General features: G+C 42.0%; 1 protein-coding gene across 1 annotated transcript; it reads left to right on the top strand.

The window, feature by feature from the left end:
• The first annotated feature begins 24,814 nt into the window (after window positions 1-24,814).
• On the top strand, window positions 24,815-96,576 carry LOC126336469 (farnesol dehydrogenase-like). The gene is made up of 6 exons (XM_050000208.1): window positions 24,815-24,976; window positions 37,439-37,601; window positions 44,920-45,049; window positions 52,147-52,276; window positions 71,298-71,444; window positions 96,325-96,576. Exons 1-6 carry the CDS (start codon window positions 24,845-24,847, stop codon window positions 96,382-96,384), a joined length of 762 nt encoding a protein of 253 aa, XP_049856165.1. The 5' UTR covers window positions 24,815-24,844; the 3' UTR covers window positions 96,385-96,576.
• The last annotated feature ends 25,320 nt before the right edge of the window (window positions 96,577-121,896 follow it).

Below are 121,896 nucleotides of genomic sequence, written 5' to 3'. Positions count from 1 at the left end.
TTTCCGTGCTCTGTCAAACTCTTCTCGCAGTATCGTATCTCCCAATTCATCTTCATCTACATCCTCTTCCATTTCCATAATATTGTCCTCAAGTCATCGTCCTTGTATAGACCCTCTATATACTCCTTCACCTTTCTGCTTTCCCCTCTTTGCTTAGAAATGGGTTTCCATCCGAGCTCTTGATATTCATGCAAGTGGCTCTCTTTTCTCCAAATGTCTCTTTAATTTTCCTTTAGGCTGTATCTATCTTACCCTCAGTGAGATAAGCCTCTACATCCTTACATGTGTCCTCTAGCCATGCCTGCTTAGCCATTTTGCACTTCCTGTGGATCTCATTTTTGAGACGTTTGTATTCCTTTTTGCCTGCTTCATTTACTGCATTTTTATATTTTCTCCTTTCATCAATTAAATTCAATATTTCTTCTGTTAACCAAGGATTTCTACTAGCCCTCATGTTTTTACCTACTTGATCCTCTGCTGCCTTCACTATTTCATCCCTCAGAGCTACCCATTCGTCTTCTACTGTATTTCTTTCCCCCATTCCTGTCAATTGTTCCTCCCACATCGCTACAGTATGTACAGCAACAAGGCACACTTTTAGAAAAAATGTAAATTCACAAATTACTTATCGCATGTCCTCAGGGCACTAGTTTAAAGTATCCTTGATGCTTGATGGGCACACAACCGTACCCTTGCCTTGAATGTTCTGCCGTATTGTAAATTTTCCCAGAATCTGGATTAGCAATGCCTCCTCTCTCTTGTAGAATCCTTATCAATCAGTATTCATCTCGTTGTTGTAGTCGACGTGGCACATGAAAATAAATAAAATGCGTATTACAAAAAAGTACAAATGTTGTATAGCCTAAGCACACAAATATTTCTGGCCACGCGGCAGGGCGCCAGTGCGTTGTTTTTAATATGTAGTGTACGTTGTGTTCTGTTCTGTACGTCAAGTGGTGTACTTTCTTTGTACATGTGCAATTCATTAAACTGTATGATCTGTAGGCACATATACGTATACATACACACCAAATGACGCCACACACACACTAAAGTAACAACACAAATTATCGCGGGCAAATTACACCGTCTTTTTCTTATATGGAAATATTATTTGAAGGTTTAATGCCTGCAATATGGAACTCGTAAAGAGCAGTGTGAAGCGCTGTCTAGCTCATGTGTTAACAAAATATCTCAGGTTCTTCTTGCATTTCAATTTCATTGAAAAAATGCTGCTTTAATGCCATGGGTTCTCGTAGAAAAACATTATTGTGTGGCAAATTTATCACTGATCATTTAGGATCAAGTTAATTTCAGCGAATTTACGTAGCTGAGACGAAAGATAGCCGGTATGTGACAACAACAAGAATTTAATGAAAACCGCTATTCATCTTTGTAGATAAAATTTTTCTGACCGCGGGAGGATTCAGGGCTACGCCCCACGTGCCTGCGACGCCTCGAGTGGCATTCGATCTCTTGATGGGCAGTGGTTATAATGTTTCAGTCCTGCGGCGTATGTTGTAACATTCTCAGTGAGGGGTTACGTTCCTCATCACTCGACTGTTTCTTATTTTACAATACCGATGTTAGTTACTATTTCAGCGAGCCCCTTTCTTCCATTGTTCCAAAACCCATTCTCTGCGAACATCGCTGCCAGTGCTTTCTTAATCGAGAGGATGGTTTCGTCTAGGCCGTCTTGTGTTATCGCTGGAGGTCATACACACTGGGTGAAGGACTGGGGAGTGACTAACGGTAGTCTGTCCCTGATAGTAGCGGACATAAGAAATCTCTGCGCTCTTGACTTTATTTGCTGTTTCCAAACAGACGTCGGGCGCGGGCGTTATCACCTTTCTCAAACACTTGAAAGTAAATAAATAAAGTGTTTACTGCCGGAGTTACCGACATGTCGCACAGATTCCCCAAAACAGTCAGTTTTGTAGAGCAGCTACTTCGATGAATTAATACGCGCATGTTGAAGTAAATCGGTAATACATTATGCTGCAATTTATGTAACAGCGGAGACTGTACTCCGGAACTGTAATATACCATCCCTTCGTTTTTCTATACTGCAATTAGCTCTGTTCGCCATTGCCACTAGGCAGCAAACAGAAAAAGTGATGACAAATAAATATGTAAATAAATAAAGACCTCGCCACGAGGAGTCACCACCGCCAGAGTAGGTGTGCACTGGGGTCGAGATTGCGTGGACCGCAAATTTTCGGTAGCTTGACGCTCACCATGAATCGTAAGGATAAAACCACCATCAGAGTTGGAAATCGATGATGTGGTCGTCGGCTGTAAGCTCCTACATGCCCCTCTGCTCTCATCTATTTATACTTAGTGTATGTTTGGGATTCAATATTATCGACACCTACATACATATAATACGAGAGCGATTTTACGGTGCATGGCGGAGGGTATTTCACATCAATATTATAGATTTCCCTTCTGTTCCAATCGCGTACTGAGCGATGGAAAAATGGTTGCTTACCTACGTACCTGTGCACGCGCCCTAATCTTTATTATCCTTCTCTTATCATACGTAGGCGAGACATCGACTGTCTGATCCAAAATATCCGAATACCCCCTACGTAATGCTGGATTGCCCACTAGATCTTAAGAGACGGACACTCGACAGTATAAAAGAAGGTGGGGAGTACTGTGTTGTCAGCAGAGAAGCAGGAACAGTTAATGGATCCGTCAGGAAAGCTCAGTGTCATCGACGTCAGCTGAGTAACATATCCATCATGGTCGTTTCAACCCATCTAAAGCTACCCAGTCGACTGTTGGTGCTGTATTCTACGAGGTTTCGGGATTGCAGCCGGATCATGTTGATTCTTTTTCCTTTATTGGTTTTCAATTACCCCTCGAAGGGGGGCGGGCTGGCAGCAGCTTGGTATGCCGCTCTTCGGCCTACGGAATTTTAAAACCGCAATAAAAAGATAATAATAATAAAAGCGGGTGATAAAAACGATGACTTTAAACTTTAGAAATGGTGGAAATATGTAGAAGTTAAAATATAGAACAAGAGTTGGCGATGATAATTAAAAAAACATTGTAAGCATACAGGTACAATAGCAGACAGACAAAAAACACAGTGACAGTCTGGTTTCTGTTCGCTACACTACAGAAAGACTCACAACACTTAACACTCACTTAAAATACTGCACTAAAAAGTTGGCGTGGAGATGACACACCACGGCCTAAGGCAGGGGGGGGGGGGGGGGGGGCAGACAGATGAGGGGAAAAAGGGGGGAGGAGAGGAAAAAGTAAGGGAGGAGGAGGAGCCAATGGGGGGAGAGGACTCATAGAGAGGGGGGGGGGCAAGGCGAACATGAGAGGGAGTGGGGAAAGGCAGAGGAGGGGAATGCAAAAGGACTTGGGAGTCAAAGAGAGGGTAGGTGGGGAAGAGGGAAAAACAGGATAGGGGAGGGGGGAGAGGGAGATCGGGAAAAGGACAGAGGTGGACAGGGGGAGGTGAGGATCAGAGTGGACAGGAGGGATAAATGGGGTGATAGAGGGAATCATCTCGGAGGGAAGTTGATGTAAGCCACTTTGGGAAAGGAGATGTAGGGTGTAGAGGTGAAGGGTAGATAGGGACAAGGCATGGTAGCAGGTGAGGGTTGGAGAGGAGAGGAGCAACCAGGGGATGGGGGGGTGTCAGGTCTGTGGGAGGTGTAGAGGACTCGGATATGTTTGAGGAAAAGGAGCATATGGTGGAAAGGAATCAGGTCATAGAGGATCCACATGGTGGCAGGAAGCGATGCAGAATGTGTGGCGGAGAGCATGGTGCTTGAGGATCTGGAGAATTTGGTGGGTGCAGAGATCCAGGTGATACTGGCACAGCAGAGGATGGGATGGATCAAGCATTTGAGGTGTGGAGAATGGTAGAGAGGTTCAACCCCCATGTATGACCAGAGAAGAGTTTAAGGAGGTGGAGGTGGTTGTGGGCTTTGGATTGGACAGAGCAGAGATGGGGGGTCCAGGTAAGGTGACAGTCAATGATGGTAAGGGAGAAATCAAGGGGTCAGAAGAAGGGAGTGGTACAACCTATGATGATTGCCTGGGTCTTGGAAGGATTGAGGTTTAGGAGCCAATGCTTACACCATGTCATAAAAAGGTCAAGGTGATTCTCAAGAAGGCATTGGGATTGTTGAAGGGTAAGAGTGAGGGCTAGGAAGCTGGTGTTGTTGGATACTACAGGAGGTGGACTGGAGGGGCTGGGTGGGTTGGGGTATATCTGCTGTGTACAGGAGGTAGAGGAGAGAGGAGGAGAGAACTGAGCCCTGGTGCACACCTGCAGAGGGGTAGAACCTGCAGGAACTGGTGTTATGGATGGGGGGGGGGGGGGGGGGTTGGGGCGTATCTACTGTGTACAGGAGGTAGAGGAGAGAGGAGAGAACTGAGCCCTGGTGTACACCCACGGAGGGTTAGAAGGTACAGGAATTGGTGTTATGGACAGTGACATAGGAGGGCTAGCAGAAGATGAAGAAGGCAATCAGACACACATAGTTGATAGGAAGAGCAAAGGTCTGCAGTTTAAACAGGAGATCAGGATGCCATACATGGTCATAGGCCATTTTGAGGTCTAGGGATGCAAAAATGGTGGAGCGACGGGAACTAAGCTGGAGGGAGAGGAGGTGGTTGAGGCATAGGAGTTGATTGTCAGCAGAGAAGGAAGGTCGAAAGCTACATTGGGTGTGGGGGAGAAGGCGGTGTTGGTGGACGTGGTGATGGATCACTGGGTAAGGATGGATGGATTCTAAGAGCTTGCTGAACACTGAGGTAAGACATATAGGGCGACAGGAAGAGGCATCAGACAGAGGCTTGTTAAGTTTGGGGAACATAAGGATATGGGAGGTTTTCCACAGGGTAGAAGCTGATGGCAAGGATTACATTTAAAGGGCGGCAAGGACTGCAAGGAAGGAGGGAGGGCAGTGTTTGAGGTGGCGGTAGGTAATGCAGTGGTGGCCAGGGGCATTGTTGCGTTTAGTGCAGAGTGTGAGGATGATGTCCTGTGCAGTGATGGGAGTGTTAAGTTGTGATGGTCGTGTGTGGCCCAATTACTGGAAGCTAGGGGCAAGGGGAGGAGCAGAGATATCTGCATGTTCGATCATGTTGGGGAAGAGGGAATAATCAAATTGGGGATCATTTTGAATGGAAAAGACTTCAGGTAGGTGGCAGGCAATGTGGTTGGTCTTACTTAGGTTGTCAGGAAAGGGACGGTCATCATGAGGGAGAGGGTATTGCATGGTAGGATGGTTCCCAGTAACGCAATGGAAAAGAGACCAATACTTGGAAGAGTTTATTGAGAGTGTGGTGAGTTGTATGCATGTCTACGCAAGGTATGGTGTTTCTTTGCAGTAAGCATGCAGCAGATTCCATCATGCAGAGGTAGGATCGGTAGAGTGAACAGGATTCACATAGAAGGACCACCTGTGGGGTCAGGGCTGGGCAGTGAGGGTGGGTGGCTTTGGTATGGATATGGGTGGCTACAGTGTCAGTCAAGGTCTGGTGGAGGAAGGTAGTGTGGTATGGTAGATGTCAGTGGGATAATGGAGGATAAGATTGTGGCGTTTCCCAGTTGGCGTGGGGGTAATCATGGACAAGTTTAGGGGAAGGAAGGGGCAGGGACGGCGACCGTCAGAGACAGTGAGAAGGATGGTGCCATGGTAGCTGCCAATGAGGTCAAGGGGGTTGGGAGAGACTAGCATCACATCAGGAGTGGTGCTGATTATGGTTGGGTGTGTTTGGGGGAGGGGAACCAGGTCTCCCTGGAGTGTGGTGATAAACTGATCTCACTGCTGGAGGTAGGCAGGATCATCGCTGTGGATATTGAGGTCTGTGGCAATCAAACAGGTGGAGAAGGTGCTGTCAATGTGGGCCAGGAAATCATATGGGATGGAGGTGTGAGGGCGGATGTAGATGGTGGCACTTGTGACAGTAAGGTTGGGGAAGAAGAGGCTGAGAGTGAGATGCTTGGTGGGACTGTCGAGGAGAGGTTGGAGTCAAACAGGGAGATGTTTAAGGTGACCAATAGTAAAACTACCATGCTCTAGGGAGTATGAGTTACCAGTGCGGTGGAGGTTCTAAGGGGCTGTGGAGATGGATAGATGGGGTTGGAGGAAGGTTTTATTTTGTATGAAGGCATCCACACAGTGTTGACTGAGGGTATGCAGAAAGAGATGTTTGTGGGTGGGCAGGAAGTGGATCGTACTGTAAAGGATACTGTAGTGTTGTCGCACCATGGTAGGGGAGATTTAAACGAGGGTGGTGAGGGGGTTGAAGGTGAACTGGGTGTGGTTGTGGGAGTAGGTGGTGTAGGTGGTGAGGTGAAAGATGGAATGGGCAGTGAGGGGGATTTGGGAAAGGGTGCAGGAGTGTTGGAAATGGTGGATGTTTTCTAGCTCAATGGTGGTGAAGGAGATGATGTCCTCTGCAGTGAGAGGAGGACAGAGGGAGTTGTTGGGGTGGATGGGGACAGTGAAATCTAGGGTGATGGGATGAGGTTTTGCTTTGAATTTATATGAGTAGGTAGGATGAGATTCATTGCAGGCGTTACAGGAGGGGAAAGAGGCGAGGTTGGGGCAGTTCTTGAGGAAATGTCTTTGCAGTGGGGACAGGTAGGGGGGCTCTTAAATAGGCAGTGGCATGTTATTTTCAAGACATTGTTGGCAGTGGTAGGATCGAAGGGGGGAATGGGAGGGGTCAACTTTGTGACGTCTGTTAAACATGAGGGCTCCCTCTCTAAGAAGGCGGTCAATGGAGGAGGAGGATTCAACGAAGATTCTCGTAAGGTAAATCGGCCCGGCGTCATTAACGATGCAATGAGCCGAGTGGATTTCAAGATCAGGGTGGTAATTGAGTTCCACCAACCCCTCAGCCTCTGTGACCACAGGGCTAAGCTCCGTGATCACGGTGGTGAAGATCGGTGGACGTTGGGGAGGTTGAGGCTGTCGGGGAGAGGAGAGTGTAGAAGGGGGTAAGGGTGGCTTATGGGCCAAAGTGGACACATTGGAATTTTGATAGACGATTGGTGTGGAAGGGCGTTTGGGGGGGTTTGAGGAGGACCGAGTCCTTGTGATGAATGGTAAGGGAGATGGGACCATTGGGGAAGTATTTATGGATGGAGAGGTTGAGGGTGTAGGTGTCGAGGAATTGAGGGTCAGGATTTGAGAGGATGAAGGTGTGGGTCAAAGGAGATGTAGAGGTGGGGGATGAGGTAGTGTCCATGGGAGTGAGTGTGTCATAGGAATCAGGAGTTTTCTTTGTGTATGGGGTGGGGGCAGGGGCAACATTAGGGTGTTTGGTAGGCTTTTGGGATAGGGCAGGTTGGGAAAGGGGCTGGGGGATGGGTCAGAGGTGTTGGTGTCAAGGGCGTTGGTGTCAGGGGCAGGTCTTCCCTGAGGGGCAGATGATTCAGTGGATGGGGTCATGGGTGTGGCAGAGACTGTGGCACGGTGCACTGAAATTTGTGCCAGCTGGGAGCCTGTTGTAGAGGTGCAGAGAGTGGTGGTAATTCTGAAGATGACCATGGGATGGCAGCTAAAGGTGGGGGAGAGTCAGGGGAAGTTACAGCTGAAAACAGAGCAGGAGTGTGGTGGACAGGGAGGGAAGGGGTAATGGGTTGGGTCTGCTGATGAACTCCATGTGATGGTGGTTGGAGCAGTGTAAGGGGAGGTGAAAATGATGAAGGCGGTAGTGAGGGCCATGTTGGTGGTGAGCATGTGGGGGGTGAAGATGGCGACGGCGGTAACGGCGGCGGCGTCGATGACAGCGGCCTCGGCGAAGGACAGCGGCGATGGCGGTAGCGGCAGCAGTGGTGTGGTAGCCCTCAGCTAGGGGGGGCTGCTGCGGCTCAACCAGGGCGGGGCTGCAGCCCCTCCAGCAAGTGGCGAAGGCAATCCGGCGACTCCCTCAGGACAGCAGCTGGGTGGTGACGCAGCAGGGGCAGCTCGGTATCGCCGGCTGCAGACGGCGGCGACGGCAGCAACGGGGGCAGGGCAGAGCCCCATCGTGGCGGTGGCGACGATAGCGAGGCGGCTCCTCTGGGTGGAGAATGAGGCGGCCTGTTGTAACTGATGCATGCCATGAAAGTTGTATCTGTTACAACATGTCTTTATCCTTCTCAGCACCTATATGATCATGACTATTTGGTGATGGATATCTCCTGAAGCACCTCAAATAAAGTCATTGGTTTCCTAACTAGTAGCGTTGCATTTAGCGATCAATATTTGTACCAGATATTCTGCCCTCATATTAATTTAAATGATTAACTGATTATATTATTTAATTTCTTATGTTTGCTACTACACAATCAAATACGCATTTCATGGCCTAACCTGTTTCTCGCAGGCAGTGGTCATCTGTAGACTAAATGCCATGCTCTAAGGGGTGTCTCTTGCGTTGTACATCAAGTGCCTTTAGTCTGTAGATGATCACCGCCTGAGTGTGACAACGTTGCAATATCTTCATAGAGACATCCCCAACCTGAAATTGCCTCCCATAGGTAATACTTGCAGTGAATATCATCCCACAAATTCCCACTAACACAAAGCCAAATCTCCTCCACTGGACTCCAGACGCACGGTTCCCATCCGACTCAACAATTCCTGCAGCGGAAGACATCGTAAAAATCGTCACAATAGGCCTGCAAAACATTCATCATTTGCAGTGTCGCCATATAATTGTAAATGTCCAATGGATCGTACGCAGGATCAGGAGCCAGCTGTACCCAAGATGACATACACTTCTTCAATCTTCTATCCACAATAGTTCAACATTTACAGTCCCACGACAATGTGGCAGGACCTCTATCCTGCTCTATCCTGTGCAAGCCTCTTCATCTCCGAGTAGCAAGTCCAACCTACATCATTTGAATCTGCTTAGAGTATTCATCTTTTGGCCTCGCTCTATGATTTTTACCCTCCACGCTTCCCTCCAGTACTTAATTAGTGAACCCTTCGTGTCTCAAAACGTGACCTATCAACCGATTCCTTCTTCTTGTCAAGTTGTGTCACAAATTCTCCATCTTTCCAATCTTATGTACTTCCTCTTAGTTACACGATCTACCCACCTAAACTTTTTGCACTCTTCTGCAGCACCACATTTCAAAGCTTCTATTCTATTCTTTTTCAAACTGTTTATCGTTGAGTTTTCACTTCCATACAAGGCTATATTCCATATAAATACTTCCAGAAATGACTAGCTGACACTCGAGCTTAACAAATTTTTCTTCTTCAGAAACACTTTTCTTGCCATTGCCAGTCTAAATTTTATATCCCCTCTACATCAACCATCAATTTTTTTGCTGCCCCAATAGCAAAACTCATTTACTACTATGAGCGTCTCATTTCCTAATCTAATTCCCTCGGGATCACCTGATTTAATTCGATTACATTCCATTATCCTCGTTATGATTTTGTTGATATTATTTTATATCATCCTTTCAAGACACTGTATATTCCGTTCAGCTGCTCTTCCAAGTCCTTTGCTGTCTTTGACAGAATTTTTATATTTTCATAAATTAATTTCAATATCTGTTGCGTTAGAGAAGGATTTCTACTAGCCCTCGTCTTTTTAACTACTTGATCCTCTGCTGCGTTCTCTATTTCATTTCTCAAAGTTACCCATTCTTCTTCCACTGTATTCCTTTCCCATCTTCTTGTCAATCTTTCCCTAACGCTACCTAAGAAACTGCGCCATGTCCTTAAATACCTAACTTTTTGCAGTTTCTTCAGTTTTAACCGACAGTCATAACCAATAAATAGTGGTCAGAGTCCACATCTGCCCCTGGAAATGTCTTACAATTGGAAACCTGGGAAAATGTCAGAGGCACTTAACACAGGCTGCTAGGATTACGACGTATGTAAGTGAATGAATATGTGACGTTGTTGTCATCAGTGGCCTATAATGGTACAGCCCAGTATTTTAGGTAAAAGCATTAAATCTGTAGTGTAAGTGAATGAAAGTATCACGGAGGCGACCAAGGAATACTGCGACGACAGCGCTGGCTGTCAGCCACACTATGTCGACATGGGTACGATGTCAGATGCGCACGTTAGCTGCGAAAGAAGGATAGCTGAGCGCAGTGGCAAACTGCCCGGCGGAGCAAAAACCGATGTGGTAAGCGGGTCGTTGCCACCACACTCGAGCGTTGGTAGTAGATGGTCGGAGACACAACATCGTTGTTACGGGTAGTCTGCGATAACCACTTATAGATGTTGGCCACCGACGAACCTTGTATACGGATGGAGTTAACTCCTTCGGCATCATTTAAGGCCTGAAGATGGTGCAGTGATACACCGAAACTGCTAACCATACAATAAATTACATCATAATGAGGTCTGTAGGTGTTCCATTTTATTACATGAATGATGGCCGAAGTCCTTCTAACCTCTAAAATTCTGCGTGGTGTCTGTTTGTTCTAAGTCGTGTCTCCCAACCACTTTCGCGCAACGGCGCTCTGAGCGTGTTTATTAGGGAATTGACTAGTTTGAACCTGGGACCTGTTGCTAATAAGGAGACGCCAGACCACACATGACATGTAGAGTTCAGAAGAGTTCAGTGAGACTAGCGATGATATAATCAAATACTTAATGATTTCAGCGTCAGCTCCACTGCACTCCCTGTAAAAGAATCTTAATACTAACTAAATTTAGTGGAAGGGGTTCAAGGCTTTCATATTTTTAGTTAGCTGGTAAAATAACGTCGAAAAAGCAGGTAAGTTTACCATTGGAAATTCTATTCTACTCACAAAACATTGTTTATAAATTGCTCTATTGATAGAAAGGAAATTTTTTAATGCAAGATGATAAAAACTAAGTGCGTTCAAAAGAAATGTGAACGAATATTCCCTGAATGGGTTTCCAAGTTCTACAATGGATCGAAGGATGACCTATGTCATATCACATCTATAATCGTGATTTAAGTTAAGTTTCATAAAAAGAGAAAACTATCAAAATGGTCTACAGTGACCCTCAATTATCTTTAATTACAAATTTTGGACAGGTCAAGGAAACTGCTGGTGAATCCTGTTGATGCCTTGGGCAGATGGAGGGAATATTTTGAAGAGTTGCTCAATGTAGGTGAAAATACGATCAGTAATGTTTCAGATTTCGAGGTAGAATGGGATAGGAATGATGATGGAAACAGGATAACATTTGAGGAAGTGGAGGAAATGGTCAATAGATTGCAGTGCAATAAAGCAGCTGGGGTGGATGAAATTAAGTCGGAACTCATCAAATACAGTGGAATGTCAGGTCTTAAATGGCTACACAGGATAATTGAAATGGCATAGGAGTCGGGACAGCTTCCATCAGACTGGACAAAAGCAGAAATCACACCAATCTTTAAACATGGAAACAGAAAAGATTGTAACAACTATAGAGGTATCTCTTTAATCAGCGTTGTGGGTAAAATCTTCTCAGACATTGTTGAAAGGAAAGTGCGAGTGTTAGTTGAAGACCAATTGGATGAAAATCAGTATGGGTTTAGGCCTCTTAGATGTTGTCAGGACCATATCTTTAGCTTACGGCAAATAATGGAGAAGTGTTATGAGTGGAACAGGGAATTGTATCTATGCTTTATAGATCTAGAAAAGGCATATGACCGGGTTCCTAGGAGGAAGTTATTGTCTGTTCTACGAGATTATGGAATAGGAGGCAAACTTTTGCAAGCAATTAAAGATCTTTACATGGATAGTCAGGCAGCAGTTAGAGTTGACGGTAAATTGAGCCCATGGTTCAGAGTAGTTTCAGGGGTAAGACAAGGCTGCAACCTGTCTCCACTGTTGTTCATATTATTTATGCATCATATGTTGAAAACAATAGACTGGCTGGGTGAGATTAAGATACAGGTATGTGAACACAAAATAAGCAGTCTTGCATATGCAGATGATTTAGTTGTGATGGCAGGTTCGATTGAAAGTTTACAAAGTAATATTTCAGAGCTAGATCAGAAATGTAAGGACTATGGTATGAATATTAGCATCTCCAAAACGAAAGTAATGTCAGTGGGAAAGAAATATAAACGGATTGAGTGCCAAATAGGAGGAACAAAGTAAGGGTGGACGGTTTCAAGTACTTAGGATGCATATTCTCACAGGATGGCAACATAGTGAAAGAACTGGAAGCGAGGTGTAGAAAAGCTAATGCAGTGAGCGCTCAGCTACGATCTATTCTCTTCTGCAAGAAGGAAGTCAGTACCAAGACTAAGTTATATGTGCACCATTCAATCTTTCGACCAACTTTGTTGTATGGGAGCGAAAGTTGGGTGGATTCAGATTACCTTATCAACAAGGTTGAGGTTACAGATATGAAAGTAGCTAGGATGATTGCAGGTACTAGTAGATGGGAACAATGGCAGGACGGTGTCCACCATGAGGAAATCAAAGAAAAACTGGAGATGAACTGTATAGATGTAGCAGTCAGGGCGAACAGGCTTAGATGGTGGGGTCATGTTACACGCATGGGAGAAGCAAGGTTACCCAAGAGACTCATGGGTTCAGCAGTAGAGGGTAGGAGGAGTCGGGGCAGACCAAGTAGAAGGTACCTGGATTCGGTTAAGAATGGTTTTGAAGCAATAGGTTCAACATCAGAAGAGGCACCAATGTTAGGAATGAATAGGGGATCATGGAGGAATTTTATAAGGAGGGCTATGTTCCAGACTGAACGCTGAAAGGCATAATCAGTCTTAAATGATGATGATGATGATGACATATTTAACTTGTCGTAAATTACAGTGGCTGATGTGGCTTCTCAATAATTATATAACAGAAAAATCATCGCGTTTCAGATTTTAACTTCTAGTAGCAAATGTGAATACCATGAGCTTTTATTGACGATTGACACTAGTATTACATAAAAAGGGGATGTAACAGATGAGACTTCTGCAGGTCTGAGTGAAGCCTTATGCGCTCAAAAATGCGGCATCGCGTGCGTTCATTACTTTGTCGGTGTTTAGGCAGCGTCAGGGGGCGGCGGGCGGCGCAGCTCCACGCACCTCGCCGTCTCGGAAGCAACTCTCCCTTAACTTCTCCTTACTACAATTTACCGAAGCTGGTTTAAAAAAAAAGGTATCTGGCTGTGTTTCCAACTGACCAATCAGGGTCTCAATGTTAACCTTAAGCTCCGCCTACAAAAATTCTGTCTATCCAATGAGAAACGTTACACTTTTCGTGGTGGGGCAATGTTTTTAACGTTTGCAACGTAACAGAGACGCGTATAGTCACACGCTAAAGCTTTCAGCTGGTGTGGTCCATTTAGTGTTATCGTAAGATCTATACAGTTCTTCTGGAGGGCTCTATCTTTTAACATGGGCTGGGAGGGTGGTCCTGGCGGTCAGCCGACGATGTGGGTGTCCGTCCCTTATGGTAGGGCCTTCTAGCTTTACACGGTTCTGCTCTCGGCTTCTGTTCTCGTTTCTCCCCTCGGAACGGCGTCTGTTTCACGGTGGGAAGGTATGACATGCATTTAGGCGTTCTTGTGTTAGTCTGTAGTATTCCGTTTGCTCACTCGTTGATCGTATTACTTTGGTTAATTTAATGTCAGGATTTATTCGGAACTATGTGACATACTGCCGGATTTGCTTACCATGTCAGGGTTTTCATTGAGGGTGTTGGATTTGCCTGACACCTTACAAACCTCAACCACAAAACAATCGAGCGAGTCTCTTTGTTACGGGCGACGTGACTAGACACCAGGTATGGAGAGACAAATGGGCAGTAACGGAGTATAAATGTGGATGAATTTGTCAGAACAGGTAGTCATTCCGTTTGGGGACTCGGTCTTTGCTGAGTAGCCACCACGACGCCGCAGAACCGCCGGATCTCGAAACGACTGGGCAGCGCCAGCAGCAGCCTTCGGTTCGAGACCAGGCTGCGTCCGCCGCCGCACCGGGTCCTTGGCGGGTCTCGGTACCTCAGTCCAGCCCTGCCTGTTGCCCTACCTGCTGCCGCTGACGCGGAGGTCCAGGGGGCGGGGGTGACTCGGCGTCACAACGCCAGCCGCCGTTTGCCGCCTGCCCGAGGGTCGCGGGTCGAGATATGCCCATAGCCGCCTCCGCCACCGAAGAGCTGACAGCACCGGGGTCGCCATCTGACCAGTTGGCATGTCGCTCTGCTGGGAAGCACTACTATCGCAAGCGCAGAACAGGGAATCAGTGATAATAAGGCCGCTGCAGCATCCCTGAATATGGAAGTAAATAGGAATATAAAGAAAGGGTGGAAGGTATATTTGTTTAGCAAGAGGAATAGAAGGCAGATTTCAGACTACCTAACAGATCAAAACGAAAATTTCTGTTCCGACACTGACAATGTTGAGTGTTTATGGAAAAAGTTCAAGGAAATCGTAAAATGCGTTTTAGACAGGTAGGTGCTGAGTAAAACTGTGAGGGACGGGAAAAACCCACCGTGGTTCAACAAAAAAGTTAGGATACTACTGCGAAAGCAAAGAGAGCTTCACTGCAAGTTTAAACGAAGCCAAAACCTCTCAGACGAACAGAAGCTAAACGATGTCAAAGTTAGCGTAAGGAGGGCTATGCGTGAAGCGTTCAGTGAGTTCGGAAGTAAAATTCTATGTACCGACTTGACAGAAAATCCTAAGAAGTTCTGGTCTTACGTTAAATCAGTAAGTGGCTCGAAACAGCATATCCAGACACTCCGCGATGATGATGGCATTGAAACAGAGGATGACACTCGTAAAGCTGAAATACTAAACAGTTTTTTCCAAAGCTGTTTCACGGAGGAAGACCGCACTGCAGTTCCTTCTCTAAATTCTCGCACAAACGGAAAAATGGCCGACATCGAAATAAGTGTCCAAGGAATAGAAAAGCAACTGGAATCACTCAACAGAGGAAGTCCACTCGGCCTGACGGGATACCAATTCGATTCTACACAGAGTACGCGAAAGAACTTGCCCCCCTTCTAACAGCCGTGTACCGAAAGTCTCTAGAGGAACGGAAGGTTCCAAATGATTGGAAAAGAGCACAGGTAGTCCCAGTCTTCAAGAAGGGTCGTCGAGCAGATGCGCAAAACTATAGACCTATATCTCTGACTTCGATCTGTTGTAGAATTTTAGAACATGGTTTTTGCTCGCATATCATGTCGTTTCTGGAAACCCAGAATCTAATCTGTAGGAATCAACATGGATTCCGGAAACAGCAATCGTGTGAGACCCAATTCGCTTTATTTGTTCATGAGACCCAGAAAATATTAGATACAGGCTCCTAGGTGGATGCTATTTTCCTTGACTTCCGGGAGGCGTTCGATACAGTTCCGCACTGTCGCCTGATAAACAAAGTAAGAGCCTACGGAATGTCAGACCTGCTGTGTGGCTAGATTGAAGAGTTTTTAGCAAACAGAATACACCATTTTGTTCTCAATGGTGAGACGTTTACAGACGTTAAAGTAACCTCTGGCGTGCCACAGGGGAGTGTTAAGGGACATTGCTTTTCACAATATATATAAATGACCTAGTAGATAGTGTCGGAAGTTCCATGCGGCTTTTCTCGGATGATGCTGTAAGTATACAGAGAAGATGCAGCAGTAGAAAACTGTAGTGAAATGCAAGAAGATCTGCAGCGGATAGGCACTTGGTGCAGGGAGTGGCAACTGACCCTTAACATAGACAAATGTAACGTATTTCGAACACATAGAAAGTAGGATTCTTTACTGTATGATTGTATTATAGCGGAACAAACGCTGATAGCAGTTACTTCTGTAAAATTTCTGGGAGTATGCGTGAAGAACGATTTGAAGTGGAATGTTCATATAAAATTAATTGTTGGTAAGGCGTGTGCCAGGTTGAGATTCATTGGGAGAGTCCTTAGAAAATGTAGTCCATCACCAAAGTAGGTGGCTTACAAAACACTCGTTCGACCTATACTTGAGTATTGCTCATTAGTGTGGGATCTGTACCAGGTCGGGTTGACGGAGGAGATAGAGAAGATCCAAAGAAGAGCGGCGCGTTTCGTCACAGGGTTATTTGGTAAGCGTGATAGCGTTACGGAGATGTTTAGCAAACTCCAGTGGCAGACTCTGCAAGAGAGGCGCTCTGCATCGAGAGGGTGCGTTTCTGGATGAGGTATCGAATATATTGCATCCTCCTACTTATACCTCCCGAGGAGATCACGAATTTAAAATTAGAGAGATTCTCGCATGCACGGAGGCTTTCCGGCAGCCGTTCTTCCCGCGAACCATACGCAACTGGAACCGGAAAGGGAGGTAATAACAGTGGCACATAAAGTATAAATGTAGTAGATGTAGATGAACTGGCCACGGCGCTGCCTTCACCGCCGGGCCGTATACAAGATGGGGCCCCTCTACGCCCGCACCAACGTGGTGACCAACCCAAAAGTTCTACTGTCACCTCCGTATAACATGTTAATTTTCAAATCTTCAGTCACTGGATGCGGGCTGTGATGTTATCCATGCGGCTGGGTAGGATTACTCAGTGCCATGGTCCATCAGGAGACAGAAGTGGACGAAGGCGATTGAAGGGTAGCGGTTTGTAAAGGTAATGGAAAAAAAGTGCCAAGGCAAGCGCCAAGGGAAGAAAACCTCTGCGACAGTAGGACGGGTAGTGAGGGCAGTAGCAGCTTGCTAGCTGCGACAGTGCATGCAAGGTGTGGTTATGTTAGCGCGGAAGCTCGTTGTAGGACTTGCTGCAGCTGCTGCGTCCCTGTAACAATCCAAAGTCTTCTTACATTAGTGGGCGATCGGTCATAGATCAGCTCACAGCGTAGGGGGTGTGTGTGGGTGGTTTGCGTGCTGTGTACAGTACGGCTTCCCTGCGACTGCCTGTTTTTCGGCGGGTCGAGCATCTGGGATTGCAAGTAGCAGTTGTGTTGCAGGGGCTCGCCAGCACTGTCGTGTTAGCGTGCTTTGAGCCATAGATGTTTAGTATCTTGCTAATAGTGTCTTTGGTCTATTATGTTTCGGTCTATGGCTGTGGTCGTAGTTACCCAGAGAAAGGATAAACGCGATACGCGAGTGTCTCGCGTTACTGTGCAGTCGTGTGGAGAGTTTTTTGGAATACCTGCAAGTTGGTATATAGCAGGTATTCCCGGTGAAGATCCGCGGTGCGTGTGTAGCGCGGAGCGTTGATTAAGACTCTGACAAGGGAATCTCCCCATCGCACCCCCCTCAGATTTAGTTATAAGTTGGCACAGTGGAAAGGCCTTAAAAAACTGAACACAGATCAATCGAGAAAACAGGAAGAAATTGTGTGGAACTATGAAAAAAAAGCAAAATATACGAACTGAGTAGTCCATGTGCAAGATATGCAACATTAAGGATAGTGCAAGGTAGGGAGCGCTGTGGTCCCGTGGTTAGCGTGAGCAGTTGCCGAACGAGAGGTCCTTGGTACAAGTCACGGTCAACACACGGAAAAATTTGAAAACGGTATAAACATATCTTTTGACAGAGCACAGGGAAAACTGTGGGACTGTGAAACTGTTGCATTCATTTGTTGCAGTTTATGTGACAAACTCTTATGTTTTCATCGATTTTTTGGGAGTGATTATCAATCCACAAGAAAACCTAAATCGGGCAATGTGGAAGAATCTTTTTACCCATTCGCCAAGTGTACAAGTTAGGTGGGTTGACAACATATTCCTGTCATGTGACGCACATGCCGTCACCAGTGTCGTATAGAATATTAGAATATATCAGACGTGTTTTCCTGTGGAGGAATCGGTTGACCTATGATCTTGCGATCAAATGTTTTCGGTTCCCATCGGAGAGGCACGTCCTTTCGTCTACTAATCGCACGGTTTTGCGGTGCGGTCGCAAAACACAGACACTAAACTTATTACAGTTAACAGAGACGTCAATGAACGAACGGACAGATTATAACTTTGCGAAAATAAACTTTTCACTCGATGGAAGACTTGAACCAAGCACCCAGTGGTCCGCAGCTGCTCACGTTAACCACGGCACTCCTGAGCTCACATTATCCTTGATGCTGCCTATCTTGCGCATGGACTACTCAGTTTGTATATTTTCCTTATTTTTTCATATTTCCACACAACTTCTTCCTGTTTTCTCGATTGATCTGTGTTCAGTTTTTCAAAGCCTATCCACTGTGCCAACTTATAACTAAATCTGAGGGGGGTGCGATGGGGAGGTTCACTTGTGAGTACTCCGGGCCCGAATTCTGACGCAGCAGCGCCGGGCGCCGCCCTAGCAGCTGACGCCAGCTGCACTGTCGAGAGATCACGAGGAGAGGATATAATAAAGTTATATTGGTAAACAGTCCACAGCGTTTGCAGTGGTTCCCCATCAACTACAGTACCACAACACACACCCCAGACTACAGAGATGTCACTACAGATTGGTCTATAGAGTCAGATAGTTCCCAACAGAAGATTCAGGCAGCACCACGCAGGAATTTTCGTTGGTGAATTAAGAGTCCAACGCCAGGGTCCACCTGGCACCCACAGGTGTGTTACGTGTACCCTGTATATCACCCCGAAACAGGAGTTCGCAGTTGTCTACATGTTCGTTCTGCAGCTAAGGTGTTCAGCCAGGCGCCGTCGTGGAACTTGCTGCAGTCCTTTCCTACATCTGCTGCGGTTTTCGACGACCTCCTCCCATTCGTTGCAATCAGTAGTAAATGCACAGTCTGCTGCTTGACAAAGGTGCACAGGAATATATTTTAATATATCATGTCATGATGCAGACTCGACATTCATCATTGATGAAGGCTGAGAGCTTGGCCTAGCCATACCAACTGTTATGTCTGCAACATTCTGTACTAGGCCTGTATACCATATGACATAGCTTTATATACACCAGAATTGCAACTTAAAAGTTGCACAGCCGGTTGGGTGAGTCTCTAATGAACTTCTATAAAAACAACTACTGTCGACTCTTGGACTTTTAATTTAGTTTTATATTTTAATAGCTTTAACACATGTGCATAAACATTTGTTATACTGTATTAATTGGTCAGTGAATTACGTATAATTTTAAATGTTCTCATATCACACTTCGCGCAATGCTTAAAGGGCAATGCATGTCTACCAGGCGGTTTTGTGGCAAGTGCTGTCTCATTGAGTAGTGTGCATCGAGGAAGACGGGAGTTGTCCATACTATGTGAGTGTCCTAGACACCGCAGGCGACGTTGCTTGAGACTAGCTACAGGCTGTGGTACTCACAAGGGAAACTCCCATCGCGACCTCTTCAGACCTGGTGGTAAGATGGCCCGTGAGAAACTGAAACCAGGTCAAGGATGTAAACATGAGAAAGGTGTACTGAACTATGAGAAAAGAGAAGCAGAATAGAAGCCGATCGGTCCAACAAGCTCAAGATGTGCAACATCGAGCGAGTTGAAACAGTCGCGGTGTCGTGTTTATGCAGTCACGGTGTTTGACTTGAAAAATGGAAATCCGTGTTCAAATCTACTTGGTTCCCCATTTTTTTCATAAAATTATGAATTGTGTATCCTGTCACTGCAGTGTCTGTTCTCTGTATTCCAATTGATGTCTCTGTCGTGGAGTAAAGTCCTTTTGCAACAGCGCGGTGTAAGAAAGGGATCTCCAGACGTACGTACCTCCTATTTGTTCTCCGTAAGTGCCACATATTATTACTCATGCGTTCAGTTTTGGAAGTTTTCACTCTTGAATTCCTTTGTTCTAACATAGTTCACACCCGTTTATCCTTACCACATGACTCACATTTTAGAAGCAGTGAACAGCATGACAAATGGCAGGATCAGAGAAGGAGAACTGACACTTCAATGACCGGACGGACAGATCATAATGTCGAGGAAAAATGGGAGGGACACGAGGGAGACTTGAACAGAGATCCCCCACTTCCCAGTCACACACCGTGACTACACAACCACGACGCCGTGGTTCTAACATCTGTCTCGATGTTGCACATTCTGACCTTGGACTGTTCAGTGTTTCTATTTCGCTTCTTTTTTCACAGTTCAGTACGCCTTCTTCCTGTTTTCATGCTTGATCTCTGTTCAGGTTTTGACCGGCTATCCATTGCGCCATTTTACCACTGCGTCTTACGTGAGGTGCGATGGATTGTTTCCCGTGTCAGAGTCATCTCATTTGTGGCATGGTCTCTCCATGTTATGCCTAGAATATTTCTTGGACTCTATTGTTTGCGGTTTTAGTCATTCTGCTACATTTGCATGACAGAATGTATCAAGCATCGACGGCATCAGGTGTAACATTTCTCGCTTTACAGCCATCTTGTTGTTGATGTTGTGGTCTTCAATCCTGAGACTGGTTTGATGCAGCTCTCCATGCTACAACTTCTTCTTGTGCAAACTTCTTCATCTCCCAGTACCTACCACAACCTCCATCCTTCTGAATCTGCTTAATGTATTCATCTGTTGGTCTCCCTCTACGATTTTTACCCTCCATGCTGCCCTCCAATAGTAAAATGGTGATCCCCTGATGCCTCAACACATGTCCTACCAACCGATCCCTTCTTCTAGTCAAGTTGTGCCACAAACTTCTCTTCTCCCCAATCCTATTCAATACCTCATCATTAGTTATGTGATCTACCCATCTAATCTTCAGCATTCTTCTGTAGCACCACATTTAGAAAGCTTCTATTCTCTTCCTGTCCAAACTATTTATCGTCCATGTTTCACTTTCATACATGGCTACACTCAACACAAATACTTTCAGAAATGACTTCCGGACACTTAAATCTATACTCGATGTTAACAAGTATCTCTTCTTCAGAAATTCTTTCCTTGCCATTGCCAGTCTACATTTTATATCCTCTCTACTTCGACCATCATCAGTTATTTTGCTCCCCAAATAGCAAAACTCCTTTACTACTTTAGGTGTCTCATTTCCTAATTTAATTCCCTCAGCATCACCCGACTTAATTCGACTACATTCTATTATCCTCGTTTTGCTTTTGTTGATGTTCATCTTATATCCTCCTTTCAAGACACTGTCCATTCCGTTCAACTGCTCTTCCAGGTCCTTTGCTGTCTCTGACAGAATTACAATGTCATCGGCGAACCTCAAAATTTTTATTTCTTCTCCATGGATTTTAATACCTACTCCGAATTTTTCTTTTGTTTCCTTCACTGCTTGCTCAATATATAGATTGAATAACACCGGGGAGAGACTACAACCCTGTCTCACTCCCTTCCCAACCACTGCTTCCCTTTCATGTCCCTTCATTCTTATAACTGCCGTCTGGTTTCTGTACAAATTGTAAATAGCCTTTCGCTCCCTATACTTTACCCCTGCCACCTTCATAATTTGAAAGAGAGTATTCAAGTCAACTTTGTCAAAAGCTTTCCCCAAGTCTACAAATGCTAGAACCGTAGGTTTCCCTTTTCTTAATCTTTCTTCTAAGATACGTCGTAAGGTCAGTATTGCCTCACGTGTTCCAACATTTCTACGGAATCCAAACTGATCTTCCCCGAGGTCGGCTTCTACTAGTTTTTTCATTCATCTGTAGAGAATTCGCGTGTATTTTGCAGCCATGACTTATTAAACTGATAGTTCGGTAATTTTCACATCTGTCAACACCTGCTTTGTTTGGGATTGGAATTATTATATTCTTCTTGACGTCTGAGGGTATTTTGCCAGTCTCATATATCTTGCTCACCAGATGGTAGAGTTTTCCCAGGACCGGCTCTCTCAAGGCTGTCGGTAGTTCTAATGGAATGTTGTCTACTCCCGGGGCCTTGTTTCGACTCAGGTCTTCCAGTGCTCTGTCAAACTCTTCTCGCAGTATCGTATCTCCCATTTCATCTTCATCTACATCCTCTTCCATTTCCATAACATTGTTCTCAAGTACATCGTCCTTGCATAGACCCTCTGTATACTCCTTCCACCTTTCTGATTTTCCTTCTTTGCTTAGAACTGTGTTTCCATCTGAGCTTTTGATATTCATGCAAGTGGTTCTCTTTTCTCCGAAGGTCTCTTTAAATTTCCTGTAGGCAGTATCTATCTTACGCCCTAGTGAGATAAGCCTCTACATCGTTGCATTTGTCCTCTAGCCATCCCTGCTTAGCCATTTTGCACTTCCTGTGGATCTAATTTATTGAGCTACAAAAAGCTCTTCTTAGAGCAGTTGAGAGGGCAACAGTGGCAAACTGACATAATGTGTGAGGTACCGATGACAGATGGTTTGTTTGGTACAGGTATCGAGAGAAAGACCACCTAAATCGAGGTCCTTCTCCGCGATTGGATACTGAGTTAGGGAGTTGCGCGCCAAAATGATAATCTTCTGTTATTAATATTAGAAAACCTAAACAGTGTATTTACTTGGATTTCATGTAAAAGCATGTCTCAATAGCAGCGTATCATTCCATTACTTCAAAACTGTTAATTACCAGCAGAATAATAAACAACTGCTTCAGTCTGGAACCGCGCGACCGCTACGGTCGCAGGTTCGAATCCTGCCTCGGGTATGGATGTGTGTGATGTCCATAGGTTAGTTAGGTTTAAGTAGTTCTAAGTTCTAGGGGACTGATGACCTCAGATGTTAAGTCCCATAGTGCTCAGAGCCATTTGAACCATTTGAAACAACTGCTAAACGTAAAGGTAAACGAAGCACTTCGGAGGTCTTCGGATCGAGCCTAACTGGGATGGCGGTCGGAGAGCTGATAGATCAGAGCTGGTTCTGCACTCTCGGAGGGCAGACATGTTGTTTGCCGCGGGCGGTATCAGTTAAGGATTTGAGTAGCAATCTCTAGTCATTCGAACATGTAGTTAAGAACAATGTGATAATAATTACGGAGTTACGCATTTCATTATTTTGTTGAAGTATGGAAAGTATTTGTGATTCTAAAGTGGAATGTGATTGTGCAGTTTCTCATGTTCTGTTAATAAAAAGGGAGTAGCATCCCGTATAAACAAAATGATTGGAAATTTATTTTTTTCTAAAATATCAGTTCCTCCTTAAGAGTTTATTACGGCCTCAAGATAATGGATTCACGACCTATGTGCTCTTTTCTGCGCAGGGGATAACAACTGTAGAAGACTGTAGGTTAGTGAACATTAGTTCGAAATTACGCATTACACTCAGGGCGGTGGAACCAAATAGGCACATCTCGTGTACTGCAATCTTACTACAAATGAGATCAGTGACACTTCATCTGTGGTAACACAGAAGAGGTATGAAGGAGAGAAGTTTTCGATGGAAAGGGTTTATGTCACAAACACATACACTACTGGCCATTAAAATTGCTACACCAAGACGCAATGCAAATGATAGACGTGTATTCGTTGGACAAATATATTATATTAGAACTGACATGTGATTACATTTTCACGCAATTTGGGTGCATAGATCCTGAGAAATCAATACCCAGAACAACCACCTCTGGGCGTAATAGCGACCTTGATACGCCTGTCATTGAGTCAAACAGAGCTTGGATGGCGTGTACAGGAACAGCCTCCCATGCAGCTTGAGCACGGTACCACAGTTCATCAAGAGTAGTGACTGGCGTATTGTGACGAGGCAGTTGCTCGGCCACCATTGAACAGACGTTTTCAATTGGTGAGAGATCTGGAGAATGTGCTGGCCAGGGCAGCAGCCGAACAATTTCTGTATCCAGAAAGGCCCATACAGGACCTGCAACATGCTGTCGTGCATTATCCTGCTGAAATGTAGGGTTTCGCAGGGATCGAATGTAGGGTAGAGCCACGGGTCGCAACACATCTGAAATGTAACGTCCACTGTTCAAAGTGCCGTAAATGCGAACAAGAGGTGACCGAGACGTGTAACCAAAGGGACCCTATACCAAACGTCGGGTGATACGCCAGTATGGAGATGACGAATACACGCTTCCAATGTGCGTTCATCGCGATGTCGCCAAATACGGATGCGACCATAATGATGCTGTAGACGGAACCTCGATTCATCCGAAAAAATGACGTTTTGACATTCGTGCACCCAGGTTCGTCGTTGAGTACACCATCGCAGGCGCTCCTGTCTGTGATGCAGCGTCAAGGGTAACCTCAGCCACGGTCTCTGAGTTGATAGTCCATGCTGCTGCAAACGTAGTCGAACTGTTCGTGCAGATGGTTGTTGTCTTGTAAACGTCCCCATTTGTTGACCCAGGGATCGAGACGTGGCTACACGATCCGTTACAGCCATGCAGACAAGATGCCTGTCATCTCGACTGCTAGTGATACGAGGCCGTTGGGATCCAACACGGCGTTCCGTATTATCCTCCTGATCCCACCGATTCCATGTTCTGCCAACAGTCATTGCGATGCGATAAACCGCAATCGCGATAGGCTACAATCCGACATTGATCAAAGTCGGATACGTGATGATACGCATTTCTCCTCCTTACACGAGGCATCACAACAACGTTTCACCAGGCAAGGCCGGTCAGCTGCTGTTTGTGTATGAGAAGTCGGTTGGAAACTTTCCTCATGTCAACATGTTGTAGGTGTCCTCACAGGCGGCAACCCTGTGTGAATGCTGTGAAAAGCTAACCATTTGTATATCACAGCATCTTCTTGCTGTCGGTTAAAATTCGCATCTGTAGAGCGTCATCTTCGTGGTGTAGCCATTTTAATGGCCAGAAGTGTACGAGTATATATTGCTCTCTCTTTTTCAACTTGCCGTTCAGGCACGGACCGCAGGCCGGCAGGTCGGTGGCACGGACTCCCCTGAAGGATCCAGTGCGGCGCCAGACTGAGTTCCAACAATTACTGCCAACACAGTTGCCCTCTAGCATCGCTATGTTTACACAGTGGCTCCGCCGCTGTTCTCACTGCGATAACGGCCACGAATGCAGCCGCTAGAGGGCTTCAACTGTGCCGGGCGGTGCGTTATCTGCTGCCGTGACGTCAGCAGAGGCGGGCAGGCGAGCTCAGTAGCGCACAGTCAGTCGCCATGGATCGTTGGCGGGGCCGGGTGGCGGTGGTGACTGGCGCCAGCGCGGGCATCGGCGCCGCCGTGGTGCGCGCCCTGCTCCGGCACGGCGTCACTGTTGTGGGAGTGGCCCGCAGGCCCGACAGGGTGCAGGTCAGTCGCGGGAGCAGCCGCCGCAGCTACAGCTTCAGCTGCCGACACCGCCCCACTAACCACGCTACAGCGATACGGCCGATACTTAACGCTAGGACTCGGCTGTACGTACTGTGCATGCGCACAGGGCACTTCGCTGTTCGGAGAATGTAGCGGGCCGCAGCCACCGGAGAGAGCTGTTTATGTACCCGGCAGGGTTTAAAGCCTGTTCCGTGGGAGTGACATTCTGGTCAAAGCCGACTGCACGTGGTGAACGCGCGTCACGTGTCTGTGCGTAGTTCAGCCGCCAGTTACATCGCAAGTGGGTTAAGCCGTCGGCATACGGACTGTGCATCCAAACGTTGAGAAACATCGTATTCATGGCAAAAGAATTATTGTAACTTGCGTCTTATGAGAGTAGGCTTATGAAGGCAGTGATACACGGAAGATCCACCCAAAACACATTGTTCTTGGTATAATTTGTTACAATTAAATTTCAATTCATAACGTTTCTACGATAAAGTTTTCTGCAACGGGTAAGATACTTTGATTAATTGCGAGCTGTGTCTATGTGTTGTCGGATTATCGAAATAGCCGGCATGGTAACTCAGCGTGTTCGGTCAGAGAGTTAGTTGCCTTCTGTAATAAAAAAACTAAGTTAATGGATCAACAACGAACTGGAACGGGTGTCTTGCGCCGTCCGCGCCGACCAGATGAAACGAACGAAAACGAACAAAATAAGATTAAAAGAAAATGAGCGTAATGAGTAGCGTCAGTGTCATATTGCTTTGATAGTTGTGGCGGATGTTCGCGTCTTGACACTTCTAAATTTTATTTCCTAACATTAGCGTTTTTATTAAGTTCTGATACTTTATTATTAATTTAATATAAGTATATACTACGATACTTGATGTTATGTAAATATAATTTCACCTTTTTTGGATGGGTGACTGTTCGATTGGCTTAATCTACAGGACAGCTTGCGCTACTTGTGAAAAGATATTTTGTTCCTTTTTCTTTTACGCTTCGTAATTCACATGTTGCAAAGATTCTGCTATTGGGTAGGAACAGTGATTAAGTAAGACTGACCTTGGGGTTTTAATAAAATGTGGGAATGATGAAATAATGTTTATCTGTTGCAGGGAAGTATTCCAAATTTGTACCGCACTGTTTGTAATGGAACTTATATAAGCATGATTCCTTATTGACTGGACATGGTACTTTCCTTTTCGTGGACGATGGAGGAAATGTGCTTTTTAATAGAACTAACGTGGGAATTTTACGCGCGCCCGTTGAGTAAACAGTGTGATTCACGAACTAGAAACATCCCTCAACTGCCGCTGGTGTGCGTTACGATCGCGTATACCACGTTGTGGCCCAAGCACCGTATGCACAAGTCACATCATTCCTGAGTGTTCAGCAGCACGTTGAACTTGGCACGCTCAACTTTAACGTTCGACAGCACGGTCCGTGTACCCACGGCTTTAGGCACGTCAGTCACCAGTGACCAGTTCAAAAATCTTGAGAATGCTGCAGACTGCGCATGCGCAGAAACAGTGGTCTGTGGTGTTGACTGCTAATATTAGAAGAGTGACCAGTTACTTGGTATATGGAAAGTATACATCGGCCATACAAAACGTTCCGGCACTGATAAGCGACGTCAGTGCACTAATTACAGTGGCAGATTGAACTAACTACTGCAAACAACAGATGTGTATTCGTACAGTCAGTTGTGATCAGCACTCCGTCTTCAGGCCACGAGTGGTCTACCGGGACCATCCGACCGCCGTGTCATCCTCCGAGGAGGAAGCGGATAGGAGGGGCGTGGGGTCAGCACACCGCTCTCCCGGCCGTAATGATGGTATTCTTGGCCGAAGCCGGTACTATTCGATCGAGCAGCTCCTCAGTTGGCATCACGAGGTTGAGTGCACCCTGAAAAATGGCAACAGCGCATGGCGGCTGGATGGTCACCCATCCAAGAGCCGGCCACGCCCAACAGCGATTAACTTCGGTGATCTCACGGGATCCGGTGTATCCACTTCGGCAAGGCCGCTCCCTCAGTTGTGAGCAGGCAGTGTTATTTATTTTATTTCATTTATTTAACTTAATCTGATTATGGACATGAGGCCCTCTCTTACATCGGTCTGTTTTTTACATCACAGCTACCTTGAAATAACAGTTTTAATACGAAAAATAGTATTAGAATGATTTTAGTGTATTAAGTGGCAGAGTGAGTAAATTTTACTATCTATGAATTGATTAAGTTAATAGTGGCAGTACTTGTAGGAATACTACATCCAGCTGCTGCCGCTAATGTTCGTAATAGTAATAATAATAATAGCGATAGGTATAAAAAGAATTATAAGTGTACAAAATTGATATTTTCTGATACAGGGAGTTGGGGAAAGGAAATTTAAGGAGACAGCATCAGCTAAGAATATTGGGAAATGACGAAGATCTGGTTGGAAAGAAGGATGTACAAAGGTAACCAGTGCTTACATGCAGAATGCTACTCACTGTTGTTCCTTCATTAGACACCTCATTAAGTGTCTTCTGAAGCTGGAGATGTTATTCAGTTCTTTAATATAATGTGGGAGATTATTCCACAGTCTGGTTCCTGCTACTGAGAAGTTCTTCGAGAAATTGGCAGAACGATGGAGTGGAATTTGCTCTAATGGGAATGAGTGTTTCTCTCGTGTTCTTCAGATAAAAGCGTTAAGGTCGAGGAAAGATATCAAGCACACTGTTCACTGATAAGACAGCAGAGATGACACGGGGGAATGGAAGCCTCTGCTCTTGTCTGCACGCAGCCAGGATAGCTGTACATATGATGGGGAAATTGATCATCACAGTTGTAGCGAACACAGACATTCATAACCAGTTCCACACGCCGTGAGCTTTCCTCATAAAGACTTTGCAGGATAACGTCTCTGTAATAAATAATTGGAAGTGTATGAGTTTGTCCAAGTTTCTTTTTTGGGTCAAGAGGGGTGAGCTATTTATATTTTTGTAGTGCATGAAGAGATGGTGATGCCTTCTTGCACATTATAATTACGTGCTCAGTCCAATTTAGATTTTCATCTGTTGTCATTCCTAGACTGTTCACTAAAGGAGATAAGTTGATTTTTGTCTCATTTAGTATTAAAGATGGTAGGGATTCTAGATATTTCGCGCTCATGGGCCTAGAATGACCAACCAGTACCGTTTGCGTCTTGCGTGGGTTCAGCTTTAACCTGCGCCTATTTTGGTAGTGCAGTCAGGTCGGTACCGAGATCCTCGATAGCTGTACTCAGGTTCGTTGGTTTTGCGATAGTGTGTTAAGTAGAGGGATTGTAGCCGTAGTGTGGCAACGCTGTTGTGTCACAAATCCCAGTGGAACAACAGACTGAACATCTCTGAATCAACTGTTCAAAACATTCTACAGATTTTTTCAAATAAGATACTAGTGTATGCAAAGTTTGTCCCATACACCTTGACTTCCAAAGGAAAACATGAAGTGTCGACGTTTGCCACAACTTGACTGAAATGAAAATCGTGTTTCTGGAAAAAATCACCATGGATGGTGAGACTTGGTATTATCAATACGAACCTAGCAGAAAACGGCAATGTGCAGAATTTCACATGAAGCATCAATGCTTTGACGACGTACCCGACATTCACCCCAATGGGACGGACGAATTGAACAACTTCCCAAAGAAGTACTTATCTGACAGTTTCTCATCGATATATGTGTGTTGTACTCAAGTGAGGAGAGACTCTATAGAACACTTGAAGTATGGAAACCATCATCTTAGATTTTCTCTATCTTTTTCATTAACCTTGTCTCGAAACTTCTTGGCTGATTAGGTATAAGACACAAAGGACGAGCTACAAAAGGGACTTTTCTGTTTAGATCATCAGTCTGGTCAGTAAGTTGTTGCGCCCCGCCAAGGAATCCTTTTTTGTGCAGTCCTCCTCATCTCAAAGTACCACTTGCACCAAATGTATTTGACTATTTCTTCGCTGCACTCTTATCTCCATCTCCCTCTCCATTTTTCACCCCCTACAGCTTCTTGCAGTACGGTAGAAGTTATTGCCTGACGTCTTAACACATGTTCTATAATCGTGTCCCTTCATCTTGTCATGGTTGTGATGGCAGAGAGTGCATGGACACAACTAATGTCTGAAGTAGTGTTGGGAGAAACTGACACCATGAATCCTGCAGGGCTGCTCATATTTCCGTAAGAGACGAGGGGGTGGATATCTTTTCTGGACAGAACGTTGCAAGGCATCCCAGATATGATCAATAATGTTAATGTCTGGTGAGTTTAGTGGCGAGCGGAAGTGTTTAAACTGAGAAGGGTATTCCTGGAGGCACACTGCAGCAATTGTGGACGTGTGGGGTGTCGCATCATTCGTCTGAATGCACTGTGGACATGAAGGGGCGCAGGTGATCAGACAGGATGCTTACGTATGTGCCACGTGTCAGAGTCGTATCTAGACGTATCAGGGGTCCCATATCGCTCCAACTGCACAAGCGACACACCGGTACAGTGCCTTCAACAGCTTGAACAGTTCCCTGCTGATATGCAGGGTCCATGGATTCACTAGGTTCTCTCCATACCCGTACATGTTCATCCGCTGGATACAATTTGAAACGAGACTCTTCCGACCAGACAACATGTTTCCAGTTATCAACAGTCCAATGTCGCCGTTGACGATCCCAGGCGAGGGGTAAAGCTTTGTGTCGTGCAGTCATCAAGGGTACACGAGCGGGTCTTCGGTTCCGAGAAACCATACCGATAATGTTTCGTTGAATGGTTCGCACGCTGACACTTGTTAATGGCCCAGAATTGAAATCTTTAGTAATTTGCGGAAGGGTTGCACATCTGTCGCGTTGAACGATTCTCTTCAGTCGTCGTTGGTCTCGTTCTTCCAAGATCTTTCTCCTGGCGGAGTGATGTCGGAGATACATTCCAGATATTCACGGTACACTCGTGAAATGGCCGTACGGGAAAAACCCCCTTTCATCGCTACCTCGGAGATGCTGTGTCCCATCGCTCGTGCGCCGACTATAACAGCACGTTCAAACTCACTGAAATCTTAATAAGCTGCCGTTGTAGCAACAGTAACCGTTGTAACAACTGCGCCAGACACTTGTTATGTTATATAGGCGATGCCGACCGCAGCACCGTATGCTACCTGTTTACATGTCTCTATATTTGAGTGCCCATGCCTATACGAGTTTCTTTGGCACTTCAGTGTACTAATATCCTAGAACAGAATCTCGGTTTTCTGGATGCTGTAGCATATGTAGGTGATCGACACTGCACAACAGAATCAAAGGACAGGTTTTCTGAAGTCCGTAATTACCCCCCACTGCGACGCAGACGTTTGAAATTTGGCTCAGAGGTGCTTACATCCTTCCTCTGTACTGGTGCAAAAGCGTGCAGCCGTGCGACGTCACCCTTGGGATCGACGACGCTCAAACAACAACGTGTCGGCACGTGCAGAAATAAGGGCAGAGCCCTGAACTTCATGTAACAAGTAAAGTCCCGTTGGCACCAAATTTCACCACAATTCTATCCGAAACCACCGTGGGCGTATCATATGATGGCAAGATCGTCACAGACCCCATTAACCCACATTTCATCCTTTCGTTTTACAGCTCTGCAATGGTGGTTAGAACCGCGACGCCCAGCATTGAAAACACGAAGTTTTCTTTAGAGCAGCCGAAGAAAACACTTCAGACACACCGCCGCTCAAAATCGACACGAAGAGGCCTCAGGGAGTGCCATAATGGGCGTCAGTGAACCCCCCCCCCCCCCCCCCCCTCCCTTTCCTTGCGTCCGCATCTCGTGGTCGTGCGGTAGCGTTCTCGCTTCCCACGCCTGGGTTCCCGGGTTCGATTCCCGGCGGGGTCAGGGATTTTCTCTGCCCCGTGATGACTAGGTGTTGTGTGATGTCCTTGGGTTAGTTAGGTTTAAGTAGTTCTAAGTTCCAGGGGACTGATGACCATAGATGTTAAGTCCCATAGTGCTCAGAGCCATTTGAACCATTTGAGCCTTTCCTTGCGACGTTGATTCCCACATATTCGGAAAGGACAGTTTGCAATGCGTTGAGCAACAGGAACAAGTTCTTAACAATATTTGATATTGGTGATATCTTTCTCACTCTTCAGCTCTACTCGGAGGACGTCGTGGGCTAGCAAACCCACTGAACATGATCTCACCCCTTTGGAGTACAGTGCGGCCGCAATTTTTGCTCTAGTGTACAGAATGGAACCACTAACGACTGTTGAAATGCATTTGACGAAATTTGAAAATCATCCGAAGCAGCAAAGGTATCTTATGCTTCTGTAGTGCTCCTGTTTCATGCCCTCCTGTGGCGTGATAATGGAGAGTTGTCACATTGTCACACGAGTGAATAAAGCAGCAAGGGGGCCCCTCCATTTCGGCAATAACCTCGGTGCCACCTCTCGTCCCGCCCCCCACATTTATTGAGAATTTTAAAAGTGTGCTTTTACAGAGAAAAACTCCAAATTACTGCAACGCACTTGCAGGCAGGCAACCACTTGGTACAGCACTCTGCCAGTTGCCTGTCTGTAGGCCTCTACATGGTGGGGCAAATGAAGGTGGCCTGGACGAGTGGCGGCATTAACGGAGGTGGAAAAGACCTGCAGTTACTTCCAACAGGATGGAGCAACTGCCTATACAGATGGCCAAACTTTCTAGCACTTTTACACATTTATACAATCTTCGCACCTGACGGAGTTGTTAGAAGAGGTCACGGTCATAGTCCTAGCTGGTCACCCAGATCACCTGATCTGGGGTGTGCCATTACTTTGTGTGGAAACCGCTCAAGTCTATGGTGTGTTGCAACAACCCTCGTAGTCTTCAAGGACTGCAGCAGGGCATTTAGGACTTGACTGCAGCAATTCCAGGCGGGAAAAAAAAAAGTTTCCACCTGCCTTCAATAACCTGTTGACCAGGGCCCAAAAGTGCCAAGAGACGAATGGTGGTCACTATCTGAGTTCTCTGGGCCACTTTTATTTGCCATAACCCACAGAAGTACAGGTTTCAAAAGGTTCTTTTAAATACTTTATACAGATGACACAGGAATGAAACTGGTCTAAATTCCTTGGGTCTTTAGGCTGCTCACCAGGTTTCTGTATTGCAACCACTTTAGTCTTCGATAATGTTAGAAGCTCAAGAAATAAATTAAAATTTGTGCCTCGGCCTGGACTCGAAACGGGTCTTCTTGGTTACTAGGCCGGATTCGAGTCCCGGCCGCAGCACAAAATTTAGTTCACTTCTTCAGCTTCCAACGTTATCGTAGATAAAGACGAGACTTAAATGCCTTAGGGAAAATTTAATTATAAGGTTTATAACACTTTAGTCTTATTCCTGTTTTTAGCGCTATGGTATTGTTGCAGACAATTGTTGAAAAGCGGTAGGATCCATTATTTGGTAATATTCCTAAAGTAGTGAATCTGCTCCATACAGATTGTAAAGATAACGTTATAGGCTGACATACAATTTTTTTACTTTTTCTATATTTTCTTTTACTTCTTTCCTGCTTTATTTTCATCATACATTGAAAGGATTATTTCAGAAGGAGTTTTGTAAATGTAATTCTTGTTATAATTATGTTTCTGTTTACCTAATATAGTCGTTATGAATGTGATTACCATCTTCAGTTGTTCTGATGTTGTATACTTTCTTATTTGTTAACATGTTATCTGAATTCATTTTCTGTGGACAGAGTAACAAGAGGTTGTGATTTTGTATAAACCCGTAAATCGAGTTAATCAGAATTTTAAGAAGTATTATGTGAAGCGAAGTGTATGAGCGATGTAGAGTTATATTGACAGGTCGAATGAGAAGAAGAGAGTGGAGGTGACTGTCGTGCCACATGTATGTACGTACTGTTACATATTGTCTTCGAGGCCGCTGAAAAATATCAGTGTTTGGACAGTGCTACATCTATGATCCCTCTGTGTAGCGCGAGTAAACAACAAGTGGTTTTACGTGTCGCGTTGTTCGTTTGCCGGAACTGTGTTCTGCCTCACTAAGCATAAAGCTTATGTACATGCAGTAAAGATGCTGTTTTCGATTGTAGACAGCACAAACTGTTTAGTGCATACCACGGACTGTGAAATGAAGCAGAAAATGGGTCAAATGGCTCTGAGCACTATGGGACTTAACATCTGAGGTCATCAGTCTCCTAGAACTTAGAACTACTTAAACCTAACTAACCTAAGGACATCATACACATCCATGCCCGTGGCAGGATTCGAACCTGCCACCGTAGCGGTCTCGCCGTTGCAGATTGAAGCGGCTAGAACTGCTCGGTCACAACGGCCGGCGAAACAGAAAATATGGTAACAAATTTTCGTGTCGTATATTGATACGAATAATTTTCAGTGTGACTGTATGGTGTGCTGGTTGCCGAGAGATTGAAGTGATTGCATAGGCGACTGCGCACGGTACCTATTTTTCTGTTTAAGCAACGGGCTGGTCGTCCACAGTACAGTTGACTTGATTTACTTTCGTAGTGCGCTCGGATGTACTGTCACAAGTGCCGCGGCGTGATCGTAAACCATAACAAGGAAAACTGTGACTAATGTGTATAGCAAACATTATGGCATCGGAATTAATCACGCGTTAATGGAAAGAAGCGTGTTTTATTCCCGTCGTTATATGAAGATACGCAGACTGGAATTAACTCTGCAAACACGTAGCGTACTTGTTACATTCACAACTGGAGCTCACCAATAAGGTGATGAGCAAGACAACAGCAATTATTGGATTGCAATCTCGAGGATCATGGACGAAATATGCGGATGTCGACTATTCGCCGGCTAAGTGGAAATTGTTTTGAAGGAAAAATAGCTATTGGCTAAGAGATACCACGAGCTACAACGTTCTAACCACTGATGTAAAAACGACAATAACTTAGTCATTCACTTTAAATAATTGTAAATTGCCATATTGTAGTACTATTGAGCTTTATGTTTAGCGATATTGAGAGCAGCAGTCAAAAGTTGGTTTCATTCATTTAATTATTTCTTTCCATAACCATAATGTCTTTGTAAACCTATTAAGTTCCGAAACAATAATTACTAATATTAATGAGATAAAACTGTTTCGGTTACTTTTTATTTTTTAATTCCCATTGTTTATTTACTTATGTAGTCTCTAAGTGTTACCTTCATTTGCATGTTTTATTGTTTCGCATTTGATCACATGTGAATTTTTGTGTTCTGCCGATGGATTTTGCGTGCTATGCATTGTCTGTCATTGTATTATTAGGTAGAAACACGTCACCAGTTGTCAAGTTTGTTTAGGAGAGTATTTTATCAGTGGTAATTGTTTGATTTGCTGTGTTGTTATGGTTTTTGGGTACTTACTTTCATGTTTGAATGTTGTGTTCGCCAAACTAAAGAAAAGTAGAGTATTACTGGCCCCAATTAACTGAAAATTTCCGCACGGAGTAAATTTAGGGGTGACAGATCGGAGTTTTGTCAGTCCGAGTAATTGAACACGGTCGGTTCTAGCTAAGTCGGTGTTCGAGAGGTGTGCTTTCGAATGATGCAGATACTGATCCGTTATCGCCACAAGATACCGCCTAGTCCAGCCGCCTTGCCAGCCTAACTAACTTTCAAGGTATCTTCCAGCTACTTCGGTGGTCTTTTTTGGACTATTTCTTTTGCCATTTATTAGCAGCTGATCAACAACCGGATTGGCAGTAATTCTCCTTCCCGATGGCATTTATTGGTTCATTATTCAGAGTTCTCAGTAGCTCTCAGACTTCTGTGCTGTTTTTTTCCATGGCTAGCTATTCCATTAAATTAAACCCAGGTTTTATCTTTACTTTACCCATAGACTGGATTATCTTTTGGCCATCTATCAAGTAGCTGTAAATGAATAATATGGTATGTAACATTGTTGTTGTGGTCTTCAGTCCTGAGACTGGTTTGATGCAGCTCTCCATGCTACTCTATCCTGTGCAAGCTTCTTCATTCCCAGTGCTTACTGCAACCTACATCCTTCTGAATCTGCTTAGTGTATTCATCTCTTGGTCTCCCTCTACGATTTTTATCCTCCACGCTGCCCTCCAATAGTACATTGGTGATCCCTTGATGCCTCAGGACATGTCCTACCAACCGATCCCTCCTTCTGGTCAAGTTGTGCCACAAACTCCTCTTCTCCCCAATCCTATTCAACACTTCCTCATTAGTTATGTGATCTACCCATCTAATCTTCAGCATTCTTCTGTAGCACCACATTTCGAAAGCTTCTATTCTTTTCTTGTCCAAACTATTTATCGTCCATGTTTCACTTCCATACATGGCTACACTCCATACAAATACTATCAGAAATGACTTCCTGACACTTAAACCTATACTCGATGTTAACAAATTTCTCTTCTTCAGAAACGCTTTCCTTGCCATTGCCATTCTACATTTTATATCTTCTCTACTTCGACCATCATCAGTTCTTTTGCTCCCCAAATAGCAAAACTCCTTTACTACTTTAAGTGTCTCATTTCCTAATCTACCCTCAACATTAGCCGACTTAATTCGACTACATTCCATTATCCTCGTTTTGCTTTTGTTGGTGTTCATCTTATATCCTCCTTTCAAGACACTATCCATTCCGTTCAACTGCTCTTCCAAGTCCTTTGCTGTCTCTGACAGAATGACAATATCATCGGCGAACCTCAATGTTTTTATTTCTTCTCCATGGATTTTAATACCTACTCCGAATTTTTCTTTTGTTTCCTTCATTGCTTGTTCAATATACAGATTGAATAACATCGCGGAGAGACTACAACCCTGTCTCACTCCCTTCCCAACCACTGCTTCCCTTTCATGTCCCTCGACTCTTATAACTGCCATCTGATTTCTGTACAAATTGTAAATAGCCTTTCGCTCCCTGTATTTTATCCCTGCCACTTTCAGAATTTGAAAGAGAGTATTCCAGTCAACATTGTCAAAAGCTTTCTCTCAGTCTACAAATGCTAGAAACGTAGGTTTACCGTTCCTTAATCTAGCTTGTAAGATAAGTCGTAGGGTCAGTATTGCCTCACGTGTTCCAACATTTCTACGGAATCCTAACTGATCTTCCCCGAGGTCGGCTTCTACTAGTTTTTCATTCGTCTGTAAAGAATTCGCGTTAGTATTTTGCAGCTGTGACTTATTAAACTGATAGTTCGGTAATTTTCACATCTGTCAACATGTAACATTATTACATTCTATTACAGAAGTCTGGATTTCGGCACGCGAGGTAATAGTGACCCTACGACTTCTCATAAAAGATAGGTTAAGGAAAGTCAAACCTACATTTATGGCATTTGTGGACTTAGAGAAAGCTTTTGCCAATGTTGACTGGAATACTCTCTTTCAAATTCTAAGGATTACAGGGATAAAATACAGAGAGCAAAAGGCTATTTACAATTTGCACAGAAACGAGATAGCAGTTATAGGAGTCAAGGGGCATGAAAGAGAAGCAGTGCAATGAGACAGAGTTGTAGCCTGTCACTGATATTATTCAATCTGTGTATTGAGCAAGCAGTAAAAGAAACAAAAGAAAAAATTGGAGTGGGAATTGAAATCCATTGAGAACAAATAAAAACTTTTAGGTTTGCCGATGACATTGTAATTCGGTCAGAGACAGCGATGGAGTTATAAGAACAGTCGAACGGAATTGACAGTATCTTGAAAGGTGGATATCAGATGAACATCAAGAAAGCAAAACGATGATAATGGAATGTAGTCGAATTAAGTCGGGTGGTACAGAGGGAATTAGATTAGGAAATGAGATACTTAAAGTAGTAAAGGAGTTTTGCTATTGGAGAAGCAATATAACTGATGATGGTCGACTTAGGGAGGATATAAAATGTAGCCTGGCAATGGTAAGAAAAGTGTTACTGAAGAAGAGAAATTTGTTAACATGGAGTATAGCTTTAAGTGCGTGGAAGTCGTTTCTGAAAGTACTTGTATGTAGTGTAGCCATGTATGGAAGTGAAACATGGACGATAAGCAGTTTTGACAAGAAGAGAATAGAAATTTTCGAAATGTGATGCTACAAAAGAATGCCGAAGAATAGACGGGTAGATCACGTAGCTAATGAGGAGGTACTGAGTATAACTTGGGAGTATAGAAATTTGTGGTACAACCTGACTAAATGAAGGGATCGGTTGTTAGGACACATTGTGAGGCATCAAGGGATCAATAGTTAAGTACTGGAGGGAAGCGTGTGGGGTAAAAATAGTAGAGGGAGGTCGAGAGATGAATACAGTTAGCAGATTCAGAGGGATATAGGTTGCAGATGAAGAGGCTTGCACAGGATGGAGTAGCCCCATAGAGCTGCATCAAACCAGTCTTTGGAGTGAAGACCACAACATAAAATAAATGTCAGAGTACGGTAAGAATGTTGTTAATGCCCACGTAAGTGTAAAAGGCAGCTGAGGACACCCGTGCGTGTGTTTGTGCCACAGGAACTCGCCAAGGACGTCGGCGGTGGTCGGCTGCACGCGCTCAAGGGCGATGTGAGTCAAGAGGGCGACGTGGTGGCCGCCTTCCAGTGGGTGCGCCAACACCTCGGCGCCGTCCACATCCTCGTCAACAACGCCGGCATTTACAGCGAGGCGTCCCTCACCGGTGAGCCGATCAGCGGTCTGCATTAACCAGGGACTCGCTTGCTCTGATGATAAGAGAAACTCTATGGACAGCCATGTACTTGAGTTTCTACTGCAGTACATATAGTATCCAGTAAAATAAAAAAAAACTGTGTTCAACTAGCAGCATGTTTTAATGTTAACGTAAACTAAAAAAAATGTAAATGTCGTGTGACTAGGGGTAGACAGTTTTCCGGGTGCACGTATATCGATTTGATGCCACTTTGGCGACTTGCGCGTCGGTGGTGGATGAAATGACGATGATTAGGACAACACAGCACCCAGTTCCTGAGCGGAGATAATCTCCGACCCAGCCGGGAATCGAACGCAGGCCTTTAGGACTGACATTCTGTCGCGCTGACCACTCAGCTACCGGGGGAACACACCGTAAAATAATGTTGTCGAATGCAAATTTTTCAAGCCAATTCCACTAATCAATTCTGCCCGTGTTGTCAGACGAGTAACAGCATAGTCATGAAGTAATATATCGACAAAGTTTTTACTCTATCTTTTCAGCCGAAGTGAGCCCACTGAAACAGGACCGCTATCGAAACCTTTGAGAGCAATAAGCACAATACCTCATTCTGGACCGACAACATCATCGCTGACCCCCTGGAACGTTCTGGGCGTTAGTAAAATGCCGTGATTGTCGATTGTCGGCGAAAGTGGGGGTTCGTGGTACTTCTTTCCGCCTGTGTTGGAGAACAAAATGGTTCAATGCCCGAGGCAGGATTAGAACCTACGACCGTAGCTGTCGTGCGGTTCCAGACTGAAGAGCCTAGAACTGCTTGGCCACACTGGTCGGCCTGTTTGAGAACAGTGGGGAGTTGTGTTGGCGACTTTGGACCGGTCAAACATCTAGAGCCGTGACGCGGAACGTAATAGAGCAAATACAGTGAGAAGCGGTATTTGTTAAATTTATGAAACAGAATGTGGAGAGGTGCTGGGACGAGTATTCAAGGAATTAATTTCAGATCATTAATCGCTGCGAGCATTCAGTGTTTTGGGCACAGAAGTGCGAAGTGCTACAATCGCGTAAGCGTGGGAGCCATTGCGTGTTAATGGCAAGAAAACGTTTTTTTATTAATGATGTCTGAAGAAAACTTTAGAAGCCAATATCGCTAAAAAAGCATTTTATTGGGTGACCGGTTCTGACAGAGTTACGCTGTCATCCAATAAAACGCTTTTTCTTTGACCGATCATAGTTTGTGAAGTTTTCTTCAGTTATCACACATTGCAGGTGGCCCCTAGGCTGAACGGGTCAGGAATATTTGTTTATTAAGCCACCTTATATTTAATTGGGACAAGAGGAACGAATAACGAAACCGCGATACACGAAAATGTGGGGAAGTACCACACAAAGTATCAGATAAACTAATCTGTGTTGCAAATTCAGGCATAACTATTTGTTAGACTGTATTTGAGCGAACAGAGTCAATAAACGCACTCTGATGACATCGGCATTAAACGTGCTTAAAATGGGGAGGGGGGGGGGTGTAATCTCTTCTCACGTTTTCAACACCTACTCCGTCATAAGTTCGATTCTGTTGAGATAATATTTCTTTTTATACTTGCTCTCTTACTTATTTTCGGGAGTATCACCTATTAAGTTTACATTGATTGCCTTTAAACGTTCTCTGTTTGAAGGGTGAGTATTTCTTTGTTTAGATTAGCTTAACTATTTTAGTTAAAATATTATTTTGTGGGGTCAATGATATGAAGTTTTTCATGTTAGGTCGTGTATATGTTTCCTAATTGTTCATTAAGTTTCTTTCTTTATTTTTTATAGAACTATGATTTTTATTTTGGGTATTTACTACATAATAATTGGTTAAAGAGTTTATGTTTCCTTACTGCAGGCATTGTAGTCTGGTAGTCTACAATGTGGCTGCTAGCAGAGCCTTCTTGAAACAGAAAAAATATTTAGTGCACAGTCGTGTTTCTAAAATTCTATTCAAGGAATAGTGCAAAATGATGACTCTAGCAATGCATTGCAACCGTCTCTGTATTGCTCCCGTACGGATCGTCAGGAGAAGATTACGTTAATTACAGCACTCACAGAGGCACTTAAGTCATTATTCCCGCGCTCCACATCTAAGTGGAACGTGAAGTAATCTCTAATAACTGGAACAATGGAAAATGCCCTATGCCGTGCACTTCACAGCAATTTTCAGAATATAGATGTAGATACCGAAATAGAAAAACCAGAAATTTGTTTGAAGCATGTATTGTAGTACGATGGGCTGCTTTATTTATTTTTGCACTGGGGAACTTGCGAGCGAAATATGGTATTTTCTACAGTATCACTACCGACAAGAGAAGTACCGCAGCTCATGTGGCTAAAATCGAATAAAAAAATTTTTAAAATACGGGGATGTTTTTGTCTTACCGCCCGTGTAAGAACTACAGAATCACAAGTCACTTAAGGAATAATACCGCGTAACACACAGCTCTGACTAGCAAATGCACAAGTGACATAAACGAGGATTTATTTGGGAAAAACCTGAATTACTTGAAACAGTGTAAGCCAACACATGCAGTAATTACAGAATCATGTTTCTCACAATATAAATTGCTGTACTGTTGGACGCTCTTCTCTTATTCGTCATCGAAGTGCAAATGTGGCGTTTAAATGAAATGATCAAAACATGGTAGAATAGAACTGCCTCTGGCAGAGATCTGGTTTGCGTGATCCCTGTGGCATTCCTCATGTTCTTGCCATTGCTTTTGCTGCGGTCAGATATCAGAGACACGAGAAAGTGTGGGCCGCAACGCCTGGTCCTGCCGCAGCCCATGTTTACTCTAGGAAAGGATAGCTGGCGCCTTCCCACGCGCTATTCGCGAGTGGAACGGGGTTGGAGGGATCAGATAGTGGTACCGAAAGTACCCGCCGTCACACATTAGTAGGTGGCTTGCGGAGTATGATGTAGATGTAGATGAGACCCTCAATAAACCAGGTGATATATAACAAATTCTGGGATAGAAGAAAATCGCTGAGAAATTTGGACGAAGTAAGAAGCTTGGTCAGCAACAGTTTACATCAGTAGCGGATTATCGTATTACCTATGACCTGCGGAACAAAACAGACGAAAACTGATGTGCCAGTAAGTTTAGCACAGGCGACGCTGAACAATGAAGGAGACATGCATACACAAGAAATGAATATTATCTATCTTTTTTTTGTTGTTGATGATGGTCATCACCCACAAGGCACGAAACTCACTGAGCGGTTGGCAGGTGTAATATTTTTTTGTGATCGAGACGTTTGTTTTGTCAGATATCGAGCTTTTCATTTTATGTCCTGGTAACGTATCAGTCAGTTAATTTTTGTCATTTTCGCACTTAGAATTCGGTGAAATAATTGTTGTTTCCTTCTGAAGTAATGTTGTGTAAGTTACACTTGTGGTTATTTTTCCGCGACATCCGAACCAGCTATTAATAATTTATTTTTTATTTTTTATCATGTTCTAACAAGATTTGAAATAATTATTTCCTTTTCATTTATGTACTTTTAAATACATAATAAAATACACTTAATCAGATACACAAACACATATTGAAATTAAATTATTCAGAAATTAATATTTATAGCTCTCGATATACAACATTTGAGATTTATGAACATCTGTTATCATCTGTGACCAATTTTGTTGAGATTCTGTATAATAAAGGCCACACAGTTGTTGTATGGAGTTGTATGGGGACAGTAATAAAAGAATCATGAGCTGAAGTCAGATGTAATATTACGAAAGTTATAAAATTCTATCTAGATGTGGTAAACTTAATGAGTTAGATGTAAAAATAAAATAATCACAATTACCAATTCCACTAGCAGCATACGAAAACTATAATGAATCTGAGACTGTAATGGAATGACTATAACAGACTTCCGTCAAATCAACGAACCAAAAGATAGGAAACCTGCTATGCTTCCTGTCCTCAAACATCTTTTATAAATTGCAACATACTCGTTATTTTGGTTTGAGGTGCAATTAGCGGTTGCACTATGAATATGTTTATTATGCAAGAACATTAGAGAAAGCGTTATACAGACCACTGCCTAGCAACACATGTGCAGACCCAACCAAATCCAGTGAGGTGGGGTGACAATGAAGGCAGCCGCAAAGGTAAGATTCTCACTTTTAACCAGGTGGCAGTTCGCTCAGCTGCTCAATGAACATTTGTAATGTATCGACCAAATGCATTCAGAGGGAGACATGAGATCATTAATGTAAATTTTATCTCCCACCCACTCCAAGCGACACTGAGACTATCAACCAATCGTTTAAGTTCCTTCTTTGGTGGAAAATACAAGTTACTAATGCTTTGGTTTGATTTACTCAGTTTTCGTTCTTATAAACTGCCCCTGAATCTAGAAATTTGATTATTCTTGATTTACCCTCGGTGACCACTGACCGTCACGGTAAGAGGGTCAGTACATAATTTATTTACCAGCTTGGCGCCCTAGAGCAACACACTGTCTAACTTGGCGCTCAAAGTGAGGACAGAAAATTGTAAGCACTACAATTTGTATTTTGTTCTATTTATTTATTGAACCTCATCAAATTAAGGCCATCAGGTCCTCTCTTACATATGACCAGGCTTTCACATATAGAGTATCTTTTTTACATCTTAGTTACTAAATAAATAACAATCATTTTAATATAACAAATAGTAATAAAACAATGTGAGTGTCATTGAGAGTAAAGAATACCAACTATGAACTAAGAAAGTTAATGGTGGCAATAATTCTACTACTGCTGCTTCCAATTACTATAGCAATAATAATAATAATAGTAATAATAATAATAATAATAGTAGCAAGAACAATAAGGGGTAATAAAGTTAATACTGGCAATACTTCTAGTACTGCTCCTTCCAGCAGCAACAACAACAATAATAACAATAATAATAATAATACCATAATAGTAACAATAATAATAATGACAGTGACAGATATAAAATACTTTATAAGCGTAAAAATACATATTTTCTGATGCAGCGAGTTCAGGGGAAGGAAACTGCACCAACAAAGAACATTGGCAAATGAGGAATATGTGTTCGGAAAAAAGGATGTAAAGGAATAACGCGTGCATACAGGAACAATAGTAGTCATTATTGTTGCATTGTTAGTTTCATCATTAGCTATCTTTTAAAGCTGAAGACGTTATTCAGTTCTCTAATATACTGCGGGAGGTTATTCCAGAGTCGAGTTCCTCGTGATGGCTGGGTGTTGTGTGAAGTCCTTAGGTTAGTTAGGTTTAAGTAGTTCTAAGTTCTAGGGGACTGATGACCATAGATGTTAAGTCCCATAGTGCTCAGAGTCATTTGAACCATTTGAACCAGAGTCGGGTTCCTGCTACTGAGGACTTCGAGAAAGTGATTGAGCAATGAAGTGGGACAGAATGGATTCTGCTCTGACGGGAGGGGGTGATTCTGCCATGTTGTTTAGACAAGAGCGTTAATCCTGTGATGCGCATGTCCACTGCGGTGGACAGCTTTTAATAGTCGCTTCTTTGATGTCTTCAACCAGTCCTGAAGCTGCAAATGCACACAGTCCAATCCAAATAACAGTCCCTACTGGTGCTGTACCCTGCGTACATCTGCAGCCTCAGGACTGGCTGAAGACACCAAAGAAGCGAAACAGCTGTCCACTGCAGTGGACCATGTGCACCACAGGGTTATGGTCGAGAAGAGGGTCGGTGTACGTAGATAAGACAACAGAAGTGGCAGAGCGTGTGGGAATCTCTGCGCTTGTCTGCACGCGAGACAGGATAGTTGTGCATACCATAGTGAGATATGATCAAAGAGTCGAACATCACAGATATGGCAAACACAACATTTACGAGGTGCGACAATAAAGTAATGAGACTGATGTGGAAAAAGATGTTGCTTACCGTTTTAGTCAAGTTTAGTGTTGTCTCCTTCAAAGTAATTCCCTTCTGATTGTACACACTTTTTCCAGCGCTTCTGCCATTGATGGTAACATTTCTGTAACTCATCTTCTGTAATATCCTCCAAGACCCTCGGCACAGCTTTTTGGACATCTTGTGTTGCTTGAAAATGGTGTGTGTTGACCGCCATTTTGACTCTTGAAGCGATATCTAGTGAATAAGGTGGCTGTGGTAGTAATGAAATTTGTTTTGGGGTTAAAAATTGCTGTACTGACAGAGCAATATGGGATGGCGCGTTGTCGTGATTAAGAATCCAATCATCAGCAATAATGGCACGGACACGAAGAACTCTTTTACGAAGTCTTTCTAAAAGTTGTTTGTAGTAATATTGGTTAACTGTTTGTCCAGGAGGCAGCCACTCTTTATGAACAATTCCCTTGTAATCAAAGAAGCAGTCAAGAATGTCTTTCACTTTTGGCTTTGACATGCGAGATTTTTGGTCTACATGATCCCTCTGAGCACCATTGGGAACTTTGGCCTTTTGTCTCTGGATTGTACTGAAAAAACCAAGTTTCATTACCAGTGAAACATGGCTCAACAATTCTGGATTGATTTCCGTTTGCTCTAACAGATCGGCTGCCACATTTTCCCGTGTTTCTCGCTGTTGTGGTGTGAGATTTTTGGGAACTATTTATGCACAAATCTTTCTCATACCAAGATCTTCAGTTATTATTAAACGAACCGTTTCTCGATTGATGTTCAGTTCTTCTGCAATCATTTTCACGGATAATCTTCGATCAGATCGTATGAGTTCACTCACCCTGGCCAAGTCGACATCTGTCGTCCACTGCGGCCTTCTTCTTCAACAGTCGTTCTGCCTTCACTAAAAATTTTATGCCAACGAAAAACTTGAGCTCTTGACATAACCTCCTCTCCAAAAGGCTTCTGAAGCTTACTGTAAGTTGTCGTCGCGTTTTCGCCCAATTTAGCGCAAAAAGAAATGGCATACCGTTGCGCAATATTATGCGGTTACATTTCCGTGACGAGACACAAACAAGTGTTAACTTATTACAGCACAACTGACGACTGAGCAGTTGCATCGATGTGCCGCTTGGACTAGAAGCAGCTTACAGACCAAGGTCAAAGATGTTGTGCCTACGCAAGCCTGCAGGGTTGCCACATCTTGCAAAGAAAATCAGTCTCGTTACTTTTTTGTCGCACCTCGTGTAACCAGCTCCAGGCCCAGAGATTGCCTGAGAAAGTCCTTGCAGGATAACACCGCTGTAATCAGTAACTGAAACTGTCGAGGGCTTTTCCCATTACTGTCAAAGCACCTTGTAGTATCCACTGTAGCGTACCTTTATACACCGATGCACTGCGGCCTACGTTTGGTTCCTGTGTTTCCAGAGGCCACAGAGGAGGACATGCGGCGCGTGGTGGAGGTGAACCTGCTGGGCCTGTCGCTGTGCACGCGCGAGGCGGTCAGGCTGATGCTCGACCAGGGCGTACACGACGGCCACATCGTCCACATCGGCAGGTCGGCCATCCTCACACAGCAGCAAGCGGAAAATACGTCACCCTCACAGTGACAAACTAGTTTCATATGAAGATGGTATCTGTTCTTTCGGGCATGTCCGAAAGAACAGATACCATCTTCACATAGTTTAAGGCCAACCGGCCATTGACCTTCTTCTTCTGTGTGGATGCACACGTATTGCCCGAACACTTACAGGTCTGGGTAAGATCGTCTGCCGCGAGTAATGAGTGTAATGGACAGGGGCACTACGAATGTAGTGTGTGGACATTTAGTTGGGAGTATGGGTCTCACGGGGAGCGTGCAACGGATAAATCCCTGCAGTCCCACTATCCTCTGTGTCCTCGGTGGATCAGATGGATAGAGGGGCTGTCATGTAAGCAGGAGATCCCGGGTTCGAGTCACGGTTGGGGCACACATTTTCAACTGTATCCGTTGATGTATATCAACGCCTGTCGACAGTGTACGCTCTTGATTTAATTATAATTTCCAATTAGTTTTAAGTCAAAGAATTTATTTTCATTCCTCTGTAGTTCCCTAACAGGCTGGTCCAGTTTGTCCGTTGTTCATCCAGTGCCACAGAAATACTACATACTTTGGGTGTTGTGAAATGTTTATCAATAGCTGTCATCACACGACTGGCAGTCTATTCGCACCCGGTAATAAGTGCAATCAACGGGGGATCTTAAGTGGCTCTGAGCACTATGCGACTTAACGTCTGAGGTCATCAGTCGCCTAGAACTTAGAACTAATTAAACCTAACTAACCTAAGGACATCGCAAACATCCATGCCCGAGGCAGGATTCGAACCTGCGACCGTAGCGGCCACTCGGTTCCAGACTGTAGCGCCCAGAACCGGACGGCCATCCCGGCCGGCCGGGGGATCTAAAGTCCATTCGATATTTCGTGAAGACTTCTGACTCTGTTCCTCTAGGGAAAGAGAGTGAATACGGAATATCGTCTCAACTAGATTCGTGACTTGCTGTCAGAAAGGTCACAATTCGTAGTAATTGACAGCACGTAATTGGTGGAGTGATGTCTGGGGTCCCTCTTGAAACTGTAAACCCTTTCCTATTCCTGGTGTATATAAATGGTTTGGGAGGCAATCTGCAGAGCCCTACCACATTGTTAGCAGATGATGCCACTGCTAACCGTCTATTGACATCAACGGAGAATCAGAACGAGTTACAATACACTGCAGACAAAATATATGAACTGTCAGAAAAAAGTGGAAATGAACCTAAAACATAACAAGTGCGAATTCCTCTACATGTGTACTACGAAAATGCCCTTAAATTTCTGTTACATGAAAAACGGGTGTGAACTATGTTAGAACAAAGGAATTCAAGAGTCAAAACTTCCAAAACGGAACGCATGAGTAATAACATTTGGTACTTACGGAGGACAAACGCCGGCCGCTGTGGCCGAGCTGTTCTAGGCGCTTCAGTCTGGAACCTTTCTGCTGCTACGGTCGCAGATTCGAATCCTGCCTCGGGCATGGACGTGTGTGATGTCTTTAGGTTAGTTAGGCTTAAGTAGTTCTAAGTTCTAAGGCACTAATGACCTCAGATGTTAAGTCCCATACTGCTCAAAACCATTTGAACTATTTTTTAGAAATGAAAGACAGTAAAAAATAGTCGATTCAACTAAATATCTATCGATTGCAATCAGAAGCACCTTAAACTGAAAACTGACAATTTTGTAGGAAAGATGAATCAAAGGCTGCTTGTTATCTACGGGACACTTGGTTGGTTGGTTGGCTCATTTTGGGGCACAGGACCAAACAGGGAGGGCATCGGCCCCATCGGATTAGGGAAGGATGGGAAAGGAAGTCGTCCGTGCCCTTTCAAAGGAACCATCCTGCCAGTTGCCTTAAGCGATTTAGGGAATTGAACCGTCGTACCCCCGAATGCGGTTCGTGTGCTAACCATTGCCCCACCTCGTTCGGTAGCAGAACACTTGAAGGCAGCCCACTAAAGAAAGTGCTATCTCTATGCACTAGCATACTCCTGTCTAGTATTCTATTTTTGCCGTATTGGACAGACAGAAGACATTGAAAATGTGCTTGTAACAACGGCTAATTCTGTGATCTTTCATAAAAAGCTTCCCATCGAGTGTTATGTCCCCATGACGTCATTACTAACACTACAGCCCGTGCTCATTCACCCACCACCTAGTCTCGCCTTACAAGTTCGTTGTGCCGGTTGGCACATCTTTGCCTATCGATAGATTTTTTGTTATCGATGGACTGCGCGTCGTGCATCGCTGGGAGGACGGCGGCGGCAGCCGGGACGGTTGTACACGGGGAGAGCGGGGAGAGCGGAGTGACAACAAGCAAGTGCGGGTAGAATGTAACGGAACGTGTGTGTAGCGTCTGGGGCCACGGCAGTCGGTGTTTTGTAATGATGTGTCACTGCCAAGTAACTTAGCTCGATGAAACTTGGACCACACACAGAAAGAACAACACGAAAATAACAGAAATGTCACTTTTATTCAAAGACAACACTTACACTGAAGTCACCGCGATTTACGACGGTCCCCGGGACCGTGTGGGTGTGTGATCACCACAGGCGGCAATGCATTCTGTGCGACGTGACCCGTCCTCTGTGGCCGAGCGGTTCTAGGCGCTTCAGTCCGGAACCACGCGGCTCCTACAGTCGCAAGTTCGAATCCTGCCTCAGGCATGAATGTGTCTGATGTCTTTAGGTTAGTTAAGTTTAAGTAGTTATAAGTCTAGGGGGCTGATGACCTCAGGTGTTAAGTCCCATAGTGCTCAGAGCCATTTGAACCATTTTGTTTGTGGACGGCTGCAATCCGTGGCCGAAACGCATCCCACAAGTGCTCGATGTTATTTAAGCAGTGGGAATCGGCAGGCCAGTCCATTCGCCACCTTGTTGTCACCTCTCGCCATACGAGGATTCGAAATGTTTTGGTGGTCAAGGTGTTATAGTGTGGGGAAGTATAATGTTGCGTAGGTGTACTGGCTTCCAAATCATCCAACATGGTCCACTCACCGATCAATGTCACTGTGGCACAACTTCTTCCACACGGGCGTCTTTTTAGGGGTGCATTCAGCCGCGACGTCACTGTTATGGATTACAATACGCGACGGCATCAACAGCGGAAGTGCAGAAGCTCTTGGGACGAGAGGATATTCGAGGAATGGACTATCCTGCCTATGACCACGACTTAAATGCCATGGAGAGCTAGGGAGGCGTATCGCAGCACGACCACTCGCACCATCAATAGTCCAGCGGTTGTCAACGCTATACCAGGGGAACTCCTTAGCAACACTGTGGCCAGTATGGTAGCATGTTGCAGAGCATGCATAGCCGCCCCTGGTGATCACACACACCCTATTAAGAACAATGTCCCACGTTTTGTATCATAAATCGTGGTAGCTTCAGTGTAGTTATTGACTCTGAATAAAAGTGTCATTGCTGTTCGTCTTGTTGCGTTTTCCTTACAGTTACCTTCGTTATTGTACCGCAATAGTTCTTCCTATGCAACGTTTCCACTCAGTCCACCTGAAAAACCGTCAGGATGATATGTGAAATGTTGGGCTCAAGAGAATGAGAAGACATTACAATCACGTGATATAGAGTTTGGGACACGGTCACCTTCTAAAATCGTTACAATTTGATCATGTACTGTAATGTAGCAGGGTGTTGTAGTTGTTCTCTTTCATTGTTAACCATTACTCTGATGTCTCTGAGTAATATTTAATTTTGTAGCACACATTACTTATGAAGAATGTTCTTAGTAATCTTTTCCATCTCCTTGATAAATGTTCTTAGTAATCTTTTCCATCTCCTTGATAAATTTATAACATAATTTTATTCCCCGATAGAAAATGTTGTTTTGAATTTTTGGTTGCTTTTCCTTGGTAAATGTGAGTCCAAACTGTGTTTTGCTCCATAAAATCATCATTAATGTTTTCTGCATCTACATCTGCATGGTTACGCTGCAATTCACACTCAAGTGCCTGGCAGAGGGTTCATCGAACCATTTTCGTACTACTTCTCTACCATTCCACTCTCGAATGGCGCGTGGGGAAAAGGAACACCCAAATCTTTCCGTTCGAGCTCCGATTTCTCTTATTTTATTTTGATGATCATTTCTCCCTTCGTAGGTGGGTGTCATCAAAATATTTTCGCACTCGGAAGAGAAAGTTGGTCATTGAAATTTCGGAAATAGACCTCGCCGCAAAGAAAACCGCTTTTTTTTTCACTGTGTGCCACCCCAACTCGCGTATCGTATCAATCGCACTCTCACCCCTATTGCGCGATAACACGAAATGAGCTGCCCTTCTTTGCACTTTTTCGATGTCCTCCGTCAATTCCACGCGGTAAAGATCCCACACCGCACAGTAATGTTCCAGCAGAGAACGGACAAGTGTAATGTAGGCTGTCTCTTTAGTGGGTTTGTCGCATCTTCTAAGTGTTCCGCTAACAAAGCGCAGTCTTTGTTTCGCCTTCCCCACAATATTATCTGTGTGGTATTTCCAATTTAAGTTGCTCGTAACTGTAATTCTTAGGTATTAAGTCGAATTGATAACTCTTACATTTGTGCAATTTATCGTATACCCAAAATTTATCGGATTACTTTTAATACCCATGTGGATGACCTCGCACTTTTCTTTATTTAGTGCCAATTGCCGCTTTTCGCACCATACAGAAATTCTCTCTAGATCATTTTGTAATTGGAATTGACCGTCTGCTATGCACCACAGAATAGTACATGTACACACTTAGTCCAGCACAAAGTTTTTTAAAATATTTCTTCGCAGTTGGCAAACCACCACTTTTTACTCTTATGGCCCTTTTCTGCAGTTTAAAAGTTGTGTCTTTGATTCCTATCTTTGACGCACAGAAAAGGATCCCATAGCCATTCCATATTAACTGGTAATCAATATTCACCCTTTGCTTAATGCTGCAGAGCTTTATACCTCTTTATGCCGAGTTCCATATTCATTGAAACTTCCTGGCAGATTAAAACTGTATGTCAGACCGAGATTCCAACTCTGGACCCTTGCCTTTCGCGTGCAAGTGCTCTACCTGCCGAGCTACTCAAGCACGACTCAGAACGCGTCCTAATAGCTTCACTTCCGCCGGCACCTCGCCTCCTATCTTCTAAGACGCTTCATAGAGGTTCTCCCCTGCAGCTGGCGAGACTAGCACTCCCGGAAGAAGGAATACTGCGGAAGCATGACTAAGTCAAAGCCTTGGGGAAGTTTCATATGAGCGTGCACTCTGCTGCATAGGGCAAGTTTAATTCTGGAAACATCTCCCAGGCTGTGACTAAGCTATGTCTGAGCAGTATTCTTTCTTCCAAGAGTGGTAGTTCTGCAAGTTTCGCAGGAGAGCTTCTGTGAAGTGCGGAAGGTAGGAGACGAGGTGCTGGCGGGAGTAAAGCTGTGAGGACGGGTTCTGAGTCGTGCTTGGGTTAGCGTAGTCGATAGGGCGCTTGCCTGTTGAAGGCAAATGCGCCGAGATCTAGTCTCGGTCCGGCACACGATTTTAATCTGTCAGGAAGTTTAATATCAGCGCACACTCTGCTGCAAAGTGAAAATATGATTCTGAATATTCTTTGTTTTCATTATGTGAGTATAACGTTGTTGTCGTCAACAAAGTGATATATGGGGTCATTCCGTGATGTTGCTACAAACTTCCAAGACTGATCGAAAAGCATAAATGTGTCAATTTCAGTTAAGAGACCGTGGTCCGGAAACGATGGAGTCGAAAGCTAAAAGCGAAAATGGTTCTGATACCTGCGACCTGGAATACATGTACCGGTACTTTTGGAAACTGGAAATTTGTGGTAAGGACTATGGGACCAAAATGCTGAGGTCATCGGTCCCTAGGCTTACGCACTACTTAATCTAAGTTAAACTAACTTACGATAAGGACAACACACACACACACCCATGCCCGAGAGGTGGCCGAGCGGTTCTAGGTGCTTCAGTCTGGAACCGCGCGACCGTTACGGTCGCAGGTTCGAATCCTGCCTCGGGCATGGATGTGTGTGATGTCCTTAGGTTAGTTAGGTTTAATTAGTTCTAAGTTCTAGGGGACTGATGACCTCAGAAGTTAAGTCCCATAGTGCTCAGAGCCATTTGAGCCATTTTGAACCACGCCCGAGGGAGGACTCGAACCTCCGATAGGGGGAGCCGCGCGAACCGTGACACGACGCCCCAGACCGCACGACTACCCAACGCGGCTGTATCGGTACTGTTGCTGGTAAGATTATAGAGCAGGCAACTTTCAGGAAGGCAGTACGGACCAAAACAAGGAAAAATGTACAGTAAACATGGACTCCCGGAATGACTATCTTCCGAGCTATGAACACTTGTTTATCTTCGATTCTGTGAAATACATCTCTTCTACAGCAAGCTATTTGGTTTTCACGTTTGTCTAGGAAGTAACACGGACCAAAAAAAGAAAAGAAGTCTGCTAAAAGTAGGCTCTACAACGCATGCCTTAAGAGTTAAAGGCATTTGTTCAGTAGAAGAGGAATATTCCGTAGTGTCGAAGATGAACAACTGCTCATATGCCTCAAGATATGCGTTTTACAGCTCATGTTTACTAGAATTCTTTCCTACTTTGATCCACAGTGCCTCCTCCCAAACTACGAAAAGCAAAGATTTTGCAGTAGAAGAGTTACAGTGTCAGAAGTATCAGAACGGTTTTCACTTTTAGCTTTCGATTCAGTCGTTTCAGGACCTGGGTCCGTTACCTGAAATTGATACATGTCCGCCTCCCCAACACCCTTCGTAATTTGTGACATCATCACGGAATCACTCTGTGTTGTCCTTCAGCATGACTGCGACCCTTTGGAATCGACTTTGATATTCACGTCCCAACAAACACTGCTCTTTAAACTGTAACTCCTAAGGCGCTTCCAGAGAGTCCACTGCACCGATATGAGCAGTAGATATCGAAATGGCTGTGCGTTTACATACTGTGGACGCTGTTGTAGGCCGAATGTTTTGTTAGTGCCTAGTACAGTAACTCATCTGTCAATCTTTTCAGGAAATAAACTCTAATTTTGGACACTAATGTAATTTCGTCAGTGACTCTGGGCGTATTTACGGTCCGCAGCGCGCTGGCCCAGAGGCTGCCCGAGACGTCTGAGGGGGCGCTGTCGGTGGCCACCAAGCACGGCGTCCGCTGCCTGGCTGAAGGGCTGCGGAAGGACCTGGCAGGGCGCGGCGCGCGCGCCAGGGTCACAGTGAGTAAAACGCCGTCCCTTAGTATCCTACTTGTCCGCTATAGGCGTTATGGCGTGGAACGAGTCAACGAAACAAACAGTGAATGCTAATATAGAACTAAAATAAATATTAATTTTTTTTACCTGTTGATAGGAGTGTAGGTGGAGATACTTCTATTCTTGAATGAGGACAGTGTACTGAACAGTATTTATTTCATTTGCAGACTAATAAATATACAGGATGCGTCAAAAAAATGTATACACACTTTGAAGCGTCGTAGAAAATTCATTTCCCGTTCTACAATGTTAAATTTCTGGAAATGGAAAGCTTAAACTCTAATTGGAAAAATAAATGTACTTTGCAAATGTGATTAATGTTCAACCTGGTGGCCTTCAGCATCAATACATTTCTGAGTACGAGTCACCACTGATTCCATATATCGTACCAAAGTGTCCAGTGAGATTTCTGCGCACACTGCCTGAATCTCATTTCAAAGTGTGTCCAGGTTACGTGGTTTACGTTTGTACACCTCATCTTTTACTGTGCCCCGTAAGAAGAAATCCAACGGCGTGAGGTCTGTAGAGCGTGCAGGAAACTCAATTGGTCCCCTGCGTCCTACCCACTGGCCTGGCACATTGTGATCCAGGTATACTCGTACGTCCCTATGATAGTGAGGCGGGGCGCCATCTTGTTGGAAATAAAACTCATCGTTACCATATAATGCACGAATGGCAGTGAATATGGAGTCAGCAAGCATTGTTAGGTACGTTTCTCCAGTAATAGTACCTTCAAAGTGGAAAGGCCCAATGCGTCCCCTTGCAGACAAACCACACCATACATTTACACAAGGCAAATTCACAGCCTTTTCAACTGTAATGTGAGGATTATCTTCAGCCCACTACACACAACTGTGCCTATTGACATTTCCATTGAGTTTGAATTGGACTTCATCGGACCAAATTATGCTAGTCATAAATCCCGGTTCACGTCCTACCATCTCCTGAACCCATTCACTAAATTCTAACCTTCGATCTGGATCGTCGTCACTTAGCTGTTGCACCAGCCTTGGAATGTACACACGAAACTTGCCTTTCTTCAGACTGCGTAGCACACTACTAGCACTTACATTACTCTCACGTGCCGCTTGCCTTGAAGATTTGTGAGGCGAACGCTGAAACAGTTCCAAGACCGCAGTTGTGGAATCATCACTTGTAACTGTACGAGGTCGCCCTGATCGGCTTTATGCACATCACACACTGTTCCATGAATTTCGAATTTGTCTCGTAGACGTGGAATTGTTAACCTTGAAGTTGGTTCTGTACCATACTCACTTCTCCACTGTCTCCAAACCGCAGCTACATTCTCAAACTTTCAGTACCACTTAATTATCTGCTTCCGCGCTTCAGAGCTCAAACGCACGTCCATCATGTTGCAGCTACTTCCTTGCCACTGCTGCCACCTGTTGAAGAAACATAACATTACTTACTCACAGATATATAACCTTGTAGAACGGAAAATAAATTGTCTATGACAGTTCAAAGTGTGTGTACATTTTTTTGACGCACCCTGTAGCTATTAAGAGCAGTATGTTATTAGATTACTTAGTAGCTTCATGTACGTGTGGCACAGTCCAGCCATTATGTATATTTTACCCTTGGCAGTTGGTCAGGTGTTGAAGTGTGGAAACGTGGACGCAAACCGGACAGTCTATATTAACAGGTGTAGTACACTTTGCGATGCAGTTATGACAGTGCAGAAAACATCAGGTAGTAAATTATGTGACGTGTCTGTGGGAAGACAGTTAGATGCATAGGAAAAACAACTGACACACTGAAGTAGATACATATTCTACATCTACATCACACTCCGCAAACCACCTAATAGTGTGTGGCGGAGGGTACTTTTTGTACCACTAACTGAGCCCTCCAACCTTGGAATTCTCTCCTTGTGGTCAATACGCGACACGTATGTAAGGGGAAGTAATATGTTGTCCGACTCTTCTCGGAAAGTGCTCTCTCGAAATTTCAATAGTAAATCTCTCCGTGATGCGCACCGCCTCTTTTGTAACGCCTGCCACTCGAGTTTGTTGAGCATCTCCGCAACCCTCTCGCACCGACTGAACAATCCCGTGACGAAACGCACCGCTCTTCATTGGATCTTCCCTATGTAATCTGCCAGTCCTACCTGACAGGGATCCCAGATAGATGAACAAGAATCCGTCGAACAGGCGCCTTATAAGGCACTCCCTTCGTGGATGAGTCACATTTTCTTAAGATTCTTCCTATGAATCTCAGTCTGACACCTGCTTTTCCAAATACTTGTTTTCTGCGGCCATTTCACTTAAAGGTCGCCCTGGATAGTTACTCCTAGATGTTTTAAGGCAGATACTGTTTACAGTGGTTTGTCATCACTAATGTTGCTAATGTTGCTGTACTGCAGTGGATTTCTTTCCCTATGAGTGCGCAGTATATTACTGTTATTTACGTTCCGGGCCAACTCCCAGAGGTTGCACCATTCATCTTTTCTCTCGAGGTCATTTTACAAATCCTTACCATCTTCTGGCGTTGCTACTAGTATTTTGTTATAGATAACCGCATCATCTGCGACCAGTTTTAAAGAGCATCTGACGCTTTCTACTATATCATTTATATGTACTGTAAACAGTAACGGTCCTATGACACTTCCTTGGGACATTCCGGAAATTACCTTTCCATCTGTGAATTTTGTTCCGTTAACAGCGACGTGTTGAATTCTATCGGCTGCGATACTCGATAAGATCTCTCTCTCTCTCTCTCTCTCTCTCTCTCTCTCTCTCTCTCTCTCTCTCTCTCTCTCTCTTTTTTTTTTTTTTTTTTTTTTTTTTTTTTGCTGTAAACAGAACGGTGTCAGATGCCTTCCTGAAGTCAAGGAACATGATATCAAACTGAGTGCCATTGTCTACGGTGCTGTAGATCTCATGCAGGAACAGAACAAGCTGAGTTTTCCAAGAAATCTGTTTGCAGAATCCAAGCTCATTTTTATATAGGAGATTTTCATTCTCCAAAAACGTCGTAATTCTAGAGCTTAAAGATGTTCCATGTACAGTACCAATGATCGCTATATTCCGTATTAAAGTACCACCGATCACTATATCTGTGTCGACACCCCTAATATCCCTTGTGCCAATTTCCAGGTCTTTTTATTCGAAACAGTTTCAGTTTACATTTGAAAACACTTGAGCTATCTCCTACGCATTTTATTTACTACGGTTTTCTGTCATAGATTTTATATAGCTGAATATTTCTCTGTCAAAGTTAGTTTCATTAAATGGTAATGCAGATCATTTTTCCTTCTAGTGTTGCGAAGAACTCTGTTTCTCTGAAAAAAAAAATGGTTCAAATGGCTCTGAGCACTATTGGACTTAACATCTAATGTCATCAGTCCCCTAGAACTTAGAACTACTTAAACCTAACTAACCTAAGGACATCACACAACACCCAGTCATCACGAGGCAGAGAAAATCCCTAACCCCGCCGTCTATTTCTCTAAGACTCAGACAGATTGTTGATAACGAAGTTCACAAGTGAATAAATGTACAGCGAGGCTATGGTTAATGTTCCCAGCTGCTTAAAGAGATACCTACATGATATACGTTTGGGAAATTCACACATAATTATTTTGTGCAATGAGTACTTTTTGGCTAAGCAATTAGTGAATAGTATCCCATAAGACGTCAATGAATGAAAATACATGTGGGCAAAATACACTCCTGGAAATGGAAAAAAGAACACATTGACACCGGTGTGTCAGACCCACCATACTTGCTCCGGACACTGCGAGAGGGCTGTACAAGTAATGATCACACGCACGGCACAGCGGACACACCAGGAACCGCGGTGTTGGCCGTCGAATGGCGCCAGCTGCGCAGCATTTGTGCACCGCCACCGTCAGTGTCAGTCAGTTTGCCGTGGCATACGGAGCTCCATCGCAGTTTTTAACACTGGTAGCATGCCGCGACAGCGTGGACGTGAACCGTATGTGCAGTTGACGGACTTTGAGCTAGGGCGTATAGTGGGCATGCGGGAGGCCGGGTGGACGTACCGCCGAATTCCTCAACACGTGGGGCGTGAGGTCTCCACAGTACATCGATGTTGTCGCCAGTGGTCGGCGGAAGGTGCACGTGCCCGTCGACCTGGGACCGGACCGCAGCGACGCACAGATGCACGCCAAGACCGTAGGATCCTACACAGTGCCGTAGGGGACCGCACCGCCACTTCCCAGCAAATTAGGGACACTGTTGCTCCTGGGGTATCGGCGAGGACCATTCGCAACCGTCTCCATGAAGCTGGGCTACGGTCCCGCACACCGTTAGGCCGTCTTCCGCTCACGCCCCAACATCGTGCAGCCCGCCTCCAGTGGTGTCGCGACAGGCGTGAATGGAGGGACGAGTGGAGACGTGTCGTCTTCAGCGATGAGAGTCGCTTCTGCCTTGGTGCCAATGATGGTCGTATGCGTGTTTGGCGCCGTGCAGGTGAGCGTCACAATCAGGACTGCATACGACCAAGGCACACAGGGCCAACACCCGGCATCATGGTGTGGGGAGCGATCTCCTACACTGGCCGTACACCTCTGGTGATCGTCGAGGGGACACTGAATAGTGCACGGTACATCCAAACCGTCATCGAACCCATCGTTCTACCATTCCTAGACCGGCAAGGGAACTTGCTGTTCCAACAGGACAATGCACGTCCGCATGTATCCCGTGCCACCCAACGTGCTCTAGAAGGTGTAAGTCAACTGTCAACTAGCCTGGCCAGCAAGATCTCCGGATCTGTCCCCCATTGAGCATGTTTGGGACTGGATGAAGCGTCGTCTCACGCGGTCTGCACGTCCAGCACGAATGCTGGTCCAACTGAGGCGCCAGGTGGAAATGGCATGGCAAGCCGTTCCACAGGACTACATCCAGCATCTCTACGATCGTCTCCATGGGAGAATAGCAGCCTGCATTGCTGCGAAAGGTGGATATACACTGTACTAGTGCCGACATTGTGCATGCTCTGTTGCCTGTGTCTATGTGCCTATGGTTCTGTCAGTGTGATCATGTGATGTATCTGACCCCAGGAATGTGTCAATAAAGTTCCCCCTTCCTGGGACAATGAATTCACGGTGTTCTTATTTCAATTTCCAGGAGTGTATGTTAACTCACTGACTTCCATATCTCCAAAGCTGGCAATTATTCTTGTGGCGAAAGTAGGAAAACCTGTACGTTTTAGCAGATTACTTCATAGTTTTTCAGATTTCATAAATTTGCAAGCCTAAGAGCTTACAATTTTCTACCCTTTTTATTATTTCTTGTTGGTATATTAAGTTATTAGGAAGTAGAATGAGTTTGGCAGTGTAGAAATGGGTGAACTGTGCTTTCCAAGGTTTAAGGATAGCTCGTCTGCCTAAACTCGTTCAGTAAGTTCAACAAAGTTATCATTAATTGTTGTTAATAATTAATTAATTATAATTTCCTTGTTGATGCTTCTTTGCTTGGCTTCACAATATTGCTTGAATCATCTGCAGACAGGACTGATTCCGATTTCTGATTTAAATAGAATGGCAGATCATCAGAAACAGAAGTGGGCCAATGATCGGACCCTGTGGGGCTCCCATTGTAATTTCTCCCTACATATACAATGTGGCATCCTTCTTTGTATTATTCCAACAGCCTACAATTACTTTCTGCATTCTGTTTCTGAAATAAGAACTAACCCAGGCATTTACTGATTTAAACATTCTATAAAAGTTCAACTTCTCTGGCAGAATATTATGACTAACACAATCAAATGCCTTGGATGAGTAACAGAAACTCTCAGTTGGTGATATTTTATCATTTAAAAATTTTATTATGCGCTCAGTAAATGTACAAATAGCTGACGCAATAGAATGGCCGTTCTGAAATCCAAACCGTAATTGGTTAAGTATCCCATTACTGCACAGGTTTATGGTAATCCTGAAGTATATTACCTTCTCACAAATTTTAGAAAATGATATAAGGAGTGACAGTCCGTGGTAATTATTGACATCTGCTGCGAAGTCGCCCTTTTTATAGAGAGGCCTAACAATGACACATTTCACCCTGAATTAGTGGTGAATTACGTAAGTGACTACGAACTTTATGTATTATAGGGCCACAACTTTTTATTGTCTTTTTAGAGATATTATCCAGCACATATTAACTTTTAATTTTTAGTCACAATGATCTTCCTTATTTCAGACAGAGATTGAGATTAATATTTATTCAGTGAATGTCCTCTGTATTGTTTCTTCACTGTACTGTTTTGCTTCCTCTTCTGACCTACTTGCACCAAATTTTTCATCTATTTCTAAAAGTAATTATTAAAAATATCTGCTACACTTGAAGTTTCTTTTACAATGCTCCCACTCTTTAACAGGAATAATGTTATATTCTGTCGCTTCTTTTCCCGTTTCTCTTCTAAAGATATTCCAAATTGATTTGATTTTGCTATCTGATCAAGCAGGATATGTATACTACTGGTTTTTCATAACTCTTCTTAGTATGTTACAGTACTGTTTGTAATAAGAAAGTATTTCTGAGACATTACTGTTCAATCTATTTTGCACAGGTACCTGTAGTGATCAAAGGTTTCGTTAATGGCTTGTTCTTGTTCGTTTAATTATTCTTTTTAGGAAAACTGCTTTCAAAAAAGGATATAAACTCATTAAGAAATATGTTGAATGTAGAGCTAGCATTAAGCTCATTGTGTACTTCACCTCAATAAATTTTTTCTTAAGCTTTCTGTAAAAACTGCAGAATTTTTAAAATTAATCAATGTTTTTGATAGTGTTTCCAAACTGTACATTGTGCTAAGTTACATAGTGCAACCAACAGTGTATCGTGAACTGACAACCTGTTTAGTACTGGATAGGTATGTGTCTCTATGACTTATGCAAGTTGAATAAATATATTGTCTATAAGCGTTCTACTTCTTAAGAAGCTCGGACAGGGAGATTTATGGCTGATTCCAAATTGTAAGTAGCCAAAGCAATTTCTAGATCATTTTTTCTGTCACATGCCTTCAAGAAATTTACATTAAAATCACCATACATTATTACCTTCCTTCTGTCTGACAAAGCGCACAATAATCGATCAAATTTTTTCATGGAACTTTCCAAGTTGTCCAGGATATACATAACAACAATAATAACAAATATATTCCCTCAAGTAACTGGCTTTTATATCCTGATCTGTATAGAATTTGTTTATTTCCACATCTGTATTTATAATCGTTGTGATGGATCAGGTAACGCCTACTTTATCCATACTGGATTTACAACTATATGTAACCAGCTTTTAACCACTTACATTCGTATTTTCTATCCCTCTGTTTATATGGTGTTCATCCACAAAAATGACATCAATTTCATTCAAACTGCGAAGATGTCGAAAACAAATTAACAGATTATTTACTTTATTCTTTACCTTCTAATATTTTGATGAGGAAAGATGAATTGGGACTCTGTGTTAGTTTAATTTCCTTTAATGCTATTTGTGTGAGTTCCAAATCTGGCCCAGTGACCGTGCCCCACCTGATCTCCATAACCACAGGGATTGGCCTTTGTGTGCCAGTGAAGTAGCGACAGGCATGCGACTGTCTTTGTAGCTTTGGGCCAAGTGGGGGGGAGGGGGGGGAGGCAGCCTGGCTGCTGCTGTCCAAGGTGGACCATAAAGTGGCGCAACTATCACAGAATAGTCTCCGTAAAGGCACATATAGCCCTGATCTCGTGCACAGTTTTAATCTGCCATTTAAGTGCACTATCTACATTATTGAGGGGCACTTGGAAAGCAAGTAATCATTGTGTCTTGTATTGGAAATACTTAGATATCTATTTTCACACTGTACTGATAACATTTATGGTTTCTTTCTGTGATTTGGATTTTGAAAATTACAAATTTCTTTGGAGAGAACATGGCTACATGATTGATATTGGTACCAGAGATTCTAGATTATATTTGCATAATATGCAATCCATATGGAAAGATATGAACTGAAACTCACACGTATTTGTGTGTATCCTCTGTCTCTCACCCCCCTCCCTACTTCTCTATCTCTCTCTCTCTCTCTCTCTCTCTCTCTCTCTCTCTCTCTCTCTCACACACACACACACACACACACACACACACACACACACACACACATACTCGCACACAAGACTGCTGTTTGTCTTCAGTACACTGTCTGTGGTAAATTAAAGTTTTCTTGCCTTCCGTTTTGATTCGAATGTCCAAATGACCTTAGTAATGTTTTTATAACTGTGGTTGTGTATTGCAGTATAAAGTACTTTTTCAGGTATTATTTGTTCCTCCATTTATGCATGAAAAGACTATTCGTGTGATGGGATAATAATTGTTCAGTTGTATCCTGTTTGATAAAATTGTGCTACAAATCACTTTGGAAGCATAGGTTTATGCTCAGTATAATAAAAGTGTTAATTCAATACATATATCTCCCTTAACCTTTCCCTGGTTGTTATCATTTCTTCCGACCCACAGAAGTGATTTGAGTATTTCAGAAGTTATTAGTATGTAAACATGCTGTGAAGAAGTATGAGTCAAATTTATATATACTTTGATGTGTATTGCTAATCATTGCTTAGTATTATGTTGATAATTTTCACGGTAGATCCATCTGCATACAACTGAATAAAACGAATTTCACCATGTCAAAGGTGTTTCATCTTTATCTTTCGAAAGTCCTCATCAGTGGCCTGAAATATGTACATAGTTACGTGTATACAATTTTGTTTTACACATTAGACAATGTACTCTATTTTAATTTACACATTAGACACTAAACGTGGAGGCTGTAAACACTTCTGTGACTTTTTGATGTTCTATAACGTAATAATAGTTCAAATTTCTACTTATGAGACTTGTAGATGCAATCTGCAAGTGCTCTTGTTCTAAATTTAGAGCTATGCCTCAGAACAAGAACACATGTAGAGCAGCATCTACAAATATCGAAAGTGGAAATTTGGACTATTATCACATTACAGAAAACTGACAATGACAGAGCAACGAAAGTTAAAGATCACCTCCTGTTTTCTTTATTTTCCTTAATGAGTGATTTTGTACTAGGTACGGTTTTGATTGTATGGGAGACTCTCTATATAGAGTTTTAAAAGAAGGAACTTGAGAATACAAATGTCAAACACTCGCAGATTTTTATTATATTTAATATTTGATGGTTTTTGGTTATCCTTGGCAATGTAAATTTGTGTATTTGCTTCTCTTTTTATTTTTTGTCAATAATTATAAGTAAGACATTTTTACCCTATTAGAAATCCAGAATGTAAATAATTCAAAAAGGAGAACAGGCTCTAACTCCCACATAGCTGATTATACACATGTACTACTTCAAGTACTAGAAACATCCATATACATTTGTTTCCAGACGTTAACTTAGTCTTCAAGCGTGAGATAAAATAATCTAAAATTGTTTTCTTTTCTAGGCAGCTTCACAGTGTTGTAACAAAATTGTGTCTAAAATACTTTCTGTAGGACGGATGGATTCAGATATTGCAAATGACTTAGCGCCATGCAGAGATCTGGGCAATTGTGAAAACGGATTGGATTCAGTGAGAGAATTCCCACGTGATCAACAAAGGCTGCTGAAAATACACGTTGATTACGACCTTGAAAGAGACTCAGTGATTGGCTTCTACTATGAAATTTGGGTTCCTGCAAAAACACTCCTGTGATCTTTTTGCAAAAAGGAAAGGGCTTATGTGTTCTTGTTAAAGCAACAGAATATCAATTAAGAAAGTTAACGTAATGTGTATTTTTACCAGGCCATAAATTGTATTCAGTATTTCAGAATGAGGTTCTCAAGGGACTTGCTGCTGTGTTATCTATGTCTGCATCTATATCATCCATACTCTGCAAACCACAGTTAAGTTGATGGCAGTGTGTAGTTCCCATTATTAATTTCTCCATGTGCTCCACAACTGTTTCTTTAATTAATGAAAATTCCACTCCAGTGGCCCTGTAGAACTCTATTAGTTCACAACCAGTTTAGGTTTTTTTGTTAAGCCATTCTGAAATGGATGTGAAAGTACCATACATACGATGGATCTACACGTGTATATGATTGATGATGAAAAAAAACAACTGGTTTACATATGCTTATGCACAGGCAGACTATAAAACTGACATAGTAGGAGTAATGTCCAGAAGGATGGCTTAATAAAAAAGTCGAATCTAGTAGTGCACTAAATAAAGTTCTGGAGAGCAACTGGAGCAAAGTTTTCATTGATTAATTGCCTTTGGTTCAGTTCTTACATCCTGTTCCCATTCCACTCACATGTCGAACGCTGGAAAAATGACTGCATATATGCCTCTATGTGCGCTGCAATCAATCAGTCTTCGCGGTCCCTACGGGAGCTATACGTAGAGGATAGTGATATATTCTTAGATTCCAACTTAAAGCCCGTTCCAGAAACTTTGTAAGTAGGATTTCTGGGGGCAGTTATCGCCTGTCTTCAAGCGTCTGCTGGTTCAGTTTCTTCAGCATCTCTGTGACACTCTGTCATGGCTCAAACAACCGCGAGACCATTTGCTTTTCTCTGTGTGCGTTGAATATACCCTGTTTGTGCTATTCCGTGTTGGTCCCACACTGTTAGACTGGATTATATTACGGATCCACGAGCGTATTGTAAGCAAATCCTACGGAGACTGATCTTACTTTCGTAGTGTGCTACAAATAAACCGAAGTCTGCGGCCTGTTTCACCTACAAGTGAGTCTATGTGATTGTTCCATTTCATTTCCCTATAGACTGTCACTCTCTATGGAACATGTCTGAGTTGAGCGATTCCAGTTGTGACTCATTTATATTGCTTTCTTTTTAGGATACTACATTTTTTTCGTTTTGTGTAGTGCTCAATTTTACAATTGTAAACGGCTGTAGCAAGATGACAATCTTTGCGTCACTTCGAAGTCTTATCAAGATCTGACTGAATATCAGACTAGCTTTTTCTAGGTCGTACTTCATTATGGACGACCATATCATCTGTGAAAAGTCTAAGTTACCGCCCAGATGAACATTTGGAGAAAGAGTCAACTCAGGTTTGTCGGGCATCAACCATTCTTCTCTTTTTCCTTGGAAGGTTGTTATGTATATAGCCTGAAGCACCGAGTGAACATTTGTACCGATGCTGGGGATGGAAGCGGGTCTCCTGTTTACGAGGCACAGCGGTTCTTACAACTTAACGGATTATCATACAACTTAACGGATCCCTCCGTGATACAGATTCTCTGTACCGCCCCAGTTTTCTTTCAGTTCCCCCTTACACAGGAACAGAATTGCCGGGGCTCAGTCTATATACATAAAAGCATATCTTTATGGGACTAGTAAACTCTCTCAAATAGCTTCATTTCATTTGTATAAGTCCCCGCTCCTGGGTTTCAGGTTGGGTCCCCCATTTACGTTCGATGCTGAGGTGCCATTCCAGAACGTGGAGAGGCACGGCAATTCTGTTCGAATGTAAGAGGGAATTTTCTGTATACTGTGTCGGCAGTGAGAATTTGGATCGAGGATCGAGGCCTGCCAGGGTAACCTGTGCAGTTGTGTAAACCGCTATGTCAAGGTGACTTAACGGTTGACGGCCCTGCCTAGAAAGCAGAACACTCGGTTTCGATTCCCGGCCTTGGTACAAATTTTCACTCGCCTCGTCAGTCTATATACATAAAATCATATCTGTATAGGACTAGTAACGTCTGTGAAATTGTGTCACTTAATTCTTATCAGAAAAGCTTGTCAAGTATTTCTAAAATGTCAGAAAGGTTCGAAATGAGATTCAGAAGACTGAATTGAACGACAGATTTATCAAATAAAAATAAAAATTTCTGATCAGACTCTTTGTTTCGAGAGAGATACGTTTGTACAGCAACATTGTAATCTCGCAAACCCCAATAGTGTTCTGGGCCTACTGAGTGACATTTGCAAATGTTAATATTTGCTCAAAAAATTTGGTAGGTGCCAAGAGTAGCTTCTGCATTTACAACTTCAACCAGAATTTTAACAAAAGCTAAAAAGCTTAAACGGTGTTTGGTTGTATTACCAGTATCTAGAGATATGAAGGAAAGAGCCGTTTCTGAAGACATAAAATACGGAGCTGTGGCTTTCTTTGAGGACTATAAATTTGGTCAAAATTAAAATATCTTAAGCGGACTCTTACGTGGAACAAAATAATTTTTTTTTCTGAAGGTATACTTCATACTCAGACTAACTCATGTACGCCCAGAAGCTTTTGGCCACGGAGTTGTATGATCTTCACTACGTCATTTATTAGGGACCACAAATAACAATTGTAACAGTAATTCGTATTTGTCAATTCTGAAAAGAGGTTTTTAAAGTGGACCAACAGTGACCCCATGGGCAAATAATGTCGTACACTACTATGGGACAGGGAGCTATTACGTAATCATATTGGGTGGGTAAGAAACATAAAACATAATGTCGATGTGCATGAAACTCTGCAAAGAATTGTATGTTGAGCTAAATGTGTTCTTACAGAAACAGGTACAGGTGTCCTCATTCGCTCCTAGTGTCCTACCAAACAATGAAGAATAGTTGACTGCAACGTCTACTAGCCGCATCATAATTGGGATGTACCAGTTTTTGCCTCTTATGGACTCTTGTAAGCTCCGATATCAGCATCTAGTCTGTCTACTCAGCCTATAGATCGGTTGTACTGATGCACAACGTTTGGCTCACCAATATCAATTTTCTGTTTAGTAGGGACTGAATATCGGTGTGCTTTTTGTATGGGATGTACTCCTCAATTCATAAGACAACAGTGTAATCCCGCAGTTGTCGTTCCATCGTACGGCGTATATATCATCGTTTGTGTCCAGCCCGTAGCCATAAAATCCTCTGGTTTCTTTTCTGCAAAACGTGGCCTCCAGTAGTGGACATTTGTCTACTCCATTCTGACAAACAGCTCCAGTAGTTGTCATATTCTTTCCCTGCGAAGTAGTTAGTAATCCTCGGGACGTAAAGAGATTGTCACAATACAGAGAATATTGTGCGTCTATATATTCATCCTTTATTTGTCAGCCTGCAAATTCTCCAAGGCCTGTACGTCGCGCTTGAGATCGTCCGTCATACAATTCAACCTGCAAACAGTACCCTAAACGAGTTGCTGCGACGTGTGCTTTGAATCCAAAACGGATCGACTTTCCATAAACATGCCGTTTACACCCATGACGTCCATAATAGGGTGTCACTGATTCGTCAGTGCTAAAGTTTTTCTCAGTGGCAGCATACACGAGAAACTTTTCGTTCATGATGTCGAACAATGACCAAATTTTAGCCATTTTGTCACTTATGCGTAAACTGTTATCTGTGATATGAAAAGACCCGTGTATCCCTACGAACCGGTTACGTCTCATTGATTTGGCCACTATATCATTGTGGGTATCTTCGCTGGTTTCCAGATATTTGTGACGTCTAGGTAAAGGCGCGTAACCTCTCGTAATCAACATACCTAAAAAGTAGTACATTCCTTATCCTGACAGACAAAAACTAGTGTTACGGCTTCCAACGGCCTACATTACCGGGTGCCTTACAATGTGTTGCATGACGTGTTCGTTGAAAAATATCTCAATGAACTCGATTGGTTGACTATCTGTACTGAATGCAAGCATTACTCGTGGAGTTGGCGGTGACCATTCATCCTGCTGGGGAAGCAAATCGGTCTTTGTCAATTTGCGTGGTCTGGGATTACGCCGTCTTCTGTGCCGTAAAGAAAGGCAAGCAGAATCATTGTCAGGCGTGTCGAACTACCCAGGCTGTTCATCAGCACGATGATGTCGCCACCGTGACCTGTGTGAACTGGTGACAGATGTCGTTGGGACAGGTTCACAGATCTAAGAAAGAGAAATAGTGGCAGGACTGACCCCAGTGATTGAGGGTTGCGTCATCATCGTAGTTTTCGCGTTGTAGTACTGCCATCTCGGCTGGAACGACCAACTGACTTGGGTTCAACCTATTTATGCCGTCACAATCATCCGGTGTTTCTGTCTGATGTTGTACCTCTGCAAAGTGGAGCCATGTGAACATCTACACCTCGGACATCTTTATGTCACCTACACCCTCCAGTAATTCTGGTATTTCGTTAGTAGTCAGCACGTTCCGGGAACTCAGAAAGAAAATAATAAGAATGTCAAACATAATATATTCTCACGGGGTTGTCACAGATCCGCAAAAATATTTCAATTGATTTCAATTAGAAAAATAAATTTTGTAACAATAATTCGTATTTACATTTCTAAATCACATATATAATTTATACAGCAGTATTTGACCGAGAAGTAACATAATACATATGAAATGCCTACACTTGTATGCACTATGTCCCGAACTTTTTCCAAAAATGGACTTGTACCAACGTGCACTAATAACTATTACCCGAAATGATTCATATACCCAGTCGGCGCATAGACTGCAGCTTGCGCTATTTCCGTCGTGTTCTTGACGCAGGAAATTAAGCTGCAAACAGCTGCGGCCCCGATCTTTGTTTTCTACTTTTGTTGCTTTAGGAGCCAGCCGAAAGCTCGGTGCTAATGGACTGGCACATGTGTTGTGCGGGTCAGCCTGTGTGCAGGCGTCCTTGTCAGGTCTCACCAGGGTCTTTTTCGAGAGAGTGGGACTACATAGGTTAATGAATATAAATACTACACAAATATTTTTATGTTTCTTATATCAATGTACTTGTTAAAATGATGGTTTACATATTTTTGACAGTAATATTTCCGTCACTTGTTTAAACCTTATCTAGAAGGTCTGCCAAACGAACAAATCTTTTGTAGTACAAATACACCTACTTTTCCAATTAAAAAAATATAGGGAAAACGGGTGGTGATAGTGTTTAGCATTACGACAGTACTTATTCATAAATTTCATGCATACATTTTTGATAGCTTGTTTACATACTAATTATTTCCAGAGCACACACAGATAACTGCTGCAGTTCGGTAGAATTGATAACAGGTAGCTCCTCTGTGGAGCTACTAAAGGGCACTCAAAATACTCGTACCTCATTTGTACAAAAATTGTGACCCTCACAAAATAGTTGTAAAACTGCCACAGTTGATTTGCCCTCAACTATGACCTCATCCACCGTCAAAATCGTGAATGACGCCGACTTGAAATTTTATCACTACATGAAGCACAAAAAGTTGTGAGTCTGATTCAGATTCATTCCGTCGATCACTAAGAATACATGAATTATGGCCAGCGGTACTATGGAAGCTCCATGGTAGGGATGGCGGTTGTAGCTGATACAACCGGTTTTCCGCTACACCTGTTTTTTTTACGTCCAGTTCAACGTGACTGTTGAAACCGCTGGAAATAACCGGTTACTGAAATGGCCGAGTTCCTGATTTTTATTTTTTACTGTAATTATTTCCAACAATAAACGTAGACATTGAACGAAGATTTTTGCATTTCTGGATACACAGACTCAAAATATCAGACGCAGTAGGCAAGTAAAAGGAAACATAATCCGTCCACTGTTCACTGCTTTCATCGAAAAATAATGAGGAGCTGAATACTGTAAAAAATTCACCAGTATTTTCCTACTGATAATAATTTTTTAAATATCTGTAAAGAAACTACGTTCGTTATAATCGAGGATCATACCACCATTTGGGCATTACGGATAGTCAGTGCTATAGGGTGCAAACTGAGGTCGAATAACTCTATTTCTCGTGTTATGTTGTCCTTTTCTTAGGGCTAAAAGCAGATAAAGCTGTATTATTTAGACAGAGGCTGCAGATTAGCTGCTTTCTATTTTTATTATAAACTGTGGATGAACTGTTAAATTTTTAATTTGTTGCTCTTGCCAAACTCCCCTTTCTCTTTTGTTGTTTGATAGAAGTAGCAGACAAATAATATATATACGTGTGTGTGTATCTTTAATTTTTAGCAGGAATTTGAATAGAACTGATTTTTTGCTGAAAAAAGCAAACATGCTCTTTCAAAAGACTCAAATGAAGAACTGAGATAGAAGGCTAAATATAGCATTTGCCAGTAACAATTACATGACAGTAGTTAAAATTTTGATAATGAATTAATGCAATGTCGAATTTTATCGTCGACTGTGTTCATAAATACTCGCTCTATAATGTTTTGATCTGTAATCTGACTTCTTTCATTAGAAACGGTCATCATTCAAAGACGATACCAGTATTCTAGAAGCCACAATACCTCCTGCCAAACTTGTTTCTAAAAATTGTGAGAAAATGAAACGCCTACAGCCGTCCTTATGATCTAGTTTATTGTGTAGTTACCAGTTTCGGCACTTCAGTGCGCCATCTTCAGGTCATAGTTGATGCTGAAGAGGTAATTACGATCCACATATATACTGCATCAGTGGCCAACATAAATGGATTACGCAGGCTATCTGTGACTGTGATGTCAGCATACCAACTCAGTTGGCAGTTGATGATTGGAGTGCTGACATCACAGTTACAGATAGCCTGCGTAATCCAGTTATGTTGGCAACTGATGCAGTGTATACGTGAATCGTGATAACCCCTTCAGCATGAACAACGGCCTAAATTGGTAGCTACACAATAAATAAGATCATAAGGGCGGCTGTAGGCGTTTCATTTCCTTACAATGTTGAACGGCCGTGGCCCCCAAGACCTCCAGTCAAAAGGATGGACGTACAAAACGTCTTTTTAAAAAGGTTTTATATTAAACGAAACATTTTAGGACATTGCTGTGGTAACCTGATGTATCGGTTTTATACCTGGTCATCAGTAAAAAAGGAAAAATATCCGTTGCAGCTGGGATGAAATAAAGACCGGAAAATACCGATTATTCAGAACTATGATACTGGTATCGGTTTGAATCAGTCTGTTTTTTCCCATCCCTTCTCCAAGGAGCAGACGGAGGAGCGTTCCAGATTTCGAAACAAGCGAACGCGCCTGCTTTCGTAGTGTTGATGACGTGTTCTAACAGTTGAGTAGTTGGCTACTCCTTACTATACGCAATCCGCTTGTGAGCACGCCGACCTAGAAAGAAACACTTGTCTGACGCTGCTGGTACGAGGTGACTTCAGAGGGTAAGCTACACCTGTCGTCCCACGCTAGGAACCATGTGCACCAAGAGTGGCACATTGTTAGAAAGGAGTACGCTCTCGAGGTTTCCTGCAGACACGGTTCTGCTGCCGTTCGGTCAACAGGTGTATGACAGTGTTTAAATGTGATGGAGGAACAACTGGACGCGTACTACAAATCTGAAGTACGCGGGACACTAAAATTCTTGTCGGCAAAATGTTAGAGTTGGACATAGATTCACAGTGAAATTCTGGCGGTATACGGACCAAACGCAGTGTCGTAGTGAAATGGTGCCAACAATTTGGCTCAGTCGCGCAAGTGTGGGCGATGCTGGTCGGGAAGAAAGGCCATCGACATCGTCCTCAGGCGACAATGTTCGGGCAATGGCAGCTGTCGCAGGTTTGCCGATGATGAGAACATTCACACAGCACTTCTCGAACAGCTCCGTTACCAAGGTGCAGTTTTCTATCGCTGAGGAACTGAAAGATTGTTAGAACGTTGCGACCGTCGCTTACAGAGACTTCGTGACTGCGTTGAAAAATACCGCAGGTACATATACGAGGGACGTTCAATAAGTAATGCAATACATTTTTTTTCTGAAAGCAGATTGGTTTTTGTTCAGGATTCCAATACACCATATTATTTCCCCCACACATTTGGCTACAAAATCCTATTTTTCAACATAATCTCCGTTCAAAGCGACAGCCTTACGCTACCTTACTGGAAGGGCGTGTATAGCCGATTGGTACCAATCTATTGGTCACCGTTGCAGGCAACGTCTTGCTGCATAAGTAACCTGTCCATCATTCTGTTACTGCTTCCCGCAGAGTGCGTCCTTCACTGGGACAAACAGACTGAAGTCGGAAGGTGTGATTTCTGGACAATAGGGCGGATGAGTAAGAACAGTCGAACGCAGTTTTGTCAGCTGCTCTGTGTAAAGCCTTGTGTTGTCATGGAGGAGGAGAAATTCGTTTGCATTTTTCTGGCTAGGAACACGCTGAAGTAGTTTCTTCAATTTCTGTAGGGTAGCACAGTACACTTCAGAGATCATTGTTGGAAGACATCAAACAGAATAATTCCTTGAGAGTCCTAAAGACCGTCACCACGACTTAGATAGCGGCTGAAGGTGCGGCTTTGAACTTCTTTCCCGGAGGAAAGGTGGTGTGGCGCAGTTCCACGGATTGCCATTTTGTTTCCGGTTCGGAGTGATGAACCCATGTTTGATCAAATGTGACGATGATTGGCGAAAAATTCTCATTATCAGCCGTGTAACGCGCGAGCAATTTCGCACAGAGTGTTCTTCGTTGCTCTTTATGGTCTTCTGTTCGGCAGTACCAGCAGAGACATTCAGTTGAGCACCAGGGTGTTTGATCGTGATTCAACGATCCCATCGAATGAGTGTTCGCATGTTCCAACACTGCAAGAGCCACAGTTGTGGGACCTCGTTGCGATAATCACTGATGCCTCTCCCAACGACTCACTGTGCTTTTGTTCACTTCCAGGTCTCCGTAGGTAATCTGAAAGCGCCTATGAAAACATCTGCGATGCTTTTGTTTTCCGCCAAAAGAAGCTCAGTAATAGCTCTCTGCTTGGAACGCACCCAGTTAGAGACGCCATTTTGTAGGCTACGTATAGGGCCGCCACTGTCGCAACTTCATAAAATTATAGTGACTGAACCGGGAATATTCCATGATGGCCCACAACAAATTCAGCATTTTTGAACCGAAATTGGCTGAGAGAACTATGTGTCGCAACTTATTGAACGCTCCTTGTATCTGTTTCACTCGGCGTTGAATAGATGTCGTAATAACGTGGAACTTACTTTTTGAGGTCCCATCGCAGTTTTGTACATGTTGAAGTATTCACCCAGCTCCTACTGTGCTGGCGGTGCCCTCACTCGCTGACTCCACCTCCTGTGGTGCCGCAGGTGATCAGCCCCGGCTTGGTGCTCACCGACGTCTTCCAGGACTTCAAAGTGCTGACCCGCGAGGCGGTGCTGTCGCGGCCGCACCTGCGTCCTGAGGACGTGGCCGACGCGCTGCTCTACGCCCTCAGCACGCCCCCTCACGTGCAGGTAAGCGCAGCTGCGCAGGGAAGCGGCTTTACTTCTCGCTGACCACAATACACAGCACATCCTCGGAGCGAAGGACTGATTTAGAACAGCACAGGCCGCAACTCATGCACAGTGTGGTATCACAAAGTTCCCGAGATATACCCGTTATTTTCATATCCCAGGAATCATCACAATAAATCGTAATGACTTGGAACGACTCCTTTTACATTCACATGACTAACTAACTTGTAACTATGGCTACATACTGAACATTTATAACCTTCTTTCTTTTATTTCATTTACTTATTTATTTAAATATACAGATCTAAGTAATTCCTATCCAACACTTTTTACATATTACAATGATACAAATTCTCTTACGGAATAGGAGGCGTAGTCAAGGAAAACATTTTTCAGTTTGTTTTCAAATTATACTTTACTGTCTTTCAGACATTTTATATCACCTGGTAACTGATCAAAAAATTTTGTTCCAGCGTTGTTCACCCCTTTTCGCGCTAAACATAGTCTTAACGTGGAGTAATGAATGTCTTGTAATTATGTGCATCATTGTTCCTTTTGAACTGTAGTGAATTATTTACAACGAAATTCATAAGGTAATAAATATACTGTGAAGCAGTAGTCAGAATGGCCAATTCCTTAAGCAGACTTCTACAAGATGATCGTGGGTGAGCAGCAATTATTGTTCTTACAGCACGTTTTTGAGCACTGAAGACTTTCTTTCTTAAAGATGAGTTAACTCATAACGTTATTCCATACGACACTACTGAATGAAAATACGCAGAATATGTCAACTTACCGATTTGTCTCTCCCCAAGATTTGCAGTGACTCTAAGTGCAAATCGGGCTGAATTAAATTGATTTAGGGGTTTCAAAAGTGCTTTTTCTAATTTAAATTATCGGCACTATAGAAGCATAACGATTCTGAAGTTTGCACCATATTTATTATTTCCTCGCCATGTGCTACACTTATCACTGGTATAGTGCCGCTAAATACGCAGAACTGTATTATGTCAAACACTAGAAGACGAATGGGTAGCTTTGAGAGGTGAAATAGTGAAGACAGAAGAGGGTCAAATACATAAAAAATAAGGCCTAGCACAAATCCACAGATGTCACACGAGATATAGAATTTAATTCATGAAATGAGAAAATATGAAAATGTAGCGAAAAATGACATTAACAGGGACTGCAAAATAACTAAGCAGGAATGGCTAGAGGACAAATGTAAGGATATGGAAGCATATATCACTAGGGGAAAAGACAGTTACTGCCTGAAGGAAAATTAAAGAGGCCTAAGGAAAAAAAGAGAAGCTTCTGTAAGAACATCAAGAGCTCAGATGGAAAACCAATCCTAAGCGAAGAACGGAAAGCTGAAAGGTGAAAGGAGTATACAGGGGGGCTCTACAAGAGAAATGAACTTGAAGGCAATATTACAGAAAGACAACTGGGTGTAGAGGAAGACGAGATGGGAGATAAGCTACTGCGAGAAGAATTTGAAAAAGCACTGAAATCGAAACAAGGTCCCTGGAATGGACCACATTCCGTCAGAACTACTGATAGCCCTCGGAGAGTTTATGGGCGTGAAAGGGAAACTGTGGCTGAGAGAAAAGAGTGACACAGACTTATAGCCTGTTTCCAGTTTTGTTCAGTCTGTGCATTGGAGAAGGAGTAAAGCAAACAGAAGAAAAAAACTGAGGAAGGAATTAAGTTCAGGTAGAAGAAATAAAAACTTTGTGGTTTGCCAATCGTACTGTAATTATGTCAGAGACTGCAAAAGACTTGGAACAGCAGTTGAATGGAATAGACATTGTCTTGAAAGTAGCATATAAGATGAACATTAAAAAAAAAGCAAAACAGGCGTAATATAACGTAGTATAATTAAATCAGGCGATGTTGAAGGAATTAGATTAGGAAACGAGACACTAAAAGTGAGTTTTGCTGTTTGGGTATCAATATTAGTGATGCTGGCCGAAGTACAGAAGATGTAAAATGTGTTTGACAATGGCAAGAAAAGCATTTTTGAAGAAGAGAGATCTCTTGAAAGCGATTACAGATTTAAGTATTCGAAAGTCTGTTCTGAAGGTATTTGTTTCTAGAGTACCCTTGAATGGAAGTGAAACACTGACAATAAACAGTTCAGATAAGACAAGAACAGAAGCTTTTGATATATCCTGTTACAGTGGAATGGTGAAGATTAGATGGCCAGATCACGTAACTGATAAGGAGGTACGGGACACAGTTGGAGAGATAAGAAATTTGTGGTACCACTTTACTAAATGAAGAGATCAGTTGATAGGAGACGTTCTGAGACACCAAGGAATCATCAATGTAGTATTGGAGGGAAGTTTTGGGGTTAAAAATCGTAGAGGGAGACCCTGAGATGGATGCAGTAACCAGCCTTCGGTCTGAAGACTACGACATCAACATTTAAAATTATTTATTACGTGCATCTTGTTGTTCTGCACCACCGCCTTCGAACGGCCCCTTCAGAGTGAATAAACAGGTCCCAACGTTACCGCCACTTTTGAAAATCATCCTGGAAGTGTTTCTTTGTAAATGTGTTTAGTACCCTCTGTGATTCCGTTCAAATCAAATTCCCTCTAACAAATAGTTGCCGCATCAGTTTCATTTTTGGGCTTGGGGAAGAGGAGGAAATCACAGGAAGATATGTGCTGTGAGTATGGCGGGTAGGGAAAAGTACTGCCACCCTCCTTTTAGTAAAAGATTATTGAACAATGCAGGCTTTAGGCGGTCGTTGATTGTCCTCTTTTTAGTAAAAGATTAATGGACAATGCCGGTCTTAGGCGGTCGTTGATTGTCTCGGTAGAGCATCCAGTCGGTCGTAAGCCATCTTATTGGCGTTTGCTCCTCATGTCCTCTCTTAAACCTCTTAGAGTAAAGCGACAAAACTATTTATTGACATTGTGACTAGGTGAGACGAAATCTTTATCAACAGTCAAGTCTATCTACTAAACAGATCAACAAGCACTTAATATTGCTCTTGACTTGTCGAGCTTTTTTTTCGCCTATGGGAAGGACTCTTCATTACGACAGTCACGGCTTCGTTTCAGGCTCCATAGGTAAAACTCATCTTTCTTCGCCACTGACAATGTTTGACAAAAAGTGTGGATCGTCTTAAGCGGTTGTTGAAGTTCCCTGCAGACTTTCACATGATATTGTTGTTGATCGTCCGGAAGTAGTTGTGGCACACACACACACACACACACAGTCGCAAACCTTTCAAGTAAATCCTCCTGACAGAATTCGTTTGCATGTACTATAACTTATCTCCACGATGTTGTAGACGTGTTGGGTGGTCTGTCTACGATCTTGCAGAATCAGATCCCTCGCCTTCAGAACGTTTTCTGGTTTCATAAGCAAATGATGGCCGACTTTAAAGGCCGCCATCATCGGTCAATGTTCGCCCATTTTTGAAACGTATATACACGCACGTCTTCATCATTACTCTGCAGTTCACACTTAAGTTCATAAATTTTGAGAACATAGTCCACGGAGAGCAGCGACCTGATCCTGTATTTCAAAATGAACAGTCGAGATCGCCATAATATTTCTTTATTAACCGGTTTCGGCTTATCTACAAGCCATCTTCAGAATTTTTTGGTCCTGCAAGCGCAGGAACAGTAAGGTTACAAAGTGTACTATTACATATGGCTTTAAAATACGATACAGAAAAGCTATAGTGAAATTACAGACAGTACTATTGTATATGACGTTAAAAAATAAAATGTTTTCTATTTCCATTCCTGTAAATTAATAGCATAACATCAATGTATGCTAATGATATTAAGATCTGTATAGCATTTTATCATCGTACTACTGACGACAAATCATATATGTATTCAAATTTTTAGAAGCCCATGCCATGAAAACGTCAACACGGAGCAACTCTGTCACTACTGCACCTTGACAACAGCAGATGCTCTCATGGTTGATGTGTCACCATGTTTGGTCTCAATAATGACCCTGGAAAATTCTAAGTGACTTGTTTACAGGGTTTATTTATGAGTCGTCGTTTCAAACGTCTTTGATGATATAGACCTGAATCGATACCTTGATCATAGTCGGCGTCCCTAGGCGTTCTTCTTTGGTTGCTCCACTGCCACTTAGGCGGGTACGTTACTATGACAACGGCGTCCTTTTCAGTACACACTTCTATGACACCATGGCGGCCATCTCAACCTTCACGTTGTCTAGACAACGGCGTCGTTTTGAATTCCTACATATACCTATACCTATACCTGCCTATTAAATACACACGTCTTGTACATATTTTAATAATTGTATCTTTTAATACATTTTTACCTCTCATCATCTACACTCCTGGAAATTGAAATAAGAACACCGTGAATTCATTGTCCCAGGAAGGGGAAACTTTATTGACACATTCCTGGGGTCAGATACATCACACTGACAGAACCACAGGCACATAGACACAGGCAACAGAGCATGCACAATGTCGGCACTAGTACAGTGTATATCCACCTTTCGCAGCAATGCAGGCTGCTATTCTCCCATGGAGACGATCGTAGAGATGCTGGATGTAGTCCTGTGGAACGGCTTGCCATGCCATTTCCACCTGGAGCCTCAGTTGCACCAGCGTTCTTGCTGGACGTGCAGACCGCGTGAGACGACGCTTCAACCAGTGCCAAATATGCTCAATGGGGGACAGATCCGGAGATCTTGCTGGCCAGGGTAGTTGACTTACACCTTCTAGAGCACGTTGGGTGGCACGGGATACATGCGGACGTGCATTGTCCTGTTGGAACAGCAAGTTCCCTTGCCGGTCTAGGAATGGTAGAACGATGGGTTCGATGACGGTTTGGATGTACCGTGCACTATTCAGTGTCCCCTCGACGATCACCAGAGGTGTACGGCCAGTGTAGGAGATCGCTCCCCACACCATGATGCCGGATGTTGGCCCTGTGTGCCTCGGTCGTATGCAGTCCTGATTGTGGCGCTCACCTGCACGGCGCCAAACACGCATACGACCATCATTGGCACCAAGGCAGAAGCGACTCTCATCGCTGAAGACGACACGTCTCCATTCGTCCCTCCATTCACGCCTGTCGCGACACCACTGGAGGCGGGCTGCACGATGTTGGGGCGTGAGCGGAAGACGGCCTAACGGTGTTCGGGACCGTAGCCCAGCTTCATGGAGACGGTTGCGAATGGTCCTCGCCGATACCCCAGGAGCAACAGTGTCCTTAATTTGCTGAGAAGTGGCGGTGCGATCCCCTACGGCACTGCGTAGGATCCTACGGTCTTGGCGTGCATCCGTGCGTCGCTGCGGTTCGGTCCCAGGTCGACGGGCACGTGCACCTTCCGCCGACCACTGGCGACAACATCGATGTACTGTGGAGACCTCACGCCCCACGTGTTGATCAATTCGGCGGTACGTCCACCCAGCCTCCCGCATGCCCACTATACGCCCTAGCTCAAAGTCCGTCAACTGCACATACGGTTCATGTCCACGCTGTCGCGGCATGCTACCAGTGTTAAAGACTGCGATGAAGCGCCGTATGCCACGGCAAACTGGCTGACACTGACGGCGGCGGTGCACAAATGCTGCGCAGGTAGCGCCATTCGACGGCCAACACCGCGGTTCCTGGTGTGTCCGCTGTGCCGTGTGTGTGATCATTGATTGTACAGCCCTCTCGCAGTGTCCGGAGCAAGTATGGTGGGTCTGACACACCGGTGTCAATGTGTTCTTTTTTCCATTTCCAGGAGTGTATTTCTGTAATATCTATGCGCATATAATTATCACTCCCTCGGTTATTCATTTTATTGACAAAACGTAGTAAGAACGAAGTGTTTGTCTTTCACACCAGTGTCAATAGATTACACTGCTCCTTCTGTTTGTTTTGTAAGTTTGTTTATTTTATATTAACATAAATGACTACTTGCCTTATGCTTGATAATATTTTAACATCTTACTTAGACGTACGTGGGCTACGCGAACTTACTGTGCAAATTGCACACAGCTCTTGCGAAGTACCGAGCGAGGTGGCTCAGTGGCTAGCACACTGCACTCGCATTCGGGAGGACGACGGTTCAATACCGCGTCTGGCCATCCTGATTTAGGTTTTCTGCGATTTCCCTAAATCGCTCCAGGAAAATGCCGGGATGGTTCCTTTGAAAGGGCACTTCCTTCCCCGTTCTTCCCTAATCCAATGAGACGGATGACCTCGCTGTCTGGTCTCCTCCCCCAAACAACCCAACCCTCTTGCGAAGCTTTTGCCATTGGCTAGTGATGAGGTAACCCATAGCCGGCGCGCGAAATGCACACTATTTAACCAGTGGCTCCACAGCCATCAATCACTGTACAATCGTGGTATCACGAAAAATCCTAGGAGCCGCCAGCACTAACCCCAAGGATAAACACTATAACTTTTCTCTATTTTTAACGCCTTATACAATAGTATTGTCTGTAATTTTTACTACAGCTTTTCTGTATCTTATTTTAAGGCCATATGTTATAGTACAGTTTGTAACCTTACTGTTACTACCCTTGCATGACCAAAAAGTTCTGAAGATGCCCTGTACAGAAGCAGAAACCGGTTAATAAAGAAATATATTGCGATCTCGACTGTTCATGCTTAAAAATCACACTTAAGTACCTGACAGAGGCTTCATCGAACTACATTCAGACTCTTTCTCTAGCGTTCCACTGTCAAACAACGCGTGAAAAAAGCGAACACTTCAATCTTTTCGTGCAAAGTCCGATTTCTGTTATTTTATTACGATGATGATTTATCCCTGTTTACATGAGCGTCAGCAAATACTTAGTCGGAAGAGAAAGTTGGTGATTGAAATTTCGTTAAAAGTTTTCATCTTTGTATGATTGTCGCCCCAACTCGCGTGTTTTATCCGTGGTACACTCTACCCTATTTCGCGGGAATACAAAAAGAGCTGCCCTACTTTGAACTCTTTCGATGTTCTCGTTCTGTCCTATCTGCTAAGGATCCTATACCGCGAGACAGTGCGTCAGAGGAAGACGGATAAGTGTAGCGTAGGCAGTCTGTTTAGCAGATATTCTGAATCTTGCAAAAGTTCTGCCAAAAAAAACACGGTCTTCGGTTCGCCTTCCAGACAACATTTTCTATGTGATCGTTCCAATTTAAGTTGTTCGTAATTGTAATTGAACTGGCAACATTTGCAGTTGTGTGGCTTATCGTTTAACCGAAATTCAGTGGATTCCTGCTGGTACTCTTAAGGATGACCTCATACATGACACTGTATAGTGTCAATTGCCACTTTTCGCACCATACAGATATCTTGTCTAAATCATTTTGCAATTGGTTTTGATTTTCTGATGTCTTTACTTGACGTAAATGACAGCATCATCTGTCAAAAATGTAAGAAAACTCCTCAGATTGTCTTCTAAATTGTTTATGTAGATTACAAACAGCAGAGGAAGTATTAACACCTCCTTGAGAGTGCCAGATATCACATTTGTTTTACTCAATAACTTTTCTTCAGTTACTACGAACTGAGATTTTTGTGAGCGGAAATCACGAATCCAGTCACACAACTAAGACGATACTCCGTAGGCACGCAATTTGATTAAAAGGTGCTTGTGGGGTATGGTGATGATGATATTCGATTTGTGGGGCGCTCAACTGCACGGTCATCAGCGCCCGAACAATGTCCCAATTGTTACACTGTCCAACCTAGCCACTGTCACGAATGATGATGCAGATGAAATGATCGGGTCAACACAAACACTCAGTCCCCGGGCAGAGAAAATCCCCAATCTGGCCGGGAATCGAACCCGGGACCCCGCGATGCAGAGACAGCAACGCTAGCTACTAGACCACGAGCTGCGGACGTGGGGTAAGGTGCAAAAGGATTCATGGAATCTACAAATATGGAATTCATTTGAGATTGCGTTTCAAACGAACTATGTTTTCTGAATCCGTGCTGGTTATTCGCCAATAAATCGTTTCCTTCGAGATAACTCATCATGTTCGAACATAGTGTAAGTCCCAGAATCTTAATGCAAATCGATGTCATTGATGTGGGTCCGTAATTGAGAGGATTGCCCTATTTCTTTCTTGAGTATTGCCGTGACCTGTGCAACTTTCCAATCTTTCGGTACGGATCTTTCGTCCAGCGAGCGGTTGAACATGATTGCTAAGTATGCAGCTGTCATATCAGGATACTGTAAAAGAAAAGTAAGTGAAATACAGGCTGGACCGAAGGCCTTACCTTTTTTAAGTGATTTAAGTTATTCGATATGCCCATGACATCGACTGCTAAGTTACTCATGTTGGTAGTTGTTCTCGATTCGAATTCTGTCTTCTTCTTCTTCTTTGGTGAACATATTTCCGAAAACCCTGTTCAGTAAATCCGCTTTAGTGGCACTTTTATCTGTCTCCTCATCTACGTGATTTCTCCACATCTACTTGGTTCTATGAAACACCTCTAGACTATTTTTGTGTCATTTCACTCACTAACAATGCCAGGGAAAAATGAACACTTAAAATCTTTCTGTACGAGATCTGGTTTCTCTTACTTCTGTATCTTATTTTAAGGCCATATGTAATAGTACAGTTTGTAACCTTATTGTTCCTACCCTTGCAGGACCAAAAAGTTCTGAAGATGGCTTGTACATAAGCCGAAACCGGTTAATAAAGATCATTTCTTCCTTTGTAAGTTGACAATAACAAAATATTTTCACATTTAGAGGAGATAGTTGGTGATCGACATTTCGAGAAAAGATTTCTCCGCAACGAGTAACGCCTTTGTTTGGATGAGTACCACCCCAATTCCTTTATCATATCCGTGACACTCTCCCCTATTTCTCAATAATAAAAAAGCGAGCGGCCTTTCTTTGGAATCTTTATACGTCCTCTGTCAATCCTATCTGGTAAAGGTTCCATAACACACAGCAGTACTCCAGCAGAGGAGAGGACAAGTGCAGAGTAGGCAGTCGCTGCAGTGGACCTGTCGCATTTTCTAAGTGTTCTGCCAATAAAAGGAAGTCTTTGGTTTGTCTTTCCCACAACATGATCCATGTGATCGTTCCAATTTAAGATGTTTGTGATTGTTATCCCTTGGTATTTAGTTGGATTGAAAGCCTTTAAATTTGTTTGTTTTGTCGTGGAACCGAAGTTTAACGGATTTATTTTCGTACCCATGTGGATGGCCTCGCAGTTTTCCTTATTCAGAGACAACTGCCACTTTTCGCACTATACAGATATCGTGTATAACTGATTTTGCGATTTCTTTTGATCTTCTGATTACTTTTCTAGACTCTAAGTGACAGTATCATCTGCAAACAGTCTGAGAGTGCGCCAAGTCTCGATTGAATTTTCTGATTTATGAGAGTACTGAAGGAGCGATCTGTTTACTTGCTAAAAACATTCAACAACCTATATCACATAAAATATTTCTTTATTTAAGACAACCGATTTCGACAGTCTTTGCTGTCATCCTCAGATCTTTAAAACCCTTCAGTTATGAAACACGTTCATTTTCCGTTGAACCTCACGTAGAGTTGTCAAGTGGACACAATTCATCACATTATAAAAGGTTTGACATGACTAAAATATTTAAAAACATAAAGCACCTTTTTCAAAAGGCCATGTTCAGATATATATTTTGCCAGTTATGATACTAGCTTTGCACTATGGACAGCTTCATGAAACTGATGATGAATTGTATCTATTTTACTCGCCCAATCTGCAATCGATTCTCTCTTTGTCTGCTTACTAGAAAATGTCTTGCTTATGTAAACAGATCTGCTGCTGTTTGAGCGATATATATATATATATATATATATATATATATATATATATATATATATATATATATATCGCTCAAACAGCAGCAGATCTGTTTACATAAGCAAGACATTTTCTAAACAGTGAAAATCCACTTTAAACACCATACAGCATGTAAGGTGCAACTGTCCATCGTCAATTATTTACTACAACATGCTTCATATAGAAATCTCTAACAATTACACTGTCATAGCGAATATCTAAGTCCCCTCCTACCAAATGAAATTCAGGTTACATTCTTGATTCCTGATCTATTCCAAGATCTAAAACTGCCATCCCAAATGTATGTATGACCGGACTTGTGATACGTTTAACCTTCATACTTTCTTCAGTCTTATAAATGACCTGGCTTCTCTGACCCTCTACACGCTTGAACTGATTCTACATTGCGAATTATTTTCTCAAATCGTCAGTCTCACGTTAAATGCCCTGGTTTGCTACAGATTTTACACTTAACATTACTTCTGCAGTCCTTAGATGTGTGCTCTACCTGTCCACATGAGAAATACTTAAGGGTGACCTTCCCCATCTTGCCCTGATAACTTTCACCAGCAAATCCTTTTCCCTTGATGGACATAATAGCCGACTATTGTGTCAAAGCTTCCTCAGCAGCCTCAGTTACGGTGATGTTTTCTCCTGTTCCACCCACAATGTTGTCTGTATGCGCTCATCATGGATGACCAGAATTAATTTTCCTACTAATTACAAGTATTTTGCCAGTTCTGATACTAGCATTGCACTATAGACAGCTTCATGAAACTGATGATGAAGTGTATCTATTTTCCTGGCCCAATCTGCAATCGATTCTCCCTTTGTCTGCTTACTAGAAAGCATGTTACAAGCATAGTAATCCAAAGTATGCTTATATGCATAATTTTCCAACAAATTATTTTTTACCTCTTCTTATGTGGAAGATAATCCATGTAAGAGCAGTTAACTTTGTGCAGGACCCTGAATATGGGTTTTTAAGAATTGTAACAATATTGGATGGTCTGCATTACATACTAATTACAGAGGTATGTTCACATTATTGACCAATTCATTTAACGCAGACGTTGTACCAACAAAAGCATAGGAATTGAGTAAAGCAATCACTGTTACTAATGTTACATACTACTGTTCCACCGTCGGCAGCTGCATTGTTCGACGAGGCCAAGACCTACTTTTGTCAGCTGACGTGTTGTGCAGAGGCGAGATGACTTTTGCTGAAAGTGGAGTCTTGTGCTAATGTGAGGTGAGCAGAGCTGAGCTGAGGTAAGATGAGCCGAGCAGAATGTGACTGTGTGAGGTCCACAGCATTATGTTGCCCTAAACTGTCCTGTGCCACGCCATTGCTCACTGCCACCTGCTGTCTGCTGGTTGGCCACTGCTACTACTGAAACCTGCGAAGGTGCCACATGCCCTCCATTGTTGACACATGTCGTTGTCGTGGTGGACCTTCCTGGACCACACCTTGAGCTCCATCTTGTTGTCACTCAGCCTTTGCCGTGGCCCTGCACTGTTGTGAAGTGCTGTAGAAAGTGCTGCCCTGTCCATGTCTTCCCTTGTCAGGTGTCAATTTCCGGACCTCTGCATCTTTCTTCTGCTCTTCTCACTCCATCTGTTCTTATTGGATACCAAGTGCTGCTTCTCATTTGAGTCTCACAGGCGTCAGTACAGTCACGACATCGGGCTGAGTATGTGCGAAGCCCCTATTTGTCTCAAAAATCTTTAACGAAATATCCCACATCTGACACAAGAAAATGTTTACATTTGTCATGTCCTGACACGGTGTAGAGGAAAGACGGGTTTGAGTCAGTGTGCAATTTCCGAGCGTTGAGGAGCATACGCAGAAAGACAAATTCTGAGTGAAAGAAGTTATGACTTGGAAAAACGCCGAACACTGTCACATGGCATCTACGAGAAGCGCGGTTTCTAGAACACACCAGGATTCTTGCAGCAGGAGACGTATGCTACATTGAAGGCTAAGGTTGCACAACAGCAGTCAGTGTCTGAATCCATGGGGATGGTCGCAAACAGAAGTAGCGACCACTAGCGGCATCTTAAGTACAAACTCGTGAACAGCACTCCAAGTGAGAAAACATACATGTTGGCGCTTACTGAGGCTGGCCAAGAGGGTCACGGAGTCAGTGCAGCAACGACCTGACTGGGAACTCACTCTGAAGACAAAAACGTGGGTTACTAAAGAATAATGGTGGAAAATTATTTCTGTCTTCCTATAGGAATATTGAATTTAATCGATGAAAGGAGAAAATATAAAGATGCAGTAAACGAAGCAGGCAAAAAGGAATACAAACGTCTCAAAATGATATCGACAGGAAGTGCAAAATGGCTAAGCAGGGATGGCTAGAGGACAAATGTAAGGATGTAGAGGCTTATCTCACTAGGGATAAGATAGATACTGCCTACAGGAAAACTAAAGAGACCTTTGGAGAAAGGAGAACCACTTGCATGAATATAAAGAGCTCAGATGGAAACCCAGTTCTACGCAAAGAAGGGAAAGCAGAAGGGTGGAAGGAGTATATAGAGGGTCTGTACAAGGACGATGTACTTGAGGACAATATTATGGAAATGAAAGAGGATGTAGATGAAGATGAAATGGGAGATATAATAGTGCGTGAAGAGTTTGACAGAGCACTGAAAGACCTGAGTCGAAACAAGGCCCCGGGAGTAGACAACAGTCCATTAGAACTACCAACAGCCTTGGGAGAGCCAGTCATGGCAAAACTGTACCATCTTGTGAGCAAGATGTATGAGAGAGGCTAAATACCCTCAGACTTCAAGAAGAATATAATAATTCCAATCCCAAAGAAAGCAGGTGTTGACAGATGTGAAAATTACCGAACTATCAGTTCAATAAGACACTGCAAAATACTAACGCGAATTATTTACAGACGAACGGAAAAACTGATAGAAGCCGACCTTGGGGAAGGTCAGTTTGGATTCCGTAGAAATGTTGGAATACATGAGGCAATACTGACCCTATGACTTATCTTAGAAGAAAGATGAAGGAAAGGCAAACCTACGTTTCTAGCATTTGCAGACTTAGAGAAAGCTTTTGATAATGCTGACTGGAAAACTCTCTTTCAAATTCTGAATGTTGCAGGGGTAAAATACAGGGAGCGAAAGGCTATTTACAATTTGTACAGAAAGCAGATGGCAGTTATAAGAGTCGAGGGGCATGAAAGAGAAGCAGTGGTTGGGAAGGGAGTGAGACAGGGTTGAGCGTATCCCCGATGTTATTCAATCTCTAGACTGACCAAGCAGTAAAGGAAACAAAAGAAAAGTTTGGAGTAGGTATTAAAATTCATGGAGATCAAATAAAAACTCCGAGTTCGTGTTGACGTAATTCTGTCAGAGACAGCAAAGGACTTGGAAGAGCAGTTGAACGGAATGGACATTATCTTGAAAGGAGGGTATAAGATGAACATTAACAAAAGCAAAACGAGGATAATGGAATGTAGTCGAATTAAGTCAGGTGATGCTGAGGGAATTAGATTAGGAAATGAGACTCTTAAAGTAGTAAAGGAGTTTTGCTATTTGAAGTAAATAAACGAAAAATAGAAGTACATGAACATAAATGAATAATGAATTTGTGCATCAGGACAGAAAATGGAGAATAGGAAATTAAGGTAAATGATAGCAAATGAATGAAATGTTAAGGTAAATGATGGTAAATGAATGTAAATTAATGAAAAATTATGGTAACAGAAGGTGAATTAATGAAAAAGAACAAAAAAGGTGAATGATGGTTAATAAATGTAAATGAATGAAAAATAAAGGTAAATCATATTTATAAAATTGAGGTAAAGTAATCAGTCATTGAGGTAAATAAATAAAAAAATTGTTGTTAATAAATGAAAAGTTGCGAATGAAATATTGAGATAAATGACGGTAAATAAATGAAAAATTAGGGTAAATGATAGTAAAGCAACGAAAAATCGAGATAAATGATAAATAAACATAAATGAACGACAATTTAAGCTCATGATAAATTGATGCAAATGAATAAGATTGAAAGGTAAATGAACATAATTTTGAAGTAAGTGAATAAATAATGGAGATAAAGGAATACAATTTTGAAGTAAATGAAAAATATTTAGGTAAATTAATAAAAAATGGTGGTAAACAAATAACTAATTGAGATTAATGAATAAAAATTGTGAGTTAAGGTAAATGAATGAAAAACTGATGTAGATGAATTAAATACGTAGAAAAAAGGAAAATAAATTATAATAGAGTTAATGAATAATAAATTGAGCTATATGAATAAATAATTGATGTAAATGAAATTAAACAGTTAAAACAATCTGGTAGGTGAATGAAAAACGAAAGTAATGACTATTTTCTCCAGGTAATAGTAATAATACTTTTTAAATGGACAAAAAATGGTTCAAATGGCTCTGAGCACTATGGGACTCAACTGCTGTGGTCATTAGTCCCCTAGAACTTAGAACTACTTAACCTAACTAACCTAAGGACATCACACACATCCATCCCTGAGGCAGGATTCGAACCTGCGACTGTAGCAGTCGCACGGTTCCGGACTGCGCACCTAGAACCGCGATACCACCACGGCCGGCAATTAAATAGACAAATATTGGGAAAACACACAGTAGACAAAAAAGTACTAAATGCAATTCGTTGAACCAAATGAATGGAGAGAAAGTTAGACAAAATAAGATCAGCTTGTGAAATGTGTATAAATAAGGGACACCTTAATACACATTATTCGAACAAAAGCAGTAATGAAAGATGATATACAGAGTTCTTTGGATGACATTGGACAGGTATTAAAAATTGTACTAAATAGGAGATGAAAAAAAGTATAACAGAACATGTGAAAAACAATGGTTTTTTTGTAGATATTATTTTTTAAGTTTTAGTAACTCACAGAATAATTTGAACAACAATGACACTTACAAAAATAGTAAAAATAAACTGAAAAAGACATACTAAATGTTATATACAACGAATTAAATAATAAGAAATTATATGAAATAATGAAAGTTATAAAATATATTCATTGTGTAATTTTAAAAGAATTAAGAACCTTATGGAAAAAATCATGGAAAGCTACATCAATTTGTGGAGCATTTAGAAAGTTAAGAAGATCATCAAATATAAATAAATATAATCATTTTATGAAATTTATATGTCTTTAGACTGGAGAGATTAAAAGGTACTGAAAACTGATCTATATTTTTAATGTATCAGGTTTACTTTCGCTATTTTTATCATCTAAGAAATTATGGTAAATGAAGATTAATAAATGTAAATCAAAGAAAATTAAATATAAAATAATGACTAATGATATAAATGAAGGAAACAGAATATAAATTAATGGGAAACCAAAGATGTACTTGAGTTTATTAATATAAATGATTATGAAAACCATTTAGTTACGTGGTTCAGAGATATTTGGTTCCCTTTTTGAACAGAGAAACGTCTCAAATAGTTCATATTTTGGCTGCTATGTATCTCATTTCAGTCGCTAAATATTTCCCCTTGAAATTGTATCATCAAATAAAATAGTTTATATTACAATTACCAAAATACATTCCAAAAACAAATATGTAAAGAATGTAGGTAAGTCATCATAATTTACGTAAATCAATGAAAAATGTAAAGCAATGAAAACTGAAGATAAATGAATATAAATCAATGACAATGAGTGTAAGACAATTTTTATAGTTCAATTTAATCATCAAAGATCAGAAAAATTTCATCTCATTCATTTTCTAGCCGTTAAAAGGAAATGAAAACTCATCTACATTAGTTATTGAATTATACTTATTTTCTCTTGTGACAAAAAAAGAAGAAGCTGAGAAATTTTAAAATGTTTTTAACTAGTAGTGTTTAGTATCAGATAGAAAATATTTTGAATATAAATTACAAAAACGAAATAGCCATAGGATATGAAAACAAACAAAAATTAGATGAAATATAAAAAAATTATAATCTTGAACAAAAAGAATTAACGATAAGAGTTTTTATATAAAATTTACTGTGTCAAAGCTGCTCTAACAAATATATTAAATGTATTGGAATTCATTAAGAATAATAATTATCAACTAAATTGTACCATGTATTTTGTGAAAATTTGTTGTTCATTGTTTGAAGTTTTTTGGTTCATTTTTAGAGCAAAATTACACTATAAAATGAATTCATTTATTTATATTCATTTTTCACTCATTTATATTCGCTTATCGTTACTTAACTGCTTTTAAAATTATTCACTTTCATTTACCTAAAAAATTATAGATTTACATCATTTTCCTTTATTTAATTACTTTACCTTGAATTTTTATTGATTTATGGTCATTCTTTATTGACTTATTTTCATTTACTACCATTTAACTTCATTCACAGACACACACACCCACACACGCACGCACGCACACACACACACACACACACACACACACACACACATATATATATATATATATATATATATATATATATATATATAGTCATTTATCATGGTTTATCATTAATTTATATTCCTTTAATTAGATGTACCTTTATTCACCTTTTTTTTACCTTCCTTGTTCTTTCATTAACATTTATTCATCTTCATCTTCCATCATTTCTCATTAATTTATGTTCATTTATCTTCACTTATGATCATTTTTCATTATTATGTATTTATTTTTCTATGATTTACTTCTGTTTTCAGTTAATTTATGTCCAGTTTGTTTTGTTTAACATAATTTCTCATTAATTTATATTCGCCCATCTTCATTTAACATAATTAATTTGCAACTTTTCTTAGATGATACAATTATGAGAATGTGAACTTGCTGCATCAGTAAATATAGATGATTTTTCGTTTCCTTTCAATCTCTCCAGTCTGGACAGGTGTAAATTTTATAATATACTTTTATTTAGTTCTATTTGATGATCTTCTTAACTCTCTACATTCTCTACAAACTGATGTATCATTCCATGATTTTTTACAAAAGGTTCTAAATTTTTTATGTGCTTACACAATGATCAAATTTTCTAACTTTCATTGTTGTTGTTGTTATTAGTTTCTTGTTGTTTAGGTCATTGTCTATAACGTTTGGTATGTCTTTTTATGTCTGTTCTTATTATTATTGTCAGTGTCAATATTGTTCAAATTATTCGCCTTGTTACCAAATTTTTAAATATAATATCTACAAACATTTCTTACCAACTGGTCTGATTTTACCAAAATTTTTCTCATATTCTGTTATAGTTTTTTAGCTCGCATTTAGCACAATTTTTATATCTGTCCAATACCATCCAAAGAACTGTGTATGTCACCTTCATTATAGATTTTCTTCGTATATTATCTGTTAAGTTGACCCTTTTTACACATATATTACAGACTGATCATATTTTGTCTAACCTTTTCCTATATTTATTCATTTGATTAAGCAATTATATTTAGTACATTTTGATGGTCTGCTGTGTGTTGTCAAAATAGTTGTCCATTTAATATATATAAAATAAAAACCTATTATTATTAGTATCAATTTTTGTTGTCTGAAGGAAACATTCATTTACAGTACCTTAGCATCATTTTTCATTCATCTATATTAATTTTTATTTATTAACCTTTTATACATTTAGTTTTTATTTTTTATTCATCTGCCTAAGTTATTAATTCCTCTACATCAATTTGTAATTCACTTACATCAACTTATTACTCATTTACCTCAGTTTATTATTCATTTATCACAAATTTGTATTCATTTACCTACCTTTTTTATTCGATTACATTAATTTACAATCATTTACTGTAATTTATCGTTTTTACTGTAGTTAACTTCTGCTTTTCATCCTCAGTTACCCATGTATTAACCTCAATTTTTTATATATTTACCACAATTTTTCGTTAATTACCCTGAGTTTTGTAACATCTTCCTTCCTGGGCATAATTTTTTATTCATTTACATTTATTTACCATCGTTTATTTGAATTTCTGGTTCATTTACCAACATTTACCTAAATTTTTCACTCATGTAACCACATTTAGCTTGAATGTTCATTCATTTATGTCATTTATCCCGTTTTGCATTTATTTACGTTTCTTTACCATCATTTACCTTTCTTGTATATGTCATTTACCTTTCTTGTATATGCATATTATTAAATTACCGTCATTAGCTTAATTTTCATTAATTTCCCTTCATTTACCAATGTTTTTCTTAAGCTTTCATTTATTTATGTCATTTACCTTCCGTTCTCATGCTAAATTTTCTGTTCTTATACATGAATATTTTATTTAATTATGTTCATTTAGAGTATATTTCATTTCTTTACCTCAATATTTCGTTTATTTACCTCAACTTTCATTTTTCTCCTTTGGTTTTGTTTCATTTGCTTAATTTTTCGTTCAGTTACCAAAATTATTTCTGACTTACCTCATGTTTCTATTCATTTACTTCAATTTTGTATTTATTTTCCTTGATTTACATTATTTTTATTCTTTTACCTTTATTTACATAATTGTCCATTTGATGGCACATGAATTTGTGGTGTTAATTTTTGTTGTCCTTTGTGATAGTTATTATTTTTGTTACCCTTTTTTGCTGTTTGTTTTGCGGTGCATAACTTTTTGATCTACATTTGTTAATCGTTTTATGTCCATTTTTGATGTCCTATTGATGGTATATGACGTTTTGATGTGCATTTGATGCCATACGACTTTTTCGTTGTCCATTTTTTGTTTTCCATATGTTGTTGTTCATTTTCTGTATTGTGTGTAGTAGCTCATTGTGTCCTCCATTTTTGTTTTTTGAGTAGAGGAGCAATTTATGTTCATTTACCCCCAGTTTTACTCATTTGCCTTCATTTTTCATTTATTTAACTTCCTTTTAATTCATTTATAGTTATTTACTTCATTTACCCTCATTTACACCTGATGCCACATTTTTTATGACTCCTGTCCATTTGTGTTGTCCAACATTTGGTTAATCAGATGTAAATGTTCGAAAAAGTACGACAATGCTTGATAAAGTGGTGAAAAAGGTAAAAAGAGATAATATTTTGAAAAATGTTTTAAAAAGGGTTAATTTAGTTCGTTTAATTTCACTGTCCGTTTGAGTTAAAAAGTGTGCTAAAAACATTAATGTCAATTTCAGCTTAAAAGCAAGACAGAAAATTTGTTGAATGAATGTGTTCAAGTATTATGAAACTGTTTAAAAAACTCAATGATGTTTTATGTAACATTAATCGATGAGATTACCTAAATACAAAATATGGAGGAAAAATTTGTATGGAACTCAACAATGAATTTTAAATTATTTTGTCAAAGAAATTTTGAAACTAAAAGTTAATGAGGTTTTTAGTTTTTGAAAATAAAAATATTAATCTGACATACAAAGGACGAGAGAAACAAGGTAATTTCAGTGAATTTCTTGACATAGAATATGCAGTTTGGAAGTTATTTTCTTGAAATATATTTTTTATGTTTTTGCTTTAATTTTCATGACTATTCGTTGACATTTTTAAAAAGCTATATGAGACAATTGGCCATTTGACGACATTTTCGAAGGAAGCAGTGAAAAAAGTTCAAAATAAGAAAATATTCGAAAAATTCATGAAAATATAGGACAAAGTTATGAAGTATGATAATTATCGATAAAACTGGTAATTTTATACATGTCCATGTGATGGCTATTTTTGTTATTGTTTACTGATCTTTTAATAAAATCATGTTGTAATGCGATTCTGCTGTTTTTTAATAATTTTGTTTAACTTTATGATTTTTCAAAATTTGTACGAACTCCACTAGAAACCTGAATATAAATCTACTTAATAATTTCCATATAGTGGCAGTACTATCCCTCATATCAAGTTGAGGTCACAGTTATATCTCACTGTCGTAAATTTTTAGATGGAGGCTGAAATGGCTGTAGAATCAGTCATTGGTGGCACATGAATGTCCCTCGCAAATAGCAAAGTGTTGATAAGCCCAAAACCTCTTTATGTCCCTCGATAAATCGGCTCTGGTGGCATTGCAACCCAACTCCTAGGGAACATGATGATGGGGTGAATGCTGTCTGTGAAGTAATTTTGTACCAACTGTTAGATAAAAGGAAAACTCGTATTTTCGTATTTTACAGCCAACATTGTCAAAAGCTTTCTGTAGGTCTGTAAGTGCTAAAATCGTGGATTTCCCTTTCCTCAACCCATCTTCTAAGGTAAGTATTGCCATTCGTGTTTCTCCATTTCTCCAGAACACAAACTGATCACGGAGGTCAGCTTTTACGTGTTTTTCTGTTCCTCTATAAACAGCTCATCTTAATATTATGCAATCATGAGTTATTAAGCTGATCGTTCTGTATTATTCAGAACTGTCAGCAATTGATTTTCTTTGGGATTCAAATTATTACATTCTTCTTGAGACTGTGGGCATATCACCAGCATCATACATCTTGCACATCATCTGGAATATTTCTGTAATGGCTTGTTATTCTAAGAATGTCAATATTTCTGATGAAACATGGTCCATTTCAGGGACATTTCGGAGTACCATTGAATTTTTTTTGCTGTATCATATCTCAGTGTGTTGTCTTCATCAATTTGCTCTTCCCTTTGCCTTTAAGTTCATTTCCCTTGTGTAGTCCCCTCTATACACTCCTCTTATCTTTCAGCTATCCCTTCTTTGTTTAGCACTTCCTTGCCTTTCGAGCTCTTAATATTCATACAGGTTCTTGTCTTTTCTACAAAAGTCCCTCTAATTTTTCTGTAGGTAGCATATGTGTTTTTCCCAATCCTGTAAGCTTCTAGAGCCTTGAATTTTTGTCGAGCCATTCCTGCTTACCCAGTTTGCATTTTTGGTTAATTTGATTTCTTAGGTATTTTTATGTTTTCTCTTTTCATAAATTAAATTCAGCACCTCTTGTGATTCCAGTGTGTTCTTCTAGGAATTGCTTTCTTTCTACCTATTTTATCGTATGCTGCTTCACTATTTCAGCTCTCAATGCCAATATTTTGTCATCTACTGTATTTCTTTCTTTTGTTTCAATCAGTTGTTGTCTAATACTTCCTTTGAAAGCCTCAGCAACCTCTGGCTCATTCTGATTATTCAGCTCTCATGTCCTTGACTTCCTACTTTTTGGTAATTTCCTATGTTTTAATCTGGAGTTCATAACCAATGAATTATGGGCAGATTCCACATCTGCCCCAAGTTAAAATACGGTTTAGACTTCTATGCCTTACTATTATGGAATGAATATAAAATCTTCCAGTGTGTTCAGATCTTTTCTGCAACTACAATACGATTTATGTAATGTACAGGCAAAACAAAAATAGTGCAAACTGGCAATGAAAACATTTAGTCTGCTATTCAGTTTTAATATTTAAGTGATTTGGAGACAACCACTGTATTGAATTGAAATAAATGAATAGATTGAAAAAATTGTCTGGAGTACATTTTGAAAACTAAATACGGTTTTCAAAGCAAAGTTTTGCTATATATCTGAGATATGTGGTGAAACATGGATGTTTAATAGGAAAACCTTTCAAAGAAGTGTCAATTTCTCAGTGAGTTACTGCCAGAGACAGCAAAACAAAAATATTGTTCAGAGAACAGAAATTATGACTGTAATGAAAATTAAATAGAAACGAAAAGAAGATGTAGCCAGGTGAATGTGTAGTATATCTGCTGGATTCCAGGAAAGAAGTAAAGACTGAGACGATGGCCTTAAAAAATGTGGGCAAGGGTGTTAGGAAGCCATGTAAGTCAAACTGCTGGCTGTAATTACAGTGTTGATGTTGATATGAATGACTTAATAGATACTTTCATTTGCATCTAAGGTGGCCCGTTCATCTGTCGTAAAGGTGTACAACAGGAACTGTAGTAATATATACACCCCCTCACAAAAACGCTGAAGCACTCAGAAGGGGAGCAGGAAATGAAAAGAAATTTCACAGACTGAGAGCATATGTAATGCTGTTTCAGTGATTATAAAACTGAGTCAGACTTACAAAGAACTTAGCAGCATGAGCCTACTTATCAGTATGATGCTGCATACCCTCTGACATGGATGGAAACACTGACTCAGTTGGGAAGGGCGTCATACAGCCATTGTATCCTCTCTTGAGGCAAGCTGGCCCACAGCTGCTGTAGCTGATCCTTGATACCCTGGATACTCGCCCTGGGATGGAGTGATTGAGCTGTTCCTGCACATCTTGTATTGGGGACAGATCTGGGCATCCTGCTGGCGATGGGAGTACCTCAACAGCAAACAGACAGTCATAGAGACATGTGGCATGTGTGGACGAGCACTGTTTTTTTGAAAAATGGTACCATGGTACTGTCCCACGAGGGACAACATGTGAGGATGGAAGATACATGTAGCATACCATTGTGCCAGCCAGTTCCCTTATTCACTACCAGTTGTCACCTTACAACATGGTGCCAGGAATAACACCACTGTCTTGAAAACATTGGAAGCATGGGAACTCTCCCTAGGTCGCCACCATACTCACCAACGATAGTCATCCTGGGTAGCACCTATGATTTATCACTGTACACCGCTCCAGATGCAGCTATTTCTGATGTGATGACAACAGCAGCCTATGCATGGAATGCTGGTTCCCTAGTCTGGCTTTTGCTAGTCATTGGCTAGTGGTGCATATTTACACAGAAAGTTGTATGGATGGCAGCAGCACACATGAAGGGGCATCAATGTGCTTGGAGCACAATATGGTCGTGCACTCTAGTGGTGGTCAGAAGTGGTTGACTGGAAGCTTGACAACGAGCATGTGTGTCCCTTACGTTCTCATACCATCCTACATCAGGCCACTGTCTCATCTGAATGACGAACAAATCTCTTTATTGCACGATTTAAACAGCGGTCCAAACGGAGACACACAGCAAGGCCTCATTCAAACTCGGTCAGATGGCGATAGTGCTATCTCAGAGGTGTACACATCATCTTCATGTCCTCCACAGTGAACAACATTCAACAACTGACACTGTTCACTCCCCTTATATATTCTATAGATCTAGTAACAGTGTTAAACACTTACAGCACTAATGCTCCCTGGCGGCCTTTCACACCAGCCACAGAGAAATGCAACTCCAATCATTTACATAGCCATCAAACGCGTGTACATGTATGAAGTTACACTGACATTCGACTATGTCTTTGGGTGCTTCATATTATTTGCCAGGTAGTGTAGCTCGATCATGAAAACTTAGCAGCATTGCACAAAACTGACAGATAACCCTTAATGTACAGAAGGGTACAATTATACAGTACATAAAGTATATAAATGTAATAATCTCTGTTGTACAACTAACAGTGCTAGTATAGCCAGTCAAATATCTATGAGAAACAGTGTTTATATAATTGAAATGGAACTACTGGATAAACTTAAGGTTGGATGTGTAGGATGCTGAAACAAAACTCCATGTCAACAACACAAGTATCAGCATCCTACATAGCCAACCTAAAGGCAAAAACTAGATATCCTTGAAACACTTCAAATATACAAACACCAAAGAAAAGAACCTGATTCCATCTTAAATGACAAAAATGACAGTATTTACATTAGTACCATCTCTGTTTTCGGCATTTGCCTATATAATTAAATTTGCAATGCACATACACACAAACTAAGACATGCACACAAAAACACACACACCTTAATATTTACCATAAACACTTAGTTACGTTACGACGACGTCCCCCAACGTACAAGGGATTCACCTCATTTACAAATATATCATCACACCAACAGCTTGTACCCCCTGACAGCTTAAAACTATATGTACATCAACTAATGGCACAAACTGTACATCCATATGCATATTTTAAAGCATTATCCAACCTTTAGGTAGTTATTACATGTAAGAGACAGTATCCTATGAACCTCTGCTTTGGAAAGTTTGCTCTCATACAATCACTCCCTCCATCCTCTCTCTCTCTCTCTCTCTCTCACACACACACACACACACACACACACACAAACACTTTCTCTTTGTCTTCCTCTTGCTCTACATTCAGCCTTTAATTTCTATCTGTGATTCCTGATCAGAATTGTTATTTGTGTATAATTTTACCACTGTAGCCAACATAATTCTTGTATTTAAAGGTTGTAACATGTCACCTGATTATATAAATTGATATTATGTTCAAGCTATGTTAACTTGGCAAAATCGGATTTATATACCACATCAAATATTTATTCCAACACATTTATTCATCACCTGAAAACTAAGATCCCCAAAATCCTTTAAAATTTATTCTGTACTAATGTTGTTATGATGTATATTCTTTGTGCTTTGTAATAATGTTTCTCTTCTGCTATATGATACTTGCACGTGATAGTTTTCCTGTGACCACTGGAGGTACTCTATTTTACTTATTTTATCTTTACTGTTAGATGTACACTTAGTTTTTTGTTAAAAGAAACCTAAAATCATGTTCTGAAATAGGGTTTTGTTTCTCCCACTAGACTGTGCCACAAGTTCCTGGAAAAATGGTAACACAACACACTCACACTGTCATACAAACAAATGTAAATCCACCTGATGATGCAGGTTTAAACCTTTGAAACACGGCGTTGAGATAAATAAACAATGACTGGTAACAGTAAACATGTGTTCCATTTAATGTCAATAACTGTCATGGGAAAACCTAACCTAAAATGTTTGTATTTCTTCATCGGCTGTTTCAACTCTCGCCATTGTATAGACACAATGGCCTGTGTGGCTGGATGATTTATTTCCTTACTATCTATTTCCCATCCGCTACCTCTCTATTCCATTCACACCAGTTGTTCATGAAAGATATATTCTACTCTAAAGCTCCTTCACTATTTGTAAATTATTCAATCCACTATATTGACATCTAGAACCAGATACTTCTATAGCTTGATTAAAATTCAGTAACATTATTCTATGTGGCTGGAAATGATTTTAATGATTATGTTGTCTAAAAACAGATTCATGAAATTTACAACACACTTCATTCCATGTCACATTTGAAAATGGTACAAAACTGGTCATGTAAACAATTACTTTCATCAACAGTCTTTGTGAAAATATTTTTTCTGTCAGCTGATGTATGTAATTGTTTTTACAGGTCAACGAATTGGTGGTGGAGGCAGTTGCACAAGGGTCCGAGCCCCAAACACAACTGTAGCAGTTTCTTGTGGACAGGTGAACGAGAAGTGGCTCATCATGTTGACCATATTCTTATATTTTTGTCGACAGTTCTTTGCTAAGAGGGATACAAAGTCCTTCATTTCCTTTTACTGTTCTCAAAAAAGCTCAAATAGAAATAGATTGTCTGTGAGAATAAAGATTATCTCCATTTCTGGAGGTTTGTAAACGACATGTGTGAATGATTTTGGGGTATCATTGATCTGATCCTAAGGAGAAATACGTTTTTTTTAACAAAATCTGTCTAATCAGTACATGGTTTCCTTCTGCTTACTTTTGCATTAAGAACAATTTAAAAAGCAAATACCAAACCCAAAATAGAATATTGTGGAAGCAGCTTTGGATAATTGTGGGAGTGTAGCTGTTCCTTGTGACTACAGGTCTGCACAGGTTCAAAGATTACATATGCATGTTCAAGAGCTAAAGGACTGTGTCGGTATTATGATTTTCGTCTGTTTATATTTCAAACCATTGGTAATAATTATTACTAGTTAAGTCATTAATATCAAGCATTCCTTCCAATAATTATGACCAAAAGTTGTAACTTAGGCAATGTGTCAAGAGTATGACAGACTATGTGGTACTAAAGTGTGATCATGACTGATCTCTATGTTCTTAGTTCAGTGATTTCCAATCTGGTAATTACCCTATGAGGAGAAAACAGAATTTTCTGAGGGTTAAAAACATAAGGTTTCTATTGTGTTTTGGACCCAAAACTAAATTATTTTGTAAAAATCGTTACTACACTCCTGGAAATGGAATAAAGAACACATTGACACCGGTGTGTCAGACCCACCATACTTGCTCCGGACACTGCGAGAGGGCTGTAAAAGCAATGATCACACGCACGGCACAGCGGACTCACCAGGAACCGCGGTGTTGGCCGTCGAATGGCGCTACCTGCGCAGCATTTGTGCACCGCCGCCGTCAGTGTCGGCCAGTTTGCCGTGGCATACGGACCTCCATCGCAGTCTTTAACACTGGTAGCATGCCGCGACAGCGTGGACGTGAACCGTATGTGCAGTTGACGCACTGAGCGAGGGCGTATAGTGGGCATGCGGGAGGCCGGGTGGACGTACCGCCGAATTGCTCAACACGTGGGGCGTGAGGTCTCCGCAGTACATCGATTTTGTCGCCAGTGGTCGGCGGAAGATGCACGTGCCCGTCGACCTGGGACCAGACCGCAGCGACGCACAGATGCACGCCAAGACTGTACGATCCTATGCAGTGCCGTAGGGGACTGCACAGCCACTTCCCAGGAAATTAGGGACACTGTTGCTCCTGGGGTATCGGCGAGGACCATTCGCAACCATCTCCATGAAGCTGGGCTACGGTCCCGCACACCGTTAGGCCGTCTTCCGCTCACGCCCCAACATCGTGCAGCCCGCCTCCAGTGGTGTCGCGACAGGCGTGAATGGAGGGACGAATGGAGACGTGTCGTCTTCAGCGATGAGAGTCGCTTCTGCCTTGGTGCCAATGATGGTCGTATGCGTGTTTGGCGCCGTGCAGGTGAGCGCCACAATCAGGACTGCATACGACCGAGGCACACAGGGCCAACACCCGGCATCATGGTGTGGGGAGCGATCTCCTACACTGGCCGTACACCTCTGTTGATCGTCGAGGGGACACTGAATAGTGCACGGTACATCCAAACCGTCATCGAACCCATCGTTGTACCATTCCTAGACCGGCAATGGAACTTGCTGTTCCAACAGGACAATGCACGTCCGCATGTATCCCGTGCCACCCAACGTGCTCTAGAAGGTGTAAGTCAACTACCCTGGCCAGCAAGATTTCCGGATCTGTCCCCCATTGAGCATGTTTGGGACTGGATGAAGCGTCGTCTCACGCGATCTGCACGTCCAGCACGAACGCTGGTCCAACTGAGGCGCCAGGTGGAAATGGCATGGCAAGCCGTTCCACAGGACTACATCCAGCATCTCTACGATCGTCTCCATGGGAGAATAGCAGCCTGCATTGCTGCGAAAGGTGGATATACACTGTACTAGTGCCGACATTGTGCATGCTCTGTTGCCTGTGTCTATGTGCCTGTGGTTCTGTCAGTGTGATCATGTGATGTATCTGACCCCAGGAATGTGCCAATAAAGTTTCCCCTGCCTGGGACAATGAATTCACGGTGTTCTTATTGCAATTTCCAGGAGTGTATTATCACATTTTCGTAAGACTGTAAAACTTATAACATAATTTATCAATAATTACTTTATATTTCAAATACTAGCATCGGGGTACAACACAACGTGGTGGAGGTTATGTCTTGTAAAAGTAACAAATCATCACCATCTCCCTAACATGTGCCACCCCACTACAAACATACACCATAGATATACACATGCATAATGTATCTATGACAGCAAAACTGAGACATTTACGTCAGATTTGTTTAAATGTCTCCTGAAAATGCCTTCTTCTCAATGTTGGTAATTCCCACAGTGCACCAGGAAGAACTACATTATTCTCTTCACAATAAATAAACAAACTAAATGAAAGCACAAACAAAACAGTAACTATGTAATGACTACTACACCACTGCAAAGCCCATACAGTATCATTATCTTTATTATTATTGTTATTATTATTATTAGTAACAGTAGTAGCAGCAGCAGTGGCAGCAGTCATATACAAAGCAATGGCAGCTTGAAATATTCGAATTTCTACTGGTTCAGAAATAAGGAGCCCCTACATCAAATTATTTATGAATGGTAAGTATTGTGCATAAATTTTAATTTGGTTGACTGTAAATGGAGGTGCAGGATGGGGGTGAAGCCAGTGTCACTTGGAAGAGGAGAGATGCCAGGGAAGTATGTTTTGTAACAAGTGTTTACCCTCAATGTAGAGAGTCAGCTTTCTTTTCTGAGAAAGCACTATAGGTGAATTGCTTCACCATTATGTAAAAAAAAGTTTTTAGAAAAAGCAGTAACAGTCAATTAATTAGCTTATACTTCAATTAAAAACCCTACAGAACTAAATATCATTCACATTTCATCCTCTTAAAAATAACAGTGTTCAAGGAAAAATATTTTTCATTCTGCAGTTAGCTATATGCTAATGTTGATGATCTTGAGGAAGGTTGACTAGCTAATATCTGATTGCACTCAGAGGTAAGGCTGGGAATCGCTGTCTGAGTCAGAGGTATGCAAATTCCGAAGTCCGACTTCAGCATACGAAAATTGAAGCCAAGGGCAAGTGTACAATCAGAAATCCGCCATACTAAGTGTGTTTAAGTGCCTCATGAAATTTTAATACTCGTGGATCTGGATACAACACTCGCAGATGCAAAAGTGGATAAGGGACGTTTGTATGTAGATAGAATTTCATTTATCTGTGCAGGCGTTTACTTATGACGAATCCAATCACTGGTAAAATATTTTTACTTTCAGATTTTATTTCTCATTAATAAAAAGACACAAAACCGTGTTTTACTCTTACTGGGGGCCTTTCCTGTGTTGGACAATTGATGATTTGCGTTTGTTACAGTAAAAGAGCAGGATATTTCATTCAGATGCAACACTTCCATTTGACCAAATCAGCTCTGGGCTGTCACTTTTTTCAGAGGGCAGTATTGTGTGAGAGTGACTATGGGATTTGGTGGGAGTTGGAGAGGAACCAGTGGCAAGTTAATGATTTGAATTGAACCATGTACAGTACTTTATTGCCTCTAAATTGGAAGAGCACAATGCAAGTGGGCTCGAGCCCGATAAAAATACATAGTTTTATCTCATCACAATGATTAGTGTTTGGTTCAGAGTTGCTAAGTTTACTGTCTAACACATCATCAGTCATTGACCATGAATCCATGATACATAAAAGTCCACTCACTATCTCACTAAGAGGCTCATATCTGGCTGGACTAGACAGTTTAAGAAATGCTGTCCAGTGGATTCAGTAACGTGAACAAAACAGTGTCAAATTCTGCCAGCCATTGTTAATCATAAGCATTGGTCTTCTTTGTACTTGCTCTGTCCCTGACCGTCATGTAAGAACTGTAACAAATTTTATGATCAATGTTTAATATTTCTCATCAACTCGGTTGTCAATAGGTGTACCCTTCATTTATTCAAACAACTATGGTATATGAAAAGTAGTGGTTACTAAACTAATGTAACAGTGTATGTAGAAGAGCTAATTACATGTAAACCAATTTATGGTCAGAATTTAAAATGTAACATTATGCACCTGAAAGTGTGTCCACTCTGTCTCTTTCACTACACACTCACATATAAGGTAAGACACAAAAAGCAAAAAAAGATCACAATTTACATGTGTGTGTTACATAGATGCGAGTGCTGTTTTATAAAACAGTACTATTGCATTCCACATGATGTCATTTGGGTTCATGTAAGACAGTACTTACAAACATTACATCATATAATCAGTTGTGGACATTATAATTAGTTTCCCTGAAGCAACTTTAACATAACACTATTCAGAAATTAGTCAAAGTGTATTCAGTAGACCACATTCCACACAGATCTTTCACAAAACTAGTTATGTTATAAAAAGATAATAACCATCAAATTTAGATAAAAAAATAATCAGTTAAAATAATACCGCATGCTATATTGATGGCATTGAGTCTCTCTCTCTCTCTCTCTCTCTCTCTCTACCTACTTCTCTGTCTCTGTATCTCTATATTTATATCTCAGAAAGACACATTTTACAAACTTTAAACAAATTGGACACATTATTTGTGTATAATTAAAAACTGATAGATCTACATTATATACACCAATATTTTTCATGCTTCAATACAAGAAAATTGAGTATCATACTTCCTCAGATATTATCATATTGTCATGAACAACAATAGTTTTCAAAACAATGATTACTTTTCTCACAGCACTTAAATAAAGAGTTTTATAATTTTCCCTAATTGATCCTCTTTAAGCACTTTAACAACTAGTTGTGTTAGATAATGGCTGATACAAAAGAATCACAAGTAAACTCAATGCAGAAGTGATCTGTGGAAATGTGGTACACTGAAGAAATTTTGTTGAAGATCCTTCTGGTTCACCCATTCCATTCACATACCTCATCAGTTACTTCAATAAAAAAAACCTAATTCCTACTCTGAGAGGTTGTAAGTATATAAAATTCTTGGTTCTTTAAAAGGAGACAATCTTACAAGAAAAACAACTTTCGAAAAATTCTTAGGCACTATTTCACATTATTGCATTACACCACATCACCAGCCCTGCATGATGATAATAAAGCTAAATTTCGTAATAATACTTATAAACTTTGGGTATCGGACTTTGTAAAGGAATGCAGGCTTTAATTTGTGTTGTGAACTTCATTAGCAATCCTGCACAGCAGATAAGAACATGAAGCTGAGAACATAGTAAATATATGTGCAAATAGAGCTCAAGGCTCCTTAAATGAATTATATTTGAATACTTGAAGGATATTTGCTAAATTTCATATATCACAGGAGGTGATGACAAGTTCAGTCCTTTAGATAAAAGTCGTTGTTCAACTGCATATTACTAAAGAAGAACACCCATGTAAGATAACAGTTTTTACTGTCACTTCTGTATATCATACCTGAGCAACTATATTCATCTGTTATGAAGAGGAACTTGGCAAGACTAACTCAGGGAGAAGAAGTGGGCAGAAGCCAAGAAGAAGAGGGCTCTCAAGTCGATGTACAACTAATTTTATAATACATAAAGAACTAGTGACTGGATGCACAAAACCCCTACATTGAAAACTGATATAGCTTCTCTGGATGGCAGCTGCTGAAAGTAAAGATATTGCTACCAAGCAACATGCACACTTGCACACATTTTAAATACATTTTAAAACAGAGCTATGATATATTGCATTTGCCCCAAATGACAAGAGGCTTGGGTTATTGATGATAGCCGAGAAGCAAACCATTCTGCATCCACTTGTTACTATTATTTTTCGTTTTATTTGCGATATTTAACAGATTTCGTTCTCTTATAGTGGTTGTGGACACATTTTATGAGTAACATTCAATTTTATGGTTCATTTTGAAAAGAGATAAATATTACACAGTGATAGATCATTTTTCTTTCTGAAACATTCAGAGTTTAGTCAATTAGTATCTGATATAAATTTCCGTTAGCATCACAACTATGATGATATTTCATGATTTATGTGACTCAGTATCTGTACTGATTATGGCTGTTCATGAAACTGGATGCGTCTGACAAAACCTGGATAGTATTTATGTATGTATTTGCCTCCCAATTCAGCCAGTTTCTATGGAAAACCTGGCAAATTTAAGGAAGAGACCTTCAGCTTCATGAAACATTTACTTACACAGAATTTTTCTATTACAAATTGACATTTAATTAACATTTTTTTTACAATTTCAGCATTTTCATTGTAATGAGTACTTTTACTAAACATTAGAGTGTGTTTCAGATACAGAAACAGTTTAAATATGACATTACAGGTCTATTTCTCTTTATACATTTTGAAACATGACTTTAGAGTTTTACTAAATTTTTGAACATTGATTTGAACTTTTCTTTTGAGATGTTACAACTGGAAATTTTTGACACACAATGATTACAAAAAATTTTGTGTTTAACATCAATACTTCGTAGTATTTATACATCATTAAGTGGATGTACATTGATGTGTGGGATACAATGAACTGAAGCAGGTGGATGGATTTCAGGCAAGGTTTGAATTTCATTTAGGTAGGTTTTTCAGGGTAGAAACTTATGGGTTTCCACTTGGCAGCCAGTGGCAAAGTATATTAAACATTTCAAACAACAAAATTACTGATCAAGCACACAAGAAGGAACACAACTCTATTAAACAAAAAGAGGAACACAGTTACTCTGCTGCTCTTCTTTGAATAAACTAAATTCTGGCATCAGTTGTATCAAAGTAGATGGTTGTTAATTACTTTAAGTAAGTCACATTACTGTTATCACAACATTTCACAGGAAGTTTATAAATAGTTTTTATTTACATGCTTTATCAGTTTGTAGTCACTACACACACTTTTCAGGCATCCTTGTGGTTTTGCATTGGACCTGGTCGTTGCACGCAGCCCATTCTGGAGGCACCTGATTTACATCACAGGAAAAGAAATCCAGTAATTGTAGCTACACTATTGATATCAAACCTCTGGAAACAGTATCTCCCATAAAATATCTAGGAGTAACTATCTGGAATGATCTTAAGTGGGAAAATCAGATGCCAGACTTTGATTCTTAAGAAGAATTTTTAGGAAATGTAAATCATCTACGAGGCGCTTGCTCGACCCATGCTTGAGTATTGTTCATCTGTCTGGGACCCCTGCCAGATGGGACTGACAGAAGAAGTAGAGAAGATCCAACGAGAAGCAGACGATTCGTCGTGGGATCGTTTAGTCGGGACGACAGCGTTATGGAGATGCTCAACAAACGACAGACGGCAGACGTTACATGAGAAGCGTTGTGCATCACGCAGAAATGTACTATCGAAATTTCGAGAGAGCACTTTCCGGGAAGAGTCCGACAACATATTACTTCCATCTACACATTTCTCGTCAAATGAACATGAGCAAAAAATCGAGAAATTAGAGTCAATACAGAGGCTCGCAGATAATCATCTTCCCATGCGCTATCCACACAGTTAGTGGTGCAAAATGTAATCTACGCCACACGCCAATGGGTGGCTTACTGAGTATGATTTAAACTGTGTTTCCATGACCACGTTGTTTATTGGCTGTCATGGTCGTCCCTTCTGTTCCAGATTTTTTGGGCTACACAGCGTACAGAAGACACGCAGTTTCTCTCTTATGAACACTATGATTGGTTTCCAGAATGAGATTTCACTATGATTGGTGTTCATATCTGGTGTTTTGCTTCTACATGCACATCACTCTGGAGGTGTTTAGTTTCTTCTTATACAATAGAGCGTCTAGCGGTTAGTGTTCGTTTGTCACCATTCAGCTTGCAGGCTGTGTACTACTTTCCTTTGTTTCTTCGTTCACTTCACACTTAAGTGATTCACAGTTACATTTTCCCTAATAATATATGCATTAAGCACATATCAGCCAGTGTACTTCATATCATCAATTACTACACGTGAAACCTCTTTGTAACGTTCCTCCACACAATGCTTTACCCTACATTAGGTCCATCTTTCCCTCTCCCAACCAAAAACCCATATGCATAATGGTAAAATTCCCTCTTTAATACGTTGCGTCTGTACATCGATTTCTCCATGTAACGCTCGTATTTGGGGGAGGGAACTGAGTGGGAGAGGGTGAAGCATGGAAAAGACCCTTTTCTTTCTAATGTGATTTCTTCAGTTATTTTATATAGTGCCTGGTTTCCAATATTTATTTCGTCATTGGGCAACTATTTATATTTTGCTAATACTTTGTGTATGTGGAGATTTTATGGAAAGGGAGGAGGTGTCTGTCTTAACTAATTCTTATGACGTTCAGTAGCGGTTGGTCTGTAGTATTCCTGGTTTAGACGGTCTGCAAATTTTGAATGCGTTGTAATGTATTTCAGCGCTATAATGTGTTTTTTATCTCCTGTGTCAAACGTCCTGCTGGTCGATCCTGTGCATAGTTTTTCACAATGTCTGAACTGAGCTGATAAGTACCACATTGTCGGTGTCTGCCCGGTTTTGATTTCATTTTTGGAATGTGGTTTTGTGTTGTTTTTCTTGTCGTCGTCGGGGTACCCCCAGGGACTGCTGTGGCTGTTGAAATACGCAACCACGAAATGTATCTTTTCACTGCCAAGTGAGCAGAACTTATTGGCCTTAATTTCAGTGCGTGGCTGTTTATACATGGAGGTAATAGTGAAGATGTTAAGTTCGACTGTTAGTATCTCGATTTCATTAGTCTCCTCATCTACATTACTAGACTGGACCTGGATGTCGGGCTTAGCGGAAACTAGCAATACTGCAAGCTAAATCATCAGTTTGATAGGAAGCTTTCCGTTTCCCGGCGATGCCTCAAAAATTTATGTAAAATTATTGTTAATCTGTTACCAAAAGTGAGACCAGCTTTAATCTTTCACGCCCGACTTTTACATAAAATGACGTTTACGTATTATGACTGTTGCTGAACCCAGTACAACACTGAAACAATATAAGAAAAGAAGCAAAATACATCAGAAATTATTTTTATTCAGCAAAGTGTTGTAGGGAGAGAGACAAGACAACATTTTGGCCCCTCAAAACCTTCCCCGTACAACGGTTTTACATCTGGGGACCAGCAAACCTCACGTTTCTGCACTAATTCTCGTCGGTATCCTTACCGGGGTGGGTACACCGGTTCCGGTCACATCGTCGCCAACGTCGGGCGTGGCCAGTGTTTAGATGGGTCACTGCCCGCGTACGGGTGGATGGTGACCAGTCCGTTGGATGGGGACGTTAAGCTCAGCGGCCCCCATGATGCTTTTTGCGAGGAGTAGGCTGTGAGCCGACATTAGGTTTCACCCTCTCTCTTCTCTCGTCACCTCCAACACGAACACAGCACTGCATTACACTAAACATACATTACAGTCACCGACGCTTACACACACAGTTCTCATACGAAGGAAAGGCGCAAAGGATAGCAAAAATCTTTCCGATTAGGCGGCTAAACCTACCCTTCGGTGTCTCCCAGCCATTCATTCCACACGGATCTACTTCACTTACTGCAATAATTCTCAACACAAAATTTAAAAAATAATCAAACTTCAAAATATAAAAACATTCTTTAAAACCTTTTAAAACTCCCAAAATTTTCTGTATATTTTACTCGCATTTAACATTAATTTTTGTATTGCAAAGTGATGACCAATTTCGATAGCTTAACTGCCATCTTCCGATATGAGACCATAGAAACTGAAAGAAATATTGCCCTTTCCAATATGCATTAACATAATTTTAAATTAATTACTTTCTGTTTTAAAAAAGAAAAAGAAGGAAAAGAAAAATATTTTCCCACACTTATCGCTTATGTACAACACCAATTATCGGCAGTTTCTCTAACTGTTAACTTGCCATTTCAACGTAAACACATCGTACAGTATTGCTGTAACTATGAGTACCTGCCTCCGCCATGGACCATGGACCTTGCCGTTGCTGGGGAGGCTTGCGTGCCTCAGTTTTACAGATAGCCGTACCGTAGGTGCAACCACAACGGATGGGTATCTGTTGAGAGGCCAGACAAACACGTGGTTCCTGAAGAGGCGCAGCAGCCTTTTCAGTAGGTGCACGGGCAACAGTCTGGATGATTGATTGAACTGGCCTTGAAACATCAACCAAAACAGCGTTGCTGTGTTGGTACTGCGAATGGCTAAAAGCTATGGGAAATTACAGCCGTAATTTTCTCCGAGGGCATGTAGCTTTACTGTATGGTTCAATGATGATGGCGTCGTCTTGGGTAAAATATTTCGGAGGTAAAATAGTCCCCCATTCGGATCTCCGGGCTGGGGCTACTCACGTGGATGTCGCTATTAGAAGAAACAAAACTGTCATTCTACGTATCGGAGCGTGGAATCTCAGATACCTTAATCGGGCTAATAGGTTAGACAATTTAAAAAGAGAAATGGATAGGTTAAATTTAGATATACTGCGAATAAGTGAAGTTCGGTGGCAGGATGAACAAGACTTGTGGTCAGGTAAATACAGGGTTATTAAAATAGGGGTAATGCAGGAGTAGGTTTAATAATGAGTAAAAAATTAGGAAAGCAGATAAGCTACTATGAGCAGCATATTCAACGCATTATTGTAGCAAAGATAGATAAGAAGCCCACACCTACCACAGTAGTACAAGTTTATATGCCAACTAGCTCCTCAGATGAGGAGGAGATCGAGGAAATGTATGATGAAATAAAAGAAATTATTGAAGCCGAAAATTTAAGTGTCAGGAAGTCTTTTCTGACGAGAAGAGGCACTTGTGGCGCAACTTGACTAGAAGAAGTGATCACTTGGTAGGGCACGTTCTGAGGCATCAAGAGATCACCAATTTAGTACTGGAGGGAAGCGTGGAGGGAGACCAAGAGGAAAGGATGTAGGTTGCAGTAGTTACTCGGAGATGATGGGGCTTGCACAGGATAGAATAGCATGGGGAGCTGCAGCAAAACAGTGTTTGGACTGAAGACCACAACACATGAGTACGTGGGGTCACGTGTCACCCAGAGTACACATATCTTTGCTGTTGTTTGATATGTTAGACAGTGTGTATATATATTTTAGGTTTTACTGTTGACTTCAAGTACAGCTTACATGGCAAATTTCCCTGCGAATATTTTATTATTTCGAATAAACATATTATTGTTTTGCACTGCTAACTAAAAGCAACAATTTCTCACTTGCTTCTTCCTTTTCATAGGCAAATCTCTGCTTGAAGTTATTGACTATAACGGAAATACAGTCATGTTCAGAAAAAACAGAACATCTTGAAAGACTAGTGATAGGACGTTCATATTCACAAGACATGAACATTACTATGTTCTGCAGAAATGATTATCAGTTCAGTCACCTCGGCCCACCATGGGCCCTGATAAATTGTTCCACACGTGATGGCATCGACGCGCATAAGGCGCGAATGGCTTTCTGTGGCATTGCCATGGATGCTGCATTCACCTATTTCCTAAATTCATCTGTGCTGGTCGGCACTGGGCCACAGCGCTGCACCCGTCATTTTACCATATCCCACACATTTTCGATTGGCAGCCCAGGGCAAAAGACTGACAACCTGTAACACCGAGAAGGCGTGTGTTTGTGCAGCAACATTGGTCGTGCATGGTTTTGCTGGAAATGGCGTCTGGGGTGTTGTGTAGAAAGGGTATGGCTATGGGTCACAGGATGTCATTCGCTTAGGTCACCCTGATCACAGTGCCTTGGACACTAACCAACTGTGATTTTTGGTTATACCCAATAGCAACCCAGACCATAAAAGGTCAAGATGTCGCTGTATGTCTTGTGCGAATGCAGTCACTGTGATGACGCTCCCCCTGTTTGCAGTGAACCAAAATGCGGCCATCATTTTCAAACAAACAGAACCTGAATTCATCTGAAACCCTGTCTGAAGCCATTCCTAATCCCAGTGACATCAAACCTCGTGCCGTAATAAACGGCAACGGACTACCGCCCCTGAAACTGACGATGTGTTACAATGCTCCGGTGCTGCGCCAGAGCCGTCCTCCAATGCAGTTCGGTTGAGGTGTCGATCTTCTCACGGTGTGGTCTGGGTGGTGCGACCCGACCCATCTCGTCGTGTTCTGCGGCCTTCCGTCAACCATTCTGCACGCACCTGCTGCACTGTCGAAACACTACGGCCCACACGAGCAGCAGTTTCCCGGATGGATGCATCACATTCTCTCATGCCAACAATGCGCCCTCTTTCAAACGCGCAGACTTGATGGTAATGTTCGCGCACACGTCTGCTAGGCATCCTGCTCGTTTTTTCAAGTGTTACTGATCCAGTACCTTGAGTTTGTAGCGACGAGAGGCGGAGGCTCATTTTAGCGGTAGGCGGTTTTGCGCCGCGATGTCAATGGTGACCTTGAACTGACGGACCGACGTGGTTCAAACGCTAATTCTTTCTGCAGAACATACTAATGTACATGTCCTGTGAATATGACCTTCCTGTCTCTAGTAGTTCAAGGTGTTCTGTTTTTTGTGGACATCTGTATCTACAGATTGGAAAATTACGCAGGTCGCACCAGTGCTTAAGAAGGGTAGTAGGAGTAATCCATCGAACTACAGACCTATATCATTGACGTCGGTTTGCAGTAGGGTTTTGGAGCATATACTGTATTCAAACATTATGAATCACCTCGAAGGGAACGATCTATTGATAGGTAATCAGCATGGTTTCAAAAAACATCGTTCTTGTGCAACGCAGCTAGCTCTTTATTCGCAAGAAGTAATGACCGCTATCGACAGGGGATCTCAAGTTGATTCCGTATTTCTAGATTTCCGGAAAGCTTTTGACACCGTTCCTCCCAAGCGACTTCTAATCAAGCTGCTGGCCTATGGGGTATCGTCCCAGTTGTCAGACTGGATTCGTAGTAATAGACGGCAAATCATCGAGTAAAACTGAAGTGATATCAGGTGTTCCCCAGGGAAGCGTCCTGAGGCCTCTGCTATTCCTGATCTATATAAATGACCTGGGTGACAATCTGATCCACACGAGTTCCAAAAGAAATCCGTTTGAATTCGATTAGTCGATAAATAGTACAATTCTCAAGGCTGTCAATTCAACTAAATACCTGGGTGTTAAAATTACGAACAACCTCAGTTGGAAAGACCACATAGATAATATTTTAGGGAAGGCGAGCCAAAGGTTGCGTTTCATTGGCAGGACACTTAGAAGATGCAACAAGTCCACTAAATAGACAGCTTACACTACACTTGTTCGTCCTCTGTTAGAATATTGCTGCGCGGTGTGGGATCCTTACCAGGTGGGATTGACGGAGGACATCGAAAGGGTACAAAAAAGGGCAGCTCGTTTTGTATTATCACGTAATAGGGGAGAGAGTGTGGCAGATATGATAAACGAGTTGGGATGGAAGTCATTAAAGCAAAGACGTTTTGGTCGCGGCGAGATTTATTTACGAAATTGCAGTCACCAACTTTCTCTACCGAAAGCGAAAATATTTTGTTGAGTCCAACCTACATAGGTAGGAATGATCATCAAAATAAAATAAGAGAAGTCAGAGCTCGAACAGAAAGGTTTAGATGTTCGTTTTTCCCGCGCGCTACTCGGGAGTGGAATGGTAGAAAGATAGTATGATTGTGGTTCGATGAACCCTCTGCCAAGCACTTAAATGTGAATTACAGAGTAATCATGTAGATGTAGATGTAGAGTGCAATTACTTGAGGCGTCAATACATAAAAAATTAACACGCTGTACAGGATTTTTGTTTCAATTACGTACGTCACAGATAGCGTGGTATGTTCAACTAGTCTTTTCTCTAAAGAATTATTTCTTATCCTTATTTGTTTGCCAGTACACGATGTATTTTTCCTTAGTTCATTTTAGGCTGCACATTGCATATCTTACCTGTAGATGTAAAATAAGAATGCTATGGACGATGCAACAGACGTGCACACCTGCGAGTGCATTTATAACACTACATGTGGTATCTTAATTTCCTGTAAATTAAAAAAAAAATTCAAGGTATCATAGATATGAAACACTATTTCTACATTCATGACTAAAGAAAATACCTAGGAAGAATTGCTCGTAGATACTGCAGGACTAACAACAGCTTATAAAGTTGTCAAACATCATGTACCCTTCGGTTCTATTGATTGTACCGTAAAGCTGAATGTCATAATGTATCCTGTTTCCAAAGTCAACACAAAGCAGTCTACAGCCAGGACCAAAGCTACAGTGATTGTTAAAAATATTCTCCCGCCATACTCCGCATCCGAACGCATAAAACAACTGCAAAAAGTTTCATTTTACGGCATAGGGACTGACGCATCGAGCCACAACGCTGAAAAGATGTTTCCTTTCGTTCTTCAACACTTTACTGAAATTGACGGAATCCAACAGAAACTGTTGAAGTTTGATTCGCTGAATAATGAAACATAGGATCTAATTGCAAAGTTTTTCCTAGTCACTTTAAGACAACTGCAGATTCCATTAGATGAATTAATCACTTTATGTGGAGACATTACCAATACCAACTTCGGATGGGTTCATCGACGCGGCCAAGGGAATGTGTTTCACCAAGAAGAACGAGGAAAAAATGTAGAAGGAATTCGATGCCCACCCGTATTCTCCACAATACTATATCAAGTGCTACTGGTGTCTTAACTGCCGACATTGAAATAATCGTCATGTAATATATAATTATTTTTCAATATACACGGTAAGGACATAGAAACTGAAAGAGTTCTGCTTATACGTTGATGTGAATCGTCAGACTCTCCTCACCTCACTCAAAAACAAGGTGGCTATTGTTATGCCCGCAGTTGATGAAATTTTTAAGACAGGCCCCATTACGCACCTAACCTCGGAGCTCCCAACTACCAGCAAACCCACTGTCTGTGAATGTCCAGACCTTGCGGGCCGAGAAGCTTCCTCTGGAACAGGGTGGACGACTGCATCGGGCTCAGAGACATCGTCAGCCATAGATAACGCCCGAAACCTGTTCGTCAAACGAACCGGGGAGGCCCTACGCTCGGTCCCTCGGAAAGTTTTTCGCTGCCTGCCAGACTCTGGGATGATTACCCACTCGACCACGGGTGAGGGGTCAACCTCAGTGCAGGCAGCACCTTTTCTATACCACAGCATTTCATAACTTAGAGGAATGGGCTATTTCTTTTAATAAAAATAAAATATGTGATTAGCTGACGCTATTTGAAACCCCAGATTTGGTGATGATTGAAAGCACTATCACATACCTGACTAAAAATGGTGTGTAGATGTCCGATGACAGTTGTTTTCTGGAATATATGTATCTGAAGAGCGTTTTATAAACTATGTGTGACTCCGAAGAATGGAAGTCTAAACACTGCGTGGAAGAAAGATGGATTTACTTTGTTAAAGAAACCGAAAAACCTGAGTGCAAATGCCTACTGCAGAAGTTATGCTCGTATTTGTTTTCTATTCCTGGACACAATGCCACTGCGGAAACAGTATTTTTGCTGAAGTCGGCCCAGTGGAATGGCGAAAGAAATCGACTGCTGCCAGGGACTCTGTAATCTATCTTACAGAGCCAATTTAACTACAAACTGACTTGCATGGATTTTTATAAACACGTAAAAGAGATAAAACAATTGCTAAAAGAAGTGAAATCTTCCGAAAAATATGCTGTTCCAACTACTTCTGCAGCAAGAAGTTTCATGTAATCGTTCCCTAAATAAATATTAATTATATTAAATAAATTTTTTACTTCATTTCTGCACCCCCATCTCAGTGTATCCCGACAAGGACCCAGCTACATATGGTAACCCTAGCCGAAAAGTCTATAAAGCCTTTGAAGCTTTGACAATAACCACGACCGCTCTGATTTCGCCTATGTTGAATTACATCACTCAGTGAAACTTGACTTTCACTGAGTGATGTACGTATTTTTCTCGTTTTTATTATTTTATGATTTTCAGTTTATCTTACAAGCTTGAAATGAGTAAAAAATGTGATTACGGTATTCTTTACCGCAATCTATGGGAAGTATAAAGTGCAACTTATGCTGATAAAAATAAATAAAATATACAAGACGAAGGTAACACCTTATCGTGAAGTTTGAAAAGGAGTGCCAGTGTTGAAGGTGAAGTAGACTCAAAAATCAAAGAATTGCACAAAGACAACTGACGAAAAAGAAAGCACCACTTACAGATGTGTTCCTTTCGAAAACTTCTTCGTCGTCTAAACCAACAAAACAACTAGACCACGTGAGCATAAAATTAAGTTTGATTTTTATATTATTTAACCATCGCTAAAAATGTATTTAGTATTCTGAAGCAAACTGAAAAACAAAACAACCCAGTCAGTTACGTTCAGTTGTTACTCAACACTTATTATAAAACAAAATCGGCAATCGTATTTTCCTGTCTGTCTGTTGGAGGTAATCTAGGAAGATATAGGGCCGATTTCAATGCAGCTCTCACTATCATGTAGCTGGATTCTTCAGGGTGATTTTTTGTACATATTGTGTGAAATGCCCATATTCAGCATTTTACATGATTACTTTAAATGCAGGAACAAATCAAACACGACATAGCAGTAGGCTCCAAAGATATTAGTATGCAACCAAGTGGAAGGCAGTTACCTCAAACAGTACCTAAATCAACGCCTAGTCAGAACACTTTTAGGAATGAAATTGCAGTACTAGAATCTGAGCTAAATAGCTTGCTGTTGGCACCCGACACTGGCATGGCGACAAGAAAGAAACATACTGAAGAGAAAGATCAGCGTTGCCGAACGACAGAAAAGAACTTGTGATTCTATAAAGCAAAAATTTTCTGGCATTTTGTGAAAGTAATTCCAACTTAGCAGCAGCTCTTAAAATTCGAAATACGAGTACTGTTAGTCGGCTTAGAGTAGAAGAAAATCAGTCCGGTTTAACTGAACTGATAAAGGAGCAGGTAGTTTTTAATGGTATAGCTGATGAGCGACGTCTCACTGAAATTATAAGGTACCGCAAAACATTCGACGACTTATAAGCCGAACTATGTAAAAGCTATGCTATCAGTCCTTCAGAGTCATCTTCAAGACATCTTCCCAGACGAAGCAATATGGTTGTAGTTGTTTCTGTTAAATTGCTTAAACTAGACTTTACGTTTCACGTAAAGTATAAAGATGGCAAATTCTGTACAGCAGCTACAAGAAACTTTGAATCTTTCGCTTTAGTATTGGGTCCTGGTCAAGTATTCTTTTTGCCTGTGGTTAACAAAGCACGTGTGGCATTAGGTATTACAACAGCACATGCTCAGGCAATGCCGCGTAAAATTACCGCATCATGATTTCGTGGTCGCTGAAGGTCATGAACTTATCCCCTCTCTTTATGCAGGTATTGAAGGAAAACCTGAAGCTGTGACTCGTTTTGAACTACATTCGTAGTGATTAGTAATGGAAAACGGTCTTCCTGTAACGCACAGACTCTTGCCACAAACGTAAATAGACTTCCCGAATTACCAGCTTTCGAAAAGTCAATGAGACCTTGAGAAGGTTTTGTAAAACCTGTGAACTCGAGAAGGTTTTGCAAAACCTGTGTTTATTTTCAGTTGCCATTATGATTCCGACGAAAATCCACGACACTGGCGAGTTATAGTTTCAGCTGTACAACATTTTAAAGATTTTGACTTGGATGCTACACTGCTGGAAATTGAAATAAGAACACCGTGAATTCATTGTCCCAGGAAGGGGAAACTTTATTGACACATTCCTGGGGTCAGATACATCACATAGACACAGGCAACAGAGCATGCACAATGTCGGCACTAGTACAGTGTATATCCACCTTTCGCAGCAATGCAGGCTGCTATTCTCCCATGGAGACGATCGTAGAGATGCTGGATGTAGTCCTGTGGAACGGCTTGCCATGCCATTTCCACCTGGTGCCTCAGTTGGACCAGCGTTCGTGCTGGACGTGCAGATCGCGTGAGACGACGCTTCATCCAGTCCCAAACATGCTCAATGGGGGACTGATCCGGAGATCTTGCTGGCCAGGGTAGTTGACTTACACCTTCTAGAGCACGTTGGGTGGCACGGGATACATGCGGACGTGCATTGTCCTGTTGGAACAGCAAGTTCCCTTGCCGGTCTAGGAATGGTACAACGATGGGTTCGATGACGGTTTGGATGTACCGTGCACTATTCAGTGTCCCCTCGACGATCACCAGAGGTGTACGGCCAGTGTAGGAGATCGCTCCCCACACCATGATGCCGGGTGTTGGCCCTGTGTGCCTCTGTCGTATGCAGTCCTGATTGTGGCGCTCACCTGCACGGCGCCAAACACGCATACGACCATCATTGGCACCAAGGCAGAAGCGACTCTCATCGCTGAAGACGACACGTCTCCATTCGTCCCTCCATTCACGCCTGTCGCGACACCACTGGAGGCGGGCTGCACGATGTTGGGGCGTGAGCGGAAGACGGCCTAACGGTGTGCGGCACCGTAGCCCAGCTTCATGGAGACGGTTGCGAATGGTCCTCGCCGATACCCCAGGAGCAACAGTGTCCCTAATTTGCTGGGAAGTGGCGGTGCGGTCCCCTACGGCATTGCGTAGGATCCTACGGCCTTGGCGTGCATCCGTGCGTCGCTGCGGTCCGGTCCCAGGTCGACGGGCACGTGCACCTTCCGCCGACCACTGGCGACAACATCGATGTACTGCGGAGACCTCACGCCCCACGTGTTGAGCAATTCGGCGGTACGTCCACCCGGCCTCCCGCATGCCCACTATACGCCCTCGCTCAAAGTCCGTCAACTGCACATACGGTTCGCGTCCACGCTGTCGCGGCATGCCACCAGTGTTAAAGACTGCGATGGAGCTCGGTATGCCACGGCAAACTGGCTTACACTGACGGCGGCGCTGCACAAATGCTGCGCAGCTAGCGCCATTCGACGGCCAACACCGCGGTTCCTGGTGCGTCCGCTGTGCCGTGCGTGTGATCATTGCTTGTACAGCCCTCTCGCAGTGTCCGGAGCAAGTATGGTGGGTCTGACACACCGGTGTCAATGTCCTCCTTTTTCCATTTCCAGGAGTGTATTTACATTGCCAAAAATGATCCAGAAAGAAGTGCATTTAACAGGCTGGAGCGACGAATGGTCCCTCTTAGTCACGAAATTACTGGTGTTGTGTTAAGATATGACAGTTTCGTACACGTCTTGATTCCAGTCATAGAGCTACTGACTTGGAGCTGGAACTCTGATAGTGCAGGCATCGTGCTGCCTAGTATTTGGAGCCACATGGTAACTGACGATTTTGCCGTAATTGATGAATACCTTGTGCCAACATATACCCTATGCGATCAAACGTATCCGGACACCACCAAAAACATATGTTTTTCATATTAGGTGCATTGTGCTGCCACCTACTGTCAGGTACTCCATATCAGCGACCTCAGTAGTCATTAGACATTGTGAGAGAGCAGAATGGGGAGCTCCGCGGAACTCACGGACTTCGAAAGTGGTCAGGTGATTGGGTGTCATTTGTGTCATGTCTGTACGCGAGATTTCCACACTCCTAAAGATCCCTAGGTCCACTTTTTCCGACGTGATAGTGAAGTGGTACGCACAGCACAAAAGCGCACTGGCTGACCTCGTCTGTTGACTGACAGAGACCGCCGACAGTCGAAGAGGGTCATAATGTGCAATAGGCAGACATCTACCCAGACCATCACACAGGAATTCCAGACTGCATCAGTATCAATTGCACATACTATTACAGTTAGGCGGGAGGTGAGCAGCTGTTCATAAGCCACACATCGCGCCGGTAAATGCCAAACGACGCCTCGCTTGGTGTGAGGAGAGTAAACACTGGACGATTGAACAGTAGAAAAATGGTTCAAATGGCTCTGAGCACTATGGGACTTAACATCTCAGGTCACCAGTCCCCTTGAACTTAGAACAACTTAAACCTAACTAACCTAAGAACATCACACACATCCATGCCCGAGGTAGGATTCGAACCTGCGACCGTAGCGGTCTTGCTGTTCCAGACTGAAGCGCCTAGAACCGCTCGGCCACCAAAGACCGGTTGAACAGTAGAAAAGCGTGTGGAGTGACGAATCGCGGTACACAATATGGCGATCCGATGGCAGGGCGTGGATATGGCGAACGCCTGGTGAACGTCATCTGCCAGCTTGTGTAGTGCCAACAGGCAAATTCGGAGTCGGTGGTGTTATGGTGTGGTTGTGTTTTTCATGTTCTTTTGCGTGGTACTATCACAGCACAGGCCTAGATTGATGTTTTAAGCACCTTCTTGCTTCCCACTGTTGAAGAACAATTCGGGGATGGCGACTGCATCTTTCATCGCGATCGAGCACCTGTTCAAAACACACGGCCTATGGCGGAGTATTTTCTCGACAATAACGTCCCTGTAATGGATTGGCCTGCACAGAGCCCTGATCTGAATCCTATAGAACACCTTTGGGATGTTTTGGAACGCCGACTTCGTGCCAGGTCTCGCCGACTGACATCGGATCCTCTCCTCATTGCAACACTCCGTGAAGAGTGGGCTGCCATTCCCCAAAAAACCTTCCAGCGCCTAATTGAAAGTATGCCAGCGGCAGTAGAAAGCAAAGGATCGGTCAACACCATACTGAATTCCAGCATTACCGATGGAGAGCGCAACGCACTTTTATGTCATTTTCAGCCTGGTATCCGGATACTTCTGATCGTACAGGCTAGGTGATTGAAAAATAATGCTAGTTGATACGCAAATCACGTAGGTATGTGAGTCACAATATTTTTTACAAATTGTAAAACGCGAGGTTGCAGTGTGTTGCGCTGTGTGACGATCTAGCCTTTGGCGATTATTACGAGATGAATTTTTACCAGCGACTGTTTTGATTGGACAGTCTTCAGCCAGGTCAGGTATGTACCCACAGGAAACGATGACTCCGAAGGTGAATTTGCTCCGCCGTTATTACAACTATCTTTGGATCTCCGAGTGTCATCACATTTGAAGCAAGTTCCTTGCAGGGGCTATGGCGCCAGTATCGAAGCATGCTTATTTAACGATCTTCGATCTTGTGGCACCTGTGATTATATTTTTCATCTCATAAAGCCACGAATCACATATGCAATCACATAAGAGCATCTGTCATTACGAAGGGTCATCCACAAAGCTAGACATGCCAGGGAAGTTCTCTGGTAAACGATGACGACGCTAGATGATGAAGACACATCTAATGTTCCTAACGTTACCCAAATCTACAACGAAGTGACTGCTATGCCGATCATAAATAATGAAAAGGAATGCGTTCAAAGTCCTCAAACACAATATAAATAAATATTAATTGTTAATTTGCTTTTTTATGTTTTGTAAATTTTCTAAAACAGTTGATTTATTCTTGATTTCATGGAAAAAAGATTTTATAGGGTAATGTATAAATAATTTTGGAAGTGCTGTTTTAATTTAATTTCTAAATTTAAGACTGCAAAATATGTTACGCCACACCAGGGGAGGAGGATCACACAAATGTGAGCACCTGTGACAAGGATTGGGAGGAGGAGCTTCCAAAAACCTTGAAGTTGGCGTGAGGTCATTGATGCATGGCTCCCAACGTTGTCATGCCCTGCTTGCTTCATCTGTAGTGCCAATTTCAGGACTGTGTGTGGCAGAGAAACCTAGCAGACAGGCACTCTACTACCATACCCACATCCAAAGGAAAGGAACTGTCGTTAATTTTTGAGGAACATCTGCCCTCCTCCATCTCCCCCCTCCCTCTCTGACCCCCCACCCCTCACAACTAATTATTCGACACTAGCCATTCCGTGATCAGCAGACTGCTGTTGCTTGTGTTGCCTTCGTTACACAACACCTGAGTCACAGGTGGACTCCCGACATTCATCGCATTTCAAGTTATCTGCTTAGCGTCTAGCCGGCGTTTTAGCACAGGACGACAGATTCAGACAGGTTGTTTCGTTACATAACGACTCGCGCTTATCTGCGACTTGCTGCCCTGCTGGCGGCAGATAGAGAGACAGCTGTGCCCCCGACCTTGACTGGCGGCTGTCCGCAACATAGTCCGTCAAGTTATCAGACGCTGCTGAACCATAACGACTCTTTCCGCGGTCTGCAAAGTTCGTTTGTTTTTGTTCATTCAGTGGCACAGAATTTCCTGAGGATGAAGCTGGACAGTCACAGTTTAAGCTTACCTAACCCGTCCAGCTAAAATGAGAGTATTTTTCAGTTTGCTAAGTTTTTGTTTGAAATTTAATCTCAGTCAATAGTGTTTTTCGGATTAAATCAAATATGTACTGTGGTGACAATACTTACAGGATACATCCTAACATCCTGTCGGACCTCTGTTTGCACGGCGAAGTGCTACAACTCGACGTGGCATGAACTTAACAAGTTGTTGGAAGCCTCTTGCGAAAAAAATCAGTCATGCTTCCTCTATAGCCGTCCATAACAGCGAAAGTATTGCTGGTACAGGATTTAGTGCACGAACAGACCTCTCGGACGTCCCATAAATGTTGGATAGGTGGCCAAATCATTCGCTCGAACTGTCCAAAGTGTTCTTCCAACCAGTCGCAAACAGTTGTGGCCTGGTGACATGGCGCAGTGTCATCCATAAACATTCCATCGTTGTTTGGGAGCATGAAGTCCCTGAATGGCTGCAAATGGTCTCCAAGTAGCCGAACATAACTGTCTCCAGCCAATGATCGGTTCAGCTGGACCAGAGGATCCAGTCCATTCGACAACTTACAACTTGCGTCCATGGCTTCGCTCCTACCAACTGAAATCGGGCCACAGTTTTCCAGACGTCTAGGGTCCAACCGATATGGCCACGAGTCCAGGAGAGTCGCTCCAGGCAATGTCGTGCTGCTAGCAAAGGAACTCGCGTCGGTTGTCTGCGGCTATAGCCCATTAACGCCACATTGTCCTAACTGATAAGTTCGTCGTACATCTCGCATTGAATTATGCGGTTATTTCAGACAGTGCAGCTTAGCTGCTAGCACTGACAACTACATGCAAATCCGTTGCCCTTGGTCGTTAAGTTAAGGCCATCAGCCACTGTCTTGTCCGCGGTGAGAGGTAATGCCTGAAATTTGGTATTCTCGGCACATTGTTGACACTATGAAGCTCTGAATATTGAATTCCTTAACGATTTCAAAAACAGAATGTCCCAAGAGCGTAGCTCCAACCACCCACCATTTCGCATTCAAAGTCTATTAATTCCCGTCGTGCGGCCATAATCACGTCGGACACTTTCTCACATGAATCATCTTAGTACAAGTGACAGGTTCACCAATGCACTGGCCTTTTATACCTTGTGTGCCCGATACTACCGCCATCTGTATATCTGCATATCACCACCCCATGACTTTCGTCACCTCAGTGTACTTCTTCCATTAGTACCATGTGAAGTTCGCCTGTTGTATTTCTTCGTTGATAATCGTCGGTGGTGACGTAGTGCATTGTTATACTCGCTGAAAAATGGGGGGAGGGGGGGTGGAAGTTCAACACCGACAGCTGTAAATGATGTAGCCGACAGTTGCACAGTTGCGTTTCACATTTCTTTACTTGCACTGTTCACAACCCCCCGAGATTACATAATTGTAATGCCAGTTCACTACTGGTAAATTTTGATAAGCCTCATTAATAGTTTGAGGGCAAACACCAGCATACTGCTACAACAGTTTGGGGTTGAACGTATCTGAGGAGTAGAAACCAACCCACACAGTTTATTTCTCAAATAAATTCAACAGACACTGTTATTGCTTTAACACACGGCTTACTTCTGTTACACCAATTCCACTGTTAAGTTGTTACTCTAACTGATACAGATTTCCCGTCTGAAAATCGGCTTTGGACTGACTGTCTAGAGCCCGGAAATCCGTCCTTTATATATCGTCAGAATAATAGGTACTGAAACTATACATTGCTCGATGTTTAATTTACAGAAAAACAAATGAAACATAACTCATTCAATTAGCTGTATACAATTGAAAAATTCCACTTCTTTAACGGTTCTGTCTATCACAGAGGTTAGGCCGAATTATTTGTTTAAATAGTGAAATTAACAGATATAGTTACGCAAACAATGCTTTTGACAAATCTGGTAATTGTCCTGGAATTAAGCAAGGACTGGCTTTGCTAACATGTTTTCGAATTGAGCCAAATAAATACTTAAAAAATCCGTAGTTCTTCTTCCAAATGATTATAATTAGTACACAATTTATATTTGTTTATAAGTCAACAACAGAATTTAAGTCACGAAACAATTACTGATTTCACCTATAACAAAAGATTTTAGCTAGGAATAGTCAAGCACAAAATTAGACCTGGTGGTATATTCCTTAAGGCTTTTTCTTTTAAGGCTTTTTCTTTTATGGAAATGCAGATTATACTCATGTATGTTAATGGTAATTAGGCAAAAATGAACGTAAAATGAATTTAAGGAGGCAGATGACAAAACAAGACGGGAAGTAAAGAGGTCCCAGCTTCCTTCGTCACTACCACTACTACTGTACAATTTTATGAGTGCTTACACGCTACTGTACATGCACTGTTAATGGAGTGAACAAAGGTTTTAGGTACCTTGTAGGACCATTCTCTAATTTTAGCCTCGTATGCTAGACGAAGTAGTAAGTTTCTTGAAGTCTTTTGCAGTGAGGCTCTGGGGATTTAGTGACCACCACTTCGTGCGGTGCAGAACGCCGCTCTGGTAGCGTCTGCCCTCCACAGAATCCACTTGACATATCCGTTACACTTACACATTGTCTAAATAAACACGCGACGGAGCACACAGCTGTTATTTCAGTATTTCCCATCTCTTCCGTTAATACAGCTGGGCGCGGGTTCCATACTTATACTCAACTTATACTCAAGAATTGGTTGGACGAATAATATACATGTGACGTCTTTCATACGTGATCTGCACTTCCATAGTATTCTTCCAATAAATTCCACTCTGGAATGTGACTTAACTACGATTAAACTTATGTGCTCATTCTATCTTAAATCACTCTGCGAGAAACTCTGGGCTACTTGAAATTGAGTGTGATTCTAATGGCTTATCACCGAGCGTGTCGTCAAATATCCGTAGGTGCAAGACGTCTTAAAGTAATCGCATATTCTGAATACACGTATTATACATAGACACTCATCAAGCTATGCTGTACGTGGCAGAGGGTACCCTGCACCACTACTGGCTATTTCCTTGCCTAATCCATTCGCAAATAGAGCGAGGAAAAAAGGACTGTCTATGTGCCTCCGTATTAGGACTAATGTCTCTAATCTTATCTCCGTGGTTCTAACGTGAAATTTACATTGGTGGCAGGAGAATCATTCTGCAGTCAGCTTCAAACGTTGGATCTGTAAATTTTCTCAATAGCGCTACTCGAAAAAAACGTCGCCTTCA

Source organism: Schistocerca gregaria, chromosome 2, assembly GCF_023897955.1.
Source record: "Schistocerca gregaria isolate iqSchGreg1 chromosome 2, iqSchGreg1.2, whole genome shotgun sequence".
In the NCBI taxonomy this organism is placed as follows: Eukaryota; Metazoa; Arthropoda; class Insecta; order Orthoptera; family Acrididae; genus Schistocerca; species Schistocerca gregaria.
The sequence above is the reverse complement of the archived record's forward strand: the minus strand, read 5'-3'. Positions and strand labels throughout refer to the sequence as shown.

Bases quoted from the DNA above. Each gene is read 5' to 3' on its own strand.
- LOC126336469 (XM_050000208.1), top strand. From the start codon at position 24,845: ATGGATCGTTGGCGGGGCCGGGTGGCGGTGGTGACTGGCGCCAGCGCG. The intron at 24,977-37,438 runs GTCAGTCGCGGG...TTTGTGCCACAG, and splicing joins GCAGGCCCGACAGGGTGCAG to GAACTCGCCAAGGACGTCGG. The intron at 52,277-71,297 runs GTGAGTAAAACG...GTGGTGCCGCAG, and splicing joins GCGCGCGCGCCAGGGTCACA to GTGATCAGCCCCGGCTTGGT.